The sequence below is a fragment of the Lynx canadensis genome, chromosome E1 (genome assembly GCF_007474595.2).
Source record: "Lynx canadensis isolate LIC74 chromosome E1, mLynCan4.pri.v2, whole genome shotgun sequence".
NCBI lineage: Eukaryota > Metazoa > Chordata > Mammalia > Carnivora > Felidae > Lynx > Lynx canadensis.
Window position 1 is genome coordinate 7,434,427 of NC_044316.2, and position 144,179 is coordinate 7,578,605.

Genomic DNA, 144,179 nt, shown 5'->3' on the forward strand with positions numbered 1-144,179 from the left:
GAAATATTCCATCCACAACTCCCCAAGGCCAAGGATTCTCCCCGATATTTGGAGCTTTGCTCATGTTTTCAAGCCAAGCTCATGCAAGCACAGATCAATTTCAGCCTTCAGTTTGCAGAAAGATCTCCTGCATCTTCTCTGCTACCCAGTTGAAAGTTTCTTGACTCAGTTCCAAGGAATCCTTTCCACCTCCATTTTATTAAAATTCATTTTATCATATTACAACCTTTCAAGAAGACATGTACTGCAACAGGAAAATAAATAGAGCCAATCTCTTTTGTATCATCAAAGTCCTTAAATGATGAAGATATGAAATACCAGTTTCTTTTTTTTTCCTGTTCATCATCATGTAGAATGATTATTGAGGCTAATTGAAGCCTGTTACATTTTTCTGCTATTGATGTGGATTTTAGCTGAAGTGGAATGAAACATATCGTCTATGAAGGGAGATTACTTTTACAAATTAAACCAATGTATCTTACTGAGTTCTATTTCCAGAAATGTGACCTTATTACACTTCATAATTTAAAATGAGAGCAATAAAGACATACTAGGCAACATGACTTCTAATAATGCCTGCTGGATTTGAATTAAGTTTGGTCTTGACCATTAAAACATCACAAGGTACCCTGTGGGGACTGTGATGAAAAGCTCCCCATTGGATCAGTTGTTCCTGGCCATTCCAGACAAGATAGCATCCTTCCTCTGTTCTTAGTAAATAAAACGCTCTTGAGTATTCTTGTTGTTGCTACAAGAAGAGGAAAATCCGATTCTCTGTATAGCTGCCTGCAAGGTGAGAAAGAAAAGGAAGGAAGAGTGGGGGAAGGAAAGAAAGGCAGGCATATCGCTTCTGGGCCTTTTGGCTAAGATCAAGTGTGGAAAGAAAGGCAGGCAGGCTTACAGTCCAGATTTATTTTGAAGAGGAGAAACTGGTGGGAGAACAGGGGAGAAAAGAAACCCAAAGGACAGGGTGTAGGGAGCCTGGTGTCGGGGAAGGACAGCTGGCAGAAGGGGCCACACTGGAACAGGAAGAGTGTCCTGATGCACTGGGCTGGGGGAGGGACGAGTTCTAGAAAAATACATTGGAAGTTTCTAGAGCATCGGGAGAGGGGCTGAGGCTAGGACGGAGCAGACACAGGTGGGGCAAATTAAAAGACTTGATTGCAAAAAAAATAAATAAATAACAGTAAGGTTGTTCAAATATGCCAGGTGAGCAAGAAAGTGCAAACCTCTTAAGCCCTTAGTTCTCCTGAAATGGCTTCCCCATCATCACACGATAGTATTCAAGAACCGGTCCCTTCAGGACATCCGATCTCAGATGGTTGTGATATGCACACAAAGCTACAGAGGAGTATAGAGAGGGGACTTTAAGAGGAAAGTACTGACTGCAAGTCAAGTCTCTCATTTAGAGCCTCACTGGTTATGTCTCTGGGACATTTTCTGTCCCTGTGTGGTCTCCTGTCGTAGGCGTAGTGAAAATGCCTTTAATCCTCTGTGTCTAGCTGGCCTTGACCCCAGCCAGAGTAAATTGCAGACACTCTACATCACCTTGTCCAGTCTCAAACTACCCCGTGCACTAAGGCCTGTTTCCCTTAAGAGCGGACAAAATCTAGAGCTGGGACACAGCGGTGTGGCCAAGTCACAGATTGCCCACATTCTTCCCCTGCTTACCGGGGATATCAGTTCAAGCAAGTTTTTTAAACCATTCTCCATCCGTAAAATATGAATATCAATACTTCCTATTTTGCAGGGATGTTGTGAGAATTAGATAAAACCTATAGAGAATACGCCAAGCTCTAGGACTGACAAAGAGTCGATACTCATTGATTACTAGTAGGTATTACCACGGCTGCTAATACTTCTTACTGCTACTGCTACGATTTCTGTGCTTATTATTAGACCACTCACCCAGCATCTTTCCCCTGGGTATTGCCCCCTTCTCTACCATTTATCTGGTTGCGGTTGGAGTAGCCATGTCTATACAATGGTACTTGTCTTCTCTATCCACTTCTACCCCTCTATCCACTTCTATCCACTGTAGTTCATGCTCCAGGAACTGTGGGTTGATAATCAAAACTCAATAAGTGGGTCCCTTCTAAATAAATTTTAATTTGAGAACAAACGACAGTCAACCCAGACTTTTCGACCCGGCTGAACCCATAGCGTGTTAAAGATGGGTGATGTCATGGGCTGTTTTCTGTCATGTGGAAAACTGAGGGATGTGGACCATAGCAACACTTCTTTAATCTTTATTGAGCAGCAGAATTACTATAAGGGCTTGTAAAAATACACATTGCTGAGCCCTAACCCTGTTTCTGATTCTGGGGCCGGGTCTGAGAATATGCGTTTGTAACAAGCTCCGCGGTAATGTTGATTCTGTTGGTCTGCGCACCACACTTTGGGAACTACTTGTAGATAAGAAGAGGGAAGAATAACACCAAAATGTGGAACAAATCAAAGATAGGTAGGTAGGTAGGTAGATAGATAGATAGATAGATAGGACATATATATTATTCTGGCTTCTCCAGAGATTCAATATCTTCCTAAATTTCAGATGCCTTCATTTGATTTCATGAAATACTCCAAGATCATTCTAATAATGCCCCTTTCTTGCCTAACTGAACTGGCTTGGTGTTTTTGGCACGCCAAAAGATGATTCAAGAGTTTTGGGTGGGCAATACAGTCTCCTGTACTTAAAAAGCCAATTCTTCATATTTCGTCTCAAACTTTCAGATAGCGTCTATATTCGTACTCTGTACAGAAGAGAAGGAGTTTACTCTTCAGAATACAATGAGGACTTCAAAATGAGGCTGAAGGGCTCTCCCTCCAGGAAGACAGCATCGCTAAGGCCCATGATGTCCGTGTAATTCTGTATGTAGCCAGAGCAGAGGACCACTGGTTTCACCCAGTGAGAAAAGGGACTCAGGCACTTCCAACCACTGCCCGTGTTTGCAGGACCTCACTGCAGCCTTGCGCATGAAATGAGCCTGAACTTGGGCAGTAAGACAGATTCAGATTTGAGCCCCAGTTTTGCCATTGCCAGCTGGGTGATCTTGGAGAAGTTCCTCAGCGTTTCTGATCTTCGGTTAACTCCTCTATTGGATGGATGAAATAACAGAATCACTCTACAGGGTTAGAGTGCCACTGACAAACTGTGGGAAGGACCCCCGTAGTTTTGGAGCATTTGTGGAAGGGGAGTAAGCAGCATTATCATCACTTTTGGGAGGCGGGGGAGGGAGGCCAAGAGGACCCACGTTTAGCATAAGAGAGAACGCAGAAAGCATAATTGTGTGGCCAGCGATGAGTCCAGAGGGTTGATCTGGGCTCTTTCCTTGTCCTTCCATATCCCTAACCATATCAAACTCTCCTGCTGGGAGATGCAGAGTCTTAACCTTTCCTTATAATTCTGATCATACCACCAAAGTCTTGTCTTCTGTCTGCTTCTTTCTTTCCATCCAGTGACTCTAATTCCCGATCGGAGGACAGAGTGACCAAAACATTTCCTGCCTGGGAAAGTCAAGTCCCCTCTAGAGAAAGCCCTGGAACGCCCTCACCTGCTTGTCAGGTCCCTGACACACACACTTCTGGGATACGGCTGGTGAACAGATAGCAGTGGGACCCCAGTCAGGAGTAACCCCCTGACTGTGTCACCAATTTTCACACCATCATGGGAGGTCTCCTGAGCCTAATTGGCTGGGCCACACCAGCTGAGACCTACCAGGTGTAATGCTAATGCCATTAGGCTGATGTTGAAAGAATAAACATGTCAGAACCTTGGCATTCTGATATGTGCTGCCTCCTTTTATGCAGCAACCCTGCGAGGCTGTGCCTAAGCAGTGATGTCTTGGTATCCACATCTCCGGAATCCCTCCGTGCCCTCAAAGCTGCAGCATGCCCTCTCTAATATTGTCACTGGGGGCAAATCTTCATTTGCTCAGAGTAGATCTGATTTTGGAAAATAGCTGAGAGCTATTCATTCCCAAGCCCGGCGACAAGGAGAGTGATCAAGCAGGGTAATAGCACTTTGGGTAATAAACAAGTGTGACTTTGAGATTGATTTTGTTGGGCATGGATCATAAACCGATTCTGAGAGAAGTCAGAAATGCAGTTGTATGAGCTTTCCCAAATAGGCTGCCTCCCTAAGTGAACGAGGAGTGAACTCATAAACGCTGAGTTCCTACTGGGTAACAGACGCTTTCCATACACAGTCCTTAAATATATAATCTCACAATTACGCCGTATGATCAACATTTGCAAAAGAGGGAACAGACTCCCAGCTCAATAACCTATCCAGCGTCACAGAGGTAACAAATGGCGGCGTCCAGACCAGACTTTAAACTACCTGACTGCGAATACTCGTGCTCGGGGACTTACCCAGGGGGGCTTTGTGACCGACTCCCTTCTCAGCCTCCTCATTTTCTCCCCATTCTCTTCAGCTCTCTCTCCTCTGACCCTCAGCTTCCTGCCCGGCACCCTCCACCTTCTCAGGGTAATTTGCCTAAAAGATAAAGCCTTCAAATAAGCCCTACCCAGGTCTACAATGGCAAGACGTGGCAATTACCCCCAGCTTTTCTCCTAAATCACCCCAAGCAAAAAAAAAAAAAAAAAACAACAACAACCAAAAAACAAGGACGGTCAAAAAAACTCTGCCCTGGATGTAACCGGGAGACATCAGTACCCTAAAATGTCAACACAATTGTGTCTGGTTATTTGTGGTAGTTCTGTTCTGTAAAGTCACCGAGAACACCAAATTAGTGGGTACTGAACCAATGCTTCCAAGGGAAACACAGGGTTAGGGTCGTGTAAGCCCCCGGTCACTACATTTTCATCAATCAATCCATACTTAACCTTGTCTTCTGTGTGTTTCTGTTTAAAAACTCCTTACTTGGTATGTATTGCTGATTCATTAACATTGAACTCATGGCCAGATCATGCCTGATCAAAGCTTCTCCAGCTCATGTAGTCTCTCCATAAGGCACAGCACAGCCTTCTTGTATTTAGGAACACTGGACACCACTTTAGCACCGTGTTTGGGGCCATTTTAAACAGCAAAGTCATCAACAACCAGCTCCAAAATGCAAATAACGTGGCACTAAAAGGGATACTTGTTTATAGTCTGAAAGCTGAGCTAAGAAAACAGAGTGTCACCTTGTTCGACCTCAGCCAGGACTGTGTGTGTGTTGAGTGAATTCATGCTCGTCACTCTAAGCATGTCCCTGGATGACCACAAAAGTGCCACAGGTCTCGATTCGGGGGTTACACATGAATTTTAGTGAAAGGGAAAATTCACAAACACAGAATCTGTGAATGATGAGTATCCACTGGATGTAAGAAAATGAAATGAAGACCTGACTCTGGAGAAGAGGCAGAGAGGGTACTCAAGGCTACATATCTCATCTCCAGTAAAGTTGGCAGAGCACTTTTCCAAGGGAAATGGGAGTGGTGGGGAAACCATTTGGAAAAATGGAGTAAGTGAGCAGGTTGGTAGGGGAAGTTTCTCTCAACTTGATCTGGCACTCTGTAGAAATGAGGAAGGTGGGGCAGGGTGAGGAATCACATAGGCAAGCCATTCTGCGGGGAGTGGAGTGAAGGAGAAAGACATCTGTACTACCCACAGCACATTCACTGCCAACCCTGCATGGTCGGGAGGAAGTACTTACTAGAAGAGCCTGCTCACATTTAACACCTATTATCATGATGGGGTGCCTGGGTGGCTCGGTCGGTTCAATGTCCGACCTTGGCTCAGGTCATGATCTCATAGTTTGTGGTTTCGAGCCCTGCGTCGGGCTCTGTGCTGACAGCTCAGAGCCTGGAGCCTGCTTTGTATTCTGTGTCTCCCTCTCTCTCTGCCCCTCCCCTGCTCGCACTCTGTCTCTTTCTCTTTCTCTCAAAAATAAATAAACATTAAAAAAAATTTTTTTAAATAAAACCTATTATCATGAAGAGAATTTCTGCAAGCCTGGAGCATTTCTCCCCACCTCCTACAAATTGCAGGGCCAGGAAGGATTCCACCTGCTCAACGATGAGTAGAAAAAAAGAACAAGAAAGACAAATGAAAGATGAGGAACATTCACCAACAAAATGTTGCCATGGGGCTGAGGAAAATTAATCAAGCATATCATTCAATAAGAACCCTAATGAAACAGTCACCTTTATTAGATAAAAACACAAAGCATACATACAAGGGCTCGAGAAGGATCAGTGATGTGATAGAAAGAAATAAAACATGAGTTGGAAATTATTAGGGGAAAAGAATGAAAGAAAACTAAATCCACAAAGGCCACACATTAAGAGTCGCACGTGGGGGAATAAACACCATCGCAAACATGGTAAGGGATGCGGACAACAGAAGCAAGGAAAGGAAGGACAATGACATGGAATAAGCAGAGTTTAAAAGAATGGAAGAGGTGAGAATAGACAAGAAAGGTACAAATGTTATACTTTAAAAATAATTGGTATTTCCAAAAGAAGATGGAGAAGAAGAAGGAGAAGAAGGAGGAGAAGGAGAAGAAGGAGAAGGAGAAGGAGAAGGAGAAGGGGAAGGAGAAGGAGAAGGAGAAGGAGAAAAAGAAGGTGAAGGAGAAGGAGAAGAAGAAAAACTATCAGAGGATAAACCTCAGCTAACTAGAAATAAATGGGGGAAAAAGACTAATGAAATTGTAGGGCTAAGATTAAAATAACAGTGGATAATGGTTCAGAATAAAAAGTAATTCAAACTCTAAATGTGCCAAATGAAATCACCAACAAAAATTTGAAGGAAAAGGCAGAGGCTCAAAAATACCACTGTAGCCATGGAAGGTGAGGCAAGACATCATTCAAAGATGGAATATCGGGGCTCCTGGGTGGCTCAGTCAGTTAAACAACTGACTCTTGATTTTGGCTCAGGTCATGATCTCACAGTTCGGGAGTTCGAGCCCCACATCAGGCTCTGTGCTGACAATGGGATTCTCTCCCTCTCCCTCTCTCTCTGCCCCTCCTATGTTCTCTCTTTCTCTCTCTCTCTCTCAAAATAAGTAAAATAAGCTTAAATTTTTTTTAAAAAGATGGAATATTGAGTCTTGAAATTATAAGTATACTTAACAGCTATAAGATAAACACTGAAAAATAGTAGTCAACTAAAACTGGGTTGTTGAAGCTAAGGGGAAAACGTGGAGATATTGTAGCATACCAATTTTGGGTTTTTTTTTTTGTAGATATTTAAATGTTTACATAGATATTTAAATGCCATACATAAATGTATAATATGCATCTTTTTTTTTAAATTTTTTTTTCAACGTTTATTTATTTTTGGGACAGAGAGAGACAGAGCATGAACGGGGGAGGCGCAGAGAGAGAGGGAGACACAGAATCGGAAACAGGCTCCAGGCTCCGAGCCATCAGCCCAGAGCCCGACGCGGGGCTGGAACTCACGGACCGCGAGATCGTGACCTGGCTGAAGTCGGACGCTTAACCGACTGCGCCACCCAGGCGCCCCAGCATCTTTACGTTTACAAAACGAATTCTTGAAGTATAACATTTCCAAATTATCAAAACACACTCCAGATGCCAAGAAAATTCAATGATAGACACAGATTTTAAAAAACACCCACACAAGAGATCAAGAAAAACACAGGACTTAACATAAAATGTATTATGGAACTACAAAAACATTTTTTGTTGTGATATAAATGGCCACCACTCACTCTTTAAAAGAAAAGAGGCTCGGGGCTTCTGGGTGGCTCGGTCAGTTAAGCATCCGACTTCGACTCAGGTCACGATCTCGCGGTATATGAGTTCGAGCCCCGCGTCGGGCTCTGGGCTGACTGCTCAGAGCCTGGAGCCTGTTTCTGATTCTGTGTCTCCCTCTCTCTCTGCCCCTCCCCCGTTCATGCTCTGTCTCTCTCTGTCCCAAAAAGAAATAAACGTTAAAAAAAAAAAAGAGGCTCAATCACAGAGAAAAACCCCAGGTTGTTTTTTTAATTTTGTTTTTTAATGCTTATTTATTTTTGAGAGAGAGACAGAGTGTGAGCAGGGGAGGGGCAGAGAGAGAGGGAGAGAGAGAATCCCAAGCAGGCTTTGTCCTGTTAGTGCAGAGCCTGATGTGGGGCTCAATCCCATACACCATGAGATCATGACCTGAGCTGAGATCAGGAGTCCTAGTTTTAAACGGACTGAGCCACCCAGGAATCCCTAAAACCCCAGTTGTGTTGTGTGAATAGATGAATCTAACTCAAAAGAGGACCAAGAAAGGTTGAATATACAAAGACAGGCAAACAAAAACCCAAACAAAAAATTGGTCAGGATCTTAAGAGATAAAATTACATTCCAAGTAAAAAGACTTCAATGAATCAAAGAAGAACATTTGAAAAGAATAAGTTTGAAGCCCTAAAGGTTATTGACTATTTGCCAAATAACAGCATTATTACTGTTACTATGTATTATTATCACATCATAAAGGAAATGAACAGGAAATACCTAGATAAGTAGACACAATCATAGGGGCTTGACTTTACTCCTCTAGTCCACAAAAGGGCAAGTAAATTTGAAAAAAAGTATTTAAAAAGGTGACAGGGGCTCCTGGGTGGCTCAGCGGGTTAAGCATCTGATTTCCTCTCAGGTCACGATCTCGTGGTCTGGTCTGTGGGTTCAAGCCCCACGTTGGGGTCTGTGCTGACAGTTTGGAGCCTGGAGCCTGCTTTAGGCTCTCTCTCTCTTTCTCTCTGTCCCTCTGCTGCTCACGCTCTGTCTCCCTCTCAAAAATAAATAAACATTAAAAAAAAAAGTGCTCTCCAACTATGCTGATAGGGATCCCACTTCCATGATTTATCATTGAAAGTAAGAAGCAAAGTGTAAAAAAGAAAAATCTAGGTCTAGCGTGGTACTATTTATGCCCACCAAAATAATACACGTGCATACAGATATACATGTAGAAGCGTAAGCTTGTGTCGCACCCACCTTTCGAGAAGGACGTTAACAGCAGTTTGCATTTAGGCACGCGGACAGGAAAGCGATGATAGGTGGGTCCAGTATGAAATGGGTAGGAGAGGGCCCTGACTCAGAAAGCACACACTGCTGTTTACATTCCCGCTCTGCTGCTGGTCAACTCTGCGACTTTGAGCTCACAGAAACATTTACTTCTTTTTGCAATGATTTGTACAAGGACCGGAGGTGCTACAGTTTACAATGGCAGACATGGAGTAGGAGCTTCATAAATGGTAGGTGTTGTTATGGACACATTTTAATATATTTTTTTAATGTTTATTTATTTTTGAGAGAGGGAGACAGAGTGCAAGTGGGGGGAGGGGCAGGGAGAGAGGGAGACACAGAATCTGAAGCAGGCTCCAGGCTCTGGGCTGTTAGCACAGAACCCGACGCGGGGCTCGAACTCACAAACCAGGAGATCATGACCTGAGCCGAAGTCAGACGCTTAAGCGACGGAGCCACCCGGGCGCCCCTGGGCACATTTTAAAAGAACTCCATTCAGCCACGGATAAGGCCAGCTTTAGGAGGCCTTAAAACAGTTCAAGACCCAGGAAAAGCCAATGTTTCCATTCGAGGCTGAAGGCAGGAAAGAGCTGATGTCTCAGTTTGAAGGTAGTCAAGCAGGGGGAATTCTCTTACTCGGGGGACAGTCAGACTTTTTGTTCTGCTGAGGCCGTCAACTGATTTTTCCAGGCCCACCTGCATTGGGAAGAGCGATTGTTCTACTGAGCCTACTGATTCAAATGTTAATCCCATGCAAAAACACTCTCAGGGAAATACCCAGAATAATGTCTGACCAAATATCAAGGTATTTGACCAATACCTTGTTTGACCAAACAAGGTAGCTGTGGGCCAGGTAACTTGACACATAAAATTAATCATCCCACAAGGATATGGGAGTGAATAGGGAGTCACCTCGAAAAAACTAGCAAGTGTCCCTGAGAGTCTGGAATAGGACGGGAAGGCAGTTACTAGAGAACAGATTGACCCAGATCCTAACGGTACAGAACTGCAAAGTAGCCAAAGGAGAATTTACCTGGTGCTATTGATGGTGGGCAGGGGGTGGCGGGGCGGGGGGGGAGGTGAACATGAGGTCATATTCATATGGAAGCCTTGTAAACTTGGAGTAGCATGAGAGAGGCTTGCACAGCCAATAAGGATTTAGAATGAAGGCATTATTGTCTCTATTCATCTTTTGTCCAAGCCAAACTGGATGTCACTGTGGAGCCAGTGAAGGTTAAGGGATTTGTGAAATCTGTGCAGATGTTTCTGAACGAGAAGTTCTGCTCTTCTGAATGCTGAGTGTGAGATGTCAAAGAAGTCCAGTGTGGTTCTCTTGCTATGTTAGCATCGATCGCCCCGCCCCCAGTCCCAGGACGAGAGCAGGGCCATCAAGGGACGGGGAGTTCCCTTCAGACTAAACTGGCCCCGTTCTTCCAGGGAGCTCCGCCCAGGGGCTGAAGTTATAAATTTAGTAGTAATTTGGCCTTAGGATAATAACATGTAAAACCGTGGAACTGAATGAGACCACATAGGGCAGTGGTTCTCAGCTCTGAGTGCACGTAAGGGTCACCTGGGAAGCTTTTAAAACCTGCCAAAGCCAGGGGGCATCTGGGTGGCTCAGTCGGTTGGGCATCTGACTCTTGATTTTGGCTCAGGTCATGATCCTAGGGTCGTGGGATCAAGCCTCGTGTGGGGCTCTGAGCTGAGTCTGGAGCCTGCTGGAGATTCTCCCTCGTCCCCTCTGTCCCTTTTCCCCGCTTGTGCTTTCTCTAAAATCAAAAAATCAAAAACCTGCGAAAGCCAGAGCCCCACACCTGGAGATTCTCCTCTCCCTTGTCTGGGGCCCAGGCAGCCCTGCATTTAGAAGCCAAACCCCGATGATGCTTGTGTACAGGCAGAGTTGAGAGCACCGAATCTGGGAAAGAGGAATCTCAGGCAAACTTTGAAACAGTCGACATCGGACATCGATTTGAGAAGTTGTGGCCATTGACGATAAGAAAGCCAGAGACGAAGGGTTTTGAGAGAAGGTCAATGGTACCACATGCCCGTGGGTGAATCAGATGAGGTTAGAGAAGTGACCAATGCATGTGACAACAGGGAAGCGGTTTGCAACCTTGAAAAGAGTGGTAGGGACAGAAGCCAGATTGGAGTGAGCTGCGGTGGAAAGAACTTCACAGCGACATTTTTGAGTTCTGCTCTGAAGAGATGAGCATAAATGATGCAGCAGCGGCTGTAGGAGATGGGAGAATGGAGAGCTTTTGACTACAGTGATGGGGATGTCCTAACAGAAAAGAAGAGTTTCACGAGGAAGGAGAAAACCATGGTTCCTGCAGGCGCAGTAAGGGGAAGCAAGAAGGCATGGAGTCCAGATGAGTCAAAATCAAGGTCAGCCTTTGATGGGAACGGGGATCCCTCCTCTTTGGAACCAAGAGGGAAGATGGAGAACACACAAACTAGTCAGGTCTGTAAATTTGGTGGCGAAGAGGTAAGATAGTCCCCATCTGATCAGGCTTCTATAAATATTTATTTATATCAATAGGATCGAACGGTGAAAAATAATATTTTTAAGTCACTCCGTGGATTATACCATGGACATATTTTCACGCGAATAAATATTCATCTCAATCGTCCTTTTAAAATTACTGCATAGGGGTGCCTGGGTAGCTCAATCGGTTAAGCATCTGACTTTGGCTCAGGTCGTGAGCTCACTTTCATGGGTTCGAGCCCCGCGTCGGGCTCTGTGCTGACAGCTCGGAGCCTGGAGCCTGCTTCCGGTTCTGTGTCTCCCTCTCTCTCTGCCCCTCCCCCGCTCACGCTCTGTCTCTCTCTGTCTCAAAAATAAATAAAGATTAAAAAAAAAAAAACAAACTACTGCATAGTGGTCCTTCGTATAGTTGACTATTTTTTTTTAAATTTTTTTTTTTCAACGTTTATTTATTTTTGGGACAGAGAGAGACAGAGCATGAACGGGGGAGGCGCAGAGAGAGAGGGAGACACAGAATCGGAAACAGGCTCCAGGCTCTGAGCCATCAGCCCAGAGCCCGACGCGGGGCTCGAACTCACAGACCTCGAGATCGTGACCTGACTGAAGTCGGACGCTTAACCGACTGCGCCACCCAGGCGCCCCATAGTTGACTATTTTTTTAATCACTACTCTTGTGGGGGTGGGTTGATTTTTTTCCCCCATCTCTTGATGAATATCTTTACGTATATTTTTAAAATTATTTTCCTTATTGAGGAGGGCACCTTTTGGGATGAGCACTGGGTATTGTATGGAAACCAATTTGACAACAAATTTCATATTAAAAAAATAATAATAAAATAAAACTATTTTCCTCCGGTTAGATTTCTGTAATCTATCAGACGTTCCTTTCTCTCCAATATTTTCATTGCTCCTTTGGGCAACTAGAATTCTATTTTATACAACACAAAGAATATAATTGCTACTTTCTGTCAACTTTTTACGCTAGGTTAAAGTGTCTGCTGTTGATGTGACTTTATTCCCACAGGCCTCCTTTAATATACCGTGGTTAAAGTATGTGGTCACATACTGGTTAGAATTAACACAAATTTCATGTTAATTATTGACTGCGAAGAGCAGCTTCTTGTTTTCCTACTAACACCATTGTCAACCCGGAAACCTCGATTAGCCAACCTTGAAAAAACTGCTTCTAGAAGTTGGCAGGCAGCACAGCTTAAATTCCCAAGGGTGATTTCTCCTGTCCTTCACGTATGCCCCTGAGACGCACCCCTCTTGCCGTCTTCATTTCTCTGTTCCCACTTCTCCACCTCTGTTCGTCTCCCCTGTGAAATTCCCGACTCCCAAAAAACTGACCCTGTACCCTCTGAAGAGAAGACTCCTACAAAACTTGACTTAAATGCTCCTGATTCCCCTCCACCCAGCTGTATTTCAGTTCTTGAAATAACACTGAACCTTTGAATTCCCCCCTCACTCATTATTATACCTGGGAGTTACTCTATAGAAAAATACCCCGTTTCTGTCGAATCCCTTCCCTGGTCCAGTATGGAAGCCCAAGATGATTGACTCTTGGTCCAAAATTCTTCATAGCCAAGGACACTACATGAACCAATATATGTTTCTCATGTCAAAGATGAATAAGCTTTTCAAAACGCAAATCTGATCAGCTCCCTGTGTTGCTTAGAGCCCTGCGGTGATTATCCATCGTTCTTGGAATAAAGACAGTCTTCTTCAAGAGGACCTACAAGAGGTCCTACAAGGACCCTCCTGTGCTCTGGTCACGAATCTCTCCATGCCACTCTGAAAACCATTTGTATTGCCCTTATTTTTAGTTTCTTGAGCAAGCCATTAATTCTTCTACCTTAAAGCTTTGTTCTCTTCACAGGGGACTTTGCTGACATCTGCGTTTGCCTGGTTAGCTATGCGTCATACTTCAGATCTTCACGTAATTGCCCTTTCTTCAAGGAAGCTTCCTCTACTCCAGAGAAAGTTGGGTCTTCCTATTATATGTTCCCATGGTGCCATGTGATTCTCTGTTGCAGTCCGTACTCATGATGGAAGTTTCATACGTATTTTTGTGCTTATTTGATTATTGTCTGTCTGCCTACTAGACAGTAGTAAAATTCATGAGAACCAGGATGGCATCTGGTGATAGATGTGTCTATCATCCAGTACAGCGTCCAAATGTTTGTTGAATGAATGAATGAACAAATGAATGGCTAAAATTGAGCATCACAGCCTACAAAAGCTGAAGATGGGTAGTTAAGGAACGAATCTCACGGTGGTGATATAAGGAAAGCAGGGAGCAGAGACAATCTCATCAAAACCTTCTCTTTTTTAAAATAATTTTTAAATTTTATTTATTTTGAGAGAAGGGGGGGTAGGGGAGGGAAAGAGAGAGAGGAGGAAAGGAAGAATCCCAAGCAGGCTTCACACTGTCAGCGCAGAGCCCAATGGGCGCCTTGTACTTACGAACCATGAGATCATGACCTGAGCTGAAATCAAGAGCTGGGTGCTCAACCGACTGAGCCACCCAGGTGCCCCTCATCAGAACCTCCTTAACGTGAGTGTGTAGAAAGGCTTCAGAGAATCCATTCATCTACCATAACTGTATGTAAAGTTATGTTCAGGCATCTATTTCGATTGTATTCACTAAATAGTCACGTGGGTGCTGACTTTCCCAATAGATGAAAAACCACTACTCAAATCCAATTTCTAAACAAGGACTAGACAAATGGTCAAGAGGGAAGGCTGGTCTCTGGAATCTCCGGCTGGTGTCCTGCCCATTGTCCTTCTACCAAACAATGGTAATAATAATCCATCGGAAACACCTATTTTGGGTGCCTTGTGATCCGCTGGAAGAGCCACTAACCAAAGTTAATTAACACCTTTAAACTGCAGGCCGTTGGGGCATCAGATAAAGTGAGAGTTAGCTAGTTGTCCTTCCTTGTTCCCCAGGCTCGCTGCCTCTCCTCGACTCCTTACTGGCCAATAGCTCTGAAGGCAGCGCACAGCCTAGGGCTTTTCGCCAGCCGTTGGCCTCTTGTCCCTAACTAATGAAGCCTCAAGCCCTTGTTGGGCCTTGTTTCTACAAGGCCGGACACCTTCTTTTAACAGGACGTACTTGAAAAACAAGATATTTTCCTTTGTACTAGAAACAAATGGTGATTAATGTCCTCATTGTAATTAATCTGTGGTGACAGATGAGTAGTATAGCAGCAGCTCTTTGGCTGCTGTGGGAGCGTTCCTTGATAGGACAGCTGGTGAGAGAGGACACCAAATTCAATTTGTTTCTCATTTGCATACATATGACAACCATCTGTGCTAATAGCAGTGTGATGTCTCCATTAGGCCCTGTGCTAGCACACAGCCTTCCCGGGCTCCCATCAGGCCTGGGCCAGGGGGAGCTCAGAGCATAAATATTTGCAGAGGAAAAGCCGTGGGCCTGATGGAACACACCCGATCACGTCCCCTCCCGCCGGAGGCTCAGCACTGAACACGGGCTGAGATCCCCGTCACCGGTAGGAGGGCGATCTTCTTTTGAGCATTCTTGCTCCTTTCATCAAAAAGCCTCTACCCTCTCTGTCTCAAAGATCCAGCCGAACTACTCCTGGTCTATTCCCGACTGTCTGGTTGCTCAAACCAGCTTCACTTTGGTGAAGACCTTTTCATTTTTGTAACTGGCCCATTTATGGTAACCAAATATTCATGGAGTATCTGCAAAGTGGGGGCAACTATTCCAGGGATTCGCAGGAGACAAGAGGATTTTGCTTTATGGGGTTTACATGCAGAGGTGGTCTCTGGCACTAAACAAACGAGTAACACAAGGGTCATGTCGTGTTACATTGTAAGCAGAGAATCGGAACCGGGTGCCAGGTGGTGCGGAATAGATAGTGGGTGTTGACTCCGTTGGGTTTGGTTTTCTGACAAGTCCTCTCACAGGAGGCGAGATTTAAGCTGCTATCTGGATGACAAGAAGGAATCAGCACGAGAACATCAAGGGAAAATACATTTTTTTTCCAAAGAAAGAGAATAGTGAGCTTGACGTGGTGAGGAAGAAGAATGGCCAGCGTGACTGAGAGGGAGTGACGTGATGAGAGCAGTGAGTCTGTCTTAGTTTCCTAGGGCTGGAGTAATAAAGTACCATGAGCAGGGAGGCTGAAAACAACAGAAATTTATTGTCTACAATTCTGGAGGCTAGAAATCAATAACCAAGGTCTAGGGAAGACTATTTCCTTCCTTCTTCTAGCTTCTGGTATTGCCAGCAATCTTTGCTTTGTAGACACATCACTCCAGTCTCTGCCTCAGTCATCACATGGCCATCTTCCAGCTGTGTGTCTGTGTCTCTCTTCTTCTTTTCTTATAATGGCATCAGTCATATTGGATTAACCAGCTGGAGCACATGGGGATTTGAAAGATAGATAAGGCATGTAGGTCATAGTGTAAAAGCCATGGATGACCTTTGAAGACCTATTACAATGAAATGACAAGATCCAATGTCCATGTGGGCATCACAGTTAAATTGGGTGGAAATGGGGCAAGAGGGAAGAATGAAGGTAACCATTACCTTACCTATTTGATGTATGTATTTAGAAAATTCGAGGAATCATGTTTTTGTCCTCAATAGTTGGCAAGATAGTGCAGCATTCACTGGAAGAGGGAATATTTGGTGGGGGGGGGGGGGCGGGGATAGGGAACAAGTCTGGGAAAGAAAATCAAAGGCTCCATTTTGGATATGTTCCATTAGAGACATCTACAAGACATCCACACGGAAGTATAAAATCAACCTCTTTGGGTGCGTGAGTCCAAACATCAGAGGAGAAAAGACTGGTCTTGAGATAGAAATTTGGGGGTCATCAGCCTCAAGAGATTTTTTAAAGTCCATGGTGCTAGATGAGATTTCTTTCCAGAAAGGGAGGAATATAGAAAAACAAAAATGAAAACGAAAACAAGGACTCCAACCCCAAACCCAGAGAAACACTATGACTCTTTGTTTCCTCCGGTCTCTGTCCTTGGGGTCATCAGGTCTCATGGTTGAGCGCCCTTCCTTACTATGGATGACTTTACTCTATGAAACACTGTGTGTGGTGAGGGCCAAGGTTTGGCTGACCCCTCTCTGTTTCATGCCTCATCCTACCCATAATTCATCCTCATTTCCTTTTGTCCTGGTGCTGCTCCATGACGAGAGGGGTCCAGGTTCAATGTCTTCATAGTCATACACCAGAACTGTTGACATTTTGGGCTTGGTAATTCTTTGCTGAAAAGGATCGCCTTTGATACTGTAAATGTTTAGCAGTATCCCTGACCTCTGCCCAGTAGGTGCCAGCAGTGTCTCCCCACCCCCAGCTGTGACAATTAAAAATGTCTCCGGACATTGAGAAATGTTCTCCGGAAAATGAGCGTAGGCAAAATGACCCCCACTTAAGTACCACTGCCACAGACATAACACAGGATTCTAAATACAGGAGACACTCATTAAATATTTGCCATTGATGGTGACGGCAATTATATCCTGGCGCACGGCTTCCCTTCACCTTACTCCATCCACTAGAGGAAATAGATTCTTTATTAAAAATCTTGTAAAATAGCATCAGAATTTCTCATTAGTCTCTGGCCAGGCCTCCAGACTCCAGACTTCTCCAGAGTTAAAGACAAATGTGTGAGGAGTCAGAATGAGGTGTGAAAGGGAGTTATTCATTCAGCCAGTCAACAAATGGCAAAGTTAAACAACAATTGAATTTTAAAAAAAGCCCTTCTGCGACCAAAGCCTGGTTTGATAAGATAGGGGAGGTTATTACCTAAGAAAAATTGCTAGCACACATTCCAGTGACTTTGCGTCCTAAGTAAAAAGTCATCTTTAGCACAACAGATATCCTTTTAAAATTCTATCAACCAGAAAAATAGAGGGGGGAGAATGCAAACCAGACCATTAAAATGTAATCTAGAGCCTACAAATTAATAAAATGGTAGCACGATCAGATTGAAATGGCATGGAATCAAATGATATGTAGCTGTCTTTGCAGCGGATTGTAGCTCCTGAAACCCTAAAGATTGAGTACATGTATGGAACATGCCGGCTGCATGGAGAACATAGCAGTCTTTCCTGGTGGCCCCCAGGACAGTCGTAGGGGCGCCTGGGGGGCTCCGTCGGTTCAGCATCCGATTTCGGCTTAGATCATGAACTCACGGTTCAAGAGTTTGAGCCCTGCGTCGGGTTCTGTGCTGACACAGATTCTCTTTCTCTCCCTCTCTCCCTGCCCCTTCCCCACTCGCACTTTCTCTCTCTTTGAAAATAAATAAATTAACTTAAAAAAAAAAAAGAATTGACAACAATTTATTCTTTCACATCCGTCGGTTAGATGGATGGTTCTATTTCTTTTGGTTTTGACAGGAGTATTACAAAGTCTCAAATGGCCAGGCCCACATAGCTGGCCACGGATGCTTACTGGGAGCTCAGCCGGGGCTGTTGGTGAAGGTTCTTGGTTCTCCTCTGTGGGGTCCCTTCCACATAGCTGCTTGGTCTTCCTTACAACATGGCAGCATCTTTCCAAGAAGGAAGTTGAAAAAGGAAGTATTCAGAAGCTGTCAGTCTGTTACAGCCTGAACTCGAAAGAACCAGAATGCTACTTTACCTGTATTCCTTTGCTCTTCACCGTAACAGTTACAGGGCCAGCCTAGATTCACCTGAGGACCCTCACCCCCCTTCCAATATATCTGTCACACAAGTTCTTGGGTAATAATTGGCACTGATAATGTAAATGACCTGTTTATTAATTGCACTGATAGCCGGATGATTGCACAAGGGAAATGGATCATGTCGTGTCATTTTAATAAGCCTTCAAAGGTCATCTGTGCCTCTTACACTATGATCTGCATGCCTTACATGGCTCTCAACTCCCATGTGCTGGGGCTGATTAACGTCCAATATGACTGCTGTCGGTTTAAGAAGAGAAGAGACACGCAGACACACGGGAGAAGACGGCCATGTGATAACAGGGGATACACGGAGAGATCATCTCTGGACACTAGCAGCCACAACAGACTCATCATTCGACTCCGTACCCAACCACTCTGGTGTATTTTGAGGCTCGTCCTGATCCACATCTGTGCCTTTCTCCTCTAGAGCCCAGTGTTGTCACATTGTAGGAGCCCTGGATGCAAAACAAAGAGAGGGCTTGCCTTCCCGCAAGTGTATATGTGCATGTGCCGACTACATACACCTATATGAAGTTAAGGAGTGATCAGAGGGCCAGAAAGAATGACTCTCTTTCTAACAGCATTTGGCTTGGAGCACCAATTATTCCCTACGCTGCTGTGACAAGGACACACACATAGCAAATGTCCAAGAGCCATATTCATCTAATCAAGTTCTTAATAAAATTCCATTTCCCTTCCATTTTCTGACATTTACTCAAGGAAGGAGTAAATAGCAGACGCTCTTTTACAAATTCCTGCTTCATACAGCTAGTGCCAAAATTAAAAGAAAGAATATAAGATTGCTTTCCATAGGGTGAGTGTTCAAGAATGTTAGATGGTGATGAAAATAGCTGAACCCGGTGTCTGATGTAGTAAGTGCTTAATAAAAGGCAGCCAGTATTGTTGAAGAAAAGCTCTTTTAGGGGAAGGATGGTAAAGGAATAAAAGAAGGTTGCAGTCCTTCTGAATGGGGAGGGGGGAACATAACGGCTAAGAAGCTTGGGGTCAGGAGAAGGGTGATGTTCTGTCTGCCTCAAGAGGCATTTGACAGAGCTCTCTTTAATACCAAATTATCAGAGACAGTTTTGGGATTTTCATTGGCACAGACACGCTTCCCCCCTGAGCCCCGGAATAAATACTTAGCAGGTCAAAGATCAGTTCATTAATCTCCTCACTTGTCTGTTTGTTTGGACATACGGATGCGCCATTGTGAAGGCAATTTGAGCGAAGGCTGAAAGAAATTAAGACCCGGGAAAATGTGCATTCTAACCCATTTTAGTACCATCGCAGTGAACAGAGGGATGTGTGAGAGGGGGACAAAGGCTTTAGATGCAAGTCTCTGCTTTTTCAAAAAAAATTATCTGTAATCAAAATTAGAAGCTCGTGACTGGGTTCTGTTCTTCCCCATGTTTGTTTACGCAACTCGCCTTTTAGCTGGCGTTTGATCAACTTTTCTTTCCCGAGTGAATTTTTATTTTGCTCCATTAGGCAAAGCCTGTCAAGCACATCTTTAACCGTCTTGGAGGGGCCCCGTAGAAGCCTTATTCTAAGAGACGTGGAAGAGCAAAGACACGTTTTCCGCGGAAGGGCACTGAGGGTGATTTTGACTAGAGTTATCCTCATGAGACGCAGTGTCATTTTTACGAATTGCCAAGACACCTCTCCATTTGGATCCAAATGACCTGAAAACAGTCAGCTGCCCTGGAGTCTTTCTGGGGCAAAAGCCTTGAGGAAGAGGATTAGTGACTGGCTGCAGTTCACATCTGTAGACTAGAGGTCAGCAAAGAAGACAGAGCTCCTATGTTCACTCTCTACGTCTTTGGAGGTAGCAGTGGGCAGACTTCAAGGCGACCCCCCATGATCCCTGCCTCCTGACGTTCGCACAGCTGTGTCATCTCTTCTCCTTGAGTGTGGGCAGGACCTGTGGCCTGCTTCTAATCGATAAAATATAGAAAAGGTGATGGGATATCACCCCCATGATCGCGATACACTGCGTTTCTGCTAATTTTTACGGCAGCGATGGGAAACGGATAGATGTGACCTCTTCCACGGATCTGGTGTTTGGTGGGTGGTTGGTTTTGGTTGTTCTGGGGTCCTCAGCTCTACAGCACCCCCAACTCCAAGTAGTCCCGGCCTGGTATGTGCCAGTCTCAAGGCTCCAAAATCCAGAGTGAGGACAGAGTTCCAATGCATGCTTTTAGTTCTCTTCTCGAGCCACGTTTATGACCGTTCCATCGCCCAGAGTAGGGCATAAGGCCAACCTAGATTCACAGGTGGAGATAAAATCTCCAACTTAAAAAAGTTTTTTTTGAAATTTATTTATTTTTGAGAGAGAGCGAGCGAGCAGGGGAGGGAGAGAGAGAGAGAGAGAGAGAGAGAGAGAGAGAGAGAGAGAATCCCAAGCAGGCTCCGCAATGTCAGCGCAGAGCTGGATGTGGGACTCAAACCCATGAACTGTGAGATCATGACCTGAGCCAAAACTAGGAGTTGGACAGTTAAGTGACTGAGTCACCAGGTGCTCCTAAAATCTCCAACTTTTGATGAGAGAAGCTACAATGTAACACAGAAGGTTATGGAAAATAGAGACATACCTGTGGCCAACTTACCATCTACCACATGCTCTAAGACATAGCCTAGTGTATGAGCCAAAATACATACTATGAAAGGGCACCACCATTCTCATCCCCGAGACTCAGATGGTATGGGGGACCAAGTCTCTGGGCCACAGCCTAGGACTTACACTTCACACGAAAGTTCCCTCCATCACACTGCCCCTCCATCTGTGATGGAAACAAGAAACAGAGCCTTTTCCCTACCTCCTCCCTCAGTCCCCACATGCAGGAAACAGAGCGTGCCAACATGCCCCAGGGCCTCGTCAGCCCAAGGAAATCCCTGACCACATAATAGAGAAGGAGTAGAAATTATTACAGACTTGCAATCCTCATCCGGACAGAGGGTCAAGGTTCCACCCTCTGGTGATGGACATAACATGGCCATGAGGGCCACACCCCAGATTCTGATTTCACAAGTAAGAAAATTTAAATTCAGAGAAATGAAAACACTTGCTCAAATGCACAAAGAGGCAGAACTGAGCTACATCCAGAACTAGGAACTTTGGGGAGGTAGTAAAATGTGACGCAAGCAGAAAGACGCACACTCAAACTGGACGGTATTGATGCCCAACTGAAAGCCTTCCCGCACCGCCAGCCCCCCTGCAATCACAACACCTTAATTTTATTTTGGCTTCCATCCCTCTCTCCCTATGGTTCAAGAAGGGCCGCTGGTACCCCAAATTTTGGCAATAAATCTAGGACCCTTTTCTCTTTGAAATTAGTTCCATCATAGGCCTGGACAAGGCCAGCTTTATGGGCACGTAACCTGCACAGTTGCATAGGGCATTGGTCTCAGAAGGACCCCACACTTGGTTTAATGCTTCGCTGCGATCTTGAAATTCTTAATAACTGTTGGACAAGAGATGCCACACTGTAATTTCGCACTGGGCCCCACAAATTATTACAAATTATATAATTGGCCCCACGTGTGTGCTACCATTCTGGCAAACGCGGTGCGGAGAAACCTTGTTGGGAGAGTTCTAATAAATATGATTATACACAACTGTGCCCCCTCTCCTTCTGCATGTGATGTCTGGAGCTACTGCAGCCCTGCTGCACCCTTGAGGGAAGCTAAGCTTGCCACATCAGAAAGATGGAAGGAACCTGGATCTTTCTGACACCACTGACACCATATGAGATAATAAGTCTTCTTTTTTGTTTTTTTTTACAAGCTGAGAAAAGTAATCTCACCCTACGCAAAAGATCATTGAAATATATCTTCTGTGACAAAAACAAACAAACAAGCGAAAACATCAACGAAGTAATGTAGATATAGTCCCTGTGAATCCTCTGAAAGTCAGAGTTGGGAGGCTGTTTAACTCATGTCTGCATTCACACTTCACTAAACCAAGACATGTGTCCTATACCCGGACCAGCAACTATCAGAAGTAAATTAGGACCTAGGTCTTTCCATAGGAACACGAAATCATGGCAACGAACTAATTATAATGACTTCTGCTTCTGGGGAGATGAGTAAATGTACTTCTCCCACGAAGTACAAGGAGAGTAAAAGAGCCTGAAGGTGAAGAGAAGAAGGGGGGCTGCTGAGGACCCCAGAACCGGAGGCACAGCACAGTAGTGAGGCCCCGATTTTCTTTTTGTATCATATGTTCTAGCCTTGGGTCTGGAGAAGCCAGCAGGAGACGGCAACAGACTCACAAAGAGCCTACCCTCGCCAGTCAAAGGAGCAGAAAGGGGCAGTGTAACAAGACAGAAAACTTTTAGGCAATGACCTGTCTACTCCAGCCAGACGCCGTAGAAAAGAACTGTGGTCCCACCCAACGCCAACTGCAAAGGGGGCTAGGTGCCCACTTCCGCTGTAATAACGTGCCCAACTTCCCCAGTGCACCCCCCGGGCACTGCCACAATAAGGCAGTAAGGAGCAGGGGCTTCTATCCCCACGGGCTGGTGAGAAGCCCGTCGGCCCCTCACAGTGTCTGTGGAGACCATGGGGGAACTAGAAATCCTATGACCCCCGGGGGGTGAGGAGGAATCCACCTGCTCCCCTAAGCATCAATGGACACCTGCATTTTCATCTCCATCTGGCAGAAACATGAACACAGCCCCTGTCCCCTGCCACAGCAGTGTCAGAAAAAAACCCAGTTAAACCAGAAAGTTTAAATAAGACCCAGAGCTTCATATCGTAACACAAAAATATCCGGGTTTCAACTGAAAACCATTCACTGTACCAGGAACCAGTGAGATCTCAAAGGGAGTAGCAGAAGACAACACCAACATTGAAGATGTTAAAATAATCAGGCAGGGGTATCCGGGTGGCTCAGTCGGTGAAGCGTCCGACTTGGGCTCAGGTCATGATCTCGCGGTTCGTGGGTTCGAGCCCTGCGTCGGGCTCTGTGCTGACGGCTCGGAACCTGGAGCCTGCTTCCGATTCTGTGTCTCCCTCTCTCTCTGCTCCTCCCTGCTTGTGTTCTGCTTCTCTCTCTCTCTCAAAAATAAATAAACATTAAAAAAAAATTTTAATTATAATCGGGCAGAAGCAGCCCTAATAAAAATGCTTCAATGAGCAATTACAAAAAGCCTAAAACAGATGCAGAAACAAAAAGCCTCCACCAGGAAATGGAACCAAATGGCAGATTTAAAATGGGAAAATACAGTTAATATAAAAAGTAAAGAAAGAAAATTCATTGATAAAATCTCCGTGGATGGGCTCAATACCAGAATCAGAGAGAGGAAAGAATCAGTGAATTGGAAGACAGAACGATAGAAATCCAATCTGAACAACAGAGAGATAACAGAGAGGAAAAAAAAAAAAAAAGGAGAATTTCAGGGACTGGTAGGACTATAATAAGAAGATCTCGGGGCACCTGGGTGGCTCAGTCGGTTAAGCCTCCGACTTCTGCTCAGGTCACGATCTCAAGGTTTGCGAATCTGAGCCCCGCATCAGGCTCTGTGCTGACAGCTCCGAGCCTGGAGCCTGCTTGGGATTCTGTGTCTCCCTCTCTCTGCCCCTTCCCCGCTCATGCTCTGTCTCTCTCTCTCTCAGTCAAAACTAAATAAAACCTTAAAAAAAAATTAAAAAAAAAATAAACGTTAAAGGAAAGAAGGAAGGAAAGAAAAGAAAAAAAGACAAGACAAGAAGAAAAGAAAAGAAGAAAAGAAGAGAAGAGAAGAGAAAAGAAAAGAAAAGAAAAGAAAAGAAAAGAAAAGAAAAGAAAAAACAAATAAGATCTCATGTTTACACCATTGGTTATTCTGGAAGGAGAGAGAAGTACTTGAGAAAATAATGGCTGAAAGTTTCCCAAATCTGATGAAAGAAATAAACGTAGAGTTCAGGATGCTGGGTGAATCCCAGCAGACGGGCAGATGATCTTTTCAGACTGATTGCGTCTAGATCCTACTGATGGGATCTCACAGTTATATTTAATACCCATTTGTCACTGAGCTCGGTCAGGAGGCAAGCCAAGGGCTTGTTGGAAGGATGTACCCCTGACCTTCATCAGTCACCCCAGAGGCTTTCCACACACACACAATCTAAGGAACATTTGGGGCCTTCATGCCAATCCAGCTGTGAGTCAAGTCCTCTTAATGCCTTGGTCCTCAGAGTGAGGTCCTGGGAGCAACACAACAGATCACCTGGGAGTTTCTTAGAGCCACATCACAGACCCGATAGATTGGAATCTGTGCCTGCAAGACCCCCAGATCCACATTCCAGTGCGAAAAGCCCAGTTTACCTATTTATTCCTATCCTGCAACCAAAGGGACACCCTTACGCTCCTCTTACATAAAAATTCTAGCATTCCCTATAAACTGCAGGTGAGAAGCTGACCAGAGGAGAAATGAAATCCTAAACCATGGAAAGTACTAGACTAAGACGCTGGAGTTTTGGCCCCGTCCTGAACCTTTGTATCTACGGATCACCAAAGCTGCTGCCGGGCGGTATTTACAAGATGGCCGTTCCTCGTGTTTATTTGGTTTCCTCATGCATTTTGCACTGAAAACGAACTAGGAAATCAGAGACCGCTTCCTATTCTGAATATCCTCTGATTCCATTACATATGAATTGGATTACCCATTACTAGGTAGGCGAAGCCTGTGCACAGAGAAGTTAATTGTAAGATCCAAACCGTGCCTGGTGTATAATTATGGCAAGAATATTTTTTAATCTAACTGTAATTCCATTTAGGAATTTGGATGACTTGAGCTTTGCGCCTGTAGCTTATAATATCACCAGAAACCCTTCACGGCACTGTAACCCTGTAAGTCGGTTACCTGCCGATGCTCAAATACATACATATATAATTTTAATGGTGCCCATTATACACAGACTTCCATTATAGCACTATTTCCACTCAGTCATAATTTTATGAAAAATTCCCCTATTGGCTAAAATTTTCCAGGCTTAATCATACTCTGGAGGTGAACTTTTTTCAATTAATCTCCACTTAAGCCAATTTTGAGCTCTTTGGATGAAGGAAAAATATATATGCCAGACTCTTAAAAATAACTGTCAAGCGGGTTCCTTTTTTTTAAATGTTTATTTAACACACTAACATTCACACTTCACAAGACTGACGTGCCGGCATTTCAATTTCCAGATGATGGAAGCAGAGGTATTTTATAATTATTATTATTTTTTGTTTGCTTAGAACCACCCCCCCCCCCAACCCCCTGCAATAGCTTGCTCAGTTATCTCCTCTGCCACGGAGAATTATAGACAAGTCTGTAAAGCAGGTATTTTATTTTAAGCTTGTGGGGGCACTTTGCATCCACGAAACTGACTTCGAAACTGAATTCAGCTAATACACATCAACTCTCCTTCTTACGACCCTGGCAAAGTTTTCCAATTTGGGACTAATGAGAAGAAAGTCATTTGGATTATTGATCCAGTGTGAGTCATCTAGAATGGGGAAAGAATGGGTAATTACCACTGTTTTGAATCACCTCCATTTATTTTTTTTTTTCTAAACTTTATTTTGGAACTTCCAGCCTCTGTTGATTATGTTATTTCTCCAGAGGAAAACAGCCTCTGAGTGATCCCTCTGAGCAACTGAGAGGCAAAGCCTTCTAGCTTTTGGTCACGTCTCTGATTCTTTGGTTTTCTTTCTCTAGCAAATGCTTTGTGTTCAGTCTGTACAGCTTCATTTGGTTGATTGGGAGTGGGAAGTTTGCCACAACACACACAGCCATCCTCTGCAACATGGCCAGAAAGGGCAGGACAGGAATGAATTCTTTGCTGGATTCCTTATGTCCAGGTCTTGGTGCCGATTGACAATGGATGGGGACTTTCTTCTTGATTCCAAAGAAGTCTCTTACACAGTTATGTAGAAAGGATTAAAAAAAAAAACAAACCCTAATGCATTTTAATTGTCCTTTCTCCAAGCTAAAGTTTTCATAGGTTGCTTAAAGAAGAACCATGTCTGAGGACCTCTAACTGGGTGAGGACAGTCTTCTGCAGGAGGGCTAAGATGCCTTGGCCTGTTGACTTCTGGTCTCCCTACATTTTCCTTGTCATCCTTGACTTCTCCATGTTTTCTGCACAACAAGCACACTTAGCTTTTGGTCCTAGAGCATGCGATGCTACCTCCTGCCACAGGACCTTTGCATAGGCCATTCCTTTTGGCTACAACACCCTTACCACTCGTCTTCTGGTGAACCTGTTGTTTCTTCAGGAAAGTCCCCACTGACTGTCCCCGTTAGGTCAACCTCCACACCCCCAATGTCTGTTCTTACACCACCATACACTTCCCTTTGATGGTACTTGTCACTGTGATATTCTCACATTGACTTCTGTGATTTTTCTTCTATTAGTAACTTTATTCCTACTGGGTCCATGAGGGTCCAGACCATGTATACTCCCAACGCCTGACATGAGACCTTACACATAGTAGGTGCTCAGTAATTATTTCTTGGATAGATGGATGGATGAATGAATTTACTTTGGAAATTCCCTGGAGGGGAGTCATATACTGCCAAATACCTTGGCATCCGAAGAATTTGTCTGGTCTGGTTTATGATGTTGTTCCAACATTGGTATGTAAGACCCATGAAATGAGAGCATGGACAGAGAGGAAACAGGGCAAAGAGGACCTAAGAAAAACGCTCAGTCAAGGGCTAAGTAAAACACCTCCTGAGTGATAATATTGTAAACCTGAAAGTTGACCTTAGAGACTGGCCCTCAGATTTTACAGATGAAGAAAAGGAGGCCCAACTTTCCACCAGTAGTTACTGATGGACCACACCCCTCCTAACTTCATCCGTCCCTGGTCCACTGCTCTCGTGAAGAGATGGTCCTTGGCAGAGGTGAAGAAACGGAATGGAGGGCAGAACTTAACAGTAGCGGGAGCCCTGAGCTGCGGAGACCACAGGAGAGGAAGAGAGTAATGAAATCATACGGAACCCAAAGGGTCCCTGAGGGCTATGGCTAGGGAAGAAATTGGACTTCCTTCCTCTGCTCATAGATCCAACGTAGAAAGCTTTACTAGGAAATCCCCGAAGGAAGAATTGCCATCTTTTCTATCATCCCCAGTGAACCCTTTGGTCTATAATCTGTAAAGACAAAGGCAGTCAGATAGAAGAAGGTACCCAATTATCACAGATTCTCTCAGTAGAGCTGAGCGGCTTAAGGCATAGGTTCTAGGCCAGGCTCCTGAGGGTGAACCTCACCAACTGGGTGATTTTGGTCAAGCCCCTTAACCTCTCTCTGACTCAGTTTTCTCATCTATGACATGGGACTAATTGAACCTGTATTTTTTAGGGTCAGTACGCGGATGACATATAATATGATTATAAAGTACCTATGCATGACACCTAAGAAATGCTTGGTATGACCTAGCATTCAACACTCAACGGATTTGTACTGAGTGCTTACCAGGTGCCTATAGGGGACAAGGTCAGGTCGTGGGGGTATGGGTCTTACATTATAACGGGGGAAGAAAGATGAATTTGAGAAACAGGAGATTTGCAGAGTAGGCACAGAGCCCTGAAGAAAATATTACAGAAGTGGAAAGGAAGGAGGAATTGGCTACTTTCAAATAGGTTGGATCAGGAAATCCTCTTTGAGGTCACAGCATGGAATGTGAAGGATCCAGCTACAGAAAGAGGTGAGGAAAAGTGTTCTTGCCCAGCAAATGCCAGAAATGGAAAGTCCAAAGCCTTGAGATGGGAACGTCCTTATGCCCGGGGCCATGAGAAGCCGGAAGTTTCTCAGCTGGAGTGAGACAGGATCTGAGTTATGTTTAAAAAAAAAAAAATCCCTCTGCCCCAAACCCAGAGAATGTACACCACCACCAGTGAGCCCTATGGTTTTGGGGAGATAAGGATTCGTCCATGCAAGGTCATCAACTCTCACAACTGTTCCACTCTGGTGGGGGATGTTGAGAGCTCACGAGCCCATGTGAGCGGGGGTGGGTTATGTGCAGGGGCATGTGGGAAAAATCTCTGTACCCTCCACTCAATTTTGCTGTGAACCTAAAGCTGCCCTAAAAACAAACTCTCAGTTAAAAAAAAAAAAATTAAACTAGTTAATTGGGGGAAAAAAAAAGTAGAAAATTTTGGTGTAAATTCTGGTGTAGAAAACAGGTTTTAGTGGGGCAAGAGCCAAGGCAGAGAGACCAGTCAGGAAGCTAGCAGAGAAGGCAAGGTGAGGGAAGGAGGGGTGGTGGATGGCATGGGGTAGACGGACAGGGTGAGCAGGGAGAGGGAGCCCACGTGGTCAAGATAAACTTTAGAGGTAGAAGCAAGAGGGCCAGCAGTGGGGAAGGTGGGGTGGGGAGGTGGGAGGCAAAAGGGAGAAATCGGAGATGAGTCCTAAGTGTTGGTCTTGAACAACTGGAAATAGAGGTCCTGTTTATCGAGACGGAGACAATCGGGACGAGAGACCCTGGAGATTATAGTGTTTGCCTTTGTTCTTACAATGAGGGAGGTGGATCTGGGGTTCCAGAATTGTGCTGTGTTCAATAAAATATGCCCCATCTCTTAGGAGTTTTAAGGACAGAGAAAGTACTGGGGGGACCTTGGGGGGGGGGGCTCAGTCGGTTGAGCATCTGACTTCAGCCCAGGTCGTGATCTCATGGTTTGTGAGTTCAAGCCCCGCATCAGGCTCTGTGCTGACCGCGTGGAGGCTGGAGCCTGCTTCAGATCTTCTCTTCCCTCCCCTCTTCCTCCCTCTCCCCCATTTGCACACAATCTCTCTCTCCCAAAAACAAACAATAAAAACAATTAATTAAATATTAATAAATCATATTAATAAACTAATTTATGAATATAAATAAATAAAAGTAGTTTACGAGGTTTTTAGAAATATTATTTTATACCAGGTGATAAAATCTGAACAACTCAATGCCACTTTCACGGAAGCATTTTCTTCTAACGGAAACACAGTTACAAGAACGCTAGACCAGGAGTCTTAGGAAAGATGTCATTCCCACTCAGCCACTAAAAGTCACCTGCCCTTTCTGGGCTTTCACTGATTTACCTGGAAATGGAGGGCTGTGGGGCACCATGTCCTTTCCGGGTGTCACATTCCATCAAATGTTGGCCGGAGCGAGATACACTTTTCCGACATTGACAATGAAGGTGATGCGCCCTGCATCCATCCATTTGCATTTTGTGGTTTTGGATTTCCCAGACGCTCTGCAGTGTAGACCATCGCTTTCATAGCCTGTCAGCTTGAGAGCCCTTATTCGCCATGCTGCACAGGCAACTCAGCATAAACGTTGTCGGGGGCCACATGTCCTGGAGAGAAGTCATTTTCAACCAAGAGGGCCTCAGGTCACAACACTTTCCAGCTTTGATTCACTTTGGGCAGCTGCCCGGAGAGCCTGGAACCACAGAACTGCCCCGTGAGGGACCGTACTATGTGGGGCAGTGGGTTATCAGCCTTGTAAACTCACTTTGTGACAAGCGCACGGCTTTGACTTGACACGTAGGCAAAAATCAGGGCTACGAAATGGTGAGCCATGAGAAAGGAGCAAGGCAGGGTGGCTAAGTGTGAGAACAGCCGGCTAGGGGCAGAGTCTGGGCTTCGTTCCCACCGTCCCACTAACCAGGTGTGTGTGTCTTTGGGCAAGTCATTCCGGGAGGCTCGGTCTCCTCAACTGGAAAATGCTGTGTGCTCGGACAGTTCTCTCTCTGGTCTCTTAGCTTGGAGATTCCACGAGCAATCGCGGGGCCTCACGGATGCTGTGGGCACAGCACAAGAGAAGAGTATAACAGTATCGTTTGGCCCAATTACTGGACTTGACACTTCCTGTTCATGCCCCGGGAAAGAACTCTCAGGCAAGGAGGGGTGAAGCTCATGGAGGTGCTAATGAAGGGTTTCACCTTTCCCTAAAGGGTCTTTGGGTGAGATCCAGGACAGGTGGCAGCTACAGGGGAGTGGTGATTAGGAAGGCATCATCAGGTGGTACCTGCAGGGCGAGGTATTGACTTTGCCCTTCTCTGTAGTACGGGAATGAACAGATGGAGTGCTAGACCCCCACATCTTATTAACTTAACCTTGAATGTGCAGACAGGCAGAAGCATAAACCTGTAACCCAAAATAGCATTTATTATCGATGTCTTCCTTAAAGAAAAAAAAAAAGGCAAATCCCATATTATTTTTTTGGGTTGATCATCTCCATGGTCTCTTAAAACATATAGTTGGAACTGGAGGATAGGATTCAGAGAGCGAGTTGTTTTCCCTCTGGGCTTTTTCTTTTCTTTTCTTTCTTGAAGTAGGTTTCACCCCCAGCATGGAGCCCAACGCGGGGCTTGAACTCACGACCCTGCAGTCAAGACCTGAGCTGAGATGGAGAGTCAGACGTTTAACCGACTGAGCCACCCAGGTGCCCCTCCTTTGGGTTTTTTAAAATGGAAATTAATGGGGGGCCTGAGTGGCTCAGTCAGGTGGGCGTCCGACTTTGGCTCAGGTCATGATCTCACGGTTCACGGGTTTGAGCCCCAAACGGGTCTCTCTGCTGTTGGCACAGAGCTCACCTTAGATCCTTTGTCCCCCTCTGTCTCTGCCCCTCCCCTGCTCACATGCTCTCTCTCGAAAATAAATTAAAATAACATAAATTTAAAAATAACGAAAATAAAATGGCAGTTAATGATCAGTGTTTTGTCAGTGCAACACTCCTTACCATGAAGTCCGTGACTATGTGAGCCATTCTGATTTCGAACATTCCTAAGTGTCAGCAACCATCCGTGTCCTGGAAGCGTTTCATGTGGGAGATGATGGCTCTATTAGGGGTTTTATGTGCTAACCCAGGGCAGAGACTAGCTATTACTTCTTGAATCCTGCTATTTCTCCTGTTTATTTATTCAACAAATATCAACGAGTATGTCTGATAGTCTCTGCACTCCGCTAAGGACTGGGGACAAAGTGATACGGTACCAACAAGTCCCAGCTCTCTCCTGCTTCTTATGTAAATTCGAATTCCTCTGCTATTTTTCAAGTTCCCCTGTAACATGGCTCTAGTCTATCAACTCAAGCTATTTTCTACTATTCATCAACCTAAATGTTCTACCCCACTCTGCAGCTTGTCCCCACACATTATATATACACCCTCTCCCCAGCATATAGACAAGTAGAATACTCATTTCCCCGTCTTTCATTTTCTCATGTCTGCCTACACCAGGGATGACTCTACCCTCGTCCATGTACTTCTCCAAAACCTACTCCTATTTCAAGGCTTAACACAAATCCACCTTCTCTGAGAAGTGCTTTGTGAACACACGAGTCCAATCCAATGGCTACTTCCTCCAAGGTTCTATACCCCTTGACCACACATCTCGTTGACCATTTTCAGACACCCATTTTTTTCCTTCTCTTTTTGTGTGTGTTGACTTGATCGGCACATGTGAATTCTAAAATTTGACCCCAGAAAGGTCAACCATATGTACACCTTCGTTAGCCGCACGAGATTTGAACAGCGTTAGTCTCAAAGGAAGTTCTCAGTTACTTCCTTGGCTCATCACATATTTTGTCTGCAATCAAGATATGCTTCTATCGAGATGGTAGAATCACAACCATATGGCAGATGTTTAGAATAACAGGCTTTAACTGACTGCATTTATTTGAACCTTAAACATCCCAGACCTTTCCCTTAACTATCACCTTTAAAACTACAAAACATCAAAGGATATCATACTTGAAAATGACACGTATCTAAAATATCTAACTACGACTTACTACCTTTCTAACTTCAATTACTACATTAAACTAAAAATCAGAGTATTTAAAAAAATTTTTTTAATGTTTATTTATTTTTAAGAGAAAGAGAAAGAGAGAGACAGAGCATGAGTGGGGAAGGGGCAGAGAGAGAAGGAGACACAGAATCTAAAGCAGGCTTCAGGCTCTGAGCTGTCAGTACAGAGCCCGATGTGGGACTTGAACTCATGAACTGTGAGATCATGACCTGAGCCGAAGCTGGATGCTTAACCAACTGAGCCACCTAGGTACCCCTAAAATTAGAATACTTTTAAGGATTGTCTCTTCTCTACTGCGATGCGATGTCATCTTGTTCTTAAATTGAGTAGCCATATATGAGTATCTATTTCTCAACTTCCATTTTATTTTGCTGGTCTATTTGTCTGGCCTTGTCTCTATATTGCCTGGTTTTAATTACCGTTCCTTGATTGTATAATACAATCTTCAGTAGAATACATCTGCCTACATTATTTTTCTTAAAGAATGTACTTTTGTTGGTCTTATGCATTTCCAAATGAATTTAGAGATCAGATTGTCAATTTCCACAAAGAAACCTGCTGGTCCTTTCATTGGAATTGCACTAAATGTATAGATCAACTTGGAGATAATTGGTATTTTCACAATATTGTCTCTAACCTTGCATGAGCATGATATATCCTGTTATTTAGGAATATGATAGCCATATGGAAAGAAAAAGTAAAACATGATTCCCTACTTCACACCATATACACAAATCAGTTCCAGGTAGATTTAAATTCTAAGTGTGGAAGATAAAACAATACAGCTTCTAGAAAATCATATCAAAGAATTTTTTATGCTCATGGACTAGAGCAGGACTGCTTCAGCAGGAAAAAAAAGCTAATCATAAGAGAAATAAGCAATACATTGGACTTCACTGATGTTAAAAATAATAAAAAGACACAATGAAACAGTGGAAATATAAGTTACCAAATGGGAGAAATATTTACAAAATCCAACAAAAGGACTGTATCCAGAATATATGAAGACCTCTTACAACTCAATATGAAAGAACATAATATCTCCTCCCAAAAAACTAGGCAAGAAACTTGAAGATGCATTTGACAAAGAACACTAAAATGGCCAATAAATGGGATGCCTGGGTGGCTCAGTCAGTTAAGGGTCCAACTTTGGCTCAGGTCGTGATCTTGCCGTCTGTGAGTCTGAGCCCCATTCAGGTTCTGGGCTGACAGCTCACAGCCTGGAACCTTCTTCAGATTCTGTGTCTCCCTCTCTTTGCCCTTCTCCTGCTCTCTCTCTCTCTCTCAAAAATAAAGAAACATGAAAAAAAATTTAATGGCCAATAAATATAAATAAAGGTGCTCAATGTCATATTCATCAGGGAAATGAAAATTAAAAGTACAATGAGACACTAAAGCATACCCACCATAAACACTAATATTACCAAGTTTGGGCAATAATGTGAAATAACAAAAACTTCCATACACAGCAGGTGGAAATGTAAATTAGCAAATCACTTTAAAATCTTGTTCAGGGGCGCCTGAGTGGCTCAGTCAGTTAAGCGACTGACTGTTGATTTCGACTTCGGTCATGACTCAAGGTTTGTGAGTTTGAGCCTCACCTCAGGCTCTATGCTGACAACGTACAGTCTGCTTGGGATTCTCTCTCTCTCCCTCTCTCGGCCCCTCCCCTGCTCTCTCTCTATTCCTCTCTCAAAATAAATAAAGAAATTTAAAATTATATATATGTTGTTTGGTATTACCTACTAAAGTTGAATATACGTATGATCCATGACTTAAAAATTCTACTCACAGTTATATATCCAGTGTGCACCAAAAACCAAACACATACCAAGAAGAGCAGCATTATTTTTAACAGTAAAAAGAAAAAGGAAAGAACTCTAATCCATCAAATTCTATCAACAATAATCTAGATACGTAAATTACAGTTTTTCACTCCTTAGAAAACCATGCAACAGTAAAAATGAAGGGATCTAATTCTACATGCAACACCATGAATGAATCTCACAAAAAGTGTCGAGCAAAAGAAACCAGTAAAAAAAGAAACAAACAAACAACGGGGCGCCTGGTGGCTCAGTCGGTTAAGCGTCCGACTTTGACTCAAGTCATGATCTCTGGTTTGTGAGTTCGAGCCCCGCGTCAGGCTCTGTGCTGACAGCTCGGAGCCTGGAGCCTGCTTCGGATTCTGTGACTCCCTCTCTCTCTGGCCGTCCCCCACTCTCACTCTGTCTCTCTCTTTCTCAAAAATAAATAAACATTAAAAAATGTTTCAAAACAGACAAAACCCACAGAAGATCATACTGGGTAGTTTCATGTATGTACGGTTCAAAAACAGGCCAAACTAATCTATGAGGGGGTTGGGGGGGAGTAAACAGTACTTGGAAAGAAATATGAGGAATCTTCTAGGTAACACTCGGGATGGTGATTACTTCAGTGTGCTTATTGTGTGGTATTTCATCAAGCCGTATGTGTGTAATTTGTGCACTTTTTTATATGTATATTTCAATTAAAAGAGGATTTTAAAAATCAGATAAAATCTACCAATGCTACTTCTGAAATTGCGTATAAAATACAAATTCAACTAATGTCCTAAGTTTCAGAAAAATCTAAAGCAATATATAAAAGAAGAACGCCTAGGGAGAGATTGGTGTCTTTTTTAACCATTTTTAGTGGTTAACCAATCCTTTCTTTGTCACCCATTGCTGTGCTGGGTCCCTAATACCCTACTGATGGGCTGAGAACACCGCTTGGCTGTTTTAACCCAAGTCACTTTGACTTCCTGTGGTCTTGCTCTGGCCAGAGGCCAGGCACAAGTCTCACACTTGGCACAGTAGTCTCACAATTGCCCATTTTCAGAGAAGGAAAATCCTTTTGACATTTGATTTTCTCTCTCAACCTGAAAAATGACTTTTAATCTTCCTGGTTAGAAACTTAAAAAGGCGAGGTGCCTGGGGGGCTCAGTCGGTTAAGCGTCCGACTCTCGATTTCGGCTCAGGTCACGATCTCACGGTTCATGAAGTCGAGCCCCACATTGTGCTCTGTGCTGATAGCGTGGACCCTGCTTATGATTCTCTCTCTCCTCTTTCTCTGCCCCTCCTCCTCACTGTCTCTCTCTCCCTCAAAAATAAATGAACATTAAGAAAAAAAAGAAACTGAAAAAGACTTTAGAAAAATACTGTGCTATTGTTACTTGCCCTTTAATTGCTATGATTTTAAACATCATATTGACATCCTCTGAAATCATCAATTAAACCAGAGTTTGAGATTTCAAGACTATGTTGGCTTTTGGGTTTTTTTCATTAATGGCACTTTTCTCATGGGCTAAATTCTAACTAAATTGCTCTGTCTCGGCCCTTTCTGTTCCGTGCATTAGTTGGCCTGTCCATCCATAATACAGCACACGCTCTCTTAATTAATGCAACTTAAAACAGATCTTTACATCTGGCAAGGCAGAATACCCACCTTCTCAGTGTTCCATCCCTACCCCAGTAGGAATTCACTGCTGCCACTGTCATCTGGTCCTCTCTTTGGGGGAGGAATAGGATTCATAACCAGCCATTGAAGGGAGGCCTTGTGATTTGTTCCGGTGCTGATTGTGAACACAGGGACATGTGTTACTTCCAGGCCATTATACTTAACTGTCAGTTTGAGACCCTCTACAGGTCTCTTTTATCAGTCAAACAAACAAAGCCAATCATCAACGGGCCATGTTGCATCAGAAATAGGTCTTTGCTGTTTTAAGCCACTAAGGACGGAGGGACTGCATGTTCCTGAATCATAATCTAGCTTATTCTGACCAATACACACAAAACCAATTGATGTTTTCAAGAATGTCTGGATATTCTTTTCTTATTGGAATTTCGGGCGGAATTGCAGGAGATCTGAAGATTCGTTTTGGAAGAGTTGACATCTTCACAATATTGAATCTCCCTGTCCAAGAATGTGCTATGACTCTTCACTTACTCCAAGTCTTTACTATTCAGAGTAAAGTTACATAGATTTCATGGAAAAGAATATAAAGTGAAAGTTAGGCTGGGCATGTGTTTCTCTTTACTGATTATTTATATTTGTTATCAAAATGTGAGGACATTTAATCACCTTTTACTGGGTCATCTTGGCAAATTTTCTTGATTGTCCTAATAGCTTTGAATCGAGTCCCTTAAGTTTCCCATGTAGAGGGGCGCCTGGGTGGCTCAGTTGGTTGAGTGTCTAACTCTTGATTTTGGCTCAGGTCATGAATCCCAGGGTTGTGGGATTGAGCCCCACATTGGGCTCCATGCTGTGCATGGAGCCTGCTTAGGGTTCTCTCTCTCTCTCTGTCTCTCTCTCTTTTCCCCTCTGCCCTTCTCCCCTGTTCATGCATTCTCTCTCTCTCTCTAAAATAAAAAAAAGTAAAAAATTTAAAAAAGTTTCCCATGTAGAAAATTAATAGTGCCAGATAACGGTAATTTTCTCTATTTTTTCCTACTAATTAATATCTCTTTTTTTCTATTTCCTATCTTGCTATGTTGATGGGAATTTTAGAATAAGATTGACAATATCTATGTATGTGGATTTTTTTTTCCTTTTGTTCTTTGTTAGAGGTCAGCAAGCTTTTTGTTCTGTAAAGAGTCAAATAGTAAATATTGTTAGCTTTGGAGGTGATTCTATTTCTGTCACAACCACTCAACTCTACCATTGTAGTATGAAGGCAGCTAGCTATACACAATAACTAACAAATAAACATAACTGGTTTTGGCCTGTAGACCATAGTTTACTGAACCCTGATACATTTTAATGACAAAGCTTTCAATGTTTCACTATGACTATGATTTTTTTGGCCATTTTAAGGAATAAAACTTCAATTATAGATTGATGAAGTTTTCTTTTGTTTTTTTGGAGGGGGGTTGGTAATCCTTTCCTTTTGGACATCAAGATCATTACATTAAAATTTTTTTTTTACATATTAATTGCATTAACTACATCTAGAGAATATTCTACTTATTACCTAATGTTGAACCGTCCTTAGATGCCTACCACACACTTAGTCATAATAAATTATTTTTATTTATTCCTGCATTTTATTAACTGCCCTTTGACCGGATCTCCACAATGTACCAGGAGCTCTTCCAGAAGCAGTCAATACAGCAGTCAATAAAAGTCATGCTTCCATGGAGCTTAGATTCTAGTGGGAGGACACAGATAATAAATAATAAGGGACACACAAGTATGACAGGTGTAGGATAATGAAGCAGAGTGAGTGACAGGCTAGCATGCTACTTCAGAAATGGGGTTCAGGGAAAGCCTCTCTGATCAGGTGACATTTAAGGACGTGGGGGGTGCCATCTAGTCAACCAAGCAATGGACATATTATACTAAAAAAAAAAATCTCAGGATAGGGACTGAAAGGGATTCTGGGAGTACACAGTAGAAGCCACTAACATAGTCTTGCCTGGGCCACAGGGTGCCCAGACATTTGGTCAAACATTATTCTGAGTATGTCTCTGAGGGTGTTCCTGGGTGACTCACGTGAGTCAGTAAACTGGATAAAGCAGATTGCCCTTCTTCTTTTTCTTTTTTATATAAAAAGTTTATTTATCATAGAAAGAGAGTGCACGCACGCCATGGGGGAGAGGGGCAGAAGGAGAGAGAGAGAATCTCAAGCTCAGCGTGGAGTCCAACCCAGGGCTCCATTTCATGACCCTGGGATCATGCCTTGAGCTGAAGTCGAGAGTCCAAAGCTCAACCAATGGAGCCACCCAAGTGCCCCTGCAGACTGCCCTTGCTAATGTGGCCAGGGTTCATCCAATCCGCTGGAGATCTGAATACAGCCACAAAAAGACTGAGTAAGAGGGAACTCCTTTTGTTCCTGTTGCCTGACTACCTTGAGCTGGGTGATCTGTCTTCTCCTGCCTTTAGACTCAAACTGAAACATATCGGCTCTTCTTGGGTATCTAGCCAGTTGGCCTTCTGACTGGACCCTCCACCGTAGACTCTCCTGGTTGTCAGCCCTTCAGATGGGGAGGAGAACTACACACTGTCTCTCCTGGGTCTCTGACTTGGCAACTGCAGATCTTGGGACTTCTGGGCCTTCCAAGTCCCATGAGTCAATCCCTCATAATAAATCTCTCTCTTTCTTTCTCCCCCTACACCCACACACCACACGCATTCATTCTACTGGTTTTGTTCTTCTGAAAATCCCTGACTAGTACAATGAGCAGAAGAGAGAAATGTTCCATAACGGCATGACTTACAGTCTCAAAACTGGGAGTCAAGGGCAGTTTCAAGCAAACGAAAGTTCAGCAGGGCTGAAGCATGTGGGATACATGAGTTAGAGCCAACGACATTGAGCAACGTGGAGACACTGAACTGGATTTCATCATATACCAGGCATTTTAAGATTATTCAGGCTAAGGCTCTGGCTCAAAGCAAAAAGAAATTAAAGCATAATAGGGGCGCCTGAGTGGCTCAGTCAAATAGCCCACTTTGGCTCAGGTCGTGATCTCGCGGTCACTGAGTTCAAGCCCCGCGTCAGGCTCTGTGCTGACAGCTCGGAGCCTGGAGCCTGCTTCCGATTCTGTGTCTCCCTCTCTCTCTCCCCTTACCCCGCTCACATCTGTCTCTGTCTCTCGAAAATGAATAAATTAAAAAAAATTTTTTTTAAAGCATAATAAAAAGGTGGTCCCCTCCCCCCCAAAATTGTAGCCAGATGGGGAAATTTTAAAATGTTCTTTTAAAATTAGTGTTGGGCCAGGGGTACCTGGCTCAGTCGATTGAGCGTTCGACTGCTGCTCAGGTCATGATCTCCCGCTTCATGAGTTCGAGCCCCACAATGGGCTCTCTGCTGTCAGAACAGAGCCTGCGACAGATCGTCTGTCCTCCTCTCGCTGCCCCTCCCCCACTTGCACTCTCTCAAAAATAAATAAACAATTAAAAAAAAATTAGTGTTGGGCCAAAAGGCACATGAAAACTTCAATTATAAACTTTTTAGAAATTTAAAAAATATAAAGGATACGATCAGAGCCCCCCAGAAATATAAGGTGGGGGGGGAGCCTTAGGTTTATCAGAAAACAAGAAAGACTGACAATAAAATACTCAATTCTAGAAGTTTAAAAAAAGTTGAGGAAAAAACCCCAACAAGGATAAAGAGCCTCTCTTCCTGCCGTTCTCTACATAGAGAGCTCTTCTCCAATATCTTCCTGCCTCCTGCAGGTGACTTCTGTTCAAACGCCACTGACCAGAGTTTTCCCCGAAGTTCAACTCTAAAATGGCATGATATCCTGTCACTCTGTCACTCTGCTTTGTTATCCTTCATTTGCCATATTCCGTGTGTCTTTGTTACCACCTGTACTCTCCCCCTAGAACATAAGCTCCGTGGGACTAGGGACCTCGGTCTGTTTTGTCCCCTGCTGCACCCCCAACTTCTAGAAGCGTGCCTGGCACGTGAGTGCCCGTGGCAGGGTCTGCGACCAGCCTGTTGACATTTTGTCCCCTATCGAGTATAAGGCTTGACATTTGACAGACACAAAATAGATATTTATTGAACGTGTGTTATCGTGTTTCACTGGAGATTTAAAGAAATCAATATTTTGGGGAGTACAAAAACCTATATACATAGTTATTAAATCAAATGTAATAATTAAAATATCCCACTCATCTAGGGGCGCCTGGGTGGCTCAGTTGGTTGAGCAGCCAACTTCAGCTCAGGTCACGACCTCACAGTTCATGGGTTCGAGCCCCGCATCGGGCTCTGTGCTGACAGCTCCGAGCCTGGAGCCTGCTTCGGATTCTGTGTCTCCCTCTCTCTCTGCCTCTCCCCCACTCATGCTCTGTCTCTCTCTCTCAAAAATAAATCACATTAAAAAATTAAAAAAAAATTGATACCAAGATTGTATCAACTGTTTCTCATCTATAATATATCTCAACATGATTTTTTTTTTTTGGCACATAAAGTTTCATGACTCTTTTCTTGTTTTGAATTTTTCATTAATACCACATAATGCTTTTTTTCCCCACTAATGCTTTTAGTCTTAAATTCCATTTTGTGTGATAATAAAATCATGCTCTGAGTTTATTTTTTTCATTTTCCTGAAATAATGAATATTTTCACTTTTCTGTGCCGTGTTACTTTGGGCATCTCTACTACAAACAGCTAGGATTTGCCTTTCACTCGATCTGAAAATTCTTTTATCTTCTGCTCAGAAGTTTAGCCTATTCTCATCTTTTTCAAAAAATATTTATTTTATTTCTTTTGAGAGAGTGAGAGAGAGAGTAGGGGAGGGGCAGAGAGAGGGAGACAGAGAATCCCAAGCAGGCTCCACACTGTCAGCACAGAGCCCGACGCGGGGCTCAAACTCACGAACCGTGTGAGATCATGACCTGAGCCGAAGTCGATGCTTAACCAACTGAGTCACCCAGGTGCCCCCCCCCCCCCATTCTCACTCTTAATGTGACAACAGTGACCCTGGTCATATCTTTGTTATCACGTTACACGCGTTCTATTTCATGAGCATCTCTGTACTAGGACATCTTTCTAAATCTAGCTCTTTCTTCTACGTGGCCTCTCTATGCTCCTCCTTTATGGAGGCCACAGTGTCTGCCTTGGCAAACAGAGGGCAGCTGAGAGTCTCTGATGGAGAGAAAACCCGGTCTGCCCTAGCTTTCCCCCTGGCTGAGTTGTTCCTTCATTTCCTAGCACAGATAAGCTATGGACCCAGCAGGGAAAAAAAGGGCTCCAAGGAGCTGATGCCCGTCTCTTGTTGGCCCCCTCGTCCCCGACACCCACATCCACTTGAGAGGCTTATTCCAAGCCTCTACCTACACTGATTTCCCAGCAGACTCAGTGGCATGAAGGAGCTGCTTGGGTGGCCTTGCAGGAGCCAAATCTGTGCATCTCTCCCCTGTCTGCTGTGGTAGGCTGAAATTGGCCACGGCAGGAACATTGACACGGTGCATCGCATCAGGGCTTTGTTTGTCCGGAGTGCTGGTAAACCCTTCTCCACTCACCACTCATCCCTGCCAACACCTGCCTTTTCTAAACAAGGGGAATGGAGACTTTGTTATCCTTCGCGGCTTCCTCTGTAGTGTGCCCAGATACTTCAAACTTTTAACGTGTCGCTGAAATTCCATCCTCATTTCCAGTGCTGATGAGGCATTTCCCTGATTTTTCGTGTGTCCCCTGGGTATTTTAACGTGGTTTCTGCATGTGGGGTAGGGATGGACCCCTGATCTCCACTTATCATCTGTTTCAGAAGTCCCTGTGACGTGTCTTCATCCCATCATCCATGCAAAACATGGGCAGATTTATGCAGGTCCCTGTTTGCTGCCTTAATTATCACCGCTCCGCCAAATAGCACTCGCTCTGCCACTAATGATTCTAATCTAAGCTGGGAATTGATGTTGACAAAACACAAGCTGTTTAGTTTCTGCAGAGGCTGATCAAATCTCCTATGGAAAACAGAGGCTTTACTAGATAACCATAATCAAAGCCCCATTGATTGAGGAAAAATCCAGCGGATACGCAGGGAGGTAGGTAATCAGATTCTCTGAGAAGGTAGGAGGAAATATTCAAGATTATGAATATATCATGGCCGTTATATCACGGAGTTATCAGGTTGTCCCTTAACTAGATGTACATGCTCTGTGGAGGTCCCCCCCAAGGCTCATTGTTAAAATACCTCATTTAGGGCAAACTTGTCAAGGCAACTGGGTATGTTTTAGGGCTTAGAAAGGAATACAGTTAGCATGTGAGGCAAAACCAGAGAGATTATGGCCATTTTGTAAATCAAGAAGACTTTATAGAGGAAATAGGGAGCCATTGAAGGTTTTTAAGCAGGAAAACAATGCAATAAAAGTTGTAATTAAGGAAGATTAGTCTGGCAGTGTTAGGGCAGGATCTATATTAAGACCCTTATATGGGAACAGAGATAGAATCAGGAACGAGTTAAAAATAAAAAATAAAAAGACAGAGAGAAAGAGAGAAAAAGCATCAAATCTCTTCTACTTTTAGTAGGCACTTAAGGTAACGCATAGACTGGGAAATACTCAAGAAGTCTTGCAAAGCTTTCTCAGTTCATTAAGTTAAATTGCCTCTTTGCTCTCACTTAGTATTCATGAATGCCAGAACTAGTCCTGTGTTACAACACAGGGAGTCTCCAGGCAGCCCAGGGACCTCTCGAAGACTCCTTTTCACGCCGTTTCATTGTTGCAGGGAAATGAGCACCGTTAGCCAACAGCCCACATGCAGTGTGAACCTCCCACTGTCCTCTTTTCTGGAGCAGCTGAAATCTCATCCATTCTTAAGGGAATAAAGGAACCGGAGCCCAAGCCTGTTAACTCTCATTCAAGAGTCATTAGACGGCCATAAAAATTCAACAAGCGTACCAAGATGACTGGGGGTTCTTGCAGGCTTATTGCAGGAAAGAAATGGTATCTGCCATGGGTAATGGTCAGTGCTCATCCCTGAGACAGATAGGACTCCAGCCGAACCTTTGGTTGTCAAAAATCGCTGTTCCTGCCTGGAACACCTGTCCCGCGTGCCCACATTATCTGATTCCTACACAGGATCCAAGCAAAGCCTACCCTCCCTGGTGAATCCTTGCCAGCTCCTTGAGTTCACAGCCGTCCTTGACTTGAGCTGGAACAGGTTTTCCCTGCAGCACAAAATGGCATTTGGCTGATGTTTCCTGGACGGCTATTTATCCTTTCTTGCATGAATTTTCTCTCTAACTGGATTATCAACTCCTTAAAGAAGGAACCATGTCTGACACGTCCTCCAAGGTCGGTGGCATCAGAAGACAATGCAGGTGTGGAGGTTAAGCTCACTCAATATCCTTTATTCCAAATTAGGCTCACTGTGGTGAGTTCTCCCAAGCCCCAAGCCCAACCATTTATCCCTCAGTCTCAATAGTCATCCGTGGCTACTCTCTTCCTAAAAAGATAGAGGCGATACAAATTAAGTTCCCATAACTTCCTTCCTCTGTGCTCTATGCGTTTTCTTTTCCTCCCCCCGCATTTTCAGGGGCAAAGCTGGTAACTTCCTTTTGGAATCTGCTTTTGGAGTCACCCCGTCTTTTACCCCCCACATTTTCAATCTGTCCCCTTCTGCTACAAGGGGCGCCTGGGTGGCTCAGCTGGTTAAGCGTTGACATCGGCTCAGGTCATGATCTCGCAGTTTGTGGGTTCAAGCCCCGTGTCGGGCTCTGTGCTGACAAGTCGGAGCCTGGAGCCTGCTTCAGATTCTATATCTCCTTCTCTCTCTGTCCCTCCCTTGCTTGTGCTCTGTCTCTCTGTCTCTCAAAAATGAAGAAATGTTAAAAAAGAAAAAGAAAGAAAAAAGAAAAGAAAAGGAAGGCCCTCCCTTCTTCCTCTGCACACCATGGTTCTTCTCTCTCCCTTTGCAGGGGCTACGCCATTAAAGCACCCTTCACGCCATTCTCTTTCTCAGCCCCTTTCAGAGAACCTGCCCAGGGGCATCCTTCTATCCCACGTTCCTTTCGCAATGTCCAAAGGAATAGAAAATAAGGGATAACATAATTTCAAGCCTGGAAAACAGGAAAGGTGGCCTGGAATGAGGAAAGAGCCAAGCATCCCTTCTGCTCCATAGATACGAAGGAAAAGGTGTTCTGGGCAACAAGTGGACAGTATTCCTAGAAGACCAAATTATACCCAATAGGAACACTGCAGAGGAAATGAAAAGAATTCTCCCTGAGAGGAAATACATGTCCTATATACATGTGGAAAGACTGAGCATAATCAGGACTCAAAGCAAAGGCCACAAATGCACCACTGGACTACCATTATTTTACTTGATAAACTGACAAAGATACAGAAGGAATACTTCTGGTATTGTTGAGCCTATGAAGAAGTAACGAGAGGTATATTTTTCGAGTAAAAATTCTGTGCCTAGAAACTTAACCTAAGTAATCAAGCACTTGTACACACACATATGGACAAAAATATTTAAAATGTCGAAAGTTAAAAACTGCTAATAAGAAAGGGATTACGTCAATGATGATAGCCCTGTTGCAGTCATCGTAAATTACGATTTGCGTATGTTCGTTGACATGGAAAGCTATTCGTGGTGTACTGTTTTCTCAAATCAACAGATTCCATGTTACTCTATAAATAATGTTCCATTTCTGTTTACATAACAACCTAAATGTATATTTGGAAGACAATTTATAAATAATTAGTGTTTATCTTTGAGTGGTGGGTTGTGGATGACTGGGTTTTATTTGTTTTGGTTATTACAATTTTTAGTTGTTTTTTTTTTTCTACAATGAACAATACTCTGTATGATTTAAAAATAACACTTCTGTCGGGGCACCTGGATGACTCAGTCGGTAGAGCGTCCGGCTTTGGCTCAGGTCACGACCTCGCGGTTTGTGAGTCTAAGCCTCACGTCGGGTTCTGTGCTGACAGTTCAGAGCCTGGAACCTGCTTTGGATTCTGTGTCTCCTCCTCTCTCTGCCCCTCCCCTGCTCATGCTCTGTCTCTGTCTCTCAATAATAAGTAAACGTTAAAAAAAAACCCACACTTCTGTCTATACTGTATTCACTGAAATCTTTGGATTTTGTCCTTCCTTAGAAAAGAGTGGCAGTGGCCTCTTCTTCTTCTGCTCCTTCTTCTTCTCCTTCTCCTCCTCTCCCTCCTCCTCCTCCTCCTCCTTCTTCTTCTATTACTTCTTCTTTCACCTTCCTGCAACATTTCATTTAGGTGACTGTATGAACTCCTTTTCCATCTTCTTGGCTTTGCATTATTTTGTTTTTCTCCATCTGTAACTCTCTCCCCTAGTTGATTTTCCTTTATATTGGCATGCCACCATATTGCACCATCTACTTTTTTTTCTCTTCTCTTGACCTAGATGATTTACACTACTGCCTATGCACACATAACTCAAACATCCGAGTCTTCACAATTCCAGCTTACCTCACAAAATCCTAGCTCCAAATACCTGCTGGACTTCCTGAGTGCAGTGTTTATTCTGTACCTGCTATTCTCAGAGAACAGTACCTAGAGATGACACCACAGTGACAGAGGGAGCCCACCTTTGAGGAACACACAATCTCCACTTGGAGTTTCTAATTTCAATATATTTAACAACAAATGTGTCTCCTCACCTTTTCCTAAATCAGTTCTTCTTCCCCATGTTCCATTTTCTGTTACCAGCACAACTAGCACTGTAGTTACCAGCCCCACCTGTTACAGTAATTAATTAATTCATTCATTCATTTAACAAGTGAGGGGCCTGCCACCATAGTAGAACTCAGCCTCAACATATATTGGAGTTACCTAGGAAGCTTTAAAATATACCAATGCTTGTTTCCCACCCCCCAGAGATTTTATTTAGTCTAGAATGCGACTCCAATTTAGGAGTTTAACATTTCCCCAGGTGGTTCTAATATATAGCCAGTGTTAAAAGTCACTGTACCAGAGAAAGGTCAGGACTTCATTACTGATTGCATGATGAAAGGAGAATGGTCAAACTTTTTTTAGTACTGTTATTTCCTAGTAATAATGCCCGAATTCACTATCTTTCCCTTGGATGGTCGAAGCTGAATTGGCTTTCCCAGGAAAGTCAACTCTTTATCCAACTCAGCTCCAGCCTCTATAACATTTCCAGAATGTATGGAGAGAATATAATCATCCTGCCATTTAGAAACCTCCATGCTCTGACCTGGATGGATCTTTTCAGTGTTATTCCACATTCAAACGTCAGTTAAACCGGACTGCCCATTGCTCCCCAGTGTCTCTGTCCTGACTTTGCTTTTGCCCCTACCATTCCTTCCACCTTGACTATCCTTCACTCCTACCTGTCAATCACAATTCCACCAATCCATTAGCTCTGAGGATTGATGTCTAACCAGCCTTGATAACACAACCGCTCCCTCCAACCACTGGAGCAACTTCTCACTCTCCTAAACTCCAAAGCACCTCTTATTATACTTAATCAGTCCTGTCTTATGGAAAAGTTATGTAGATACATATCATACTTCCAATAAGATGTGAAGGTCTCTGAGACCAGAAATGAAATGCCCTTCATCTCTATTTGGAGAAATAAGGAAGTTAAACATGATGGCTCTAGTCATCCTGCCTGACTTTATGTCCAAACTGTGCCACTTACACACAATGTATGTGACACTTAGGGAAACAATGGACCTCTCTGAGCCTCAGTTTCCCCCTTTACTGAATGAAAACAATATGACCTCTCAAGACTGTTAAAGGTAAGACAAGGGAATCTGTATGAAGCATTTAGCACACCAATTATTCCAAAAGGCAACAATAATGGTGACCAGAATTTGGGGGACTAAAGCACGTCAAGAAAAATATTTACTTATGAGGCTGACAGAATCTTTGTATAGTAACTAGATGGAAAATAAAAGCCCTCAGATTTGAAAAATGTTTATTACATCTCCTAACATCACTCCCTAGGACAACTCATGGTATTACTAGGGTTTTCAATTATTCCAGACAGTCAGTCTTGCTTCATGATCGTATGTAAATTTCCCAGCTTGGTGCCATCTCTAAGATTCTAAACTTCATTCTGCAATGACAGCTTTTATTCTGAAAACTCTGCTACTCAGAGACTCCTGTGTCCTAAATGCCATTTCTTTGTGGAATGCAACATTTTTAATCGAGTAAAACAGTGATGAAGAACATGTCAGAGATCCATGCAGGATAGAATCCATTTGAGAAACATGAAATCCTGCTGTTAAGACTCCAATCAACCAAGAGAGCAACAAGCTATTTCTATCTAGCTGGCTGATAGCATTACAGGCTCTGGATCTAAAATGAGATCTACATTAAATGTAATTCATCTTCTGAAAGGATAAATAACAAAAGCATCCTCTGCATGCAACTGAGTCAAAGACCAAATGCTGGGCAGACAGTTGGGTAAGAGAGTGTGAGGACTCATAGAATGTGGATTTCTCAGGGTTTCACGGCAAAATGGTCACACTGCTTCCCAAGCCCACGTGACGTGCCAACAACTCAACAGAGTAATTTTGTGGGGTGAGGCTGCAAACCTATGGGTCATCTGAGCTTAGAATGCACCTGTAATTTCCTTATCATCAATCTCTCTCTTCGTGGTGGAACCTTTCCATTGGCATTTACGCATGTCCAAGTCCCTCTTATCCTTAAAAATAAAAACCCTCTCTTGGTCCCATTTTCAGTCATGATCTCAAGGTTCGTGAGTGCGAGCCCCACATCAGGCTTTGTGCTGTCAGTGGGAGCCTGCTTTGGATCCTGTGTCTTCCTCTCTCTCTGCCCCTCCCCTCCCTCTCTCAAAACAACAATAACAACAACAACAACAACAACAACAACAAAACCAACAACATAAACATTTACTTTACACCTTCTACCCGGATTCTCAAAAGCTCTTCAAAAGCAACATATTCCAAACTAGCTGTCGCCTCAACTACCTAAGTGATCACACTGGAAACCCTTGACCCTTCCCTTGCCCTCCTCCACCATAATATGTGCAGGGTCCATGTCAAGAGTTCAGCTAAGCTACTCCATGGTGTTGCCTCTGCACCCATTTGTGTGGCCACATGGCCTGCAGGGACTTTAAACTGCCACTAGCCCTACAACTACAATTGTGTGCCCTAGATAGCAGCCCACAGAGTCACAGGTAAATCTAAGTTCCAGATAGGACTCCCCTAACAACCCTGGTCTACCCCATCTCCGAGGGCCTTCCTCTTGTACACACCGTAGAAAAGACTCCCATGGAGCTTACACAAACCCTTCTCTCTTTGGTTTGAATTGACCAATCTGGACTTAGCTTGGGCATCCCAAAGCACTCCACCCACAGACCCTAATAAGGGGATGTACCCCAGGTCCTGCCTCTCTGTCTGCACCTGCCTTGACCTCCCCATGTGGCCCCTCGAGGTATATGTGTATTTCCTCCAGGACCTGTGAGGAGTACGCTTCTCTATTTCAATTTCTCTTGTGGTCTTTTGTTGAACCTCAGCTCACCATCTAGCACCCTGTGCTCTACTTAACAAATGTTAATTTAACAAAGTCATAATAGCCAAAAATGAGAATATATGAATATGTGTAACTTTTATGTTTATGTAAAGAATCAGTATCATACTTCACTCATGTTTGGTCTAGACGAGGATGATAGGAATTGTTTAATATAGCAAAATATTCCTCAGTCACCATGTGCAACTACCAGAAAGACCACACTAATTGATGACTATTCCAAAACAATGCAAAACAAACAAGAGTGTGCTGAATACTACAGAGAAATTATGCTTTATGACAAATAATTCATGTCATTGACGCTATAGATTAGACAAAGATTTTGACAGATTAATTAGTCTTCTCTTTCGCCTTGGCATTCCTAATGCTCAAATTCTCCCCGCACTGGAAAGTGTTGTTGGCTGCAGCACAAGCCAAAGGCCTCCACGGCATTTAGACACATCCATTTACAGGACTCGAGATGAAGGGATGGAGAGAAGCATTTCTCTGGGGTCTGAACATCCTTGGTCCTGAAAGCAGATGCTTAGAGTTACAGTCAAGCAATTTGCCTGGGCTAAGAGGGACCACCCACTTGCTTATTAATAAATTCATTTTTTGTGTGTGAAAGTTTGTCATATGTGGGGTCTTCAGAAGCACAGACTGGCAATTTTTTTTTTCTGCAATGGCCCAAATGGTAAATATTTTGGGTTTGATGAGCCAGATAGCCTCTTTCACAAATGACTCAACTCTGCCACCGTAGTACCATAGGAGCCACAGACAATACGTAAATTAATGAGTGTAGTCGTGTTTCAATAAAACTTTATTTAAAAAAGACAAACAAGATAGGGGTCAGACCTGGTCCATGGGCTGCAATTTGCCAACTTCTAGCGTAAAATGTAAAGCCCAAGGTAGTGGCCCCTTTGCCCGAGGCAAAGTCTTGATACTGGACTTGAGGATGAGTAGACTCAGACACGCAGAGAGAAGAAAGGGGGTGCCCCCATGAGGGTTTACCCAATAGCAGAAATTGGGGATGCATGTAGCCAACTTAGCAGACAGAAGTGGACTAATGTGTCTCTAAAGAATGGGGGAATAGACTTGGAAGGTTAAGTGGGGGCAAGATATGGATGCCTGGGAAGGTTGTACTTGACCCTGCAAGCAAGAGGGAAGCTGAAGGTCACCTGTAAGGTGTAGAAGGCCCACTTCTGAAGGTGTGCAAGGAGAAGGCAATTACTGTTCAGAGGATGATACAGAGCCAATTTCTACCATGGAATAAGGTTGAACTCCATCATCTCAAAGGGCCCCTCCATCTTGAAAATAAATATATTAAGTGAAATGAGCCAAAGGCGTACAGTGTTTAAAAACACAAAGGCTCAGGACTTGGGCTCAGCCCTCATCACCAACACGTACTAGCCATGTGTCCGTTCTGAGCCTCAGTTTCCTCTTCTATAAAATGCTGAGAATTATTGTAAAGGCACACATAGTTGGGCACCTGGGAGGGCTCAGTTGGTTAAGCGCCCAACTCTTGATTTTGGCTCAGGTCATGATCTCAGGGTTCGTGAGTTCAAGCCCTGCATCCGGCTCCATGCAGACAGTGGGGAGCCTGCTTGGGATTCTCTCTCTCTCTCTCTCTCTCTCTCTCTCTCTCTCCATCTCTCTATGCCCCTCCCCTGCACTCTCTCTCTCTCTCTCTCTCTCTCTCAAAATAAGTAAATTAATTAAATTAAAAAGAAAGACACACATGGTAAGATAGGTGAAGAAGTCCCGGTGCTGTGCCTGGCCTACAGTGGGTATTCAGGAAATGGTCACTGGGAGGTTCAAAGCACAGCTTTGGTCAGGCTAGTTTGACAGGACCTCTGATTCCACTTCCACAATTTGTTTGCACACTGATTTTATTTTTTCAAAGTGCTTCCAGATCAACCATTTTCTTTGGTCCAGTACACAATACCATGCATTAGGTACGCACTGAGGAGTTTAACATCATCACAAGCAGACCCACTGCTTGGAAAAGAATGTAGCACCATCTAGATTCCTCATGGTCTAAACCATTTGGGAGGTCCTTCCAAGCTAGCAAGGCAGCCTATAAACCAAACAGGCAATGTACTCAACTTATCATCCTGGCACAGGTGAAAAAAAGTCCAGGTGGTTTTATTTCCCAGTTCTGGCCCTGTCTGTCACTGGGCAAGCTGCTTTCCACATCTGAAGACAGAAATGAGCCCTCAAAAGTCACTAGAATGAGTTCTTGAAATGAACGCTGTCTCATTCATCTTTGGGTCCAGTTCGGGACCTAAGGGGGCAGTGGTTGGGAGACCCAAGAGCACAGGCTGTGGAATAAGGTAGACTCAAGTTCATGCCCAGGAGCAGGCCAGTGTTGGCAGGGAGCCCTTGAGCAAATGCCCTAACCTCTGGACGCCTCGCTCCCCTCATCTGTGAATGGGGCCACCAAACTTGTAAGACGCTGTAATAGATAGGAGCTCTTAATACTGATGCTGGTCCTCAAGCCCATGACTTAGGGCAGTTTTGCTCAAAGTGGCTCGTCTTTGCAGCCCCCTCAGATTCACCTGCTGGTATTTTAAGTTTAAAATTCAGATTCAGAACTCCGTGCAAACCTTCTGAATCAAATTATCTAGAGAGGAGCCTCTCTGTTCTGCCTTTCTAGCAAGCTTCCCAGGGAATCTGGATGGACATTAAAATTTGAGTGTAGAGTTTGATTTAGGGTTTATATGAAGGAGAAATGTACCCCGCCCCCATGAAACCATGTCACCCAGCTTTTGCTTATCATCATTGAGAAGTTGGGGTGAGAAGCCTTTGTTTAGTGGACATGACAACAGTAGCTTGAAACAATAAACACTGTTAGAAAGACAGGTACCTGTAGCTTCTCTGTGGCTGCAAAGCCTCTGGAGACCTGCGCAGTTCCCCTGATGGATGGTTGTTCAGGCAGCAGGAAGCCCAGAGGGTCTTTTGCCCTCCCCGCAGCACAGACAGTCAATGAGCTTCCCTTGAACAAGGCCACACGAGCTACACACACTGGTAATCTCATTTCCATAAAGCATCGCCAGCCAAGGTTAGTGTGCAAAACACAGAGACACCCCCTCTTCCCTTGACCTTCATGGAGCCATGGTCTTTAGAGAGAGGCAATGATGCAAAAAAGCAAAGCCCAGCAAGGGTTCCAAAGCACAACAGCACAACATTTTTAGCAGAAGTTTCCTGAAATGATAAAATTTCTTTGCAACTTTTTTTTTTAATGATGGACATAATTACGGGAAACCTAACTTCATCGGGAGGCTGAGCTTTTAATGCTGCCCTTTTGAAAAATGTCTGTTTTCAAAGGTGAGAGCACACGGCAGTGAGGTTAATACCATTGCTATTTCTCCTCCATCTTGGAAGCTCTGAAGCATCCAAGAAGGCTGTTAGAGCAAGAGAATAAATGTTGTGTGAATTTTCCATGAACTACTCTGGAAGCAAGTAGGTCGGGACTTAAATCTCTCTAGACATGTACATATCTAAGGATTAGTAACTATGGAGGGTCAATTGATTTACTCAGAGTTCAGAGTGAATGGGTCCTATTCTTACTGACTCCTAAATCTGGTGTCGCAAGACCCTGAAACTTTCCCATCCATCTGAAAGGGTTGAATACGGTGGCATTTTGTCATTGTGACGGATGGGAGGTGTTTTCTGGTGGCAGTGAAAAGCAAAGTGAGAAGAGAGATGAGTCTTTTAAAGTGGCCCATTTTCAATAACTTTGAGGCGTCAGGTGGGCATGGCATCTGTAAGAGTATGGTGATGAAACATCAGGGGAAGTGGTGTGAAAGGGAGGTCAGCGATTTCAATGAGAGTTTGAGTCACAGCGGTCCGACACAGAGATGCACAGAGAGGAGAGCACAGCTGAGGCTCTGAGAAGGTGCTCACCCCCCATCTAAACGCCTCCCCCCCCACACACACACAAGCTGGGCATCCTCACCACCATCAGAAGCTAAGAGTGACGCATCTTTACAAGGGCTTGGTACTCCTGGTGTAAAAGCCCCTTTAACGACTGGCTGAGGGTGTGGGTAAGGGGCCATAATGGGAGAAGAGGTCAAAAATTTTCAAAATAATTAATCTCCCGTCACTAAACATTTAAACAGAAGATGACAAATATTGGAGATGGCAGCATCACAGAAGGACTCCTGTCCTAGGTGGAAATTCAGAGGTGTTTGCTACTATAAAGAGTTGATAAGCTCCCTTCATATTTAGAATTCTACCTGGCTCTGTCTGTGCCCCAAAGCTCATCCCTCCTTATATGCTCGACTTTGTGTTCTGGTCTCCACCCTTCCCCACGTGACAGAGAGAGAATTTCTGAAACGACCGTACAGACAAGACTGGTGATCCCATTCTGTTTGCCAGGGGAGTTAGCTTAAAAAGGGGGCATGTGATTCAGTTCTGACCAGTATGAGAGAAGAGGAAGTCTTTGGAGGGGAGGGTCTTTTGTGAATGATTTCCTCATCCAAAATAGAGGAATGCAGAGAAGGAGACTCTCTCCCCTCGACATTGACTTGTCTGGATAAGACATCCGTGGCATTGCTGAAGCTGTCATGCCACGATGAGGTCACAACCAACACAACAAAAAAGAAGAGTAGGAGAGATGGAAAACCCATCCAGTAACTAAATTAACTGATCTTTTTGTCAGGTGACATAATAAATTTTCCCCGTTACTTAAAACAAATTCAATAGTCAGGGATGAGGTGGGGGTGAGGGGGGCACTGTTTTTTTCAGCTTAAAGAATACTAACTGATGCAAATAGTCACATTCTCAGATCGATGGTCATCCTTTTCATTCCGTGTCTTCCTTTCTTGTGACGTGGTCAACCAGTAAGAGGACAAACACACAACACCAAATGGGAGTAATGAAGAGAATAAAGTAGCAGTCCCTCTGTAAGACTCTTCTGGAAAGCACAGCTTTGCCCTTACCCAGTCCTACAAAATTTAATAAACATTTAATAAAAATGACAGTAGCTAACAATAGCTAACATCTACTACTATGAGCATACCAGGCGCAGTGGTAGGAATGTTACGTCAATTCTCTCTTTTTAGTCCTAACTTTCTAGCTACTTACTCACGCAGCAGTTTTGCAGACGATAAATTTCCCGGGAAATACTGACAGTCATCCTTATTAATCACAGAGAATGAACAACAACCTTTCATTTGAATGCTTGATGAGCAGTTTCTTCACACCCCTTCTGACACACCTTTGATTTTTCCAACGTTCCAGTGTGTTAAAATTAAAGCTGAGAAGAGGTACGGTGACAGAATCTTGACCCAGCCCACATCTTCTTACCCTCTTCCGTCCCCTACACATTAACAGTGTGTAACTATTTTTTGAAAGGGGAGTAGACATTATCCCGTTGTTGTAGTGCAAAGCTTTGCTATTCAAAGTAGGGTCTGCAAACCAGAATCGCCTAACAGCTTGTGATCAATGCAAAATCTCAGGCCCCACGCTGGCCCTCCTGAATCGGAAACCACTTCTGGGTGATCAGAATGCACGTTGAAGTGTGGGAAACACTGGACTAGAGGACACACAGCCCTCTGAGGAAAGGAAGGAGGTAGGGACTGCTTAAAGTTAGCAGAGGGAGCCTGAGAAAAAATCACGGAAGCGGCAGCAAGGGGCTGCTGGGGGTCTACGTGGGATTTCTGGGCAGTGTTTATATGCGTCTAGTGGTGCATCTCCTGGCACAAGCCAATCTAGGTGCTTTGGCTTCCAAATAACAGAAGACTCATGCTGGCTTAAACATCGGTATTTATGCCAAAAAGCTGAGGGAGACACTTCTGAACGTAAACACAAAATAAATCAAGAGCAAATCAAATTCCCCACCCAAATCTAACCTCAGCCTGGAGCAGGGTCAGCCTATCCCAGCTTAGGGCAATCAACCCTTGCTAATCTGCAGAGCAACTTGGAGTTTGTGCAAGTGGCCGGGTGACGGCTGCTTTAAGCCACTGAGTTTGAGATGACAAGCTGACTGACGGAGCAACAGAACATTGTTCTGGAAGAGGTAGCCAACACAATCAAACCAAAGGAAGAAGGAGGAGGAGGAGAAGGAGGAGGAAGAGAAGGAGAAGAGGAGGAAGAGAAGGAGAAGAAGGAGGAAGAAAGAGGGGGAGGAGGAGGAGGAAGAGGAGGAGGGGAAGGGAAAGGAGAAAAGCGTAAAAAGAAAAAGAAGAAAGAATTGTACATTTTGAAAAGGAATACCCAGAATTTTAGAAACAATAGGATTTTTTTCTAATCATGGAACACTCAAGAAAAGCACATGAGTAATTATTAGAATAAGAGAGAATATTAAGCTAAAAAAATTGATTAGTGTTTCTTGGGGCACCTGGGTGGCTCAGTCGGTTAAGCATTTGACTCTTGACTTTGGCTCAGGTCATGATCTCAGTTCGTGGGATCAAGCCTCATGTCAAGTTCCGTGCTCACAGCACGGAGCCTGCTTGGGATTCTCTCTCTCTCTCTCTCTCTCTCTCTCTCTCTCTCTCTCTCTTTCTGCCCCTCTCCTGCTAGCTCTCTATTTCTCAAAATAAATAAATAAATAAACATTTAAAATATGTGTATCAGTGTTTCTATAAAAGGACAATAAAATAATTAGAATAGGGAGAGGGTTAACATGTAAATATCCACCACAGCAACAGATAAAAAATACTTAGGAATTTCAAGATTAGTTCACAAGATATATGGTTAGTGGAATAAATGGAGGAGTATGCTTGATTGGAATACTCAGCTTCGAAAATATGTTGATTCTCAAATTATCCTGTAAGCTAATGCAATTCCATTAAAAATGGCAAACAATTTTTGACAAATCAATGATTCTAAAATTCATTCCAAAAATATAAAAACACTAATACAGACCCTCCAACAACAACAACAAAAAACCTACCAGAGGAAGGAGGAGATGACCATACTATATATTATTTTGTATCCTTATCATATATTTGTGTTTAGTATATAGTGTTATATATATATAATTATAGCGTGTTATTACATTTTCTATTTTATTTTACATTATATTTTATATAAAATGTAATATATTAAGGGGTGCCTGGGTGGCTCAGTCAGTTAAACGTCTGACTTCGGCTCAGGTCATGATCTCACGGTTCCTGGGTTCGAGCCCCGCATCAGGCTCTGTGCTGACAGCTCGGAACCTGGAACCTGCTTTGGATTCTGTGTCTCCCTCTCTCTCTGCCCCTCCCCTGCTCATGCTCTGTCTCTCAAAAATAAATGAACTTTAAAAAGTTTTTTAATGTAATATATTAATATGTTTATGTACATAAAATTTAAATACTGTGACAGGAGAACAGAAATAGATCAGTGAGGACAAATAGTCGAATGAGCCTCAGTTTCCTCATCTACAAACATGCAATAGCATCTATTTGAATGACTTGTCATGAAGATTTAATGAAAAAATATGTAATATGCTTATCACAGTGTTTCACAAACTGTAAATTTATATGTTAACAACTCTCACCAGAAATTTTAAAAAGGCCATTAAAGCCAGCCATCTTCCAGGGTGCCTGGGTGGTTCATTTGGCTGAGCATCTGACTCCTGGTTCCAGCTCAGGTCATGATCTCACGGTTTGTTGGATTAAGCTCCACATCGGGCTCTGTGCTGACAGCGTGGAGGCTGCTTGGGATTCTATCTCTCTCCGTCTCTCTCTGCCCATCCCCTACTTGCACTCTCTCTCAAAATACATAAATAAGCTCACAAAATTTTTTTTTTTAAAGCGTACCATCTTCCAAGTCGTGTCTGAGATGAAATGAAAAATCGAAACCCAGTGAGTAGAGCATGCCCTGGGACAGATTTTGATGAGATTTCAAGAAACCGAGGAATGTGGAAGTCCCCTACAAGGGTTGAAGTTCTCCCCATCTGACTTCTTCATTTCTCCCTTACTCAACAAGCAGGCCATAGGAAAGGAAATGAAAACAAATACAGCCCTCAAAATGTAGTTCCAAGGGGAAGAAGGGGGAACACTAACCCCAAACAAACATGGACAAGATACAAGGAAATGACATGTTAATTCTGTATATAACTTCAAACAGGTGATAAAACAGATGGAATTTAAAAATGATTGACAACAACAAAAACAGCACAAAAAGCAGGCAAAGAGATCAGTCTGGAGAAAAGCATCACCCAAGGAACCCAAGTGGATTGACCTATAGAATACAAATTCAATAAAACTATAATTGAGACACAAGATGATAAAATAAAAGGTTCAGATGAAAAAGGAGATCAAAGAAACCAAATGAAGGATCATAACAATGCTATTTGGGGTCTAACAGCATTTTAGAAAAAGCAAGAAATATAGTAGATAAGGTTAAGTACTATATTAATGACATAGGGGAAGGACATCTGGTATGCTCAATGAACGGAAAAGACAAGGAAATTAAAGCAACTCGAGTGGGTGATTAACATAGGAGACAAAGAAGATCCAACATAAAGTTACTTGGTGTTCCTACAACTAAGGAACCAAAGAGTGGGAAGGAAAAAGTATTCAGAGATGTAGGAAGGAAAAAGTATTCAGAGATACAATGGAGAAAAGAAATGTCCCTAAGAAAATAACTGAATCTACCAATTGAATGCATATGGCGTATACAGAGAACTAACAGTGTTCGCATCAATGGGGCACCCAGGTGGCTCAGTCAGTTAAGCATCGGACTCTTGATTTTGGCTCAGGTCATGATCTCACGGTCAGGGGATTGAGCCCCGCCCAAGTCAGGGAGCTCCCGGGGAGCCTGCTTGGGGTTCTCTCTCTCCCTCTCCCTCTCTCTCTTCCCCTCCCCCACTCACCATGCATGCTCGCTCTTTCTCAAAAAAGAAAAAAATAATAAATAGTTACAAGGAAAGAAAGTGTTGGCATCATGGCATAACCCCAATTAATTATTTAACTTTGAGGATAGGGAGAGAGAGCCTTCAGCCCTGATAACAAGAAATTGTAATTTAGCGCCAGAGAAAAAGTCGGGCTAGCCTCAGATTTCACCACAATAGAGTTCAACACCAGAAGACCATGAAACGGTATCTAAAAAGTTCTGAGGGAAAGAAAGCAGGACTATATCTTGCCAAGTTAATTTTCAATCATTAAAACAAGTAAAGAATTCAAGTAGCATGCCACTGTTGAGCCATTGTGGGGGGAAGAAACTATACTACTCTTTTTTTTTTTAATATTTTATTTATTTTTGAGAGAGAGACAGAGCATGAGCAGGGGAGGGGCAGAGGGAGGGAGACAATTCGAAGCAGGCTCCAGGCTCCGAGCTGTCAGCACAGAGCCCGATGTGGGGCTCGAACCCAATGAACCGTGAGATCGTGACCTGAGCTGAAGTCGGACGCTGAACCGACTGAGCCACCCTGGCGCCCCTCCACTCTTTGACGGTGGAAATCTTCTTGCCTGACCTTGGAGGAATTTATTAAGGTCTAGAATTTGTGTGGTGACGATTTCTGCAGATTCACTCCATCTTCTCTTTCTTCAGATAAATGAAAGTTAATATTTACTATGAGAAAATAAAAACAGTAAGAGAATTTTATGCCACCCAAGACTTTATAGGATTGTTCCTTGGACGGGACCTTGTAGTTAGCGAGTGCAAAGCAAATACATCACATTCTCTCTTTGCGTCTGTCTGTCTCTTTCTGTCTCTCTCTCTCTCTCTCTCTCTCTCTCTCTCCCCACCCCTCCCTCATGCACACACACACACACACACACACACACAACCTTGTCGTATAAGACCCGAGCGCTGTGAACTCACCAGACCGCATATGCTTCAGTCTATAATTACATGTTCTGTTTGGTAAGATAAATACAGTAAACCTTTCAGCGGGTCTGTCTGTGTCTTTGCTACACTTTCCCTTTGGTCAGTGGTTTGCGACCAGAATTGCATACTAGAATCACCTATCGAGATTTTATATTTTATAACGCAGATGTCTTAGCTTGTGTTCTTTCCAGCAGTGTTTTTTGTTGCCAGTGTCCAGAACCACCGATTTAGAGAAAAGTTTCTTTCTTATGTGGGAATTGAGACTCCCTTGTATGTCCACAGCGTGGCTAATTCTTACAGAATCATACGTGTTCTTGTTTACTTAGCTGTTCAAGGCAAAGTGAGCCCAGAGCCCCCTTTAAAAAAAAAGGAGATTTGGGAAAGAAACAGAGGTGACTGTGGCATGTGCTGACTGTATATCCCAGACCTTGGAAAATATACCTACATCATCCCATGGTGCCTTCAAGAGAGTGCTGCCTTTGGGAGACAGCCTCTGCATGTCCCAGCTTCTTCCAAAAGAAATGGGCAGGGGCGCCTGGGTGGCTCAGTCGGTTAAGCGTCCGACTTCGGCTCAGGCCATGATCTCACGGTTCGTGGGTTCGAGCCCCGCGATGGGCTCTGTGCTGACAGCTTGGAGCCTGGATCCTGCTTCGGATTCTGTGTCTCCCTCTCTCTCTCTCTCTCTCTGCCCCTCCCCAGCTCATGTTCTCTGTCTCTCAAAAATAAACATTAAAAAAAAAAGAAAGAAAGAAAAGAAATGGGCTAACCGTTGTCTTTTGAAAGAGATCAGTCCTGGGGTAGGAAAAGAAGACATTGTCAGTGGACCTCAGGCTGGTTTCAGGGGAATGTCCTTGTCCCTTTGGGGGCATTTTAGCAGTGGGGCCTGAACTGAAAATGTGGAGTCGCGTGGAGCTTCCTGGTGGGCAAGGAAAGAGTAGAGAGTGCACGATTAAGGGGCTCTGGAGTGTGGCAGCCTGAATTCGGATCCTAGTCTGCATTTGCTGGCTCTGTGCCCTTGAGCAGGTTACAGAATCTCTCTGTGCCTTAGTTTCCTCATCTATAAAACAGATCTCATCGGGCAGTTGTGACGATCAATGCGATAGTACCCACCAAAGGCTTAGAATAGTGCTTGGTGCCTTATAAGCACCCAATAAATGCTGACTGTTCCTCTTATAACACAGAGCAAGCTGGGACCCAGGAAGGATAGAGCTCCGTGAAGACCCCTCAGAACCGGCCCGGGCTGCATCGTGGAGTCACTGTAAGTCCTAATGAGCTTCGATCAGACGTACAATCCTGTCCTTGTAGAATTAGGAGGGACAGCCCATGGCTCTCTCCGTACCCTGCCCCCCCCCCAAGGCCAGGTGGTAGCAGATAGCTATGGCTCCACAGTGGCCAACAGCAGCAGAGAAACTCTCAATATGGCAAATCGGGAAGCAGTAACCTGTCAGAAGCAGCCAGCACATGCCTTCAGGAAGCCTAATCTGACTGCCATCAAGCCAGTGGGGGCTGTTTTCACCAAAATTGGGATTCGAAAAAGGGGAGGGAGGCCTTGGCCACTGCATGATGAGGCTTCGCCCTATGGATTTATTCTAGGGCTGGGATCCCAATGACCGCAGGTGCTCCCGACAGCATAGCAGTGGCCAACAGCAGGTATGTGCCACCTGGGCCTCCTTGCTCTGTGGTCCTGCGGCTGCAGGGGTGGCCTGGGGTCAGCTCTGCCTGTCCTCCTCCCTCCTCCCTGCATCACAGCTGGGGAGGTGTGGGCTTCCAGATGCCAGAGCCCTTCGATGTTTGCATTGCTCTCCAAAGACAATCACACTTGCAAGGCAGACGACGGTGTGAGCAGAAAGGGCGACCGCTCATTAGTGAAACTCTGGAATGTTCTCCGGCCAGCTCTCAAATGATAAGACACCGACAGAAAGAACCTCCTTTCTGCTGGACAAGCCCCCAGTCACCTTTGCCACCGGACTAAAAGCTTTCAAAGGGTGAACAGAAGTGCCATAAATCTCGGAGGCGACGTTAAATGTTTGTCACTGAAACACTTAAGACTTGTTTCAAACCCATTCCTTTCTGCAAGTTTATAACAAATAACTGGCTGACTTAACCTCTACAAGAGTATCTCCTTTTTCACTACAAATGGAAACAAATGGTCTATAAAGAGCGGGACCCTGCTGATGGGCGATGCTCAGCCACTGTGTGGTCTCCCAGCCCTGCCCAAATGGGGGAGCCGTCTCTTTTGTTTAGATTAAACTGGCTCTTGCTTCTTGGCTTTAGGGCGGCCAAGGTTTTAACTGGACTTTCTTTTAAACTGCCCATTAATCTTCCCTCCCCTCTCCCTGCTGAACGAATGAGTAAAGTAAATTATTTACATTCTGATGTTGCAAGAACTCTCCCTGCATTAAGCTCTCATTTGAGCCTCAAATGTATCTGTAGATGGTGTTTACCTCACCCCCTCTTTATCATGACTGCACAGCTTCTCCAGAGAGATCACCTGTTGGGCTAAAATATGACACAGATACAAACCCTGTTCCCAACCACCTGTGCGTGCCGTGCCCTGAGCCACACGTCCGAGCCACCCGATCCTGATTTTACCAAGTTCCAAATGCAAGCGTCTCGGTGCCTCGCGTCTTAGACTTAGCTTGCTTTTCGATATTCCAAATGTTCATCACTCCTGGAGGAGAATCAAAGCCCATCAGATGCTTTTCAGAATCGATCCACTGTGTGTCTTCTCAGAGTGAGGGGCGAGGGCCTTTGCTGGAAAGAATGTCATTCTCTGTATCAGCCCTTCTGGCCCCGATGAGACGAGAAGCCGCCTAGGAGTGGATTGTCAACATGGGGCGAGTTGGAAGGACCGACACCCACATGCATTCAACCCTGAAATCCCATTTCTCTTTTGTGGGGCAGAGACAAATAAGAAAATGCATTTTTTTAAGGCATCAGGGGAGAAGAGTCCAGGAAACGCTACAGAAAGGGAACGACTAAAGCAAGATCAAAGCAAGAGGAGAGTTAGAAGCACAGGACATCGCAGGTTACGCCTGCAGCCGAAATAACAATTTCTTATTAAGTTACAGTTAATACAGTAACTTTTAATTAGAAGAAGATAAGCCAGGCAATATCTATTAGGGCAGACACGAGTTTACGAAGCATCTGTTCTGTCCTTCTCTTAATATGCTGCCTCATTAATTTCTTGGGGACTTGATTTCTTTTGGCCTTCGTTACAAGTTCTTAATTTCACCCAACAAGCCAATGGAATTTAAATTCAACACCTATATATGTCATATTTTGCTGACTCTTGCCCAAACTTTGCCAGTAATGAAGCTGTTCATCTCTTACAAATCCCCCCCCAACTATCAATTATTTCCGGATGTTCCAGGAGAATAGTGTTTCTTTTTAATTTTCTTTTTACACTTATTTATTTTTGAGAGACAGAGAGAGACAAAGCACAAACAGGAGAGGGGCAGAGAGAGAAAGAGACACAGAATCCAAAGCAGGGTCCAGGCTCCGAGCTGTCGGCACAGAGCCCGACGCGGGGCTCGAACTCACGAACCGCGAGATCATGACCTGGGCCGAGGTCAGACGCTCAACTGCCTGAGCCACCCAGGCGCCCCCAGGAGAATCATGTTAAGAATGGCCTAGCACCTGGATGATGGCTTCCATTTTTTCTTTTTTTTTCCTCTGAAGCTTTGGCTCCAGTGATGCCCTAGGCATCAGGGCATCAAGGTCCCCCTGAGCCTTGCCCTGGAACTACAATCTCCCACTGTGTACCACAACGGATGCACAGGACCAAAGACTGCTGTCCTCTGGACTTCTCCAAGCATGGAGTCTTCCCTATAAAATCCCACCTCCTTTTGTATCTCACTCTGTCTTATGAACAACAAAGAAATGCTGTTTGGGCTTCAATATCGTAGAGCTATTAGCCAAATGTTTCCGTGTTTTGCCCAGAGCCCCCTTTCCTGGCTGTTTCCCAGGCTGGTAGCCGGGGTCAGGATGCACGACTGAGAGCCAAACACTATCTGGAACTCAGATCCCCCCCTCCCTTCCACTGTGCATGGGTTTGGTATGTGACCAAGCTTGTCTTACATGGGCCTTTAGGGCAATCAACTTCTGGAGGCCCATTCTACCAGTTAACCCGATGCATGTTAAGTTCCAGCAATAGAACCAAGCTGAGGACTCTGGCACATGAATATCACTTCGCTTGTACTAAAAGCTATCATGTCTCAGCAAGTTCTTTTGTACTTCTTCAAATCCGGGGAAATTCCTAAATAACTGGCCATAGACCAGTAGCATCCAGAATATGTGTATCACTGGTTAAAAAAAAAAAAACAAAAACAGATGCAGACCCTCACCCCGAGCTTCTAAATCAATCTCTTTGTTGGGCACTCGCGTGGCTCAGTCGGTTGAGCGTCCGACTTCGGCTCAGGTCATGATCGCACGGTTCGTGGGTTCGAGCCCCGCGTCGGGCTCTGTGCTGACAGCTCGGAGCCCGGAGCCTGCTTCGGATTCTGTGTCTCCTTCTCTCTCTGCCTCTCTCCCCTGCTCGTGTTGTCTCTCTCTGTCTCTCAAAACTAAATTAAAATGTTTTTTGAAAATTAAAAAAAAAACATCAATCTTTGTTAGGAACTAAGCTTTTGTTTTGTTCTTTATTTTAGTTCTCTCAAATGATTCTTTCAGTCAACTAGGTTTGCAAAGGCTGTGTCAGAGCCCCATCTGACCTCAGCCCTGTCTGAGCATACGTTCCCTCGCTGAATTCACTTCTGGAATATCTTCTCTCTGACTCCCTCTTCCTCAGACTGTTATAATGGAGATACATCATGGCCCTTGCCCACAAATGCTGTTTCTAATGGACTTTCTCAAGCTGTGTCTGGACAAACACCTTAGTGGACAATTTAGACGATTGTGGAGCTAAGGGGAAGAAAGGGTGTGGGGGATTCTTATGTTAGGCTTACCCCAGATTTAAACTCAAAATATCCAGGGGTTCTGGCCAGGAATCTTTTTGTTTGTTTCTTGGGAGAATTTCCCAGCTTTGGGAACTTTAGCAATATTTAGCTGGATGATTTTTTTTTTTTTTAATGCACCAGGATATGATCTGGTCCATTCATGATCTCATCAAATAAGCAAAGGATTTCTTCATAATAAATACTCCACAGGCTTCAGAACACATCAGAAAATAAAGTGGATTGATAGATGAGTAGCAGGAAGGATAGATAGGTACGTGATAAAGGAAATGTAGTAAAATGTTCATTGTAGAATCTATATAGTAGGTTTATGGGTATTCACCATACAATTCTTGCAACTTTATTTATTCATTGGAAAAATTTCATAATAAAATGATGGAAGGAAAGACAGTAGGATAGAATGTTCCCTCAAAACATATTTTCTTTGAAATATTTTTTTTAACGTTTATTTATTTTTGAGACAGAAATAGCATGAGTGGTGGAGGGGCAGAGAGAGAGAGGCAGACACAGAATCCAAAGCAGGCCCCAGGCTCTGAGCTGTCAGCACACAGCCTGACATGGGGCTCGAACCCACAGACCATGAGATCATGACCTGAGTTGAAATTGGACACTTAACCAACTGAGCCACGCAGGCGCCCCTTCAAAACATATTTTGACGCTATACCACAACTGAATAAAATGATCAGTTTAATCGCTGATAAGTATAACTCCAGTGCCCTTAAATAATATATGTGCTATTTCTGAAGTAATGTACTATCTATGCCTATCAAGTCACATATCTTGCTTAAGTGGAATTTTTAAAAATAAATGAAGTGCTCATGTTTTATCTTGACAAAATGTAAAAGCTCTTCCTCTTTCACTCTTCCCCCCTCTTTATTTGCACGTGCATTTTCTAGTTTTCAAATTATTTGAATCACATAAATAGAAAAAAAACACATAGAAATATCACTTCACAAATGTCATGAGGGAAGTGGAAAAAAAAATCAAGATAAAACTATAATTTCCAGGAAGGTCAACCGAGAATGTTATTGTGTTCTGTGCTAGTAACTTTGAAAAGCCTGTATTCAAAGTTGAACATTTCCTGCTGAGGAAATTGAGCTTGGAGAAATCAAGATCTTCAGGATCACGTCAGTAGTGGCCAAGTTAGAAAGAGAACACAAATGCCCTGACCTTGTTACTGTACTTTATTCACTCTCAAAATTTACTCAGATATAAATGACTTTAAATGTCTGTGCGTAAAAATTACTGTAGTTAAAATCCTTGGTTTACATTAGTCAATAAATAGCTTTGGAACATTAATAAAATTATACTACTCAGGTGTTTTTGACAAATCACATCCCTCTAAAAAGGGAGATTTAAAAACGAAACATAAGACAAGACTATACTTGGGAGAAAATATTTGTGAGTAACATCTGATAAAGGATTTGTATCCATAATATATAAAGAACACTCAACACTCAACAAGAAAACAGACAATCCAATTTTTTTTCAAATGGGTGAAAGTTCTCAATAAACTTCTCACCAAAGAAGACACAGACAGCAAATAAGCATATAAAAAGATGTTCAACATCATTAGTCATTAGGGAAATGCAAATTAAAACCACAATGAGATACCACTCTCCATGTATTAGAATGACTAGCAATAAATCAATAAACAAACAACTTACAGCACCAAATGCTGGCAAGAATGTAGAGCAACTGGAACACTCATAGATTCTTGGTGGGAACGCCACGTAGCACAGCCACTTTGGGAAAAAACTCAACGGTTTCTTATAAAATTGAGTATGCCCTTAACAAGCAACTGAGTAATATCACTCCTGGGTATTTACCCAACTTAATTGAAAATTTGTGTTCCTACAAATGTTTATAGAAGCTTTATTCAAGTTGCCCCAAACTGGAAACAACCTAGCCCTTCAATAAGTGAATGAATAAACAAACTAGTACATTTGTGCAATGGAATATCCTTGGCAATAAAAAGGGATAAACTGATTTCTCCTTCTGACCAAGGTGTAGTAATAGAGACTGTATTTACGCTCTTGACTGAAACAAACAAAAACCAATAAAATACATGAAACACCAGTTTTCAAGACAGTGGATACCAAGCAATGAGGACCAATGGTTCCTGAAAGACAGAACGCTAATGAGGGGAGCCCTGTGGTTGTCTCAACGCCTTGAGAGGTTTCCAGGACAAAGCACTGGGAGAGGGAATCCTGGTGGAGCCCAGCAGTTGAAGAGCAGAGCTGAGAATTTAGGAAAATCAAGATGGCTAGAGTTCCCAAGATACAGTAGAGTCGAAAAGGGAACTGTAAAAAGACAGAACTGCAGAGATCTGCAGAAGAGTCTCATCTAGCATTGAGGGGAGCACTAATCAGTGAAAGCCTGTGTAGAAACTACTTCAAGCTGGGGAAAGAAACATCTGAAAGGATTAGAAGCAACAGTGCCTGGTGCTTGTACAAGACTATATACACCTTACGGATTACTGATATTGTCAGGTTTGAATCTGTCATGTTGCTGTTAGTTTTCTCTTTGCCCATATTTTCTTTTCTTCTTTTTCCCTTTTTTTTTTCTGCATTGTTCTGAGAAGGTTGAATATCTTTATCAATATCAACATTGATATCGATAAATGCTGATATTTATCGGGGCGCCTGGGTGGCTCAGTCAGTTGAGCGTCCGATTTCGGCTCAGGTCATGATCTCGCCGTCCGTGAGTTCAAGCCCCGCGTAGGGCTCTGTGCTGACAGCTCAGAGCCTGCAGCCTGCTTTGGATTCTGTGTTCCTCTCTCTCTGGCCCTTCCCCTCTCAAGCTCTGTCTCTCTCGCTCTCTCAAAAAGAAATAAACATTAAAAAAAACTTAAAAAAAATAATGATATTTATCCAGATAAATATTGATATCCCTATCAACATTTTAACAACTTTGCTGGCTTCTTGGTTATAACTCTTTGCTGTTTTATTTTAGTGGTTGCTCTAAGATTTATGTTAGACCTATTTTAACTCCCCACAAACTAGCTTCAAGTGGTATCACACCATTTCATGTATGGTATGAGAACCCACTAATAGTATACTCCAATTTCTTCTCTCCAGCCTTTGTGCTGTTGTTTTCAGACATTTTGCTTTTATATATTGTACAAACATCATACTACATTACCCTTGTTTCAATAATTATTTTGTAAACAGATTCAAATAGTACGAAAATACCTTATACATTTCCCAATGTAGTTGTCAACTCCTGCCTTCTTCATTCCTTTGCGTAGATCCGTGTTACCATCCGGTCAGGTTTCTCTTCTGCCTGAGGATTTCCCTTCATTTTTTTTTTGTGCAATACAAAGCTGGTACCAAGGATCACAGCTTGTGTATGCCTGAAAACATTTTGATTTCACCATGATTTCTTGAAGACATTTTTGCAGGGTGTAGACCTTTACGTTGATGGGTCTTTTGCTTCATTGTTGCTTGCAATATTAATAAACTAAACAAATAATCTCAATAGACAGAAAAATCATATGACAAGATCCACTTCTGATTTAAAAAAAAAAAGAAAGAAAAGAAAACAACCTCCGGATGCTGGGGTGGCTCAACTGATTAAACATCCGACTTCGGCTCAGGTCATGATCTCATGGTTCTGAGTTCGAGCCCCACAATAGGCACTCTGCTGTCAGAGTGGAACCTACTTCAGATCCTCTGTCTCCCTCTCTCTCTGCCCCTCCCCCACTTTCTCTCTCTCTCTCTCTCTCTCAAAAATCAACGTTAAAAAAAAAACTCTCAGCAAACTAGATAAAGAAGGGAAGTTTCGCTGATCAAAAAGGATTTAAATAATATAACAGAAAGTGAATTTAGAATAATAGTCATAAAATTAATCGCTGGGCTGGAAAACAGCATACAGGACAGCAGAGAATCTCTTGCTACAGACATCAGGGGACTAAGGAACAGTCACGAGGAGCTGAAAAACGCTTTAAAGGAAATGGAAAACAAAATGCAAACCACCACGGCTCGGATGGAAGAGGCAGAGGAGAGAATAGGTGAACTAGAAGATAAAGTTATGGAAAAAGAGGAAGCTGAGAAAAAGAGAGATAAAAAAATCCAGGAGTATGAGGGGAAAATTAGAGAACTAAGTGATACACTAAAAAGAAATAATATACGCATAATTGGTATCCCAGAGGAGGAAGAGAGAGGGAAAGGTGCTGAAGGGGTACTTGAAGAAATAATAGCTGAGAACTTCCCTGAACTGGGGAAGGAAAAAGGCATTGAAATCCAAGAGGCACAGAGAACTCCCTTCAGACGTAACTTGAATCGATCTTCTGCACGACATATCATAGTGAAACTGGCAAAATACAAGGATAAAGAGAAAATTCTGAAAGCAGCAAGGGGTAAACGTGCCCTCACATATAAAGGGAGACCTATAAGACTCGTGACTGATCTCTCTTTTGAAACTTGGCAGGCCAGAAAGAATTGGCACGAGATTTTCAGGGTGCTAGACAGCAAAAATATGCAGCCGAGAATCCTTTATCCAGCAAGTCTGTCATTTAGAATAGAAGGAGAGATAAAGGTCTTCCCAAACAAACAAAAACTGAAGGAATTTGTCACCACTAAACCAGCCCTACAAGAGATCCTAAGGGGGACCCTGTGAGACAAAGTACCAGAGACATCACTACAAGCATAAAACATACAGACATCACAATGACTCTAAACCCGTATCTTTCTATAATAACACTGAATGTAAATGGATTAAATGCGCCAACCAAAAGACACAGGGTATCAGAATGGATAAAAAAACAAGACCCATCTATTTGCTGTCTACAAGAGACTCATTTTAGACCTGAGGACACCTTTAGATTCAGAGTGAGGGGATGGAGAACTATTTATCATGCTACTGGAAGCCAAAAGAAAGCTGGAGTAGCCATACTTATATCAGACAAACTAGACTTTAAATTAAAGGCTGTAACAAGAGATGAAGAAGGACATTATATAATAGTTACAGGGTCTATCCATCAGGAAGAGCTAACAATTATAAATGTCTATGCGCCGAATACCGGAGCCCCCAAATATATAAAACAATTACTCATAAACAGAAGCAACCTTATTGATAAGAATGTGGTAATTGCTGGGGACTTTAACACCCCACTTACAGAAATGGATAGGTCATCTAGACACACGGCCAATAAAGAAACAAGGGCCCTGAATGAGACATTGCATCAGATGGACTTGACAGATATATTTAGAACTCTGAATCCCAAAGCAACAGAATATACTTTCTTCTCGAGTGCACATGGAACATTCTCCAAGATAGATCATATACTGGGTCACAAAACAGCCCTTCATAAGTTTACAAGAATTGAAATTATACCATGCATACTTTCAGACCACAAAGCTATGAAGCTTGAAATCAACCACAGGAAAAAGTCTGGAAAACCTCCAAAAGCATGGAGGTTAAAGAACACCCTACTAACGAATGAGTGGGTCAACCAGGCAATTAGAGAAGAAATCAAAAAATATATGGAAACAAACGAAAATGAAAATACAACAATCCAAACGCTTTGGGACGCAGCGAAGGCAGTCCTGAGAGGAAAATACATTGCAATCCAGGCCTATCTCAAGAAACAAGAAAAATCCCAAATACAAAATCTAACAGCACACCTAAAGGAAATAGAAGCAGAACAGCAAAGGCAGCCTAAACCCAGCAGAAGAAGAGAAATAATAAAGATCAGAGCAGAAATAAACAATATAGACTCTAAAAAAACTGTAGAGCAGATCAACGAAACCAAGAGTTGGTTTTTTGAAAAAATAAACAAAATTGACAAACCTCTAGCCAGGCTTCTCAAAAAGAAAAGGGAGATGACCCAAATAGATAAAATCATGAATGAAAATGGAATTATTACAACCAATCCCTCAGAGATACAAACAATTATCAGGGAATACTATGAAAAATTATATGCCAACAAATTGGACAACCTGGAAGAAATGGACAAATTCCTGAACACCCACACTCTTCCAAAACTCAATCAGGAGGAAATAGAAAGCTTGAACAGACCCATAACCAGCGAAGAAATTGAATCGGTTATCAAAAATCTCCCAACAAATAAGAGTCCAGGACCAGATGGCTTCCCAGGGGAGTTCTACTAGACATTTAAAGCAGAGATAATACCTATCCTTCTCAAGCTATTCCAAGAAATAGAAAGGGAAGGAAAACTTCCAGACTCCTTCTATGAAGCCAGTATTACTTTGATTCCTAAACCAGACAGAGACCCAGTAAAAAAAGAGAACTACAGGCCAATATCCCTGATGAATATGGATGCAAAAATTCTCAATAAGATACTAGCAAATCGAATTCAACAGCATATAAAAAGAATTATTCACCATGATCAAGTGGGATTCATTCCTGGGATGCAGGGCTGGTTCAACATTCGCAAATCAATCAACGTGATACATCACATTAACAAAAAAAAAGAGAAGAACCATATGATCCTGTCAATCGATGCAGAAAAGGCCTTTGACAAAATCCAGCACCCTTTCTTAATAAAAACCCTTGAGAAAGTCGGGATAGAAGGAACATATTTAAAGATCATAAAAGCCATTTATGAAAAGCCCACAGCTAACATCATCCTCAACGGGGAAAAACTGAGAGCTTTTTCCCTGAGATCAGGAACACGACAGGGATGCCCACTCTCACTGCTGTTGTTTAACATAGTGCTGGAAGTTCTAGCATCAGCAATCAGACAACAAAAGGAAATCAAAGGCATCAAAATTGGCAAAGATGAAGTCAAGCTTTCGCTTTTTGCAGATGACATGATATTATACATGGAAAATCTGATAGACTCCACCAAAAGTCTGCTAGAACTGATACATGAATTCAGCAAAGTCACAGGATACAAAATCAATGTACAGAAATCAGTTGCATTCTTATACACTAACAATGAAGCAACAGAAAGACAAATAAAGAAACTGATCCCATTCACAATTGCACCAAGAAGCATAAAATACCTAGGAATAAATCTAACCAAAGATGTAAAGGATCTGTATGCTGAAAACTATAGAAAGCTTATGAAGGTAATTGAAGAAGATTTAAAGAAATGGAAAGACATTCCCTGCTCATGGATTGGAAAAATAAATATTGTCAAAATGTCAATACTACCCAAAGCTATCTACACATTCAATGCAATCCCAATCAAAATTGCACCAGCATTCTTCTCGAAATTAGAACAAGCAATCCTAAAATTCATATGGAACCACAAAAGGCCCCGAATAGCCAAAGGAATTTTGAAGAAGAAGACCAAAGCAGGAGGCATCACAATCCCAGACTTTAGCCTCTACTACAAAGCTGTCATCATCAAGACAGCATGGTATTGGCACAAAAACAGACACACAGACCAATGGAATAGAATAGAAACCCCAGAACTAGACCCACAAACGTACGGCCAACTCATCTTTGACAAAGCAGGAAAGAACATCCAATGGAAAAAAGACAGCCTCTTTAACAAATGGTGCTGGGAGAACTGGACAGCAACATGCAGAAGGTTGAAACTAGACCACTTTCTCACACCATTTACAAAAATAAACTCAAAATGGATAAAGGACCTAAATGTGAGACAGGAAACCATCAAAACCTTAGAGGAGAAAGCAGGAAAAGACCTCTCTGACCTCAGCCGTAGCAATCTCTTACTCGACACATCCCCAAAGGCAAGGGAATTAAAAGCAAAAGTGAATTACTGGGACCTTATGAAGATAAAAAGCTTCTGCACACAAAGGAAACAACCAACAAAACTAAAAGGCAACCAACAGAATGGGAAAAGATATTTGCAAATGACATATCAGACAAAGGGCTAGTATCTAAAATCTATAAAGAGCTCACCAAACTCCACACCTGAAAAACAAATAACCCAGTGAAGAAATGGGCAGAAAACATGAATAGACACTTCTCTAAAGAAGACATCCGGATGGCCAACAGGCACATGAAAAGATGTTCAGCGTCGCTCCTTATCAGGGAAATACAAATCAAAACCACACTCAGGTATCACCTCACGCCAGTCAGAGTGGCCAAAATGAACAAATCAGGAGACTATAGATGCTGGAGAGGATGTGGAGAAACAGGAACCCTCTTGCACTGTTGGTGGGAATGCAAATTGGTGCAGCCGCTCTGGAAAGCAGTGTGGAGGTTCCTCAGAAAATTAAAAATAGACCTACCCTATGACCCAGCAATAGCACTGCTAGGAATTTATCCAAGGGATACAGGAGTACTGATGCATAGGGGCACTTGTACCCCAATGTTTATAGCAGCACTCTCAACAATAGCCAAATTATGGAAAGAGCCTAAATGTCCATCAACTGATGAATGGATAAAGAAATTGTGGTATATATACACAATGGAGTACTATGTGGCAATGAGAAAAAATGAAATATGGCCTTTTGCAGCAACGTGGATGGAACTGGAGAGTGTAATGCTAAGTGAAATAAGCCATACAGAGAAAGACAGATACCATATGGTTTCACTCTTATGTGGATCCTGAGAAACTAAACAGGAACCCATGGGGGAGGGGAAGGAAAAAAAAAAAAAGAGGTTAGAGTGGGAGAGAGCCAAAGCATAAGAGACTCTTAAAAACTGAGAACAAACTGAGGGTTGATGGGGGGTGGGAGGGAGGGGAGGGTGGGTGATGGGTATTGAGGAGGGCACCTTTTGGGATGAGCACTGGGTGTTGTATGGAAACCAATTTGTCAATAAATTTCATATATATAAAAAATAAATAAAAAAAAAAAAGAAGGGAAGTTTCTCTACCTAATAAGAGATATTAAAATAAAAAAAACCCTAGAGTTAGCATATATATAATGGTTAAAAACTAAATGATTATCCCTTTGAAATCAAGAACAATACAATGATACCCATTCTCACCATTTCTTTCCAGCATTGTCCTTCCTGGACATTCTAACCACTGCAGTAAGGGGAGGACAAGAAATTAAAGGCATTCAGTTTAGAAACAAAGACATAAACCTGTCACTTTTTCCAGATGACACAATCTTCTACATAGGTAATTAAAGGGAACATAAAAAAATCTGCTGGAACTAGTAAGTGAGTTTAGCAAGATTTCAGATATAAGATCAACAGGGAAAATCAATTGCATTTCTTTTCTTTTTTCTTTTTTTTTTACATTTTTATTTATTTTTGAGAGACAGAGAGAGACAGAGCACAAGTGGGGTAGGGGCAGAGAGAGAATGAGACACAGAATCCGAAGCAGGCTCCAGGCTCTGAGCTGTCAGCACAGAGCCCCATGCGGGGCTCAAACCCACTAACTGTGAGATCATGACCTGGGCTGAAGTCGGATGCTCAACCGACTTTTGCAGGGTGTGGAAATCAACACCCAGGTGCCCCCAAATCAACTGCATTTCTATATACTAGCAACATACAATCAGAAATAGAAATTTAACCAAGAGTATAATTTACAATAGCATCAGCAATATGAAATACTTAAGGACAAATCTGACAAAGATGTGAAAGTTTTGTGAAATCTACAAAACTTTTCTCAGAGAACAAAAAAGAGACATAATGAGGAGAGAGATATGTATGTTTATTGATTGAGGAATCAGTATTGTTAAGATGCAAACTCTCCTCCAAATGATCTAAAGATTCAATGAAATCCTGATAAGAGTCCTGGATGCTTTTGTAGAAATTGACAAACTGACTTTAAAATTCATATGGAAATATAAAAGACCTAGAACAGGCAATGAGATTTGGGGGGGAAATAAAAAAGAACAAAGCTGAAGGAATAACACTACCTGATTTCAAGAATGATTATAAAATTACAATAATGAAGACAATGTGGCATTTATGCGAAGATAAGTAACTGGGCCAATTTAATGAATAGAGAATCTAGAAGTAGACCCACACATATACGAACAATTGATTTAGGGCAAAGGTGCAAAGACAATTCAGTCAATAAATAGACTTTTCACCAAATGGTCCTGCAACAATTGGATATCCACAAGCAAAACCAAATAAACTTCAGTCCTTACCTTGCACCATTAAGAAACATTAACTCAAAAATGAGCGCATAGATATAAATGTAAAACCTAAAACCATAAGTCATCCAGAAGGAAATATAGGAGAAAACTTGTGTGACTTTTCGTTAGGCAAAGATTTCTTCCATACGATACCAAAAGCATGAGTCACAAAAGAAGAAATTCAAAAATTCTGTTAAGAAAACAAAAGACAGGGGGCATCTGGGTGGCTCAGTCAGTTGAGGTCCAACTTCAGCTCAGGTCATGATCTCTCACTTTGTGGGTTTGAGCCCCGCATCAGGCTCTGTGCTGACAGCTCACAGCCTGGAGCCTGCTTCAGATTCTGTATCTCCCTCCCTCTCTCTGCCTCTTCCCCGCTTGTGATCTCTCTTTCTAAAAAATAAATAAACATTAAGAAAAAAAAATTTTTTTAAAAGACAAGCCACGGACTGGGAGAAAATATTTAAAAATCATGTATCTGATAACAGACTTTTAATATACAACCGACGTTAAATATATTCAAAATACACCTAAAAATCTTAAAATTCAATACGAAGGAAACAATTTAAAAAAAACAAGCAAACATAAGATTCAAGCATTCATGTTGCTAGAAGAGACGGCAAATGAACTTGTAGAATAAACATCTACATCATTAGTCATCAGGGAAATGCAAATTACACACAATAAAATACCACTGCATACCAATTAGAATGGCTACAATTGAAAAAGATTGACCATACCATGTGTTGGCAACAATACAGAGAAACCAGAACTATTCTGCATTGCTAATATGAATGTAAAATGGCGGAACCACTTTGTGAGAGCTTGTCAGTTTCTTAAAAAGGTCAGGGTACACCTCCTTTCTGATCCAGCCATTCCACTTTGTCCAAGAAAAATGAAAGCATACATCCACCCCCAAAAGGTAGTGCATGAATGGTCACAGTCACTACTTGTGATAGCCCCAAGTTGGCAACAATCCAAATATCTATCAGGACAGATTATGGATGTTTATTTGCTATGAATCAACAAAGTGAGTTCTCTCCATTCAAAGGAGTACTACCCTGCAACAAAAAGGAACGGATTAATGAAATATACGAAACCAAGGATGAATCCCAAATTAATTTTGCTGAGTGAAAGAAGCCAGATAAAAAAGGAATACATATTTTATGATTTTATTCCTATAAAATTCTAGCAAATGTAAATGTATCTTTAGTGAGAGCAGATTGGTGGATGCTTAGGGATGGAAGAAGTCGAGAAGGACATGAGAAGTGATGACAAAGGGGGACAAGGACATGATGGATCTGTCTTGTCTCGTCTTGTCTTGTATTATATCGTATTTTGGAGAGAGTGCACGCAAGTGGGGGAGAAGAGAGAGAGAGGGAGAGGGAGAGAGAGAAGTTTAAGCAGATTCCAGGCTCCGTGCCCCCAACACAGGGCTTGATCCCACAACCCTGGGATCATGACCTGAGCTGAAATCAAGAGTCAGATGCTTAACCGAACTGAGCCACCCAGGTGCCCCTAATATGTATTTTAAAAGCAAAAAGCACATGAGTGTATACATTTATAAAAATATGTTCAGATAAATAAATATAGTATGCATACCTACTAATATATATTTATTTATATTTATTTTTATATTTAACCTTATATTTATATTTTATTTATATTATATATTATATATTACATATTTATATATTATATATTTTATATGTTTATTATTATATTAATATACTATTATATAATATATAGTATATTATATATTTATATATAACTGTTTTTATATTATAAATGTATTTATATTTATAATATATAATATATAATATATTTATATCTTATATAATTTATATATTTATTTATATATAATATTATATATTATAAATTTATAATTTAATTGATAATATATAATATAAATATACAATATGATTTATAATATATATTTATAATATATAATATATTTATTTATATATGTATACATTATATATTTATAATTTATATATAGCATATGTAATTTATATATGTTATATATAATTTATATATAATTATATCATATATTTATATTTAACCAAAACCTTAACCAAGTGATCAAATTTAACATTATCTGGTATAAATGTATCAATAGTATGTTCCCCTGATAATGCTGTTCTGAGAAGAGTACACCAACCCTGATATTCTTTTCCAAAATCAATACTCTAAATAAGGAAACATCAGACAAAATTAAAGAGATGGACATTTTACAAAATATTTGACTGGAATGCTTCAAAAATGTCAAGATCACAAAAGACAAATATTGAGGAACTGTCACATATCAGAGGAAATTAAGGACGCAGAGCAATAAAATGTGAGATTCTGGATTGGTCCCTATAACAGAAAAAAAGGACATACATGGAAAACTAGAAATCCCACTAGTATCTACGTTTCATTAAGAGTATTGTACTAATGTTGACTTCTTAGTTTTAGTACTTGTACAGTATTACCATTAGCCAAAGGTGGGTAAGGACTATTTTTTTTTTTTTTTTTTTTTTTAGAGAGAGAGAGCAAGAGCACTGAGCAGGGGTGAGGCAGAGAGAAACAGAGAGAGAGAGAGAGAGAGAGAGAGAGAGAATCTCAAGCAGGCTCTATACTCAGTGTAGAGCCCGACACAGGACTCGATCCCACGACTCTGGGATCATGACCTGAGCTGAATTCAAGAGTTAATACTTACCTGACTGAGCTACCCAGGTGCCCCAGGTGAAGACTATCTTAACCACTCTTCTGTAAGTCCAAAATTATTTCAAAATACACATTTTAAAAAATGACACCAGGGGGCTGCCTGGGTGGCTCAGTTGGTAAACATCCCCCTCTTGATCTCAGCTCAGGTCTTGATCTCAGGGTTGTGAGTTCAAGCCCCACGATGGGCTCTGTACTGGGTGTGGAGCCTACTTAAAAAAATTAAAAGTGACACCAGGGACGCCTGGCCGACGCTGTCGGTGGAGTGTGCAATACTTGATCTCAGAGTTGTGAGTTTGAGTCCTACGCTGGGTGTAGAGATTACTTTTTAACAAATAAAATAAAGATGACACTAAACGTACCAAAAGAGATCATGGTAACTTAAAATAACCTCACAGTTGGAAATCCTAAGTGTGACACCAAACTAAACAGAAATACAAGAAATTCTACTACATAAAAAAAAAAAATCGGGGCGCCTGGGTGGCTGTCGGTTAAGCGTCCGACTTCAGCTCAGGTCATGATCTCGCGGTTCGTGAGTTCAAGCTCCGCGTCGGGCTCTGTGCTGACAGCTCAGAGCCTGGAGCCTGTTTCAGATTCTGTGTCTCCCTCTCTCTCTCTGACCCTCCCCCATTCATGCTCTGTCTCTCTGTCTCAAAAATAAATAAACGTTAAAAAAAATTAATTTGTTATTGCAAAAATAAAGTACAAACTCAGAAAACTGGGGAAAAGGTTTGCATCTTATGCACAAAGGAATAATTTTCTTAATATATAGGGAGCTCTTGCCAATCAGTAAGAAAAAGATAAACAATCCTATGGGAAAACGGTCAAGATATAAGATCAGGGTTCATTTTGTAAAAAGAATTTCAAATGACTCAAAACGATGTAAACATGCTCAGCCCCAAGAAGAAGATGTATGAAAAGTAAAAACCCAAATACGTTTTTCTATTGAAAAGTTTTATACTTAAAATTGACAAAAGCCAAAATTTTATAATACGCTGTATGGTCAGGGAACATGTGGGAAAAAAAAAAAAACAAAAAAAACAAAGCAGACTTTCCTTAGGAGTAAAAATTGGAACAGGTCCTATAAAGTATAATTTGGTAAAATCTCTCAAAATGTTCCATATTCCTGCCTGGTGGCCTGGCGGTTCTATTTCTAGGAATTTGTCTTGTGAATAGGTCTTCTCAAGAAATGAAGATATTCACTGCTTCACTGGGACAGTGTTTATCGTAGCCAAAAGTCTCTTTATCAGCCAAAAGTCCTGATCAAATAAATGAATGGAATACCATGCAGCCTTCCCAAAAAGGAATAATGGGGAACTATATCCAGGGTGTAAAAAAGGCAGAGAGCAAGGTGTATGATGTGCTATCCTTTATGCTTTAAAAAAAAAATAAATAAATAAATAAATAAATAAATAAGTGTAAAAAAACAAAAAAACACATAGGCCTATGTTTGTAATTGCGTAGAACATCTTTGAAATGATTCACAAGAAAGATGGGGGGTGGGGGAGAGGGGAAAGTGGGTGATGGGCATTGAGGAGGGCACCTGTTGGGATGAGCACTGGGTGTTGGATGGAAACCAATTTGACAATAAATTATATTAAAACAAACAAAAAAAGAGAGCGCCTGGGTGGCTCAGTCCGTTGAGCGTCCGACTTCGGCTCGGGTCGTGATCTCACGGTCCGTGAGTTCGAGCCCCACGTCGGGCTCTGGGCTGATGGCTCGGAGCCTGGAGCCTGTTTCAGATTCTGTGTCTCCGTCTCTCTCTGCCCTTCCCACACTCATGCTCGCTCTCTCTCTCTCCCTCTCTGCAAAAATAAATAAACTTAAAAAAAAATTAAAAAAAAAAAACAAAAAGAGAAAGAGGGTAATAGCGTTTGCACTGGGAAGAGAAAGCAGGTGACTGGAGAAAGGAAGGTAAGAGAAATTCATTTGTCACGACCACCTCCTCCTACATACCTTTTATAAAATGTACGTAATTGCCTTTATTATTTAATCAAAAATTGATTAAGTGCTTAAAAATTCCTTTCCTGTGTTAAAAACGCAGGGTAAGGGGCACCTGGGTGGCTCAGTCGGTGAAGCCTCCGGCTCAGTCATCACCTCCCGGTTGGTGAGTTCGAGCTCCGCATTGGGCTCTGTGCAGACAGGACGGAGCCTGCTTGGGATTCTCTGTCCCCTTCTCTCTCTGCCCCTTCCCCACTCATGCTCTCTCTCTCTCTCAAAAATAAATAAATAAACATTAAAATGTATGTTTAAAAAAAAAAAAAAACAAAACGCAGGGGGGAAAGTGTGTAGGAACCATCTCAAACGATGGGAAGGGTGTATTTGGGTCACCCGGGCAGGAGCCATGGCTGCAATGATCGAGAGGCAAAGCGGAAGCCGAGGACTTGAGGCTCCTCTTTGAAGTCGGCAGCGGAGCCCCCAGAAGAAAGCAGGGAGACGCATCTGCTAACAGGATTCCTGTCTCAGGGGTGCCCGGCTGCCATCCAGCATCCAGCCGGCACCCGGAGTCTGCCTTTATTGATAGATGAGTAACATTGAACGTGGCACCTGTGTCCAGCGAATAATCCCTTGGCACCATTTAACCAACACTTAGAGCAGCTGCTTTTGAAAAATCACCTTCGGACTGGGCCCATCCCAGCAGAACAACATCATCACCTTGAGCACTTCTCCGGTTCCCAAGAAATGAGGATTTTTTTTGCTCTGCCAGAGGAGACCTGAGCCGTATTTTCTTTGAAGTCACTTCTGTCACTTTCTTTTTATTTCCTCCGCCGCCTACCTTAGATCACAAGGCCCGTGCTATCGCCATATCCTTCCAAGGGATCTCGGCGGCCCCCTTTGAAGGACTTCGGCGGCTTCTCCTTGCCCACAGCTCGTTCATGCTCAGCAGTATTTACAAGGCTGCTCCCAGTCTGCTCTCACCCACTCCCGCACATCTGTGCAAACCGACTGGACTTTTCTCCAACCACATCCCCATAACCTTCCACCTCTTCGAACCATGGCTCATGCTTCTCTGTTCATCACCTTCTTAATGAACCACCACTGATTTACCAACACTCGGATCCAATGTCACCTCCTAGGGAAGTACTCCCAGCCCTACCAGGCCAACTGAGGGATAGCCTGCTTCCAGGCTGTAGGAAGCTCTATTGGAGAATTTGTCGCAATGCTTTATTATCTGTCTTACTCATTTCTTCTTTTTTTTAATGTTTCTTTATTTACTTTAAGAGAGAGAGTGCAAGTGGGGTAGGATCAAGGAGAGAGGGAGACAGAAAATCCCAAGCAGGCTCCGTCCGCACGATCAGCACAGAGCCCTATACAGGGCTTGATCTCAGGAACTGGGAGATCGTGACCTGAGCCGAAATCAAGAGTCAGACGTTAACTGACTGAGCCATCCAAGCGCCCCAACCTTACTCATCTCTTCTGAACATTATTTACTTTCATATCCACAGTATCCAGGTAACACAGCTTCTAACATATAGCGAAAGCTCAGGAATTTTCTTTCTTATGAATATGTGGATTCTCTGTTTGCAGTTTCCGGATGCCTAATTCAACACTCACATTCTACTTAATTCTCCCGTTTTTAGCCTCTTGCTTTAAGCATTGCTTCAAACATACCCGGAGGAGAGCACTGACGGCCTGTCCCACTGCAGCTCCTGCTGAAAGACATTTCTCATCCACGGAAACGTTTCCCCCAGGTTAGCTGCCCTAGTATGGCTAGAGGTTCCTCACCTCCACACTCCCGTTCACTGTATTCTCCTTGCCAACATTCTCCACCTGTACACATTAAAAACTCAAGACGTGATACCACAACACACCCACCAGAATCGTTAAAATGACAAGGGCTGTTGAGAGTACATGTTGACAAGGATGTGGAGCGACCGGAACTCTCATTCATTGCTGATGCATGTGCAAGCTGGCCTGATCGCTTTGGAAGTCGTTTGGGCTCAATACAAATTCTCGTGATGCACAGAATCTGCTCCTAGGTATATACCCAACAGTCCCTATGGAACACGAATAAGAATGCTCATAACAGGGGTGCCTGGGTGGCTCAGTCGGTTAGGCGTCCAACTTTGGTTCAGGTCATGATCTCATGGTCCGTGGGTTCAAGCCCCGCATTGGGCTCTGTGCTGACAGCTTGGAGCCTGGAGCCTGCTTCAGATTCTATGTTCTCCCTCTCTCTCTGCGCCTCCCATGCTCATGCTCTGTCTCACTCTGTCTCTCAAAAATAAATAAGTGTTAAAAAATTTTTTTTAATGCTTGTAACATTGGGGACCCTGGGTGGCTCAGTTGGTTGAGGGTCTGACTTGATTTTGGCTCAGGTCATAATCCCAGCATCTTGGAATTGTGTCGCACCTCGGGCTCTGTGCTGAGCGTGGAACCTGCTTAAAGATTCTCTCTCTCTCTGGCACAAAAACAGACACATAGACCAATGGAATAGAATAGAAACCCCAGAACTAGACCCACAAACGTATGGCCAACTAATCTTTGACAAAGCAGGAAAGAACATCCAATGGAAAAAAGACAGTCTCTTTAACAAATGGTGCTGGGAGAACTGGACAGCAACATGCAGAAGGTTGAAACTAGACCACTTTCTCACACTATTCACAAAAATAAACTCAAAATGGATAAAGGACCTGAATGTGAGACAGGAAACCATCAAAACCCTAGAGGAGAAAGCAGGAAAAGACCTCTCTGACCTCAGCCGTAGCAATCTCTTACTCGACACATCCCCAAAGGCAAGGGAATTAAAAGCAAAAGTGAATTACTGGGACCTTATGAAGATAAAAAGCTTCTGCACACAAAGGAAACAACCAACAAAACTAAAAGGCATCAGCGGAATGGGAAAAGATATTTGCAAATGACATATTGGACAAAGGGCTAGTATCCAAAATCTATAAAGAGCTCACCAAACTCCACACCCGAAAAACAAATAACCCAGTGAAGAAATGGGCAGAAAACATGAATAGACACTTCTCTAAAGAAGACATCCGGATGGCCAACAGGCACATGAAAAGATGCTCAACGTCGCTCCTCATCAGGGAAATACAAATCAAAACCACACTCAGATATCACCTCACGCCAGTCAGAGTGGCCAAAATGAACAAATCAGGAGACTATAGATGCTGGAGAGGATGTGGAGAAACAGGAACCCTCTTGCACTGTTGGTGGGAATGCAAATTGGTGCAGCCGCTCTGGAAAGCAGTGTGGAGGTTCCTCAGAAAATTAAAAATAGACCTACCCTATGACCCAGCAATAGCACTGCTAGGAATTTACCCAAGGGATACAGGAGTACTGATGCATAGGGGCACTTGTACCCCAATGTTTATAGCAGCACTCTCAACAATAGCCAAATTATGGAAAGAGCCTAAATGTCCATCAACTGATGAATGGATAAAGAAATTGTGGTTTATATACACAATGCAGTACTACAGGGCAATGAGAAAGAACGAAATATGGCCCTTTGTAGCAACGTGGATGGAACTGGAGAGTGTGATGCTAAGTGAAATAAGCCATACAGAGAAAGACAGATACCATATGTTTTCACTCTTATGTGGATCCTGAGAAACTTGACAGAAACCTATGGGGGAGGGGAAGGGAAAAAAAAAAAAAAAGAGGTTAGAGTGGGAGAGAGCCAAAGCATAAGAGACTCTTAAAAACTGAGAACGGACTGAGGATTGATGGGGGGTGGGAAGGAGGGGAGGGGGGGTGATGGGTATTGAGGAGGGCACCTTTTGGGATGAGCACTGGGTGTTGTATGGAAACCAATTTGACAATAAATTTCATATATTGAAAAAAAAGATTCTCTCTCTCTTACTCTGCTCCTTCCCCTACTCTCTAAAAATTAAAATAATAAATTAATTTGGGACACTTGGGTGGCTCAGTCAGTTGAGCATCTGACTCTTGGTTTCAGCTTAGGTCATGATCTCAGGGTTCATGACAGTGCAGAGCCTGTAGGGGTTTCTCTCTCTCTGCCTCTCCCCCAGTCTCACACTCTCTCTCTCTCAAAATAAGTAAATAAACTTAAAAAATAAGTTAATTTATTAAAAATTAAAATAAATTAAAAAAAAAAGAATACTCATAACAGTGCCTCGAAATAGAACCCCCCCCGCAAATGTCCACCACCAGTAGGTTGGAAGAAGTGTGGTTTATTCACACAATGGAAAACTACACAGCAGTGAGAATGAACCATGACTGTGCAAAGCACCACACAGATGGACCTCACAGTGTGGAGTGGAGGACGCCAGACACAAAAGACACAAGCATATACACTCTACGACTTAATTCACATGAAGTTCAAAACCAGGCAAAACCAATCCCTGGTGATAGAAGTCAGGATTGTTGGGGGCCCAGTAACTGGCAGGGTTGGGGATCAGGGAGCCTTCTGTGGCCCTGGTGAATGTTCTATTCCTTGATCTGGGTTGTGGTTACATGCCTTGCCTTTTCAAGACTCATTAAACTGTGCACTTAGGTTTTGTGTTATGTTTGAGTAAAACTGAAAATAAAATCTCCCCAGCACCTGGTCCACTCCTTCGCATAGGGGAAGTTCTCCGAATGGTTGGTGGTCAATTAACTAATGGAATTCTCCTTCCCGCTAAGTGCCTAAGTGCCTTTGGGGGGCAGGCTCAATCGTTTTGAATTATACTGAGACCACCAACATGTTTAATTTGACCTTAACGTCTCTACATTTGAAGAGCTGAAACGAAGACCTCTAGTAACCAGACCCTTTCACCCAGTTCTGTGCACAGCAGGGGCAGCATGAGGATCTATTTCCCTCTGCTATCCTCATCCGGGATGGGAGCTGTTGGAGAACAGATCGCCTCTACTCAGAGTATGTTTTCTGGGGTGCTAACAATGCCGTTTGCTCATCTTCCTTCAGAGTATAATCCACAAACCAGCCGCATGTAGGGTCACCTGGGGGCTGATCAGAAATGCAAACAAATGAGGGGCGCCTGGGTGGCTCAGTCAGTTGGGTGTCCCACTTCAGCTCAGGTCATGATCTTCCAGTTGGTGGGTTCAAGCCCCGTATCAGGCTCTGTGCGGACAGCTCAGAGCCTGGAGCCTGCTTCAGACTCTGTGTCTCCCTCTCTCTCAGCCCCCCCCCCCCGCTCACGCTCTGTCTCTCTCTGTCTCAAAAATAAATAAACGTTAAAAAAAAAAAAAAGAAATGCAAACAAATAAGCTTCATCTTCAGGCCAAGCAAGTCAGAATCTCAGTCGTGAGGCTCAGAATTCTGTGTTTTAATAAGATTCCCTGGTGTATTAATGGTGTCTTTTATTTTCTGTAGTTCTGATGCTCTGACATCTGGGGGCTTGCAGAGCCTGGAGAGCCCCTCCCAAGGCTAGCCAATTCCCAAAGTGAATGGGCAACTCGCCCCCAAGCTTGCTTTTCAGTTACAAACCAACCAGTCCAGAGCCCGCACCCCAACCACCTTCTTTATGGGGCTCTCATTCTCCAGGCCACTATTCTAATCACTGCACTAGGGGAGAAGGTACCAGACAACTAGGGATGGCCCCTTTGCCCCAGAGACCACTGAAATTACCTAACTAAGTGTAAGCCTTTTTACCCTGGTTCACCCCTTCCTTTCTGAGGAAACACCTAAAACTAGCCACAGCTCTCCCTTCTCTCTCTGACCAGTGACTGACCTTGGGTATGTCCCCCACAGCATGGTGTACTACCTCCTTCTCGGGGCAACTGTGAGTAATAAACCATTCTTTTGATGGCAGTCATCTCCTGATTCGTTAGCCTTACAATACTTCAAACGTTCTATTAATAAACTGTATTTTAAAACACCAGAAGATGTAGGGGTGCCTGCCTGGTTCAGTTGGTAGAGCATGTGACTCTCGATCTTGGGGTCGTGGGTTTAAGTCCCACAGTGGGCGGAGAGAGTACTTAAAAAGATAAAATCTCTAAAACACCGGAAGATTTGTATGCACGTTAGCAAATGAGAATTAGGGGCGCCTGGGTGGCAGGCAGTCAATTAAGCATCCGACTTCAGCTCAGATCATGATCTCATGGTTTGTGAATTCAAGCCCCTCATCGGGGTCTCTGCTGTCAGCATGGAGCCTGCTTCAGATCCTCTGTCCCTTCTCTTTTTCCCTCCCCTACTTGTGAAACTCTCTCTCTCTCAAAAATAAACATTAAAAAAATAGACATTTGAGAAGTAGAAATTCTCTCCTACCTCTTGCAAAAGAGCTACCTAGACCACAGCTTATCCTGAATTCACATTCCCTCCAGAAATAGGAATAAATCCCACCAGGGAAGGAAGATTACCCTTTCCCTCCTGAGCATGGCGTGAGGTCATTTGTCATTCCCAAGTGTCTCAGGTGGAAAGATGGGGGACACTGACATGCAGGTGATTTTCCCAAGCTCCTGTCCCAGTGTTGATAGAGCCTAGGTGACCAGACTCCTGGTCCCAACCCCAGCAGCACAAAAATAATCACAGAAGCTACCGCTTGTTGAAGGCATTCTAAGTGCCGGCTAAGAAATTAAGCTCTTTTTTCAGAAATGGATTATCCAATTAACGTCATGATAACCCTGTTGGGTAGGTATCCCCATTTCCACAGGAGGCACCTGAAGCTCAAAAATATTAAGTGACTTTTGTTTATAAATCATGTTAGAAGCACAGTTATTATTCAAACTACCTCTTTCTGATTCCAAAGACATAGCTGTTAATGACTACAAGATGGATATAAAAATTGAAGATGCTTTCAGCAGAATAGCTTGGAAATTAGATACGGAATTCTAATGTACCATTGCAGATTTTGAAATATGACAGTCATGAATTTTCCCATGATACTCAATGTGGAAAACTGTAATATTTCTTCATTTTTATAAATCGGATTAGAATCTGGTTTACAGCCCTCACACGCCAGACTCCACATGGAATTCAACATCAAGTAACAATGGAAGATTTCTTCCCTATTCTGTTGGGTCTAAAAAAATGGGGGAGGAGTCTGGTCTTTAGAGTATTCTGGTATCTGATGCCCCTGAGAGTTAATGTGCTTTCACTGTCTATGGTCTTTGTGTTTCCTAGTCAGTTTCGCAGGACTTTATCTTCTCCATCCGGGCTTTCAAGGTGCCACCAAACCACATTCATGCGAGGTCTTGCGACCTCTGGCTTGTTGCATCCAAGAGAACCCCCATTCCCGAGGCACGCAAGGCTCTTTTGCCACATTCTTCTCCAGGTCAATTGATTCTTCCTCTGCAACTGCACTAATCTGCAACCTCTCCCTTCCACGGGCTTAATGATGTCAATCCCCATCAACATTTGCACACAGAGTCTTTAGAGTTGACCCTCTGGCTTTTCAGTCTTCCTCCACATTACAAAGGAAAACAAAACAAAATGCTTGTTATGGCCCTCCCCCAAGGAAGCTCAAAGCTAAGAGAAATGAAAGAACTGCTTTCTTTCTTTTTTTTTTTTTAACTTATTTATTTAAATTCAAGTTAGTTAACATACAATGTAGTATTGGTTTCAGGAGTAGAACCCGGTAATGGCTCTCATTCTTACCTAAGTGGTCATTAACTCGGGGCCAGAATATTAGAGCTAAAAGCAAAGCGACTCTTTTTTAACTCTCTCTGAGATCCCCCTGAGATAGGTTCCCCAGATTGAAACCCTCTGGAGGCCAGCAAGTAAATCAGCAATGCATTATTCTTTTCTTTACCTTTCAAAGCCTAACTCAACGGTGTCTCTTCCATGAATGCTTCCTTGATTATCATTCAAAACAGAATCATTCTTTCCTCTCCCTGTTCTCACAGCAATTTGCTAAATGTCTGCCTTATTCCATGTTAATTGCATTCTGCTTTATCTAATACAAATTTTTAAAGAAATGCCGGCCACATTTCCTAACTGGATATTTTGGAATATAATGGTAGGGCAACAGCTTTATCTAGTTCCAGCAGAGACAGAGGGAAAAATTCTTTGGCTTAATAGTCTTAACCATGAGTTGAGAAAAGAGAATCATAAATTTGCCCAAGGTTCAACATATTTCTCAGAACTTTATTGAGCAGAGTAACTTTTGCTGGCTTCAGAGTGATGACAGTCACTCGGGGTAATTTAATGCCAAGTTCTCTTGCTTAAAAACTTAACTTGGACATCAACCAAGTCTATAGAGTTGCATTCTTAGAGTGCCAAAGTACCTCAACCGCTCTGGGAGGGGAGTCTGTCCCTAGGAAATGGTGCAGAACAGCCCAAACAGGAGGGTGATTACCCTGCTGGGTGCCACAGGCTGTAAATCCAACCTTGGGGCTGCAAAGTGCATCGTGGGATGCCAGCTAGCTCAGAGATGCAATCTGCTGTAGTGCAGACAGCACTCAGCTGGGGATCCGAGGCATAGGATGCAAAAAGGAGGCATACCCGTGGACCCTTAGCCACCTGCTATATGAATATGCCTCACGGATGTGTTGACTTTCCACTCTGTAATGACCACCTTGGCGCCTTGATCCTTGTACGTCTTTTTCCCACAGTCACAGCCTCTTGGCTCTCACCTGTGGGCTCAGCTCAGGTCTGTGACCATGAATTCTAAATCATGCAGGATTTAAGGGGTCACATTTAGTCTTCTTCTCTACATGGCATCGCTAGACTCTCACTTTGCTCCTTGATGCGAAGCTTCTGGAAATTCCAAGCCCACTTTTTACCCTTGTCTGGATCAATTTTGCCTCTTTGCCAAATTCTGCAGGAGCATTTCTGGTCCCTAGAGATGAATTCACTGCTTGTTTTCATGGTTCCATCCCTGAACCTCACACTTAAATTTGAGATTCCTTTACCAACTAGCCCCTGGTATTCTCATTCCCTCCTTGAACATTAGCATATGGCCCTCTGCCAGATTTCGTGTTGCTGAGCTCTACGGGGTGTCAGAAAACCCAGGCACTACCTCTGGTCACTCCTCGGTGCTGTTTGTCATGTTGCTGCTGCTTGTCTGGGCCTCCATTTTCCTACCACCATGATATTCTGGACTCTTTCATGAACGCACGTTCCCATGGCCTCCTGCTGTTGGGTTGGTTTCCAATTGGCTGCCCCAATTGGGCAGATCTTTCCGTCCTCAAGATATCAGCCCCCACTGGTCTGACTCACCTCCTACCAGCAGCCAACACCTGGTTTGGGTCAATTTTGTTACATTGGTGTTTTTCCAAATAATCTCTGCAGATTGTTGGTAGACATAACATACACAAAGAGTTCTATAGTTAAATATATTCTTTAAACAAAATTTTTTTAACATTTTTATTTATTTTTGAGACAGAGCATGAGCAGGGGAGGGTCAGAGAGAGGGAGACACAGAATCCGAAGCAGTCTCCAGGCTCTGAGCCCCGATGTGGGGCTCGAACTCACAGATTGTGAGATCATGACCTGAGCTGAAGTCGGATGCCCAACCGACTGGGCCACCCAGGCGCCCCTATAGTTAAATATATTCTTAAAGAGAACACGTGAGACAGTTAAACGGGACCCTTTACAGGAGGACTTCACAGAGCCTCTAATATGATGACCTTTGCTGTTAATATCTAAGGAGGGATACAGTGTTTAGTGTTCTCAAACCTTATTTGACCATGTTTTCCTGGGAGCCTGTTCTTGGGCTGGTGTTCCATGGAACAGAGTTTGGGAAATGGTAAATCACATTCTTCAGGTTCCAGCCCCATGTTAACCTTGACTTGTTGGCAATAATGACATCTTTGAAAGCCACAGATACAGTCCCCTTCATGGTGCAGTGGAGTCCCGGGGGCTGGTTTTGAATCCAACCTTCTCCCTTTTCCTTTACTGCTATTCACTTGTTCAACTCTTTAATGTTTGTTTTTAAGAGACAGAGAGAGACAGAGTACAAGCAGGGGAGGGGCAGAGAGGGACAGAGATGCAGAATCGCAAGCAGGCTCCAGGCTCCGAGCTGTCAGCACAGAGCCCGACACGGGGCTCGAACCCACAAACCGCGAGAGCATGACTTGAGCCAAAGTGGGATGCCTAACCCACCGAGCCACCCAGGTGCCTCCACTTGTTCAACTTCTTAAAAACTACTTAATGTACGTGCCTCTCCAGTCCTACTTTTGCTTCACAAGGTGATTGATACGCAACTGTGTACATTATCATCCACAATGGCTAGCGCTAAGCTTCATTTTATTGAACATTTGCTCTCCACTCGTCGCTGCTCTCAACACTTCTCCCGTATCGCCTCTTTTACGACAACAATCCCATGATGCAGGCGTAATCGTTGATTTGCTCCCCCCCCCCCCATTTTACAGAGGGGGCTACAGAGGCACAAAAACAGCTAAATATTAACTTACCAAAGTCCACCAGCTGATTCAACTGAGATTCAGGCCGAGGTAGTTGGACTGCGGCGACATCGTTCTCAATCCCAGCGCTGTAATTTACTCATATAGCGTAAATAAACAGACATTCTTGCCCTGGTGGCGCTTATATTCCTAGTGGGAGGAAACAGACAACAAATAAATAAGCTTAGGTCCTGCAGGGATGAGTGCCATGGGCAAAATTAAAGCAGAGTATAGAATATGCGAATGTTACTCTTCTACAGGGTGGTTAGGGAAAGCCTCTCCAAGGTGACATCTGTGCAGGGGCGCCTGGTGCCTCCGTCGGTTAAGCATCCGACTTCAGCTCAGGTCATGATCTCGCGGCTCGTGGGTTCGAGCTTCCGATTCTGTGTCTCCCTCTCTCTCTGCCCCTCCCCGACTTGTATGCTGTCTCTCTTGGTCTCTCAAAAAAAAAAAAAAAAATGAAGACATGTTAAAAAAAAATTTTTTAAGGTGACATTTGTGCAGGAGGAAGTGACAAGTGAAGGGAAAAGTATTCCAGACAGAGGGAATAGCAAGGGCAAAGGCTCTGAGGCAAGAGCGCTTTGGACTGTCCACAAAGTAGCAAGGGGCCAGTGTGGATACAGCAGAGCGAGTAAGAAGGAGCAGAGTTAGCAAGATTCAGAAACACAGGTCATGTGGTGGGGATGGGGGTGGGGGGTCGTCAACACGGCTAAGAAATACAGATTATTTCTGCAATGGAAAGCTGTCGGAGGGCTTGGGGCTGAGGGGAGACATTCTGACTCAGATGGCAAAGGCCATTCTAGCTTCTATCGGGGGCGTGGGGGGAGGCAAGGAGAAGCAGGAAGTCCGGGTGCAGGGATCCAGGCAAGAGATGACATCAGCTAGGTGTTAGCGGCGGAGGCGGGAGATGAAGTCAGGTTCTGGAGACATTAGGGAAAGAAACCCAGCGGGATTTCCTAATGGAGTGGACCTGGGGTGCAGAGAACGATAACTCCAAGAGTGTCACCTGGACACCTGAAGGGGTGCTGGTGGAAGACCGGGCTTCTAGAGGAAAACCACCCGTGTAAGACCCCGTGCGGTGATCACTCTTGCCTTCAGTTTCGCATTAGCGCTGCCTCTGTATGTAAGTAAACCTGCCTGTCGCCTCTCATCAGAAAATAAGGACACAATCCGATATAATCTCCCCCCCCCCCACTTTTTTTTTGAGCCTCCACAGAACTTCGAATCCGATTCAGGATGCTGTTGAACAGTTCTGGTGTTTCAGAGGGGGCAAAAGGAATCAAAGGCCCATGTTTTCGCTCTTGTACAAGGAGAATGTTCGATAATAAATACGGTTGGGCCTGTGCTTTAGTTCCTGAAAAATATGGGTCCAAATATGGGTCCAGGCTGCCACCAAAGGTGGGGCGAAAGGAGAAGAGACAGAGAGAGCTATTGAAAAGCAAGGTTCTTTAGTAGCTAAAAATGGCTGGTTTAGAAATTCCGCAACAGCACAGGGGCCCTCTCTTGGGAAAGGAGAGGCAACCACAAAGCCACTATCAGGACTTCCGACATCAGGCTGGGCACTGTGGAGACCTGGATGTTTCCAAGGCAACTCTCTCCGCACAGTTTGGCTGGACCAGCTCTCGCCTGTGACTCAGGGCATCCGTGTGACTCAAGCTGCTCTCCGCACTGCATGAGGCCACTCGTCAAGATTACTCCAGGTGACACTGTTCTCTGTGACAAAGCCAGTTACACAGGGAACAACAGAACTTAAGAAGGAGTGACTGGCTACGCGTTTTCTTAAATACTTGTGTTGTATTTATCTTTCTAATGGTATTTACTTCGATCCTAGTGGGTTTTTCCCCCTAAGTCTCTTTGTAATTTATGTGCCCTTAGGTACAACAGCAAATACACAACAGAAGGGAAAAATAGGAAAATTAGACTACATCGAAGTTAGAAACTTTTGGGCTGCAAATGATACCATCAAGAAAGGGAAAAGCCCGCAGGATAGGAGGTAACATTTACAAATTGCATATCTGATAAGGGTCTTATCAGACCTTTATATAAAGAAGTCCTACAACTCAACAGTAAAAAGACAACCAAACCAAAAAAGGGGTAAAAGATTTGAATAGACAGTGGTTAATTCTTCACTCCCTTCACGATTTATGCCAAGCCCCCATATCACCTGCACAGCCAGCTGTTGGATAGTTTCAAATAATTGCCTCATTTTTACACATACAAAAAGACGGAGTTGATTTCTTTTTCTTTTTATTTTTTTACATTTATTTATTTTTGAGAGACAGAGAGAGACAGAGCATGAGCAGGGGAGGGGCAGAGAGAGAGGGTGACACAGAATCCCAAGCAGGCTCCAGGCTCCGAGCTGTCAGCACAGAGCCCGTCGCGGGGCTCGAACCCACAAACCGTGAGCTCATGACCTGAGCCGAAGTCGGACGCTTAAGTGACTGAGCCACCCAGGCACCCCAAGACGGAGTGTTTTTAGGGAAAATACTGGATAAGGCAGGAAAAGTACACAAAAAGCAGAAAGGGCTATGACCCCTGGGGGGAAAAATACATGCTCTCTTTAGAGGACAAAGCCTGGAATTGCCAAAATATGGAGAGAAAAGTGGGTGTGTTGTTTCTCATCTCAGGGAATTTAGAAAAACAGCTAAGGGATATGCTGAGGGGTAGCCAGCCTGGAAAGAAAAGAGGAGGGTACTGGGCCAGTGGGTGTGTAAACGTAAGAGATCTGAGAATATTATGCAGATCAGTGAATTTACTTTGAAGATGAAGCAGTGAGGACTGAAGGAAGGAAGGGTGGACCCTGGGAACAAGAAGTTACTGTGCAATTGTAGAGGCCACAGGAGACACTGATCTAGAAGCTGAGAGTGTGTGGGTAGTTTGATAGCGAATAAGCTGAAGATAAGGACATGGCAGGGTAGAAGGTTCCGAAGAGGGCTAACTTAGAAAGTCAGCAGGGGGAAGGCTCAAGGCAGAGATGGGCTGACAGATGGGAGAGAAGGTGGAAAGGAGCCCCCGTAGGTGGGTCATGATATCAGAAGGACCACAGGAGGAGCGGATGGGGGAGAAAAGTAGGTGGTGAGCATACCAGCCGCCATGTAAAGGATGAGAACGTTGCCCTTCTGAGCCTTGATAGCGAACACACAGGGTCAGTCAGTATCTGGTGGGTGACATTGAGAAAATGCATTAAAGTTATCCTGCATGTAGGACGCCTGAGGGGCTCAGTTGGTTCAGCATTGACTCTTGGTTTTGTCTCAAGCCATGATGTCATGATCTCCCTCTCTCTGAAAAATAAACACTAAATTTTTTTTTAATTTTTTTTTAATGTTTATTTATTTTTGAGACAGAGACAGAGCATGAACAGGGGAGGGGCAGAGAGAGAGGGAGACACAGAATCCGAAGCAGGCTCCAGGCTCTGAGCTGTCAGCACAGAGCCCGACGCGGGGCTCAAACCCACGGACCGTGGGATCATGACCCGAGCCGAAGTCGGACGCTCAACTGACTGAGCCACCCAGGTGCCCCTAAACACTAAATTTTTAAAAAATATAGAAGTAAATAGACATTTAAAAAAAAAGAATGAAGACTTAATTCACCTTTCAGCTTCTGTTGTCTCACCTTTAAAATGAGGATAATATATAGTTTTCAGGGTTGTTAGGACTGGGAAAAAATGGGCACAGAGGATCTGGACCACAACAGGGGCTCGATCTCTTGGAACTGTCTCCATCTGTGATAATAACTGAGTCAGTTGCAAACACGCGACCTGGGTCTGATCTATAGTGGTGATTCTTTTTCTCTTCCCCCTTTCTTTTTGCTGTGTGTCTCTCTTGCTTGTTGTTTTGAAGTCCCATTTTTAGACTCATTCTTTCTTATGCATCTCTCCCTCTCTCTCTCTCTCTCTCTCTGTGCGCACACATTGAAACTAGAACAGCAATTGGCAAAGTTCAGATGATCTCAATTTATGAGAACAGCAAAGACTCAGGAAATTTCCAAATGTTGAGCTTGATATAGAGCCTTGGCAAAGTTCCCTATCTGACTCTGATACAACGTTTAAATGTTTAGGTAACTGAAGAATTCACGGACGACTAGACACCAACAAACTTCCTCTAGGAAGAAGAGGTCAAAAGAATGGACTCGGATTCCTTGTTGGATATAATTACCACACTAATGCATGTGAAGGTGTGCTCCCTGGATCATGGTGTGTGCACACATTTATTGCATGTGGGCTAATTTTATTATTTTATTTACTTATTTATTTTTGAGAGAGAGAGAGAGAGCGTGCACGAGGGGCAGAGAGTGTGGGGTAGAGAGACAGAATCCCAAGCAGGCTCCATGCTGTGGGCAAAGAGCCCAACATGGGGCTCGATCTCACTAACTGTGAGATCATGACTTGAGCTGAAATCAAGAGTGGGACACTTAACTGATCGAGTCACCCAGGTGTACCCCCCCCACCAAGGCTTCATTCTTAATAAGCGGCAGATTCTGAGGTTCAAATCTAGCCCCACCACGCTGCCTCTGCTTTTCCCATTGGCCAACAACTTCTGAAAAATCTTTCCCTGAAAAAATTTCATGCCTTGAAAAAACACAAAATAGTTTTTTTCAGTTGGCTTTCTAGTTTTCTAAAAATATCTATTCTCAGAAGGGCTTAGAAAGTATAATGAACACTGTTAATTGCTGGCCGGTACCCATTCTCCTTTCTTTCTTCCCAGGAAAATACCAGTTCTAAGTACGTCAACAATCATGCATACCATGGGTCTCAGGAGAATCCGATGCCATTGTCAGTTCTAGGAAGTGGTCTGATTAGGCAAAAGGTAAATCCATCTACCATGCCAGTGACTGGTTCTGGAATGAGCATGTGCCCTAATTCTGGGCAAGAAGACAGAAGGAGAGACCTGCCGGAAACTTCTGGAAGACTTTTCTGTGTTCTGAAAAGAGCCCCGGGGAAGTCACTTGCTCTCCCAACGGTCATGGGCAAACAACCCGTAAGCTTGATCGTTGCGCCAGCCATCCTAAAGCCACAGAGGGAACCAGTCTTAGCATGAGACCCAAACTGTGGCTTACAGAGCAGAGACACGAAAGTCAAGTATGTGGTTCCTTGAAAACATGATTGGGCCACTGATCAAGCAACGCTGAAGGCCACTCAACACCTGGACCTCACCTTTGTGAGCTAGTAACTCGTGTTTGCTGAACACAAATCTATTTAATAACTTCTTCAAGCAGTTGGAGTTCACCTTTCTGTTTTTTTACACCCCACCAATGGGATACTAACAATAATACAGCCAAAATAGCAGGTCCATGGTGGAAAAAAGGAGACACACAAGCAAAACGTAAAGCTGGAAATATAGCGTCATCCTCCAGACGAAGGATGCAATTTTCCCTGGGGTAAGTAATCGCACCATATCTTTGGTGCTAACTGTCTTCATTAACTTAAATCAGTGATTCTCCAAGGTGTTGTTCTGGGCCACCAGGCTTAGCAACAGCTGGAAACTTGCTGGCAATGCAAATTCTGGGGCCTCACCCTCGCCCTAGTGAATCAGACATTCTGGGGATGGTAGCCCGACCATCTGTGTTTTAATAAGCCCTCCAGGGGATTCTGATCCTCAGGTGTGAGATTCACTTCCCTGTGTACTTCAAGGTGAATTTGCCTGAGGAGTTCTCAGTATTAATGATTAGCACTTGATTGGAACTTGGAATTTAGAGGTCGCCATCTTTATCCCAGGCTCTGAATGTCCGGGCGACACAAACACATGCTTTCGGGGTCTTGAGTCATTGAGCAGTGCTTCTGGCAAACTGAATTCTGTCCTTGTTGACCTGAAGCCAATTTGGGGTTGATTAAAACTCCCTTTACTGCTGTTAAGAAACCAAACCTTAAAAAGCGCTGGTCCGCCCTGCAGAGTAAATATGAACAGTTTTATTTGGTACAGGAGGCACATAGAGAAATGTGGTATTTTCTAACTCTTTAAATTGCCACTTCTGGAACATTTTAAATGTAGTTCTGGGCTGGCTCCGATTTTTAATTAATGTGTTTTTTTTTTTTCTGGCTCAGTAATTTTACAGTTTGAAAAACAAAATTTGTTTCATATGCAATGGGGGGGTGGTTAATGCTTTATCCTGGATGAATATTTCTGTAAGCAACCTGGTCAGGGACAATAATTTTAGCAGTATTCTGGGAGCGATGAGTATCATTAACACAGTGTGATCATGTCAAAGGAAAAGTGTCTTTCACTCAGGGAATCTAACATGTGGTTGGTGTCTTGATAATTAACCCATTGCCCTCGAGAGAAAAAAAAAAAAAAGTAATTAGAAGCAGAGGCAATTAACTTCTTACATCTCCACCCCGGTCTCCGGTCTTTGGTCTTCGAAAGGGGATTCCAGAAGGGGTTGAAGGAAACCAAGAGGACAGAAGCAGTTACATTGTATCAGGAGTGCTAATGTGGCTGTTGTGTCAGAGAGTTAGATGCAGAATGTGGGCAAGGGCTCCCTCTCTCTCTCTCTCTCCCCCTGTGCCCCTCTCCTCTGCTTGCCCATGTGAGCGCTCTCTCTAAAATAAAAAAATAATAATAACTATTCTTGTGTTTAGAAGCTCTGCGTTTAGGAATTTTTTTCTCATACAGCATGCTTGCCAAAATCTTCAGCACCTGCCACGTTTCTTCTCCAGGAGACCAGATGATAAGATAATGAGGCAGAGCCGGGCTTTGAAGAATTTTCGGTGGGAACCCAGTAGATCTTTGGCCTTTGTTTTCCTGTCTCTAAAATAGGGAAGAGCATGAACACACTGGATGTCTGAAAAAGTGATGTAAACCAGAAAAGCAAAGCATAGGCTCAATAGAATTAAGGCTTCTTCCTGCTTGGGGTGTCTGGGTGGCTCAGTCGGTTGAGCGTCTGACTTCGGCTCAGGTCATGATCTGGCGGTTGGTGAGTTCGGGCCCCGCGTCGGGCTCTGTGCTGACAGCTCAGAGCCTGGAGCCTGCTCCCAATTCTGTGTCTCCCTCTCTCTCCCTCCCGTCCCCTGCTCATGTTCTGCCTCTCGATAATAAATAAACGTTAAAAAATTAAAAAAAAAAAAAGAACGCTTATTCCTAAAAGGGCTGAAACTTGAATGAAATCACGATGCAATGCATTCCCCAACTAGAACCAACAAAGATATCAGATACCTAATAACTTTATGTAGGTAAAGTATGGTTAAAATGGATATTGAGACTGTTCTAAATAATGCATTCTAAGTACAAAATGGGAGGAGAATGAGTTACTCCCTAAAAATATATATATATATCTACTTTGTACGTGGAGAATAATCGCTGTTTTTCCTACAGCCCAAATGTAACAGTTTGCCATGAGAAGTTCAGCACAGCTGTTTGCCTTATTTCTTAAATTTTCCTATTGCTCAGGCTAGACTTTGCCCAGCCTCTTGTATCCTTGCATCTGATAGTTTATTGCAGGTAAAACGAGTCCCAAATTATGCTGGACTTAGAGTATCCTACTGGTGGAGGGAAGGGGCTTGCTAGTGATGAAAATCTAGAGGTGTTTCCGGTTTCAGAGAAGCTGAGATAAATACCCTCCACCCTGACTTTCTCCCTGAGAGCATCTATAAAATCTGGATAAAGAGAGCAGGGAGTAGCTAGTCAGGGACTCAGGGAATTAAGTCGCAGGAAAATGGGAAAAGACTAGAATGTGGACTGGTGTATTTCCGTTTTGTTTTTTCTTCTGGGATCCTTCAACGTGGAATCAAGGAAATCTGAAACCAGTGTGGATCAGTGAAGGCAGGTGTCTTCAGGAGAAGCCCCCTAGGTCTGTATCAAGGGGCGGAAATCAAGTACCAAGCAGCAGAAATGAAGTATCTGAACACTCAAGAGATGGGAAATCTTCCATTTTTCTATTCTTTTTTTTTTTTTTTTTTTTGAGAGAGAGAGAGAGAGAGAAAGAGAGAGGGAGCAAGTGAGCGAGGGGCAGAGAGAGAGAGAGAGAATACCAGGAGGGGCAGAGAGAGAGAGAAAGGGAGGAAGGGGAGAGAGAGAGAAGCAGGGCTCACCCACAAGCGGGACTCGAGTTCACAAATTCACGAACCATGAGATCATGACCTGAGCCAGAGTCAGATGTTTCACGACTGAAACACCCAGGTGCCCCCTCCCCCCCCCCGCCATTTTTCTATTCTCTCTAAATTCATTTCTGGGACCCCTGGGTGGCTCAGTCGGTTGAGCATCCGACTTTGGCTCAGGTCATGATCTCACTGTCTGTGAGTTCAAGCCCCGCGTCGGGCTCTGTGTGGACAGCTTGGAGCCCGGATCCTGTTTTGGATTCTGGTGTCTCCCTCTCTCTCTGCCCCTCCCCCACTCATGTTCTGCCTCTCTCTCTGTTAAAAATAAATAAACATTAAAAAATTTTTTTTTTCATTTAAAAAATAAATAAACATTAAAAAGTTAAAAAAAAAAAAACCAAAAACCCACAATCTACAGAAGCCTGGTCAGAACATTAGCCAGTAGGTCTGCCTCGCAAAACATGTTAGAAGTTCTTCAGACAGAAGGAAAATAACATAGACCAGAAATTTGGATCTATGTAAAAGAAGGAAGACCATCAGGGAATGAATGAATAAAGGTAAAATAAAACACATATTTTTCTATTCTTCATCGATGTAACGGATAACGGGTTTTTTAAGTAATAATCACAACAATGTATGAATTATCTATGCATATATATTATACGTACACTTATGTACAAGAAACATAAACGACAGCAAAAATACAAGGGGCCGGAGGGATCAATCAGGAATATTTTTGTTGTAAGGTGTTTGCACTACCCACGCAATGACCTGGTGTTATTTGAAAGACATAAAGGAAGACCAACATACATGGTAAGTATCTGCATAAACATAATGGTCTATCCTTTAAGGTTTTAAAAATATACTTGATGCCTGAAACTAAAAATTATACACACTCTCTGATGGTGGCTTTTCAATGACTGTAGATGTAATACACAAGACATTTGCAAGACGAAGGGAAGCGTATCATGGGACCTCAATGGTGATAAGATTGATACATTCCATTTGAAATGGTAAAATATGGGGGCGCCTGGGTGGCTCAGTTTGTTAAGCGTCAGACTTTGGCTCAGGTCATGATCTCACGGTTCATGGGTTCAAGCCCCACATCGGGCTCTCTGCTGTCAGCATGGATCCCCCTTCGGATCCTCTGACTCCCTCTCTCTCTGTCCCTCCCCTACTCTCCCTCTCTCTTAAAAATACATAAACATTAAAAAAGAGAAATGGTAAAATATATACTCTAAGTAGACTGTGGAAAAATATATATGGATATTTTAATCACGACAGTATCTACTCAAAAATTATACCAAGAGATGTAGTGAAAAACATAGTACATAAATTAAAATGGAATACAAAAACAGTCCAGTAACACATAATAAATCAGGAAAGGGGAACAAAGGAATGGGAAAAAAAGGAACAAGCAGAAAAGATAATTAAAATGTAGATCAAAATCCTAATGTACTAATTTTTTTCTTTACATATAAATGCATGAACCACATTGATTAAAAGACAAAAAAATATCAAAATAAACTAAACCGGGATTAGATCATGCAGCCTAAAGGACTCAATATAAATATAGTAATATAGGCAAGGAAAAAGCAAACATCTAGAAAAAGGTATACTATGCAAACAGTAAACAAAAGAAATCTGTAGTGGCTATATTGGTCTATATAAACTTCAGCACAAAGAAAATCACCAAGGATAAGGAATGATATTACATAAAAACAAAAGGACCAGTTCATCAAAAGACACAAGAGTTCTAAACATACATGCATGTAACAACAGAGATTCAAAATACATAAAGCAAAAACTGACAGAACGAAAAGGAAAAAACAGACAAATCTGCAACGTAGCTGAAGAGTTCAGCACTAAGTAATTGATAGAACTGGTAAATTAAAAAATTCAGCAAGAATATAAAAGAACTAAATAATTCCATCAACTGACTGTGTCTCATTGACATTTGTAAAGCTTTCCACTCAACAACAGCCGAATACACGTTCTTTTTTTTATTATTTTTTTTAACGTTTATTCATTTTTTGAGAGACAGGGAGAGACAGAGCGTGAATGGGGGAGGGATAGAGGGAGGGGGGAGACACAGAATCCAATGCAAGCTCCAGGCTCTGAACCATCAGCACAGAACTGGACATGGGGCTCGAACTCACGGACCGTGAAATCATGACCTAAGCCAAAGTCAGATACTTAACCAACTGAGTAACCCAAGCGCCCCAGAATATATATTCTTTTTAAATGCACATGTAACATTCTCCAAGATAGAACATATCTGACTTCATAAAAGAAACCATAACAAATGAAACAGAACTGAAATCATACAAAGTATGTTTTCTGCTCATAACAGAACTGACATAGAAATCAACAACAGAAATAGAAAAGAAAAATCTCCAAACACTTGGAAATTAAACAACACACCTCTAAATAATCAATGTGTCGAAGAGGAAGTTTTAAGGAAAATTAGAAAACATTTTAAAATAAACAATATGAGGGGCACCTGAGTGGCTTAGTCATTTGAGCATCCAACTCTTGATTTCAGCTCAGGTCATGATCCCAGAGTCATGAGACTGAGCCCATGTCAGCCTCCATGTTGAGTGTGGAGCCTGCTTAAGATTCTCTCTCTCTCTCCTTCTGCCCTTCTCCCCCAAATTGCTCTCTCTCTATCTAAAAGAAAATAAAAAAAATAAATAATGTGAAAATACAAAAGTCAGAAACTACAGGTTGTAGCTAAAGCAGTGTGTAGAGGAAAATTATAGAATTAAATGTACATGCTGAAAAAGAAAAGTTTCAAATCTATCATTAAAACTTCCTCCTTAAGAGACTAGAAAAACATAGCAAAATAGATGTAATATAAGCTGAAGGAACTAATTGAAAACAGAAGGAATAACAATAGATAAGAATAGAATCAAATGCTGCTTATTTGGAAAGACCAATAAAATCAATGTATTTCTATGAAAACCAATAAAGAAAAAAGAGAGAACGGATACATTACCAATATCAGGAATGAAAGAAATGATCTTCCAATGGCCAGGGAGTCCACAAGTTTGGTAACTTGGGACAAAGCCCTTAGATGCTCATTTTTAGCAACATGTTAAAATAATGAGAACTGACAACTTTCCAGAGTATATACTATATTAATTAAAATTAGTCCAGCTATGACTGCAAATCAATGTAGCACTGGTTTGAGGAAGGGGGAAATCTGGGACTAGAGTGCCCATGGCTGGACGATGTTCTATTTTATTAGTCACTGGCTTCTTTTATTCTTGCTTCTCTACCATTTATGGCTTCTTTCTCAAGATCACCTCATGGTTCAACATTAAAAGCAAATCGCTGAATATCTATTCCAACTCACAGGGAGAAGGAAGGAGAGGTAGGAAGCCTACGTTGAAGGACATCCCCCAGTAGCTGTATATTTTTTGCATTTCCCCATAAAACGAGGCCTCCACACTTGAACTATCCACACTCACTGATCTTGACCTCTCCCCCTCCCAGAGACACATCAGCTCAGATGTAATTCTTATCTAAAAGCAAGGCACTATTGGAGTGCCTGGGTGGCTCAGTCAGTTAAGCATCTGACTCTGGACATCAGCTCAGATCACGATCTCGCTGTTGCGGGATCGAGCCCCGCAGTGGGCTTTGTGTGCTGAGCGTGGCGTCTGCTTTGGGTTTTCTCTCCCTGCCCCTCCCCTGCTCGTGCACATGCTCTCTCTCTCTCTCTTTCTCAGAATAAATAAATAAACATTAAAAAAAATAAAAACAAGACATTATGCACGTGGGTGCAATTCAAAATGGAGCATGTCACGGGTTCTCCAAGCTTCTAAGAAACCAAGGAGTCCTGCTCTGCTCCACAACCCTTCCCTCACTTCTCCTGCCTCTTTTTACCCTCCCCCCGCCCCAATGCCTTCACCTTCTCCCATACCCTTCATCCAATCCACCAGCGGTTCCTTTTGAGCGAACCTTCAAAATAAATCTTGAATTCTACCACTTTTGGTCTCTACTCTTATACTTTAATTGAGGCTACACTGACTCTTGGTATCCATCTTTAATTTTTCATCTCTAAAACAGGACTCAAAACTCTCAGAGGTCTAGAAGAGGGATTGGCAAACTTTTTCTCTGAAAGACCAGATAGTAAAGATTTTAGACTTTGCAAACGATACAGTCTGCTGCAAGTACTCCGCTCTGCCATTGTAGCACAAAACAAATTGTCGTGGCTGCGGTCCAATAAAACGTTATTTACGAAAACCAGCAATGGGCCACGTTTGTCCCACAAGCTGTAGTGTGCCAACCCCTGGTCTAGACTTTTGCTGTGGGAGCTCCCTACAGCGTGTTTCATAGTCCTGAAAACACGGTCTTCAATCTTCATCATGGCTCATTAGAAACCAGCTACTTTTAAAGCTCGTTGTTCTGTATCATTTAAAAATATGGCCACGCATGTTCTTCCATTTGTTCACAGATCTGGAAACATACATCGCGATGACTTTTTCTGCACAGTGCTGCAGTGTAATCATCCTTAATACCTGAAATCAATATCTCTTCATGTCTGACCTTTCTAGGTAACGATCTATGTGACAGAATTGCTCCACACATACTCATTTCATCCCTACAGGAAAACTAAACACTCTAATTAATGAAGCCTCTAATGAAACCTTTTCCTTCACCCTGAACTTTAGCTGAGAATATAAGGACAGCCAGATTGAATATGAATGAAGCTTGCGTGTTTCCTTCTGTCAGAGAGCATCTAAAGACTCAAAATGCAGTTTGTTCCCAGAACATACTTTTCCAGGATGAAAAGGAGTTATCCACATCTTCACGTATGGATGATATACATATTTATGGGGGAAAAAAAGGAGTAATGGGCTGGAGACAAGGAAGAATGGAATAAGAATGGAATAAACAGTGCCATGGTTCATGGGTTAAATCCAACGCAGAGACATGTTGCTTGGCATTTATAGTTGTTTTGAACAATTTGAGCCATCACAAACAAGATCAAAACATTTTGCATTTAAAAATTCAGATTTCCAGCTTATCTTTAAATAATTAAGTATTTCTGGCAACACAAGGACCAAACTATTCCAGAGCAATAATAAGCTAGACCTGAATGGTGACCCACTACTTTTAGATGGAAAGTATTTCCTACTTTCCCACAATCCCTACTACTCCCTATTGTCTACCTAACACTGGAGCAAAGTGTCAGTTGCCAATTTATTATTGTCTCCCCACTACATTTTTCCTATAGCAAAGAAATATTTTTTTCTGTGCCCCTTTCCCCATGAAAAGCATAAAAAATAGAGGGTTGAGAAGACCATGTCATTTATGGAAAAGTAGAAGTTAGGACTCATTTATGTTGGCTGTCTGGCCACCATAGGCAGTTGAAAGTTTTACTCTTGGGCAGGAGGAAGAGCTCAACCAGGAGGCTGGGGCTGAGTTCTAGTCTTTAGCTCTGAGTTAGTGCAAGGGACCTTCTGGGCAGGGTACACGCCCTGGCTCGCCCTCAATGTGTCCTCCCAAAATAAGGGGCTTTGTATAAGTTAGGGTGTTTTGATGGCAAGGAAAAATAAAGCAATTAACAGGAGGGTATCAGATGCCATGGAATTGATTTGAAAGCGGAAATGATAAAGAGCTAAAAGCACTAGAAGGAGCTTGGCAGCAGCCATTGTAGAAGCAGACCCATAATAAGAACAAACATTGGGCAACGGTGCTGCCCAATGGCATGGATGAATCCCAGCCATTTTATTTTTTTATTTTATTTTTTTTTAATTTTTTTAACGTTTATTTATTTTTGAGACAGAGAGAGACAGAGCATGAGCGGGGGGAGGGTCAGAGAGAGGGAGATACAGAATCCGAAACAGGCTCCAGGCTCTGAGCTGTCAGCACAGAGTCCGACAAGGGGCTCGAACTCACGGACCGCGAGATCATGACCTGAGCCGAAGTCGGCCGCTTAACCGACTGAGCCACCCAGGCGCCCCATCCCAGCCATTTTATTTGCCTCTGCCTTCCTCATTCACTGTCCAAAGTTCCACTGTGTGATTGGCGATGCTTAGGGGTAGGCGGGCTTTTCACTGGTAGCATTGGGCCAGCAAACAGGGAGAGCTGGGAGAAGGAAATCCAGAGACCCCTTCTATCTTCCACTGCAGAAGAGACACCAAAACCACCCCTGGGGGGAGAGGTAATTCCTTGAAGGGAAGTTGAGCGGCTACTGGAGCAGGATAACATGATGCCCAGGCCAAAACCCCAAATGAATGCCCTCCGTTGGATTACACAAAATCTTATATGAAACCTACATCTAAAAGACACAGTGGTTCTGTCTGAAGCAGGAAGAAGATGCAAAGAGCCCCCTATTTACTCTGACCCCTTACTCTGCCTTAGCATGAAGCAATTCCACTGACCCAAGATCTCCCTGAAGCCCGGAGCAAAAACCACGGGACAAGATCATCTGTATCATTCCTTGAAGCTGCAATTTTGTGATCTGAATGGCAGAAAAATTACTTGAGTTTCCACCGGTCGGCTGGGCTCAGAGACCCTAACTAGGCGATGTCTACAAGATAAATCTTGTTGGCCAACCAAGCCATGAGAATTGTTCCCCTGGGAAGTGTAACGGCACCAGTAAATCATTCTCATTGACTACTGATGAGAGGGACCGGCTTCCAGGTTGCTACTATCCGAGGCAGAAATTGGAAACAATGACCTCAATGTTAACAGCTGAAGGGCTGATCATCGACCCCTGAGCCACCGGATTCCTCCACACGCATGGAATGCCTCCACTGTTGGATTAGAGAACATCTCTGTGGCCTGCCTCTCTCACACACACAACAGTATGTCTTTATCCTTTGTTTAGCATGGCAATGAGAGACGGGAAGAAAACAGGACCTCGTGGCCTCATAGCATGAGACACCGGCAGGAAGAAATGAGGAATGTGAGGAAAAAAAATATATCATATTTACCAAAGATTTGTTTTGAATAACCAAATAATAACCAATAACCCCAAGCCACTTGGGGTAGCGAGCAGCTGGAAGCATATTATGAAACTATTACCATACTGAAACAGAACTACGCTTAACAGCATACCCAATCATGCAGAAAGCCCCAGTGGTGGAGATCATTAACTCTTTGAAGAGTTTGGAAGAATTTTTTGTTTCCATTCTGGAAATATCCCAACCTCACACCATTCTGTTTACTAAGCCAGCGTTTATACAGAGGGACGTTGGAAGCTCGGTTGATAGATCAAAGTTTTCTCCTGCAAACAGTCTTGCGTATTCCCTCACTTTAATTTGCTCTTTATACGTGAATGTGCCTTACTGTTGCAGGTGAATTACTGGTAAGACACTATAGATCTCAAAGGGAACTGAGCCACTGGCGGAGCTTAGATTTGACACTGCCAGAAGTGTTGTCTCTTCCCCAAAGAGTTCAAGTCTCCAGGGAGATACAGTCTCATCATCTCTTAGGAAAGTCAGGGACTCCTGACTTCACCGATAGTAAGGGACATTGCATAAGCATCTGAAGAGGACGGGTTTCTGTGATTGATTCTAGGGCTCCATAACACATCAAGTCTCCCTTCACACGGTCTCCAGGCTGCCCTGTCCAGCACAATGTGTACGTCAAATGGGAGATCTTAAGAGCAAAGGAGCCAACGGCCCATCCAGGAAAAACACCTTCAGATACCTGGCCTGTTGTTTGTGTGTGTGTGGGGGGGGGGGGGTGTTTATTAAGCTTTCCAGGTGATGTTGATACAACTCATCTCTGGACTAAGTTCTGGGATCCACTGTGTGTACTTGGAGTGATTGGAGAAAATATATATCCATCTATGTAAATGTAGTTGATTAAAGCCAAAGCCACAGTCACAAAATCCAACGTGATGTAAGACACAGAGAGCAGAGGAAAGAGGAAGGCACACAGAGGGCAAACACAGTAACCATCTTGAAACCTGGCTATTCTGATGTCAAATGACCTTTTACTAAGACCCGTTTGAAACACAATCCTCAGTTAACTTGCAAATCTCCCATGTGGAGAAGGCTCAACAGGAAGTATTGAAACTGGGGGTGCCTGGGTGGCTCAGTCGGTTGAACGTCCGACTTCGGCTCGGGTCATAATCTCACCATTCATGAGTTCGAGCCCCACGTCGGGCTCTGTGCTGACAGCTCAGAGCCTGGAGCCTGCTTCCGATTCTGTGTCTCCCTCTCTCTCTGTCCCTCTCCCCCTCACGCTCCCTTTCTCTTAAAAATAAATAAACATTAAAAAAAAAAAAAGAAAGTATTGAAACTACATAGCTAACACTTACAGGAAATCAAAGATTCCTTATATTAAATCTAACCTAAATAACAATTTAACCATCTTTCTCACATTCTTTATCTTTGCAAGAAGGCTCTGCTGTTGGCATTCTTTTGTAAAAATTACACTCATGCTGCATTTGCCGGCATGCATTGGACAAATCATTCCAAGGGTGACTTTTTATCAAATTTGTCAGTGTGCTCTGCGAACCAGAAATCATCTTGTAGAAGGCGGAGTGGATGACTGGCTAGTGGTGCATGCTTAAACAGACTGGGGGAACCTTCTAGACTGTTCTTCCTCTGTTTTCTAATTAAGAAATTTCCTTCAAAGAATTAATGGTTTTGCTCCATGCTTTTCAATCCTGGCCATATACAGAAATCTTCTAGGGAGCCTTGAAAAATTCTAAGCCCTTACCTCAGATACTCTGATCCAGTCATTAGTGTTTATAATGGTGCTTGAGAGATTCCAGTGTACAGGCGAAATTGATGACCACTGCTTTAATTAAAGTCTCAAAACTTGGGTATCAGTAACAACAACAAACTCACATTCAGGGAGTATTTCAGTCTGTTAAAAACTTCTTATGCTTTGGTGTTTCCAATGGTTTTGTTTTTTCTGAGAGGCACTAAGGTCAGGTTCCCAGATAAAATGCAAGATGCCCAGCTAAATTTAAATTTCAGTTAAATAATCATCATGGAACACACAACAACAACAACAAAAATTTCTTTATCAGAAATTCAAATTTTCCTGGGTGGCCTGTATTTACTAAATTTGTCAATCCTGTCCTAAGGGTCTCAGAAATAGTAGAGGGAAATTTCTAGTCGAATCAGGACAGGAAAGGAACCACGGACATCTATTGGTTTGCCTGCCATCCATCCCTCATTCTTCCTGTAACCACAGTTTAATTTTCCTTAAGGAATAATCCTCCCCAACCCCCCATCTATGTGGTTTGGGTGGACACATGAGCTAGACCTGCCAATCGGAGATGTCTGTCTCCCTGGCCAGAGTGATTCAAAACAAGCATGGTGGACATTTAAACCAAACCAACCAACCAAAAAAAAAAAAAAAATCATTCCAGAACTTTTGTGTGATTGGTCATCTACTAAGGTCAGGACCTACTAAGGTCACTGAGAACATAGGTTACAAACCTGAAGCTACTGGTGATCTCCTTACCACCATATGTGAAGGATAATCCCTGAATAAAGTCAACAAGAAGAGGGAAGAGCTAAGAAATGAAGAGAGACCAAGCCCTAATGAGCCTTTGGACCCAGTTATGCCTGAAATCTGTACCCGGCAGTTTTTGAGATGGCAATCAATTGATTCATTTCCTTAGCTCATACCCACTTGGGTTCGTTTTCTGCCATTAGTCCCCAAAAGAATCCTGAATAATGCATAGAATGAGTACAAATTGAAAAGCTCGAATGGAAAGATACGCTTTCACTGGCCTCACTACATTCTTTTTTTAGCCCTAAGAAATGGTTCTTCCAAATGCCCCCGTATTTGATGACTCTCAGTATCTACCACTGACCCCCACTGTTCCTAATCCAATATTCCCTTCTCTGTACCTCCTCATACTTTGTCCTTTCTATCATGGCACTTTCTCGTACATGATAGCCATTTAATCACAAAGCTGTTCTATAGTTTTGTCTTTGTGTTCCCAGCCAGGGTCTGGCACAGCTGAATTAGTGCTTGTCAAATTAAATTGACTGTGTAGACAGACCATGATGGTGATGAGGATGACGATGATGATGACGACAATGATGATGGTGGTGGTGGTGATGTATTCAAAAGCTCCGCTGAGCCATAGGCTTGGCCTATGCCAGAAGGGAGGGAGGCTGTGGAGGAGAGAGCTGGCTGAAGTCAGGCAGACCATTGCTCCCATCCACCACCCCTGCATGTGCGGATTAGGGATAAAGCTTCAGATTTTGTGTCTAATCCAGCATTCGATGTCATCAGGTTTTGGTTTACCCAATTAATCTGCGCCACATATACTATTCAACTTATACTTGCATTCTAGAGTTCAGCAACAATGAAAAATACATTTCCAGGTTATTTCCTTATTTGGTGTCATTCCCGAAAATGAAATAAAGGATACAATCAGTGGTTTCTTCTCCCACGGAAGTGGTCCTTGGTTATTGTGATATGCCATACGAAGAAACAGAGAGATTTTTTTTGAGAGAAAATATAATAATGGCATACACCTTGGCTTAACGGTGAACTATGTGTTCACGGTCAGTGTTGACATCATTGACTATTGTTAAAAATTATGATAACTCTTGGGAAAATGCAGGGGAGGAAAGCAGTGGTCTGTGAGAGGAGCCAAATTTTCATTCACCATAACAGAACAGTGACGGATAATGGCTGTAATTGACAATGTGCTGATACATCTGCTTCTAGGTATTTATCACCACGGAGGCAAATGTCAGAGGCAAGAACCAAGAGTTGGAAGTGGTTGCTGCGGGGGCTGGAATGGGGCGGGGAGAGTGGCAGGGGACACAAAAGCGAGGTAAGGAGTGTTGGAGGGAGGACGTCCTCTTCCTCTTTCCACAAAGAGTTTTACTCTACGGACGATCTCCGATAGGATGGAATCTGGTACGGAATGGATTGAAATGTGTGACAATCCTAATGGGATAAAATGTTGCTCAGAGGTTGGAGTGAAGGACCAAGGAGTCCTCGATCTCCCGTCGCCTAATTGAAGGATCCGAGTCAGTTTTATGGCTGTGTCTCCAAGGATAAAAGGCAAAAACCAGTCATGCTGAAGAGTTTGGAATGACGTGATCCCTGGCTTCCCATTCAGCTTCGATGCCATGAGGACACAGTGTCCTGAAAGCATGACATTTGACTCTGTCTCAGTGTGTATCTTTGGAGACTGGCACCGAAATCTCTTTTGAACTCCCTTGTGCTTCATTTCACCATGATGAAAATCAGTCCCCTCTCAAATTAAACTGACTACAGCCTCTTGTCCTCTACAGGGGGCCTCAACCTTGGCTGCTCAGAATGCCATACTATTCATTCCTCTGAAAGTGCCTTCCAGTAACCAACCTGACTGTTAATCTTGCAAAACAGACTGGTAGTTCTTGAAGTCATCTATTAACAATGACTGAAGCCTTAATCTGGTGGGAATCTCTCTCCATCAGGCAAATCAACTCTTTGAAGTGGCACGGGGGTGCCATGGAGCCCGCGTTCAGAGGATTCCCTTTGAGAGGGTAGCCTCTCATCTCGGGAAGACATTACAGGCGACGTCAATGGCTGTCGGAGGATCTTGACTAGAAGCTGCCATCATTGCAAAGCTGAGATAAAAAGTCTCCATGTTCCTCTTTAGAACTGCCCATCATCCATTTTCTCTGGAAGATTTGCTTGCCAGTTAGCAAAACCTTCCTGAGCAGTCATGACAGGGGGTAATTTCTGAGGAAGAGAGCTCATGACACAATTCTTTTAAATAAAGAGAGTGGGGAAACACAGGGAAGAAAGAATGCTTCAGAGGTTTGACTTCAAATAGCATGAAAGGTAGACAATTCTAATTTCTTGTGTGAGTTCACCTAGCGTCCATCTCCCGGCCTAAAGGAGTCATCGGCGAAAGATAAATTCATGGGAAGTCTCCAAGTATTGCAATTCCACGGATCCTGGACAAATTCCGGGGAATCTGAAATCCTCATGGAGGAGAAGCTTGCGTGTTTGTGAGCTTCCCTTCTCTTCACAGAATCAAATGACCATATGTGGTCGGAGCACATTTGAGGCAACACAGTGCACCCCTCCATCCAACAATACCCCTTCATGCTTGGTCTTGTTTGAACTTTAATATATCCAGTGATGGGGAGCTCTCTGCATTCCAAGGGAACACGACCTTTTCTTTGTGAACAGTCCAACCTGCTGAAAAGTTCTCTACCGGAGTTTGAATAGAATCTGTTTCCTAGTTTTATTGCCTAGAATAATATGGTGTCATTTTAACTCCTCCTCCTTCTCTTAGTCATCCTTCAACTAGAGAGGGCCACCATATCATCACTTCCCTGGGATAAGCAGACTCAGTATTTCCAGTTGTTCCTTACATCAGTTGCTTTTCTTCTTCTTCTTTTTTTTTTTAACGCTTAATTATTTTTGAGAGAGAGAGAGAGAACGAACACATGTATGAGTGGCAAAGGGGCAGAGACAGAGGGAGACACAGAATCACAGAATCTGAAGCAGGCTCCAGGCTCTGAGCTGTCAGCACAGAGCCTGATGCAGGGCTTGAACTCATGAACCATGAGATCATGACCTGAGCCAAAGTTGGATGCTTAACCGACTGAGCCACCCAGGTGCCCCCCTAAATCAGTTGCTTTTCAAACAGGGTTCTTTATCATGGTGACTCCCCCTGGACAGTCTCTAAGATGCTACTATTGCATTTAGAAACTACGGCAACCATCCATGGCAAAGTGTGTTTTCTCTTGTATTTCCCCAAGCCAGTGTCTTAATCTTAAGAAGAGTGCAACTTGGGTTCGAGCTCCGTGTTGGGCTCTGGACTGACAGCTCGGAGCCTGGAGCCCGCTTCAGATTCTGTGTCTCCCTCTCTCTCTGCCCCTCCTCCACTTGCTCTCTCTCTCTCTCTCTCTCAAAAATAAATAAACATTAAAAAAAAAAAAAGAAGAGTGCTACTTGGAGTTATACAACCCTAGGGGTTCTGTGAAGGTATTATTCGTGGTATACAAGTGTTGTAATTATAAAGTAAAGAGACCACCTTGGTTCCTTATCCAATAAATTTCAAAACGAAAGGCAGGAGCGGAAGAGTTAAAAGAGAGCAACAAATACCCCACGGAGCATTTGGTCATGACTTCATGAGTGCCAACAGAATTTATCCATTCAATTAGCAAGTTAGCATTGATTGGAGAATAACTCCTATGAAAATAGAAACCATTGGGCACCATGCTAAGCACTGTTTGCTATTCTTGGGAATTGTGCTGTTTCCCTAGAATGATGCACATGTCACCTAGGACCTCTGAGACACAAGTAGTTCCAAGCAGGACAGCCAGTCTGTAGCTTTCTCTTTTCATGTTGTACAACAGCACAAATGATGGTCTCACACAGGCTCTGGGTGGGCCTCTAAGACCGATCTGTGTTTCACCCCTTATGATATGTCTCAGGAGGTACTTGGTACGTATGAGTTGCCATGTCCGACGGCTTCAACCCTTTCACACTGAATTGACTTGTCTAAGAGGTTAAAAATCAGTCAAACCAGTGTTGACATGGTCTTTGATTCTCTTCCCTCCAAAGACTAATTTGACTAGCTAGACTTCCATTGATCCCCGCCCCCCCCCCCACCCCTGCTCCCTTTGCCAATATTGACACTGGAGGACAAACACTGTCTCGGGAATAGATGTGTCCATTTGCCTGGGGCCTGGAGCCCCGGGTCAGTTATGTTAAAACCAGACACACCAGCGGAGGTTAAAAGATAAGCCCCCAGCGTCTTGAGCTGTGTTTGCTGTTTTGACAAAATAGACAGCTTAAGCACGTGGAGGACAGTTCATTTCTCCCGTCAGTGTCACCTAGAAGACAGATGTTTTTGGGAACAAGAGCCAGAGATCCAAGAACCTGGGCGCAAGACCAAGCCATCTTGTCCACCTCAGCAATTGAGAGAATCGACTCCGAGCACTCGCGTTGCCCAGGCTGACTGATGAGAGGCCTGCAATCAGAAATGCACAGCGACAGGAATGTGCTTTTCATCCCCACAAAGCATGAAAGGCAGCTGTTTGGCGGTGCTTCCAAACAGAAGGCTGGGCAATCAGTGAGTCTGGGACCCAGCAGGACTTGCGGCGGCGGGGGGGGGGGGGGTTATAACAGTGGAAGCATCTGGGACCTTCTCACAGATTTTTGTCATCTTACGTGGCCAATTTCACAGCATCACTGTGAGAAATGGGCCCGGACCTGGTACCACCCTACAGACTCACACGTCAACGGCTTTTCAAGGGCGCCATTGATTTTCTTGTGTTGGGTCTTATGTTACGTCTTTCTTTCAGACGCACTGGTCTGAAACAATTTCATGGTTTCCGGGTAAGGAGGAGAAACAGTGCAAAGCCGGATATTTAATACTACTTAAAAATAACATGTATGATTTTTTGTGTACGCATATACCACTTAAAAATCATATACGTACATATACGTCTTATTTTCACGCATGTATTTTGCATATTTAAATAAGCATGGACCAGAGATCGCTTTGTACTAAAATGATTCGTGAATGTGACTTTCTTCCCTGTTTCTTCTCAGCATCTTAGGGGCAAGGACCACGTCTTCCCTCCCTGGGAGTCCCCCTGAGTATTCCAGGGTGGTTTCTTGCATGTTGTATATGTTCTATCAGCGTTAACTGAGTTGTCATTTGAGTTCAATGGGTCCGTACCCACCCCTGCTCGGTGCAGTCTCCTTATAACATCATTTACTGCACCTCATTTCCTGCCTCTTGTCTAGATTCGCCTCGTTGTCGTCCTTATTCTATCTCTCTCATCCCTTTTGCCCAAGAGAGGAGGTCAATTTTGTTCTTTCCCATACCATCCCCTTCCCACCAAGAGGGATCGTGTCGTGATCTCTCGTTGCAACACTTGTGCCAATAACTCTCCAGGAAATGACTTAAAACATCATCTGCCAATACTCCCCTCTGGGGGTTGGAAGTGGTCATTCCGTTTTATGAGCAAAGGACGCAGTTTGGGTCCTTCCCTCCCTAAAACGTTAACCAGGAGAGATTAACTGAGAGCAACTTGCAGTTTTCACACGCAGCTGGCCGCACCAAAGTTTTGCCTCTGAATGCATTTCTCTTTCGCTAACATATTCCTCACTGTGCTTTGTCTCCTTTTTTGCCAAGTTGCTTTATTTCTCTCCTTTGTCCTGACTGATCAAGAAGAAATGCCTCTCTCCACTGTTTCCGCCTGCTCTGTCTCTAGCTACTGCTAATACCCAGCTGGAAAAATGCAATGATATGTAGTCAGTAAATATTTTCTTTTAGAGTAATTTACTAAAGGAGCATTCCTTCCTTCCAATTACTGCTCTTAAAAGTATTTAGTTTATACTTTGAGTTTCTAGATTATGTTGTCTATTAACCTGTGAAAGGTTCACTGATAGCTACAGAGTCCTGCATTAGTAGATAGTAAATAAATATCTGTTGAATTCGTAAGTGAAGAAAAACAATTTTAAGGGTCCTTCATCATGCAGTCCAGCCCCCTTTGACATGCACCAGTTTGTCAGTACGCCTTCTTTCTACCAGAGCAGAAAGTCCCTGTGAGTATCTTTAAAAATCACTGTAATTAGGTAATAACTTGTTTATTAATTTAACAAATATTTAATTCCTATTCTGTATGGCATTTGGTAGATATTCAATCAACAATATGTCGAATGAATGAATGGCAAACTGATGAGACATCTAAGTGTCGTGTCCTATAAGAGACATTTGAAGAAATAGCAAGATTTTGATCAAGAAAGAGAGGCTCCCTGGGGCACTTGGGTGGCTCAGTCGGTTGAGCGTCCGATTTCGGCTCAGGTCACGAGCTCATGGTTTGTGGGTTGGAGCCCCATGTCAGGCTCTGTGCTGACGGCTCGGAGCCTGGAGCCTGCTTCGGATTCTGTGTCTCGCTCTCTCGCTGCCCCTCCCCTGCTCATGCTCTGTCTCTCTCTGTGTCTCAAAACTAAACACATGTAAAAAAAATTTTTTTTTAAAGAAAGAGAGGCTCTCAGCAGGTAATGACACCTGTCAAAAAAATAAAGGATTGTCACAGATCCTGTCTGAATTTTAAAATTTGGTATTTTGGGGGCACCTGGGTGGCTCAGTCAGTTAAGCATATGACTTTGGCTTGGGTCATGATCTCGCGGTTCAAGAAATTGAGCCCTGCATTGGGCTCTGTGCTGATGGCTCAGAGCCTGGAGCCTGCTTCACATTCTGTGTCTCCCTCTTTCTGTGCCCCTCCCCTACTCATGCTTGGTATCTCTCTCTCTCGAAAATAAATAAAAATATTTAAAAACGTTTTTAATTTGATATTTTGTTTATCAGTTTTTTTTTTTTTTGCACTAACTTGCTTTTTTAAATACCTTATTAAAATACAGCCTCGACTAATGGGCTTTTTGGCACCCCCTTGAGTTTTGAACAGGAGGTGAGTGCCCCCACTCACTTCACCTTAGTGGCAGGCCCTGCAGGTAACATTCACTCTGCAGGCTCAGTGGCTTTCCATCATCTCCACAAATTCAAATCACAGCATCCTTCAAAGTCCACATTAGTGCTTGGGGTGGAGGGTGCCCTGACTATTACTTGGTACTTGCATAGGAGGAGAAACAGGTATGCTCAAATTAATTCATCACAGAGGGCTCCATAGAGGGATGGACAAAAGGAACAATGACAGATGAGAGCTCAAAGGACCACTCTAATGGAGTTTTCTGGCAAATCAGATTGAGACGGTAGCTTAGATTCAAGCTCTAGATAGGACTTTGTTATGGGATGAATTGTGCCCCTGTATATGCTGAAGTCAGCATCTCAGAATGTGACCATATTTGGAGATACAATCTCAAAGAGGTACCTGAGTTAAAATGAGGTTGTTAGGTCCTCATCCAATGTGATTATTGTCCTTATAAAGAGAGGAAATTTGGATACAGACATGAATGGAGGAAAGATAATGTGAAGACAGAAGAAGAAGACGGCCACTCATAAACCAAAGAGAGAGGCCTCAAAACAAACCAATCCTACCAGCACCCTGACGCATCTGTTGGCACGCTCACTTAACTCAAATACCTCAAATACGCTCAGAAAACAGCAAAGGAAGTAACATTTAAAACCCTTTCTTCGCTCAGGCCACTTACTGAATAGACCAAGAGCACACTTCCTGTTTTTCAGAAGCCCTAACTGGTTGCATTGAGAAGCTATGAATTTAATTCAGGTGCAAACTGGCTACAAATCCTTTAAAATGTAATATGCCTGAGGATCACCAGAGGTCAGAATTTTCAGCTAGTCAGTGTTTTGTGTGTTTTTTTTAAAAAGTTCCTCAGCCAATTAAAACATGTTAAGTTTATTTACTTATTTTATCTATTTTGAGAGAGACAGCACATGTGAGGGTGGGGGAGGGACAGAGAGAGAGAGAGAGAGAGAGAGAGAGAGAGAGAGAGAATCCCAAGTAGGCTCCTCACTACCAGCACAGAGCCTGAGGGCGGGGCTTGAACCCGTGAACTGTCAGTTCATGACCTGAACCACAGTCAACACCTGAAAGCTTAACTCGTTGAATCACCCAGGCACCCCTATAACTGAAATTTTAAACATCTTCCAGCAAGAACTCCATTTTAAGATATGTATCAGCACTGGAAGTAAAACTAACTGGGTTTACCAACTCTCTCTGGGCCAGCTGCCCATTTTATTTTTAATAAAATTTTAATAAAATTTGCCATTTTATTAAAGAATTCACAGTGCTTCCCGTTGACTTCTCACATTCTTTTGCCTGGGATAGGAATTTGATGTTGTGACAAAAGGGGTTAAGACCAAGGCTCTGGATTCAGACTGCCCAAGTTCAAATCCTGGCTTCACCTCTGACTACCTGTGTGACGTTAAGCATTTTGCTCAATTTCTCAGTGCTTCAGGCTTTCTTCTGTTTAAAAGAACTATTTCGAGCAAGAAGGGTATAGAAGTGTTGAAATAATTATGTTACTATGTACAAAGAAATGTCTCTCCCTCTCCCCCTCCCACCTCTCTCTCCTTCTCCCTCTGATTTTTGGGTTGCATGCATGGGGGGTTGTCACCTTCAACATGTGTACGTTATTCTAGAAAAATAGCCCTAGATCCCAAAGAGAAATGAAAAACTAGGAAACAGGAAATACAGTTTCCGGTCATAGCTCTTTCCGCCAGTAATCATGATTTCACACCAGTCTTACTGTGCCTCAGTTTGCCCATTTGGAAAACAGAGGATGATTGCTAAACTAGGTGCGATATTCCCTATGGTTTCTTCTCCCTCAGACACACAGGGAGTTGTTGCTGGAGGTTATGTATTTCAAGTAGTGTGGCTGAGCACGGATGTTAAATATCAGAAGAAACTTAGAGCCAGAAAAGAAATCTTTTTACTCCGTGTTTGAAAGACTTTTTTAAAATTCAAATTTATATTAATTTAGTGAAGAATCAACTTTCCCGATGCATGTTCATTATCAAAAATCATTTTAGCTCCAGATTCATCACAATGTATCAACTGAAAACTGTATATTCTATCAAAAGAAAAAGGAAAGCAATTAAAATAAGGCTCTGTCAGCCCATATAGCATTGTAAGGGGAAATGCATAATCTCCTGACACTTTTTATATACATAAAGTAAGTAGTTCAGAGAGCTTACCACCATTTTGGACCTCTTGAGGTTAGGGAACCCCAAGTGGAGAGCCATTTGCCTATAAATCCCTGAGTCAGTGCTGATAAAGCAATAATAACCTGGCCCACAATGGTGTAAGTAGTAATGATATTACTAATCATTTGCAACGGCCCACTAGAGACTTCAGAAATAACCTCAGAGCAATTAACTAATGACCTACCCTTGATTATGTCTCCAGCTTTGAAAGCAAAAGGTTAGGGTTCATATGCCAAACCAGTGTTGAGAGAGTGACATAGCCTGGTGGCCGGCTCTCTTCCTGAACAGAGCACATAACTCCTACCTGCTTAATCTCCCTTCCAAGTGCACTTTCCAGAAGACGGTCATCTTTCTTGCCTTTTAACATTTTCAGGACATCTTTTTTCATTTCGGTTGAAACTGGGCACAAACACCTTGGAAACCACGGAAAGGCAGAGAGACCAAAAGATGGCATCCATGTTCCCACCAACCACCCGATATTACATTTTTGTGTCGTCCAGTTTCCCTACATATCCATGCACGGTATTTTACTTGAAAGTCAACAGCATTTGAATACTCCTGCCTTCTTCCCTCACGTGTTGTGAGCGTGTTTCCAGAGCCATAGGCCTTTTATATGGAGGCACACATTTTAGTTAACTAGCTCCTTTCTATTGAGTATTTAGGCAGTTCCAAATGTTTCACTACATTAAATAAGATGGGGATTCTGCTATTTCCGTTCACGTATTGATACCTACTGATAGGCATACTTTCATGCACGCAACAAGTCTCTTTCCACGTCTATATTGACATTGATAAGATGAACTTTCCAAAGAGGCATCAGTATCAATGTCATCTCTGTGGTTTGAAGCATCTTACTGATGTTTTCCCCAGAACTACTGTTTTGGCTTTTATTCTTTGCATGATTCTCACATGGGAAATGGGAGATTTGTATTTCCCTTTAATAATAATAAAAAAATTTTTTTTACAATTATTTATTTTTGAGAAGCAGAGAGAGACAGAGCATGAGCGGAGGAGGGGCAGAGAGAGAGGGAGACACAGAATCCGAAGCAGGCTCCAGGCTCCCAGCTGTTAGCCCAGAGCCTGACGCGGGGCTCGAACCCACGAACTGCGAGATGGTGACCTGAGCCAAAGTCAGACGCTCAACCAACTGGGCCACCCAGGAGCCCGGATTTGTATCTACCTTTTATCGAATTGCTGTATATGTCCCCTACACATTTTTCTACCAAGATATCAACCTTTTCCTTGTTGATTTCCTGACTGATTTCCTCTTTGACTTCCTTTATTTTATTGTCATTATATCATGACCACCTCAACAAGTTGGTTCATATGAAGGTAACTCCTCTTTTGTAACTACTGTATTAAAAAGCGTTTTGTGTGGGGCTCCTGGGTTGCTGGTTAAGCGTCAGACTCTTGATCTTGGCTCGGGTCATGACCTCACGGTTCGTGGGATTGAGCCCAGTGTTGGGGTCTGTGCTAGTAATGCAGAGTCTGCTTGGGATTCTCTCTCTCCCCTTCTCTCTCTGCCCCTCCCCTGCTCATGCTCTCCCTCGCTCTCTAAAAATAAATAAATAAAACATTTTAAGATGTTTTGTGTATATACGCAAAATGGATACTTCTAGAACATAAATTGAAACCTCTTATGCATGATGGGATTTATAATGAAGCCATTCCCCTATTACTGGCAATTCACTCTGCTTTTTTTTTTTTTTTTTTTTTTTTGTGAGTATGAATGAGGCTGCCGTAAACATCGTTGAGTGGCTATGCTTACTTATGGGTTCTTTCATTTCGATGGGATAGGTTCCCAGGAAGAATATTGCTGAGTCAAGGAGTATGTTCCATTTATTTTTATTTTTATGGATGTTGTCAGACTGCTTCCTGAAAAGGCCATAATAATTCACAGTTCCACCAGCAATGTATGAGAATTTCCCCATATCTACATTAGCAATAGGTATTACAGCTCTTTTCCATTTTTATAAGTCTGAAGGGTAGAAACATAGCCCTGACCACTCATGAATTCAAATGACATAAGATTTTATTGAACGTTTGGATTTTACTTCTATGAATTACAGCTTATTCCTTGATCCATTTTTTCATTTTTTCATGTCAATTTGTACGGTCCTTGTATACCATAGATTTTAATACTTTGCCAGCTGGTCTGTAAATCATTTTTTTTTCCCAGAGTTCATATGTGTATATATGTACCTTGTTTATGGCAGTTCTATCAAATTGTCTGTGGCAAAGGCCCAGTATTTTAAAATTTCCAATCCACAGCTGATCAAGTTTTCATAAACTACAAAATCACACACTCAGATGTCATGGCGATGCCGAATTGCTGTAAAAGTTTATAAATGCTTATTCTTAGGGTCTTACTTATCAAGACAAGGGTTTATAGCAAACCCTAGACTGGCACTGGTCCACCAGCCACACTAAAAGTAATGCTACACCATCTTTTTTATCAAAAAAAATTTTTAACGTTTTATTTATTTTTGAAGGAGAGAGAGAGTGTGAGTGGGGGAGGGGAGGAGAGACAGAGAGAGAGACAGACACAGAATCTGAAGCAGGATCCAGGCTCGGAGCTGTCAGCACAGAGCCCGATGCGGGGCTCAAACTCGCGAACCATGAGATCATGACTTGAGCTGAAGATGGACGCTCAACCGACTGAGCCACTCAGGACCTGTGCCATCTTTGTTTGCAATCAAACCTTTTCACTGCTATGTAATCAAAGTGTTTCGCTCTATAGTTTCTGGACTTCCTATCTTGTTTAAGAAGGTTAAGATTCATGTACAAGAATTGTATTGCTAAACTTATTCCATAGAAATCTCTAGTCCATGTGGGTTTTTTCCCCCCAAATTTTATTATACCCTCCCCTTTTGTCTGGATTGTTCATGGTGCAGGATAGGGGTCCAATGCTAGTTTCTTTCAGATGTGCTGTCCCATTAGCTTTGTCATTGTGGAAGATATAGTCTGGTTCCCTCAGCAGTCACTCCCTCCCCCTTCTAGTTTACCTTCTTATAATATAACAGATATAATATAATATAATATAATATAATATAATATAGCCTTCTGGAAGGCTAAAATCCTACACTCGCAGATCAACCATACTTTGGCTCCACATCTGATGTGCATGCCACAAAATAGACAAATCTAAGCAAGACTTAGAGCTGAGAGAGCAGTATAAGTGCACAGGGATCTTCATTTTCCTGGTAAAGAAGATAGTAGAGTAGATATTTTGTTCTCTTGGGGTATCTATGAAAGGTTTCTCAAGTTCTTCTATCATAAATGCTAAGCAATAGAATAGCAACAATGATACTTTTCCTTGAAAAGTCTTGAGTATGACTGGACCTTCTTTCTAGTGCATAACATCCAACCATTTTTTTTTCTTTCATCTTCTCAGTTTCTAGGAGCTACCTAACTTATCTTAACAAATTCTTTCACTTAAACTACCTAGATTGAATTCCATTTTCTGCCACAGAAAGTCCTGACAAAACAGTCATATATAGAGTTATCTTATGTATTAAGATACTTTACTACATTCATGAATCCATTTTGAATTGGTCGCTATCAATATACTCATGCCTGTAATAGATTGGTATTAACACAGTGGATTTATATGGTGTTCTGAGGTCTGGGTTTTTAGTATGTTTGATTTTGTTTTTCTCAGAAATTATACTTCCATTTGAACTTAGAGATAATTTTATCACTTTCAGTCAACAAAAAGAATAACAAGCAGAAATACATTTGAGTAAAACTAAGAGACTTCTTTGAACCCTAAGCCAAAATACATGAGGACAGGGGAACCTGGTTGCTCGATCAGTTACAACCTCAGGGTTGTAAATGTGAGTCCCATGTTGGGTATAGCGATTCCTAAAAAATAAAATCTTTAAAAAAATATACATGAAGACAAGGACTGAATGAAGAAATGGAAAATGACACAGGAAAGCTGTGTCATAGTCAAACCAGGATACTCACAGAGTGGTATACTAATCATCACCTTTAAGAACATTTGACAAAAATAATGAACGGGAGGCACCTGCCAAAGATTGTGGGGGATTGCTGAAACCATGAGCCTTGTATAAAAGGAAGTCCTCGAAGAAATTAAACTCCTATAGATTCCCACTCCTTTCCCACAGTTAGGCAGTAGCTTTTCTCTCTGCCTTTAGGAAATGGGAGATATATTCTCTGGAGCAAATGAACTACAGAAGCTTTGGACTTTGGGCCACCAGACATAGAGGAGGTGAAGGTGAAAATCTAGGGCAGGAGTCAGCAATTTTTTTTTCCCTAAAGATCCATATAGTAAAAACTTTACACTTCACAGCCATATGATCTCTGTCACAACTACTCAAATGTGACATGGTGGCACAAAAGCAGCTGTATATGTCTTATAGAGAGATACCATAGAATGTATATAGCTGTATATACTTATACAGATGGGTGACTCTGTGTGCCAATAAAATTTTATTTATAAAAACTGTAATTGACCAATTGGCTACAATTTATAGCCCTTTGGTCTAGGTTAACACCTGCAGGATTGAGTAAAAAACCTACATGCTGAACAGGGAGACCTCTAGCCCTCCTCCTCTGACCAATAATTAGGTTTATTCACCACACTGTACTTTCTCCCAGCCCTCATCTCCCACCCAAAATATGTAAGTAAGTTAGTAAATAAGGTATTATTCTCTCAAGAAACTAAAAACCTGAACAGCAAAGCTCTACATATGCTAATATATAATGTCATTTATTTAAAAAAAAAACAAAAAACACCAACTCGTCCAACAGAGAAGCTCATTACTTATTAAGCCCTATGAGCCTGACCCAGTAAGGCTGCAGTAGGTGGGGGTAGGGACTGGGGTTGGGCAAACTCTAGTTTTCACTCTAAAACCAGCCTCATTTTCAAATATGAACAGATAGCAAAAGGTCCTCTGACATTTGAAGGAAACTTCTAGCATAAAAGGCAGACACTGAAACAAACAAACAAGATAGACAACACAGGGATCAAGAGACAAATTCAGAGAAACTCTAATTCATATCTCCAGAGAGGCCCATTCATTTATTAAACACATGTTTACTGAGTGTTAATAGTGTGCCAAACATTTTTCTACATACAAGCAATATAGAAGTGACCAACATACATTAAAAAACATTTGACTTCATGAATCTTTCTTCTAGAGAGAAGATAAAAGAAAATAAAGAACACTTCTTTTTAAATTATAAAACAATAAGGATCTATTGATGATTAAAAATTTGCAGATAAATTTTTTAATTCAGTCAAAGTATTGGAAGATAAAATTAAAAATCTCTCTGAAAAATAAAAGAAATAATGAAATTAGAAGGAAAATGGGATAGAAAAGAAAATTAGAAAGTGGACCCAAAGGGTCTAACAACCAACAGATAGGAATTCCAAGAAGAGATAAAGAGGATATGAAAAAAAATTATCAAACCAGTAATACCCCAAATTCCTCATTGCTAAGTGACATGAGTCACCAAATCAAGAAGGCCGTCAAAGTACCCACACAATAAATGAAAATTACAAACATTAAGGTGCATTTCTGTGAAATTTGACAATTCCAGAGAAGACCCTAAGGGTTGCCAGAGAAGTAGAAAAATTCATATTTGAAGATTTTGGAATAAAAATCACATCAGATATCTCAAATGCAATAATGGAACAATGCCTTCATTTTTTTTTAATTGAAAATTATTTTCAGCTTAGGATTCCATACCCAGCCAAACTATCAGTCAAGTATAAGAGAACACAGACATTTCAGACACTCGAAAATCTAAAAAAAAAAGAAAATATTTTCTTTTGTACCATTTCTAAGAAAACTACTGGAAGATGTGGTACAGCAAAAGTGGGAAGTTAGGACAGAGAGGATTCAATATTTAAAAGAGAAATGAAGGCACTCCCAAGGCATTGATGAAAGAAAGATGCAGATTAGCATATGGCTGGCAAATGACTTAAAAATTCGAATCCCTGCTAGGGTATGTGGATGGATGGTTCCAGGAGAAATGTCCAGAAGTAAAAGAAAAGAAAATTATATATTATTTGACAGGTTCTTTTTCTCATGTGGAAATTTATGTTGAGAAACATTGTACCAAACTTTAGAAAATGTCAGAAGACAATCATAGACTCAAGGAAAACTTCACAAATAAAAAAAGCAATTGTTAACTCTATGCAAAATAAAAATGCATACAGGAGAGGGCGCCTGGGTGGCTCAGTTGGTTGAGTGTCCGACTTTGGCTCAGGTCATGATCTCATGGTTCGTGAGTTCTAGCCCCCCATCAGGCTCTCTGCTGTCAGCAGCATGGAGCCAGCTTCCGATCCTCTGTCCCCTTCTCTCTCTGCCCCTCCTCCACTTCTGCTCTCTGTCTCCCAAAAATAAATAAACCATTAAAAAACTCATACAGGAAAAGCAAAATACTCAGCTTGAAAGTAACAATATTGACATAGTTATAATGAAAACACTGAATATGGGCTTTATCATTTTTATTGAGGCATACTGTATGTGCAACAAGCTGTATCCCTTTAAACCGTATAACCTGATGAGTTTTTAACACATAACCCATGAAACTACCACCACGGTAAAAAAACATAATGCTGCCAAGACCACCAAAAGACTCCTCACACCTCCTATTCTTTCCATCCCTCTATCTACTCCCAAACCTAGGCAATGGCTTATCTGCTTCTGTCACGATAGATGAGTTTGCATTTGCTATTATTTTATGCAAATGGAATCATACCATATATACTCTTTCAACTCAGCTGTTCCACTCTTAAGTATGTAATAAAATGAAAACATGTGCCCACACAAAGACTTGTATGTAACCTTCATAGTAGTTTTATACACAATAACAAACAAAAAACTGGAAACAACCTAAGCATCCACCAACTGGAGAATGGATAAATAAAATATGGTGTGTCCATATAATGGAATACTATTCAGTAATAATAAAATTAACAACAAAATGTGATCAGTCGACTTACCAACCAGTCTTATTTATTCCATGCAAAGGCCTCCTGTGTTTTCTAGGTGCGTAATCATTTTATTAGCAAAATGTATTATTTTTGAATTCTTTTTTTATTTTTTAATTTAATTTTCTTTTTTAAAAATGTTTTATTTTTGAGAGAGAGAGAGCATGAGCAGGGGAAGGGCAGAGAGAGAGGGAGACAGGGGATCCAAAGTGGGCTCTGTGCTGACAGTAGAGGCCCAACATGGGGCTCAAATTCACAAACCCCGAGATCATGATCTGAGCCAAAGTTGGTCGCTTAACCAACTGAGCCACCCAGCTGCTCCTGAATTCTTTTTGTTAAATGTTTATACCATTTATTCCATTCCTTTCTTACTGACCTCATCTGAACATTCTATACAATGTGGAATAATAAGTTGATGGTAGGCATGCCTGTGTAATTCCTGAAATGGTTTACTATTTCTCTGTGCACAATATTTGCTGTTGGTTTTGGGGACATAGTCTTTATTACATTTATGACAGTCAAGTCCATTTCTTCTATTTATATTTCACTTAGATTTTTATTATAAATGAATCCCAAATGTCTTTTCACAGATCTATTGATATGATCAATGTTATCTGTCTTTGATTTATTCACGTAGTATAGCATATTAATGAATTTCTTAATATAGACCCTTGAATAAATTTTACCTGACCATTCTTTTGCTGTGTTGCAAGGTCCTATTTACCCTAGTATATAGTTAACATTTTTGTATCTACAGGGAAATGAATCCAAAGTTTCTTGTGCCATCTTTTTGGGATTTCATATTTATACTTTTTCTGGTTGCATGCAATGACTTGAGACAGTTTCTACCACTTTCCATGGCCTGGAGTTGTTTAACCATTGGCGTGATCACCTCTTCTGTTAAATGTTAGGCATGGCCCAGCTGTGATACTTTCTGCTCTCAATGTCTTTTCCAATGATACCTTTTTAATCACTTTCCCAACTTATTGGAGATTGGTCTATTCAAATTTTCTACCTCTCGAGTCAAAGTTGGTCAATTATACTGCATTAGGAAACCATCCTTTTTCCTAGGATTTCAAATGTATCACCATAGGAATTGGACGTAGACATTTTCATGAACCTTTTCATTTCTCCAGTATCTGTGATAATATCTTCTTATTTCTAATCTCATGTTTTTATTCTTGCTCTTTTTCTTCATAATCAGGCTCAAAAGGAATTGACTTCTTTTGTTGGTCATTTCAGAGATCCAGCTTTTGATTGTGTTTCTTTCTCTTTCCTGCCATTTGTTTCTATTTCAATATATATGTTTGTTGGACAAATGAATGATAGTCATCAGCAAATAGCTCAGTATTGGAGATCATTTGGGAGAAACTGCTGAGTGAGAGAGAAGAGGCCTCTAGAACACCACTGTCTAAGGGTTGGCCAGAAAAATGACAAAGGATCCAAAGAAGCAATGGGATTAGTAACAGAAAACCCAGGAAAGTACAAAGTCACAGAAGCCAAGATAAAAGTGTTTCTTCTTGTTGGGGGAGGGGGGCACCTCTGCATCCCTTTTTCTCAGTGGCCATTATAGTCTCTAGCATGGTGTCTATGAACTTGGTATGCAGATACATAAGAGATTCCAAAAGAGGTATTTGCCTGGTTTGTGTCCTTCTTCACTTCCACCTCTCATTCCTCCAGGCAAAGGGGTGTTCATGGGATTAGGATCCCTGGTTTCTGTCACTTAACGAGCCCTCTTAACCTTCTTCAATCTAAACCCATCAGTTATTCTGTGAAGAAGAAATCACTACATTTCCAACATGTGAATCACACTATTCTAAGGATGTAGGTATCATGCCTATTTTTTTTTAATGTTTTTTTTTTTTTTTTTTTTTTTTTATTTTTGGGACCGAGAGAGACAGAGCATGAACGGGGGAGGGGCAGAGAGAGAGGGAGACACAGAATCGGAAACAGGCTCCAGGCTCTGAGCCATCAACCCAGAGCCTGACGCGGGGCTCGAACTCACGGACGGCGAGATCGTGACCTGGCTGAAGTCGGACGCTTAACCGACTGCGCCACCCAGGCGCCCCAATGTTTATTTGTTTTTGAGAGAAAGAGAGATAGAGCGTGAGCAGGGGAGGGGCAGAGAGAGAGGGGGAGACACAGAATCCGAAGCAGGCTCCAGGCTCCGAGCTATCGGCACAGAGACTGACTCGGGGCTCAAACTCACAAATTGTGAGATCATGACCTAAGCTGAAGTTGGTCGCTTAACCAACTGAGCTACTCAGGCACCCCTCATGCCTAATTTTACTATGCTATTAAAATAATAATAATAATGTTTATTTTTGAGAGAGAGCATGCAAGTGGGGAGGGGCAGAGAGAAGCAGATACAGAATCCAAAGCAGGCTCCAAGCTCTTAGCTGGCAACCCAGAGCCCCACGCAGGGCTCGAACTCTTGAACTGCGAGATCATGACCTGAGCCAAAGTCAGACACTTAACCGATTGAGCCACCCAGGCACCCCCTTACTATGCTATTTTAAATGTTCAGGGCTTTTAAGAGGTCCTCATTAAATGGATTGACATGCATCAGTGTATAAAGTTAAGTGATACCTTTGAAAAATAAGAAGTTTGTTCCCCTTTCAGTTCGGTGGAAAAACTTGCAACTTCTGATGACAGTGTCTTATGATGATCACTTTAGTTCTGGGACACAATAAGCCCAGGGTCTCAAACTCTTGATCTGATTTTCCATGCCTTTTGAGAGGTAGTGCCGATAATTTTTAGTACTACTTAAACCCACTGGTTGAAATGGGACATACTGAAGTATGTGGCGAAAACTTTTCTCACCCTCTGTTTCAAGACAGGATGAGATCTCATGGTCCCGATGACGGGGGGTGGTGGGGGATCCATACCTAACACTGTACCAACTTGTCTTTCACTTAGGGAAAAGTGAAGAGTAAAATGTGAGATATAGATATATCTTCATCCCTTGTCTTTCCCGCTCTGTTTATCATTTGTTGAGGGACCACAACATCCTTGCATGGTTATAAATGTGCTCTGTGACTTTGATAATGTTATTATTATGATAGCAATACTTAATGGTAGAATCCAGTTACATTTCTTTGATTAAGCCAGTACACATTTACAAAGCATTGTCCAACCTATTTTTCCTTTAAACCAAGACAACAGAACTTAAGACTTCCAACCGTACAGTAAGACTTATGTAAACCAATGAATTGTAGAGTTTAAATGGGGGCAAGAGATGATCTAATCTCTTACAGAGTTTCTAATCAACCTCATACACACGTAACTTTTTCCCTTGTTAACAAACAGCCACTGAATGCAAACTGGTGCAGCCACTCTGGAGAACAGTATGGAGGTTCCTCAAAAAGTTAAAAATAGAACTACCCTGTGCCCAGGAATTGCACTACGAGGTGTTTACACAAAGGATACAAAAATACAGATTTGAAGGGGCACTTGCACCCTGATGTTTATATCAGCATTATTCACAACGCCAAACTATGAAAAGAGCCCAAATGTCCATCTACTGATGAATGGATACAGAAGATGTGGCATACGTATACAATGGAATATTACTCAACCATCAGAAAGAATGAAATCTTGCCATTTGCAACAATGTGGATGGAGTTAGAGTGTATTATGCTAGGCGAAATAAGTCAGTCAGAGAAAGACACAGGCCATATGATTTCATTTATATGTGGAATTTAAGAAGCAAAACAGATGAACATATGGGAAGGAGAAAGAGGGGGTGGGAAGCAAACCATAGGAGTCTCTTAATAACAGACAACAAACGGAGCATTGATGGAAGCAGGGAGGTGGGGGATGGGCTAAATGGGTGATAGGAATTAAGGAGGGTAGTCGTTGGGGTGAGCACTGTGTGTTATATGTAAGTGATGAATCCCTAAATTCTATCCTGAAACCCCATTATACTAAATGTTAACTAAGTAGAATTTAAATTAAATTTTGAAAAGACAAACAAACCAATAGCCACCATTCCAGATCCAAACTCCCCCCAATACAACATGTGCCCTCTGTTCAGCAATCTGGTCTGACATTGCCTCTTCTTGGCAACAAAAGGAACCAGGGTGGGAAAGACAGCCAAGTGCTTGTTTTCTTTTCCTTTTTTTACAATTTCCATCCCCTCTTAAGAAGAGTGTTCCCCATTCTGGTTCTGCTAACGTCTTCAGAAAACCACCCCAAATACTTCTCTCTTAAAGGAATTTTGTCCATCAGGACACTTGGTAGAATGTTACACCTGTTTTGGTAAGTTCTCCTGACTCTGAATTTACTTCTCACTTCTAAGTATCATCTAGATTTCCCCAAAAGAGTACTAATGTGGGTGTAATCATGGCACCCCAGTAACAGTAAGAACTTTTACTTCACTGGTTCTTATCATCACCTTAAATTATAATTTCTTTAGAGTCTTGCTACCCAAAGTGTGGTCCATGGACCAGTAGCATTAGCATCACCTGGGAGCTTCTGAGAAATTCAGAAGTTCAGGGGCACCTGGGTGACTCAGCCAGTTAGGCATCCAACTGTTGATTTCAGCTCAGGTCATGATCTCATGGTTCAATAAGGTTGTGAGATGGGGGTCTGGTTCCACGCTAACAGTGGGGACTCTGCTTGAAATTCTCTGTCCCTCTCTCTCTGCCCCTCTCCCATCTGTGCACATAATCTCTCTCTAAAATAAAGAAATTAAGAAAAAAAAAAAAGAAATTCAGAAGTTCACATCCCACCCCAGACCTACTAAATTAAAATCTTCAAGATCCCCTGGCGTAACCTAAAGTTTAAGAAGCACTTAGTTCTCTGCCAAGACCTCACCATTTATTCCAAGGAACGTCCACAAATAGCTCACAAATTGTCACGTCATCTACCACGTGGCACCTGCCATTCCTCTCTCTTCTGCTCTGTAAGCGCTCTTTGATGATATACACGTCTCAGTCTTCCCCTGCCTGTAAGGGGTCACGAAGGCACTTTGCCGCTGTGGCCTTTGTCCACTGGCAAGCCACCTGCTCCTGGCCAATGCTGCTTGTGTGTCACCACTCAGCTTCACATGCACTCACGCAGATGGGTAAGGGCTTGTAGAATTCAAAGCATCACTTGCCCTCTGGGGCATCAAAGCAGCTCTGTATTCCCAGCATAACAAGGGAGAATGCTTCTCACCCCATTTATTACATAAACGGGGAAGCAATGCTTATCCCTGCAAGTTTTTAGTGAAAATACCTTTCAGATTTTATTTGCATCTCACCTTCTCCCTCAGATTGGGACATGAATCCAAGTTCTATTAAGGAGTTGTAGTAGTGGGATGCCACTTACAACAAGACCAAGTGAAAGGCATTAGAATTCATTCGCTCAGTCATTACCTTATGTATTCATTTATCCATTCAAAAAAGATTTCCCGAATGCCCATGATATGTCAGGCATTATAGTAGAGCCTGGGGATACGGCATCTTCCCTTCCGGTATACTTTACAATTGGGTCAAACCCTGTGTGTCCCCTGCCAGCCATCTTCTTAAGCAGTATTTTTTAAAAACTGTAACATTTTAAGACCATATGACAGTGTCTCTCAGAACATGGTCCGCTATATGAGATCACTGAGTTTTTTAAATTTACTTCAAGAAACACTTAAAAATTCCCAGAGCAGAATCACCAGGGATGCTTGAAATACAGATTCCTGGCCTGAACCCCGAAACCCTCATTCTGAGTCTGGGTAGTACGCAGAACGCTGTAGGATGTATCCTAGATGTTGTAAACATGTGATCAACAATGATAATCCATTGGTGATTCTGAAGCGCGTGGGGGTCAAGCAGGCTTTTACGTCTGCATTGGTTTACATATTCAGCATCTGCAGAAATTTGATCTTGAATAAAGACTGCTTCAAGGAAGACTTGGGTACTAACTGCTCTAAAGCACCCAACACAAGAATGCAGTGGGGGGCGAGGTAAGAAATGAGGACAAATCACCAAATCTTTAGGAAAGTAAAGTCAAACAGTCATGGAGGCAAGTGGGATGTGGGCACAAGGTTCCTACAGAAGTGAGGCCAAGTGAGGAAAGCAAAAGTCGGTTTGTGTGGCCCTCTGGGATCAGTGTCCAAAGGCCTTAAGCAAGTAGCAAGTTCAGAGAATTTTGGAAGCCTTTCATGAGTGGTCCAGAAAGAGCTGCAAAGGCTTTGTTAGGGTCCCGTGCGTCCTTTGGAGGACATTCTGCTCCATAACATGCTTCTGCTGCCCTTAAGATTTCTGCCTGAGCTGAGATTTCTGTCTGAGCTGAGAACAGGAGCATCGAGGGGAACCTGTAAGCTGGCGTCTTTCCTGCTCTGGGTCTTCCATCAGCCTCCATGGACCCAATAGATGTTCAGGTGCAGGGATAATTCCACATTCATCGATTAGAATAAGAAATAAGAACTGGTCAGCATCCTTTGCAGAAGTAGAGTAACACGGATGAAGCAGTATTTGTGGTCTCGTTCCATACGTGATTCTTTCAGGAAACAAAGGACCACCTTCAAAGAATTGGGGAGAGTCTTTGCATCTCACAGAGAGACTTCCTGTCTATAGGGAAGGGATGGAGAAAATGGCTGTGATCACTGCCAACTGCAGACCATCTGTGAGGGGAAGAGACGCTGCCAGGCAGGAGGTGGCCCCCTTGCAGACAGCTCGAGGAAGAGCCAGGGGTCTGTTTAGTAACGGCTCCCTTGGAGAAACCATTTTCATGGACACTTCTCAGGGACCAGATCTGGAATCCAGGGCCACTTTATGAGGTGCTACTATAAGGTAATGAATCGATTCTTACCCAACGTTCCAGAATTTACAGAAGCGAGTGTGGAAAATCCCTCTTTTGCAAATTCCTCCAGAGCCTGAGGCAGATCTTAATCCTCTGCATGGGATTTGAGGTTTGGCAACAGGCAATGGACAATCGGAGCCAACAAGGGAGAATCAGGTCAGTGCCTAGGTGCAGTGTTGGTGCCACAGAATGATGAGGTTTCCCTGTAATAAGGATGGATCGCTTTCATGGGAAATCGAAGTAAATTCAAAAATAACAGACTGATTTCCTGTGTGACTCAAATTGCAGGTAATACACCAAGATGAAAAAAGATGGCCGACAGCAATGGCAGCACTGTTAGAAGTCACATAGAGCTGTCCATGGTCATGTGACTACGGGAAATAACCGTCACTACAAATGCTGGTATTTTACTGACTTTATTTTAATCTAATTTAATTTAATTTAATTTATTTATTTTGAGAGGGGGGCAGGGGGAGAGATGGGGAGAGAGAGAATCTCAAGCACGCTCCGCGCTGTCAGCGCAGACCCCGACTCAGGGCTCGAACTCACGAACCATGAGACCATGACCTGAGCCGAAAGTGAAAGTCGGACATTTAATGGACTGAGCCATCCAGGTGCCCCAGGCATTTTATTTTAAAAGGTCTTAGTAGAGTCCTGAAGCAAATGCCCTGTCCAGAGACTTATGCCACCAGGAGGCACCACCACCCAGAATGCCCACGGTCCTGGGGCTTCTAAATCCTCAGTGGTTCTTTGCTGCCCCAACCAGCTCAAAGCATAACCTGGCCTCCCACCAGGGTCCCAGCATGGCCCTGATGCTGCAGACAGCTCTAAGGACTGGAAGGAACCAGGCATCAGACCGTCTTCCTCAGGTGTGGAGGCTTCTTCCAGTGTAACCACGGAGCAGGAAAATGGATATTCACAGCCATAAGAAAGGACTACACAGTGCCAACGACCACCTTCCTGGTCCCTCTGGTCAGAGAAGGCTCTCACCGTCAAGTTGGACCCTTGACTCATGAGTGCAAAGTTGGTAATGGCCTCATCACCTCTCCAGGGTAAAATGTCAATCCACTCGCATGGCACCCACGATCCCTGCCCAACTGCTTCCCTAACGTGGTCACCTGCCACGTCTCCACACTTTATGCTCCAGCCATCCTGAGCCACCTACAGTTTTTCTCTGCACACTTTACCCTGCAGTCATGCTGAGCTACCTACGGTTTCCCTGTAAATCTGATCCTCTTTCCTTCATAATTTTGCCTGTAGTCCTCTCTTCCTCTACCCTGGGGATATTCAGAGGCATATTGCCTTCTTGTTACCAGCTGTGTGGCTATAAGGAGAGGGAAGTTGAGATGATTTCTATGTCGGGATCAGATTGGGGGACAGCACCAGTACCTAGATACCATTGGACAGACTTTGTCCTGGTCTTACTTCCACCTGAACTCACCGCAAAAACCCATCATAGAATGGCTCCTCTGCCCACTCTCTCCACGTGAGGTCTGGGAGCTCACCAGGTTCTGGCCAAAGTTCTAAATCTAAGAAGATCCTTACGGACAATTCACCAAGAAAGCAAACTGGATTGATCTCACTGTGCTTGTGGATCTTAAGACTGGTTATATTTCAAAATCAGTCGGGGAAATTTTTTTTTAAATATAAAGTCAATGAGATCAGAATGTCTGAAGCTGAGCCTGAACATCGATGACGTTTTCAAAGCTCCGAGGGGGATTCCAACGTGTGGGCCATACTGATAACCGCTATACCATTTCCTCAACTTCCTTCTGCCCTGGCTCCTTTTCTCAATTTTCTTTGCCTCAGCACCTTCCATCCACCTCTCTCATCTATGGCAGAAACTGGCTCACCCATCACAATTGCCCAGTGGAAATGGAACAAGGGATTGAACTTACACTACAGTTAGGATTCTAGGCTCTAGAAACACATTTTCTCACAGTCTGTAAGGCATATAATCTGGTTTCTCACTACTTGGTTGATTTATCTCCTTTGGAAGGAATTGACTCTGACTCAATAGAAATCCTGATTAGACCAACAGATACCAGGAAGGGCACAGGAAGCCAGGTCACCAAGAGCTAATGGAGCAGATTAGAGTGGCTGGAAAAAAAAAAAAAAAAACAACAACAAAAAACAACCCAGATCCAGAATGTAGATGAAAAGACTTGTAGATGAGCAAGGATTCTGGATAGACAGAATGACTGTATTAAACCCAAATGCTGGGAGGAGAGGAGACAGAGCAATCAGAGGTCACAAGACCAGAAGGAGAAAGCAGAAAGGTAGGCTCACCAGCTGGATGTTGAGAGATGGGGATTAACTGAGAAAAAGATTCAAGAGGATGTTGTAGGATGATGGAAATATTCTCTGTCTTGATGGTGGGTGACGGTTGTGTAGGTGTATTCATTTGTCAAAACTCATCGAGTGGGGTGCATTTTATAGTATGCCAATAAATTGATATAAATTCTAATTCATCAATAAATTGAATATAGTGTTTTTAAAATTAAGGAAGAATGGGTCAGGAAGTTTTGAATAGAAGAGAAGGGCCAGAGCGCTGGCCAAGCCTGGGCTGGGATGCCCTCAGTGTCATCTCACAGGCTTTGACCATGGGGGCCACAGACCAAAATCAAAGGCAACAGTGCTCCTTCATCTGAGAGTTGCATAATGTTGAGTGTCAGAGCTCAATTCCTTTCCTGAAGTATATTCCATGAAACACTAATTTCATGAGTTATTCCCTGAATAAAAGGAATCTGAAGTCAAATAAATTTTGGAAATGTTCATAATTTGTCCATCTCTTGGATGATCACGAGATCCATTAGACCAGTTCTGTCCAAGAGAATTATAGTGTGAGTTACATTTGTAATTTAAAAGTTTCAGAACACCACCTTTAAAAAATACACTTAAGTTTAATAATATTTTTATGTCACCCAATATATCAAAAATATGAATATTCCAACACACAATTATTATAAAAATTAATGAGATACTTTACATTCCATTTTTTTCACACGAAATCTGTAAAATCTGGCGTGTATTTTAACTGACAGCACATCTCAATACAAAGGAGCCATATTTCGAGTGCTCAATAGCCACATGTGTCTAGTGGCTGCCATATTGAATAGCACAGCCTTAGAATATTAAAGGCTCTGATGGCCCAACAGTAAAGAAACATCTTCAACTTGGTTTAACCCTGGGTTTCCAAAGCTAATTTGACTCCCTCCCTCCCTCCTTTCTTTGTTTCTTCCTTCCTTCCTTCTCTTTATTTCTTCCTTCCTTCTCTTTCTTTCTTTCCTTCCTTTTCTTTCTTTCTTTCTTTCTTTCTTTCTTTCTTTCTTTCTTTCTTTCTTTCTTTCTTTCTTTCTTTCTTTCTTTCTTTCTCAGTTCCATCTATTAGCATCTACTCCACAGGAACACACTTTACAAATGTCAACATAGTTCAGAGATCTGCAGGTAGTGTTCCAAAAGTTAGATATCGCCTACAGACATGTTTTGATCAGTCAATACAATGCTTGTAAGTAATTTAAGCTGGCTTTTAAAACCTGGGGGATTTCACATTCAAATCTGGATTTCTAACTTCTCTACAAATGAAGACACCTGATATCATCGAGTCTGTATTCCTTCATGGCTACTAGAGGTTAAAGCTGAGTGCCGGCTGCTCTCATTGGAAAACAAGCAAGCTGGAATGGGTTTCAAGGCGCACACAACAGGGCATGTTTTGCTGTTCTGAACCATCCATACTGCTTCCGAAACGTACTCGTCTGTGTCCACCTTGGGCACCCCATCCAGGTGAGCGACCTGCTTAGTCTGTAGGCGTTTGAGTGTCTAATCCCTGGTCAAGCTCAGTCACCTCACGTCTCAGATAAATAAGTTCAGGTCCCCCAAACTAGAAGGTCATGAGGCTAAACTTATTTTGCTAGTTATGGAGAGATCAAGAACTATCCCCCGTTTTTCCTGACCATTCCCCCATGCTCTCTGATGCTTCTATTAAGATTCCTTCATTTGCTTCTGCTTCTTCTCCTGCTATACCTCAAAAGACTCACAGAAACCTGTGAGCCACAGACTTGTGAACTCTTCACGATTAATTACGCTTTTTAAGCTAAAGATGGATGATGGAAATATTCTCTGTCTTGACTGTCTGACACAACATGGATCGTCACTCATGGCTAACAAGATGCTGACTTGAAACAAATCAAGGGATGATAGAGCCTTTGTGGAGGTCAAAATATCGCCAGGTAGTACTGGAGATATTACCAAATTCCTTAGATAACCATTGGGTCTTCTTGTTTGGACTTAATCAAAACATCATGTCTGCTGTTAAGAATGGACATCAAGAATCTCTGAACAGAATCCCAACACAAGGAGACCGCCCTGGGCAGAATGCCAGAGCTGGCCTGATTTTACTACTCCCAGAGGGAAATGCGTTCCTCCCAGCCTTGATTCAGATCTATGGCTGATGCTTATCTTGGGGCCAAGGCCAATACCATCTTTTTTCTTTATTACAACAGTTAATTTCCCCAGAGTTTCAGCTACTTTTAATAAGAGAATATTTATCCAAGAATGTGGATAGATGTGTGTTGGAGAATGTATGGGCGCTCACATACCCATTTTAATGCAAAGTTAATTAACCTTGAACATGGCAGACTTCTTTCTTATGTCTTTTTTGACTCCTGCTTAGTGGAAAGTTAAGAAGTGACCTGTAGAGGGGCGCCTGGGTGGCTTAGCAGGTTGGGCGTCCGACTTCAGCTCAGGTCATGATCTCACGGTCTGTGAGTTCGAGCCCCGTGTCCGGCTCTGTGCTGACAGCTCAGAGCCTGGAGCCTGCTTTGGATTCTGTGTCTCCCTCTCTCTCTGCCCCTCCCCTGCTCATGCGCCGTCTCTGTCTCAAAAATAAATAAAAACATTAATAAAAACAAAAAGTGACCTGTAGAATAGAATGGATAAAAGAGCCTGGAGTTTTTTTGTTTTTTTAAAAGGTACACTCATAGCTACCCTGCACTAGCCTAGAAAGACAATGAACAAGAAGCAGAGAACCCTTAATCCGAAATGGTCTTTCTCTGTGTCTGATGGACTTGTTAGCTTACTGTGTGTTGGGAGCTAAGTAGAGAGATTTAAGTAGGAGATGATCACCATATTTCCCAGGGAAGACTTTTGATCTTTCCAAGAAGGGACCTTATTTCTTCAATTCCTTGTTACAACCCAGATCACGAGCAAGAAATGGATTAGTAACCCAGTTGAGGAAACGATGGAGGAAAGTACAACAGAAATCCTTAGATTGGTCCGGGGAGATGCCTTCCAACCACCGTGCCTCCCCTCAGCTGTGGTTGACCTCACGTGCATTTCCACAGGCGCAATAAGTTTGAGAAGAGCCATGTTTCTGTCTCCACCCTGTGTTCTCCCGGGGCATCTAGCAGTTTTCCACTTGCTGGTTGTGTTTGCCTGGTTTCCCCAGAAAGCAGAGCCCAGAGCAAAGGCTCATGTCCTCTAGTCAAGTAGGCAGGACAACACCAAGAGAAAGGAGTGAGTGAGGGGAAAAAGGGAGAAGCAGAGCCAATGGGAGGGAGTGTCATCAGGTTGGTCATCACTTGGTATCGGGTGAGACTTAGAATCAGGCGTTCTTTTTGTAGGACAAGAGGCTTATACATAGGCAACTGCTTCTAAAAAGGGAGAGAAAGAATTTTCCTATTTGGTCCATTTGATCAATTTCAGTAAAGACGTCCAAGGACAAGAGAAAAAGGTGCCAAGCCCCATCACCTCCCCTTTGTTTTAATTTTTTTAACATTTATTATTGAGAGACAGAGAGACACAAAGTGTGAGCAGGGGATGGGTAGAGAGAGGGAGAGACACAGAATCCGAAGCAGGCTCCAGGCTCCGAGCTGACGCGGGGCTCGAACTCACCATCTGCGAGATCATGACCTGAGCTGCAGTCAGTCGCCTAACCAACTGAGCCGCCCAGGCGCCCCTCACCTCTCCTTTTTATAGTGACACGCTAGACTGTGTACACGAGACTTGTGAAAGAGGTCGCCCGAACTTCATACGCCTGCATCATCCCATTACCTGCCCCGAGGTTATTAACGGGAGGCTCAGAAGATTAAGGAGGAAGATGAAGGTATAAAGCTTTCTTTCGAGAGGGCAACCTTTCTGTTCTCTTACCCAAGGGGGAGAGAAATAAAATGCTCCCCCCTCCCCTTAAGCCATGATAGGAACTTCAGGAGAAAAACTCAGAGACTTGACATTTTCCCATGAAATTTGGGGCCACAGGGACTGGTGGATGCCTCACACCCGAAGAAAACATAGTGGGAAGATCCCGGTGACGGCAGCTGCATTAGGTATCGTCTGGCATCTTAGAGTTTGCTAAGGATGCATCCAGGTTGCTTTGGGTCACATGAGCTCCTTCTGAAAGGGAGCCGGCCAGAGTCATTTTCAAATGGACCGTGCCCAAGGAACCTAGAGGAGCAAGGGGACCCCGATAGAGGTGAACCAACAAATAGCCAGGAGATGAAGGAGTCTTCGTGGTCAGGTAAATAGTTCACCAGTCAAGGAAACTGCAGGTAGCAGACCTCACCAGCAGGCAGGGATTCGAAAGAAACCCTCCCAAGCCCCACAACACAAGAAAGAAGCCAAAATGCTCATCATGACGCAGCAGGCAAGTGCCAACGCCTGATAAAACAGCATCACCCACGTGAGAATGCAGCCTTCCCAAAGCTCAGGACAGCCACCCTGGCTAGCCAACGCAAGACGAGGGAGTGAGAGGATGTGGGGAAGAAGCCGGACGTGTCTCCCCTCCCGCTGCGGACTTCTGAGCCCATCTGGGTGCGAGCAGAGGGAGGGGAGAACTTTTCAATTGAATAAGAGCCCAGAGTTTTGATGGACTGGCCTGGGTTGCATTACCATCATCGCCCGAAGAAAAGTAGCCAGCAAAGCTCTGGGAACTTTCTGGGATTTCATCCAGAGGCAGAGCAAACTATGCGAACAGAATGGGTTGGGTTGGAAGAGGCAGTGGTAGGAAATTGGTCTCTGGGTGTGCCCGGCAGAGCAATGGAACAGCGACAGTGTTCGAAAGGACGGCATTCGGGAGGGCCCTTCAAAGCTATCATGCATCCTATCTTGTCGAGTAGATGCCAAGGCAGAAACTAGACGTCATGTAATCTCATCGATTCCTTCGTTTGCACAAAAATTAACTTAATAAAATATCACAGGAGAGTGGGCATGTGAGGCGTTCCTGGAATGAACCTTGTTCCGTTTTCTCCACCCCTCTGTTGGCCTTGCCCCACCCCACCTGGCAAATAAACTCTGCCGACAGCAAAGATAACAGAGGTGAAATTTCTAGGTCAAAACCAAACAAACCAAACAAACCAACACCCTATTCTTTACTGCGAGACAAAAGTTGTGAGAGAATAGATGAGAACCAATACTGCCAAGTTTAAAAAACAAACTTCAGAGGTGCCTGAGTGGCTCAGCCAGTTAAGCGTCCAACTTCGGCTCAGGTCATGATCTCGCGGTTCGTGGGTTCGAGCCCTGTGTCGGGCTCTGTGCTGACAGCTCAGAGCCTGGAGCCTGCTTTGGACTCTGTGTGTGTCTCTCTCTCTGCCCCTTCCCCACTCATGCTCTGTCTCTCTCAAAAATAAATAAACATTAAAAAAAAAAAAAAAAGGAGGGAGGAGAAGAAGGATGCCTACAATATTCCGGGGCACGTAAAGGAAGGCGGATACGCTGGCTCTCAGCTGTTATTGGAAAATGGCAGCCCTGGGCACAGAAAATAAAAAAGGAGGTAGACAGTCTATTTAAATATGAGAAATTCAAAATGGCCCCGAGGTGTCCATGGACTGGGAATGGAATGGCATGAGGGGGAACTCAAACTTCTTGGAGGGAGAGAAAGTGGCCGAAAGGTTGCCTGGACCAGCCCCGGGGGGTTGCCTGGTTAAATGAAAGGAAACGCGTCAGAGTGATGTCCTGGGCTCCTTGCCAGATATGAGGCTGCATCAGTACAGAAGCATCCGTGCCAAACCTTTCCACTGCAATTGGGTGTGCCACCCCCCCAGAGCCACCCAGGGTCCCTCCTCTGCCAAATGGAGAAAAAGACCCCACAAGGGCAACAGCTGCTGACAGTAGAGGGGGGCGTCTCAAGAGACTTCGAACAGGACACCTCTCCTCCCAGACTCAACACCTGGCTGAGGCTGTCGCTTTCACGATCAGCAAGAGTGGAGAGGAGGGAAAGAAACTCAGATAAAGAGCTCTGAATGGACCGAGCTAGAAATCAACAGACCAGAGGCTAGAATGAACTAAATTATCTGTAGGCGGTAAGTGGTGGATCAAAGCAGAGAGAAGACAGAGTTCTAGAAAAGAAGTTCCCTTTCTTTCTTTCTTTCTTTCTTTCTTTCTTTCAGTTTATTTATTTTGAGATGCTGGGGCGGGGAGAGCAGAAAGAGGGAGAGAGTGAATCCCAACCGGGCTCCTCACTGCCAGCGCAGAGCCCGACGTGGGGCTCGAACCCGTGAACGGTGAGATCGTGACCTGAGCGGAAATCAAGAGCTGGATGATTAACCGACTGAGCCACCCAGGCACCCCACAAAGTTCTATTTCTAAGATTCAGGCTGCGTTTTATGGACTCTCATAGCTGTGAAATGATGCACCTTAAGAGAATACAAGGTCTTGCTTTATCCTCTTACGTGGCGGCAGAGGGAGGGAAATATGGTGGGATAGAATAGACACGTCCTGGTTTCTGTCTTTTCTTTCCCTGATTACAACAGTAAGGAGACAAAAGACAGATTAAGCCACTTAGAAAATAGTTCTTTGGGGATTCTCTCTCTCTCTCTGCCCCTCCTCCCCCTCAAAATAAATAAACATTAAAAAAATTCTCTGTGGCGTCTGTTTTTTTTCTATTCGGATAAAAATGTCTTCATTTCCCATTCCCTGCTCTTCCATAACTTCCTAAATATCAAAAGAGTTTGCATCGGGGCGCCTGGGTGGCGCAGTCGGTTAAGCGTCCGACTTCAGCCAGGTCACGATCTCGCGGTCCGGGAGTTCGAGCCCCGCGTCGGGCTCTGGGCTGATGGCTCAGAGCCTGGAGCCTGTTTCCGATTCTGTGTCTCCCTCTCTCTCTGCCCCTCGCCCGTTCATGCTCTGTCTCTCTCTGTCCCAAAAATAAATAAACGTTGAAAAAAAAAATTAAAAAAAAAAAAGAGTTTGCATCAATTTGCTTAACGTTACACGTTAAAGAAGTCTCTGGCAGGACCCGTGTTCTATAAGGAGCCGTGCTTTCCTTTCTCTGGATATTTAAGCAGAATAAATCCATTAACGAATAAAAATACACAGTGGCCTTAAAATTCCTGCCTTATGAAATTGAGGCTGTCAGTCCCAGCTTCCTTGTATTTAAAGAAGTAGCTGGACCACACCAGTATGAAAATGAAGCATCCTGACAGCTCCTTGAGGTTAACGGTGAGGAACCACCTGTATTTAACATTCTGGCTTCTACTCCATTAACGTGCCTGCCTCGGTCTTCTTGATCTGCCAGGGACAAATGGAATGAAAATCCATATCCTCCCCCAAAAGCATTGATGAGATTTTATCCGCTCTCACATCGCAAAGGAATGTCAGATCACTTTACAGCAAGGCTTCCCCTAACAAATTGCAGGTTGTCGCTATATAAAGCCACGTCGAATGAAATCAAGAGCTGAGATGGGTGCCACCTCATTTTGTTTCCCCCCTTCCCTGCAGCATACATTTCATGTTTGCCTTAGTGCATTCAGATGCCAAGAAGATAAGTACTTTAGCAATCCAGACAGAAGTCTGTGGGGGCCCTCGTGAATAGCTTCAGTGCATTCCCTTGTGTTGCGAATTCCAGCTTTCGGATCTTTCCAAGAAGTCCCTCTCTCTCCCTTGGCGGTGAACGAACCTGCCAGGAGTCTCTCCCCATATCCCCGGCCCTGACTTGGGCTCAGCTTTACTGAGACACGGGCGCCACCCTGGAGTGTCTACCCTGCCTGCAAGCATGCGCTCTGAGCTTTCCCCCCTCCCACATGCCCAGAGGGACGCGCGAGTAAATGGCAGCTTCCGCTGTCGGAATGAAATGGCTCTCCCTCAGCTACCTTGGTTAGGCTGGTCCTGTGGCACTCACAGTGGAAAACCCGCTTCCCTAGGCCCTTCCAGGTCTCCATGGCCATTCGTGTTTCAGCTGCTTTTTTGAACTTGATTTTGAACTTCCCAGAGCCACACCAGCTGCCTTACCGCCTTACTCCTTCCCCGTCACCTGTCAGACTCATAGTATCTGCAGACCACCCTTGGCTGGAGATGTTCCTAGCCTTAGGTCCATCCCTACCATTATGCCCTCATCATGTAAAGTCAGGACATCAGGGGCATGCGCCCTGGGTTTTGAGTGTGCACTTTGCGTGTTAGAACAGGGGCCAGTGAATGCTTCCTATAGAGGACCAGAGAGTAAATCACGGGCCACGGAGCTCCTGCCACAACCACAGTTCCGCCATGGTCCTGTGTATCAGTCAGGGTTCTCCGGAGAAACAGAAGCAGCGGAATCTATATGCCTATCTGTCTGTCTATCTGGCATCTGTCTATCTAGAGATATAGAGATATCTAGAGGAGATGTGTTATGGGAATTGGCTCATGTGTTTCGGGAGGCCAAGCAGGCCCACAGTCTACCGTCTGCAAACTGGAGGTATAATTCGGTCTGAGTCCTAAGGCCCGGGAACCAGGAGCTCCGATGCCTGAAGGCTGGGGAACATGGACATTCTAGCTCAAGAGGAAAAGAGGGAATTCACCTTTCCTTTACCTTTTTATTGCATTCTGGCCCCCCAAAAGATTGGATGGGCTCTGCCCACATGAGCGAAGCTGATCTTTTGCTCAGTCTGCTGAAGCAAACATCAATCTCTCCCAGAAACACCCTCACAGACACCCCCCCAAACTACTATTTTATCAGCTATCTGGGCATCTCTCAGCCCAGTCAAGTTGATACGTAAAATTAGCCATCACCTCCTGCATAAAAAGCCCTATGCAGTGTATGTATGCAAGAGAGCCTGGCTGTGTTCTTTAAAAAAAAAAAAATCTATTGGTGGACAACTAAAATTTGAATTTCTTCTGAAGTTTACAAGTCACAAACGATAGTCTTCTTTTCATTTTTTATTAAAAACCATTTAAACAGGTAAAAGCTATTCTTAGCTCAAGAGCCAGGTGGAAGCAGGTCGTGGGCCAGATGTGGCCCGTGGGACTTAGTCTGCAGACCGCATGCTCGAGATTTCAAATAAGCCTCCTACATGGGAGCTGGCACAAAGTGGGAACTCAAAGAAAATAAAAAGTTACTTTTGAGTGAATTAACTGAGGAATGAATGAAATCGCTATGAAAAATATGTGACTGATTCCCAAGGAACTCGGAAGATGCCTTTGGTCATGTTTCTTTTTAATTGGAGTCCAACGTCCCGTTTCTGGATTCCCCTGCATTCGGTCTCCAACCTCATGCTCCACTCACCCATTCAACAAATGTTTTAATGAACACCTACTATGGTATGGCCAGGCCTGGTGTCAGCCACTGAGGAGTGAAGAATGAATGAGACAGACCTGCCCTCTCGGAGCTCAAGCCCCCAGAAGGGCCTTTAGTGAGTGGACAAAGAATTTCACCCCTTTGTGAAATGCCTACGAGTCAGTACAGGCTATTCTGGGATCACAAGGCATGGTACCAGTCAAGACGGGAGTCAGTCTTCCTTAAAAGTTGGAAGGCCGCGTGATGTGGAGCAGGTAGACCCTTTGACCTCTACCAAAACAGGACCGCCTTGCCTTCTGGTCAGTCAGTCCCAGCCCATGTCAGGCAGAAGCAGATTCTGAGATTTTCTACAGGATCGAGCCCAAAGAGCTTGTTATGGATTGAATGTGCGTCTCCCCCAAAATGTATACGTTGAAATACCAGTCCCCAGTTGGATGGTGCTTGGAGGTGGGCCTCTGGGGGTCATCAGGGCGTGTGAGTGGAGCCCTCAAGAATGCCCTTTATTAGAAGATAACAGGAGAGAGAGAATTGTTCTCTTGGCCATGTGAGGATACAACGAGAAGACGGCCATCTAGCAACCGGGAAGGAGACACTGAATCTGTTGGCACCTCCACCTTGGACTTCCCAGCCTCCAGACTGTAAGAATTAAATGTTTGTTGTCTGAGCCCCTCAGCCTGTCGTATTCTGTTAGAGCACCCCAAACCGACCAAGACAGGGCTCACCTAACATTCAGAACACCTCTCTGAAGTTCTCTGGGAAGCCCTCTGAACATTAATTTGGACGTTTGTCGGTAATAAATTCCAAGAATCCGAGATAAGTTTCAATCTTGAAACACATGTAAAATATTTTCATCGAACAAAGAAACACCAAGCCCCGGCGGCCATGTGTTTTTATGAAAAGATACGGCAAGGTTCTCAAAATGGATGTTTCTTGCACGTCCCTTAGATAAAAGCTAGGGAAATAACATTAAATCTTAACGGAATAGAAGTGTTTCTGAAGGGGACTAAGATAATCCGCACCAGACACATGGCTTTCTGAAGAGCTAACTCAATACCAGGCTTGAGCTCAAAGAATGTAGATGAATGGATGTTTAACATGAGCCCTCAGTGCCTGCTTTTACACACATCAAATGTCTCCAGCCGGCTTCTGGCAAGTGCTGAATTGTAGCAAATTCATGATGGGTTTCTCTGATGCGTTCCTGAAGTGTCAGAGGATCCTGCTTTAATCATTGAAAGGCACAGCCAGACTTCCAGGAAGGTGGAGAAAGCCTTACACAGTGTGATGGGAGAGGCAGGAAGGCCCGCTACGCCAAACCATCTGCGCATTTCCAGGTGCCACAGGGCTGAAAGCCCTCCATTACGGCAAAACTGATCACATCGCTGCCCCCGCCCAGCTTTGTTCAGGGACTCCCCATCAACTTCCAAATAAAATCCACATCCCTTGGAGTGATATAAAGGGATCTTCCCAAGGAAAAAAAAGAAAAAAAAACACAACAAAACCTAAGTTAGATCTCTACCTCATGCTTTAAACCAAAATACTTTCCAGATGGGTCGGAGAGTTAAATGGAAGAAATAAAACCTAAGAAGAACCTGAGAAAAATAAAATACAGAGAAGTGAGCATTCTCTGATCTGGGGATTGTAAAGGGTTACAAAACATGCAAGCAAAAAAAGAAGAAAAAAAAAAGATGGATAGATTGAACCACATAAAAATTTGAAAGGTATACACTGTATATACATATGTATCACAGAAGTGAAACTGATGAAATCCTGAGGCAAAAGTGGCGAATAGGAGAAAATATTTCACTATATGACGAAGAGTTAATATTTTAAAATGCAAGTAGCACTTCGCAAAGAAATGACGGGGGAAGAAAGATAAATATGGCAACAGAACAAAATGGGCACAAGGCATGAACAAAAGAAGAAAGAGAAATTTATGCAATAAATCTTTATGCGTACTCTAGGCCAGACCCTATGTCCGTCAATATGAAAAAGGGTTGTGGGTGGAGGGTGATGAGGTCTGTCCAGCCAACATAGCCTAGACCCTGGGAATGTCAGGTGCCTGGGCTCTGGCTGAGTCCCTCTCTAGACTTCTCTCCCAAAGGTAGTTGTCTCTCCCAAGATGGCGTCCTTCCCCTGGAAGAGCCCACACCCAGTGACTGGTAGAAGGAGGGGCTACAAAGGATAGACCCCTCTCCCTTGCTTCAAGTTAAGACAACTCCAAAGGCAACCCAGCTTATGGGTCAGCCTCTCTTCTGCCCAGTCCTGTTCCATTCGCTCTCTTTCAGGTGGTGTCCCAAGGATTGCTCCCCAACAGACACACGACAGCTAGCCTATCTCAGGTCTGTTTCCAGGGGACCTGACCCAAGACAGGTGTTCAGCTTAACCAGTAGTCAAAGAAACGCAAATGGAAGGAATGATGTGTCTTTTTGCGTATCAAGTTACAAAAGATATTTCTTGAATGAGGATACCCAATGTTTCCTAAGACAACAGGACACAAATTGGAATCATTTTTCTACAGCATAATTTAACAGATGTGTCAGATTCATGAATACACACAACCTACAATCCATCTAATTCTAAAGATTTGGTCTTGTGGAAATATTTATAAAGAAGGTGACTTTCGTTTTAGGCATGTTGAGTGCGGAGGGAAAACACCCAGTAAGAATCTAAATGGCCGTGGGGCGCCTGGGTGGCGCAGTCGGTTAAGCGTCCGACTTCAGCCAGGTCACGATCTCGCGGTCCGGGAGTTCGAGCCCCGCGTCAGGCTCTGGGCTGATGGCTCGGAGCCTGGAGCCTGTTTCCGATTCTGTGTCTCCCTCTCTCTCTGCCCCTCCCCGTTCATGCTCTGTCTCTCTCTGTCCCAAAATAAATAAAAAGCGTTGAAAAAAAAAATTAAAAAAAAAAAAAAAAAAAGAATCTAAATGGCCGAGCGAGGGGGAATTATTTAATAAAGTATTAAACATACCTACTATGCAGCCCTTACAAATCATCTTATAGAATATTAGCGGCATGGGGATATATTCCCTAGACTTGAAGCTTAATAAATGGTGGACAAAATCGCACGTATATTACCAGGTCACTTTTTATAATTTACCTCTTGCATGGAGGAGGTGCCTTAAATTGCTGTTGTCATTGGGGTCACAAGGTGGGGAATTTAAAACTTAAAAGAATTTACATACCTGGTGGGGCGCTGGGAGGGAGACAGGTAGCCTCTCCATTGTGCCACTGTCCCCACTACTATTATTTGCCTTTTTTTTTTTTTCATGTCCTATGTCTGGAAGGCATTGAGTTTGTGACTCATTTAAAAGAAGGGAGCAAAAGGAGGAAACTGACTTTTGTTCAGCAAAGTGTGTTAATGGGCTGTTGTGGCCGTGAGATGAGACCCTGCAAAGGTAGTTTCATTTTTTAACTGGAGCACGTGGAAAGGCCTTGGTCCCCCACACCACAGTGGGACCACTGAAAGAGGAGGTGAGGCCCTAAGGGGAGACGGTATCTTCCAGGGGGAGACATGTTGAGTTTGAGGTGCTCGAAGCACGATTAACTGAAGATATCCATGACAAGTAGGTTCTCGAGGTCTGCGATTCTGAACAACACGGTCAGCGAAGGCTTCAGCATGAGTGAATTCATCAGCATAAGTGTGTAATGTTGTGAGGGCATAGGACCACACTGGAGAAAATGAGGGGTTTTTAAAAATTTTTTCACTGTTTATTATTTTTGAGAGAGAGACAGCGACAGAGAGCAAGCGGGGGAGGGGCAGAGAGAGAGGGAGACGCAGAACCCGAAGCAGGCTCCAGGCTCCAAGCTGTCGGCACAGAGCCCAATGCAGGGCTCGAACCTATGGACCACGAGATCATGACCTGAGCTGAAGTCCGACACCTAACCGAATGAGCTGCCCAGGCGCCCCAAAGATGAGGGTTTTCAGCTGGCCTGTTAGTTGGCTAAGAGCAGCCTATAAAACCATTTACCTGCCTTCTCCAAGGACTCTCTTCCAAGGCTTCATAGACATGTTCTTCTTCTGATTTCCCTCCCTGAGCAGCGAAGGAAGGGTCCCCTGAAGGAGGGGAAGACTAAGGTAGGTAAGCGTAAGGAAGTGTCAGAGAATCTAATAAAAGAGAAATTTCCAGAATGGTGGTAATGATCAATTGTGGCAAATACTGCAAAAAAAAGGAGAGGAAGTTGAGGATTTTCAAGTGCCCCTTGAATTTAGCAATCATAAGCTTTTTCAAGACCTGGGAAAATGTAGCTTTGGGGGGAGTGAAAAGTGTCAGAGCTTTGAGGCAAGAGTGAGAGGCGAGGAAGAGGTGACAGCAGGTAATGCCAAAGCCTTCAACAGGTAATAATGGCTAGTGTTCCATAAATTTTGCAGGGGCACACTCATGATTGGGTATATGTGTGTGCCCGTGTGTGTGTGTGTGTGTGTGTGTGTGCATGAAATGGCCCAGGGCAGGGTGTCTGGGGGAAGACAGTAACCATCTGAGGTCCTTTGGGCCAGATGATCTGGGTCCCAACTGTTCAACTCTGTCATTATAGAATCTTTGCATCATTTTATGGCCTCTGGCACATCTGTTTAGAACAGCAGTTCGCAAAAAAAAAAAAAAAAAAAAAAAAAAAAAAGCTTGCATTTTGCAGGCAGGCTTGTTAAAACAGATTGCTGAGCCCCACCTCAGAGTTTCTGATTCCGCAGGTCTGAGGTGGGACCTGAGAATTTGTATTTCTAACAAATTCCCAAGCGATGCTACTGCTGTTGGCTCAAGGACCACACTGGGGCAGTCACTGCTCTAGGTTTCAGCCGTGGATATTAGATCTCCCCATTAAAACTGAATTCATCCTTGGGGCGGC

At 43.1% G+C, this 144,179-nt stretch overlaps 1 non-coding gene across 1 annotated transcript; it reads left to right on the forward strand.

The window, feature by feature from the left end:
- Positions 1–83,048: 83,048 nt before the first annotated feature.
- On the forward strand, positions 83,049–83,121 carry TRNAE-CUC. Its single transcript has one exon. It is a non-coding gene; the product is annotated as a tRNA-Glu (tRNA).
- The last annotated feature ends 61,058 nt before the right edge of the window (positions 83,122–144,179 follow it).